Source organism: Triplophysa dalaica, chromosome 7, assembly GCF_015846415.1.
Source record: "Triplophysa dalaica isolate WHDGS20190420 chromosome 7, ASM1584641v1, whole genome shotgun sequence".
In the NCBI taxonomy this organism is placed as follows: Eukaryota; Metazoa; Chordata; class Actinopteri; order Cypriniformes; family Nemacheilidae; genus Triplophysa; species Triplophysa dalaica.
Genome location: NC_079548.1, coordinates 7343402 through 7465297, shown reverse-complemented (window position 1 = coordinate 7465297; position 121896 = coordinate 7343402). Strand labels below are relative to the sequence as shown.

The following is a 121896-nucleotide window of genomic DNA, read 5'->3' as shown; positions in this document are numbered from 1 at the left end:
CGAAGCACGGGATTTGGGCCCAGGGTCCTATTATGTTTCTGTTTAACGCATAATACAGATAAGAAACCAGATTAGTCTACCGTATGCTATGATAATGAAAGAATGTTGATTTTTGCAATATATGTATGATTATTTGAAGAGCTAGGTTCCAAAATTAGAAACCCCGTTTTTAAATCATTTTTTTTCATTGTGCATTTGCATTGTGCTGTTTGTTTGTTTTGATTTAATCCATATAACTAAGAAAAACACAGCAAAATATAGCAACAACAACAAAAAAACATGATAACATAATAAAAACATTATTTTGATTTTTTTAAACGGATTTATCTCATTCTTGAACCAAACTCTTCATTTATATATTCTTATAAACCATCAAAAACAATATTTTAAATGAAACTGTCTAATAATTTGTTGAACGTATAATACGTAGGCCTATTAATTCTCAATTTGTTGTATTGAAATTAATTTAAACTCGTGGCCATCCTGTTACACAAATTCAATCGATGAAAATGCAAATGTATATATTTATGTAATTTGTAGTTCTAAATCTAATTCTAAATTTTAGTGAAAGTATTTAATCAAAATCAAATGATGCCATAAAGGTTGCAAATTCGTCTATGGCAAAGTAGTTTTTTTATTTACAATTTTAGAGAAGAAATACTACAACAAGCACAAATGACAAACGCCTTTTGCGTGTTTAATAAAAATAATATTAATATAAAATACATACACTATAACTGCCATGCTATAAACGGCGCATTTTTTTTCGTACAATTAGCCTACAACACATACAGTATAGTACATAGAATGCTTATTTGTTATTTCTTCTTATTTGAGTGTGCGTTTTACCTGTAGCTGATAGCAAACTTACTATCAATTAAATTAAATCTTAATATTTCCAGTCCTGAAGCAGTGCTCGAAGTATTGTCTATTTGATGTCAGCAAAGAATAAAGTCTGAATTCGAAAAGAATACAAATCAAGTTCTCTGTCTACTGCATTAGACAAAGACGTATGTATCATGTATTAATAAGGACTCGATTGTGGAAGACATTTTCACTGTTATTAATTTTTATTATAATATTTTAACTGTCGGCAAAACGATTATATTGCAGATCGTTAAATCATCAAAATATGAAAAAGAATATAGTTGTTTAGAGTAGAAACAGTCCGCAAGGGGAGGAGCTTGTCCGTGAACCCCAAAATTCTATTTAGTACGAGGCAGAAGGAAACGTTAGTGCGCGCTACCGTCTGAAAAGCAATTTGTAAAGGACTTGCTTCATGGCTCAAAATATACTTCAACAGTTACATGCTCCGAGACATTCGTTTTCTAAATGTTTTCGATGAACTCATAAGATAGCCACGGCTCAAAGGAACCTCCAGGTGGGGCATACGGAAGCTCACGTTTTTACATGAGCTGTCAAGTCCAAAATAGCTGGACCACCCCATCAGATTGGGGCACGTTCAAGACGATAAACCAGATTCAGACAGACCCGGTCCAAGAAGCCATGGCTCTATCGCGTCGTCAGTTTCACGATGTATCACGCTTGAGTCCTGTTCAGATTCCGCAGGTCACCACGTGTCCCTTTAGCGCTTCAGATGGAAAGGAGAACACCATCTATTTTACGCTGGACGCGGCAGTGCAAGCCAGACAGACCTTTGATTTCTCCGCCTTCAACAGACTCATAACGGATATGGGGTCTTTGAACGTAACAGGTCCCATTACAAACATTCATCCTCCAGAAGCGTCTTTTTTACTCTGGAGATAAACTCTTGACACCATATACCGACACGGACGGTAATCCGGACAGTTCGCCGCATTCTTCCCTTTCGTACTCCCAACATTTGCACAGTTTGGCTTTCTCCGCGCCTTCCGAATATGACACTAAGCCTGTGACTCGTTATTTAACGCTTCACGGAACAACACGACATGACAGCTGCATCGACAGGACCACACAGACCATCAGTCAGACAAGCGAAGACGACACAGTGCCCAATTTTCTCCAAGCAGAGTTTGCCGGGAGAGATAAAACTCAAAGAGAGAAGACGCAAGGTGGGTAGACAGGGTTAGAAGACATAACGTTGGAAAAAACTACACAAAGGCCAAGACGAGTTGTTTTTGTTCCGAAGGCAACTGAAGGGTGTAGCCACGAAGACACAAAGAGAGTCTTGGCTGAAAATGAATTTATTGCACGGAATTACCCTAGACAGACTAAATTGCACGTCTTTTCTCAGAACATCAAAACAGCGGAAGGCTCCATTGTCAACTGGAAGCCGAAGAGTGGGCCAGGTGTGCTATTGCTTTAGGGCCTGATTTTATTGCTGAAAAAACTAAAACTCGCGGACAGACACATTCTGGCTGCAGAATTCTTAGCGCTTTTAGCATGGGCTACAATGGCTTGGGTTAGACAGTAGTCCAAGTTGAGTGTCAGTGTGTAATCCATACACAGCAAGGATATCTGGAGATAGACAAGAGTACGTCGATTGGTAATAGTCATTTAAATAACAATTTTCTTGTATTTTTCCTGAGACCTTGAGACTAATTCATGTATTTTCTGTTGAGGATTCTGGTAAACGTGGCAGAGGCCTTAAGCCTGTGCTTTTGTGTTTTGGCTAAGTCATTTAGTGTCTTTGTTAAACAATTGTTCCTCATATTCTCTTCTCAAATTTTACGAAATAAATGTTGGTTACGCCATTGTTTTGTATTTGATCTAAATGGCAATATTTTTTTAACCTTCATTGTGTAGCATTTTGTTTCTAAACATTATATTTTTGAATGACATTAAACAATCTAAACGTTTTTCATTCGCTGGCTTTTATTTCAGTTCCACTTAAAAAATTATTCAATTTTAGGTTCTTCCACAATGGCTAAATATTTACAATTTACGTCACTGTAGTTGTGATGTAAAAGCTAATCGAAACCCAGCTAAAATGTGCATGCTTAAACATTTTCTATCATGCATCTTTTCCTTTGTGTTTTGCTTTTCTCCCCATCTCACCAACCAACACAGACACACTGCATTGTCTAGTCGGCAATTACATTATTTCCTGTCATAAAATGTCGGACACAGCCAGGTAATGGCCGCAAGCGTCAAGCTCAGTCATTGTTTGTTCACTATGGATGGCGAGTGTAACAACGATCTTTCTTTCTTCCTTTTTTCTTCTTTCTTTCTTCTTTCTTTCTTTCTTTCTTTCTTTCTTTCTTTCTTTCTTTCTTCTTTCTTTCTTTCTTTCTTTCTTTCTTTCTTTCTTTCTTTCTTTCTGTCTTTGAAGACACAACTTTAACAAATGCTGCGAGTGTCTGGCTGTCGACAAAAGCTGGAAAGAAGAAGCGATGTCCTTGCAGTTAACTGAATTTAAGTAAAAAAGTATTTCTGTTCAACATGTTCCTGCCTCACGAGCGCCGCCTGGAGACTAGCCGGAGCGTCAACCTCATGAGACCGCCAGGTTAAAATCTGGTTTCAGAATCGTATTATGAAACTGAAAAACTGTCAAGGGACTCTAACACCAGTTTCAGTCTCTGATATATTCTGCAAGACGATTAAAAGCTAACTGCATCTGCTAATGGATTACAAGTAGGAAGCAAAGTCAATTTTGACTAAAGCAAATGAAGCAGAGATACATTAGTCACTTAATCGCATGATGGTGAACAGGACATAATAACGACACTCGTCTTTGTCCATTTAGTGTAAACTTATCATGTTGACACAGTTTTGAGTTTTTAATACTTTGACAAATGTCGAAATCTAATAATAATTTGAGGTTGACTTTTTATGAGTTTTATAAAGTATTGGTTTTCACCACTCAGGGCATCATTTTTACCTAATGTGACCTGCTTTATAAAAAGCCACTTTTTAGCCACATGTTTAAGTTGTATGCCCTCGATGATAAAGAAATGTGTACGTTTACTATAATTGTATTTATAGGTTTTATTAGAAGAATTAATGTCTATTCCAGGCCGTAACTGAGTTTTAAAAATAAACGTTGAACAAGACTCGCATACAACTTGCATATGCTGCATACAACTTAAAACATGTTTCTGGGTCAGAGTCACTCACAATTATGGAGCAGGTCAGATATTTGCGCAAAATTGCTCACAATGGCGTTGGCGAAATGGCACAGATTTTCTTCTAAAGTATGCCGCAATGTATTTAGTACTAAGATAATTTAATATTTGTTGTTTAACATGGAGTTTATTTTAAATATAATATTGCTCTACGTGACCATTATATTATTTTGGGTTATAAGCCTTTAATCTCAGCGGTCATACTGTCTGAATTTCAAACATGTCTATATATGCAGTAATTGAATAGTATGCTAAGCGTTTTAGTCATGGAAGTCGTTGTTATTTTTGACGAGTTTTGCGTTGGACCATTAAGCCTAGTTGGTCTTCTGATTTTCATTGAAGAAATTACGCATTTTTCTGACATATTGAAGAAAAAAAGGAACTCCAGAATTTTTTTAACAGTTGCAAAGAAACCATTCCAAAGCCTTTCCACTGCTTGGATACTAATATGCTAATTATGTGACATACGACATAAAATACTGTTAAATTAGACATTTAATTTAGGGAAAGTTGTTAAAAAGAACAACAGGGCGTGGTGTAATAATGTAATAATACGAATGTATACCTCTATCAGAGAAAGAGGTAGTATGCTAAAGTGTGCCACAGTTACAATTTTAGAATATTAAAATGAACAATTTAGAAAATCATTAATTTGCATTGATTTAAAATATTGAAGTGACACCTAGTCTCAGAAATATAACGAGTTTGCATAACTCACTGATGAAAGTATTATTGCCTATGTGGGATTAAGAAGGTACCCAACATGATATTATGTGAACCATGTTTGGAAAAATACAATCCACAATGTCTGCAATTTTTTTGGAGTAAAGAAATACCCTTGTGAACATATGCTGATAGTGCTTCACTTAATACAGTTCCCTCTTTTAAGTGAGGCAGGCGAGTCCTGCTTTGGTGAGCCGCCATGTTGAGATCAGACATCCCAACGCTATTGGCTAGGCACGAACCTCTTCTTCTAGCAGGGGCAATATACTTTTTTATTACCGACAGTCTGGAGAGAACCGGACATGCTTGTGAACTTAAATTACTTTATTTCAGGCAACTACTGTAGACAATGCCCAATACCTCTCTGTATCGTTTTTCCGGTTGTACGTGAAACGTTTCACTGGATATTTTAGCACGGGTGTATTTTAACAGGATTCCCTCCGTTAAAAGGTGCTCTCTCAAAGTAATACTGAAATATGAGTGTGCATCCGGTTCAGTACGTTTGGACGCTGGAGTACTGGCAGCTATTCAATGTCTTGCCTTTGAACACGGAGAAGGCAAAGCTGGTGTGATTTAGGTAGTTTCAAGTTGTTGGGCTGGACGTTTAATATCACAGGAACCTGAAACTGCCTGGATTGCTCCGGTAACATGCATCATTGTCCGTTTCAGTTGGACTGAAGATATTGTAACGACGTCATTCAAAGTACTGATTTGATAGACTGTGTTCTCTAAAACCAAACAATTCTTACGTTTTGTTTTTCAGTTTATGATTTTTTGTGACGACACTTGTTGTGTGTTTTGTTCTACAACATGTGACACGGAACGTTACGCGCCATATCTATGCGTTTCACATATTCAGTTAACCTATTTTTTATGAAAACTTGTTCATAATATATAGGCTAATAATAGTCTTCGACACCATTTTATAGCAATTTATGGCAATATCTAAATGAAAATATATTAGCCTATTGCATAAATGTCCATACATTTCAGAGCCATTTAGCATTAATTATATTCTGGTCACCTGTGAAGTTTTTTTATTAAAATAAACAAGATATTTCTGTCGTTTATGCTTAACAATGACCACACACATGGATAAAAAAATCAATAAAGAATTTCTGCCGTTGATACCATAATTGATTGAAGAAGTTTTGTTTGTGTGTATTTGTGTGTGTATGTTTGTGTGACTTTATGCCGCTTTTTTGTTTTGTTGAATCATTTCTGTTGATATCCTTTGAATTAATTTTATTGTACACTTAATTGTAATGCATATATACTTTTAGAATTTTTAGATCGGTTATAATTGAAAATTATAAAAATAAGACTAATATGATTATTTAATTTTCACATGAAAATGTCCCCTTGCTCTGTTTTGGATGGTATGATAACTTGGATAACTTCCTATATTTAGAGAGATCATGTGCAAAAACAGATAACTAAAAAAATCCAATTAAAATTAATCAAACTTCATTTGTGTTGTTATGATAATGTAATAATCAAAAGAGAACAGCTAACTAACACAAAAGATTTGTTTGGAAAGTTTTTTTTAAAAAGTTATCTTTTCTTACAAAAAAACTCTTCATATTATCTATATAATTATGTGTATAGTTGTTTAGTCACTGTATCTGTGTGTGTGTGTGTGTGTGTGTGTGTATATAAATATATATATTTTAATTTTTTTACTGTCGTATTAAAAAAAGGAGTGCTTTTCATATAGTTTAATGAGCTTGTTAATATGTTCTCTATATATAGAGATATATCACAACCTAGTGACATTTTTCAGAAACAACAATTTTACAGAAATCGAGATTCATGCAGTCACATCGTGTGGAAATGGACCGCTGATAGGTTGACTTACATTAAGATGCATTTTACAGTTGATAAAACAAGTTTGATCAAAAAGACAAGTTTCCTGATGCAATTGTCATTTTTGTGGCTTTCCTGGGTTTACACAAAAGTCACATTATGTAACTGGACCTGTCTACACCTTTTACAGTGCTTCATAAAATTAGCACTAAGCCAAATGCATTTGGCTGAAGTTACTGAGAAAAAAAAGGTAGAAGGAAAACTGTTACATGAGAAGGGCGTATAATTTTCATGTGCTGAAACATTTTGGGTTGTGGTTCAGAAAATAAGGAGCATTTTTGTTGGTCTTTTTGCAGAGGCACAACGGCCTGATTCGGTTAAAATTTTTAGGATTAAAATATTTCTTGGGCACGACCAAGATGCTAGTCATTTAAAACGGACAGTGAACGTCTCTGTAAAACATTTAATTCATTGTCTAATTCATATTTTCTTTCCATCAACACAGAGTGGACAATTCGTGTGCTTTAATAATTAAACAAAATAATAAAAACAGGAAATTTAGTTTGTTTAGTCCGAATGTGTGCGTGTGTGTATGTGTGTGTGTGTAAGTGCAAAGTGCGCGCTTGGGTGGAATGCAACAGTGGAGTCGTTCACGGTCCTCGCCACAGGCAGTATATCAGGCCTATAAAAATCAAAGGTGCCTGATGTAGTATTTTATTATAGTATTAAACGACCAAAAAGTTCAAGTAGTTTCTTCCATAAATACAAGGGGATTGTCGCACTGTGGTGTTTAATACCCTCGTTAAGAAAAAAATACTGTTAATTTTCCAATAAACCTGCTCATTATCTCAGCGTACACAAGAACAGAAAAGGTTTGCTTCCCTGGAGGTTATGAAGCTTAGCATTATAAATAGTATTAACATTTTACGTCCAATATAAGCTATGTTAAAATAACAACTAATTATATAAATTTAAAGTAGAAAATATAATTACACAGCATTTGTTTTTGTTATGTCTTTTGAAATCTTGTTTAATATTTCAATTAATTGTCCAGTTGAATTTTATAAAACAAATATTATCAAGATTCCACCAACTGTTACTGTCGAGCACAGAATAATGCATACATTTACAGAAAACACCGTTGCACATTTGTAGCATATGCGTTTGAACACACAATGTCAAAACGTTTCATAATGTAAGCTGACATTTGTAGATATATAGACACACTCGCATTTTGCATATTGCATAAAGAAGAGAATTTATATAGATGGGAAATATAAAGAGCGCAAGTGTAGGAGAGCTCTGTACAGCCTCTTGGCGGATTGATTTACACCCCATTGACGCTTTATCAGGCTCGCGAAAAAAGTCTGACCAATCACTTCGCTCTGAGCGTACACCACAGCAGCCCAGCTCTACTTTGTTAGCGAGAGAGTGAAGAGGAGTACCGTAAATAGGGGAGTGAATTTCTATTGTACATGTTTTCCCTTCAATGAACAGTAAGTTATATAATGTCCGAGAATGTCCATTTCTGGAACTTTAAGCAACTACTATGTCGATTCTATCATAAGTCATGAAGGAGAAGATCCGAATGCGTCCCGCTTTTCCAATGTACAGTACTCCAGCGCTAGACAACCGGGACCCGGAGACCATCCCGAGTTCCCCTCTTGTAGTTTTCAGCCCAAACCTCCAGTGTTCAGTTCTTCGTGGAATCCATTCAGTTCCCACGCGTCCAATGGCTTACCAGCAGTCTACCATCCATACATATCGACGCAGCCCGTGCCTTCCACGGATACACGATACCTCCGAACATGGCTCGACTGTGCCCCGAGAGCAGAGCCGCTGCCTGGGCAAGGGCAGGTCAAAATGGAGCCGCTCCTTGGACATCTCGGAGAGCCACAGAAACTCGGTGGGCAACATGAATTTATTTTGGAATCCTCAACAGCACGGGAGATGAATTCTGCCCAAAGCGCTGGGTTTGAAGACAATAAGGACATATGCGAAGGTACCGAGGACAAAGAGGGACCGGATCAAAGTAAGTTATAAACCTAGGAAGTGAACACTCTGTAAAGCTTTTAATGCTGTCATAAAACCAGAACAAAGCAGTGGAAAGCCACAGACACCTCACGAAGCCAAGTATGATCATGAAGCCTTCCGAAGTGTTTCTTAACATTAAGCTTTACTTTTGTATGTCGTTATTTTGCCCTTACCATTTATTTTTTACCGTGATTTCGAATGCAGCCATACTCTTACTGAGACCTGCTTTGTTTTGTTATGGAGTTAGGTACACGTTTTCAAAATAGGTTAATACTTCAGCCTTACTCAATTAGCTTTTATTTCTTTGTTGAGAAAGTTTTAAGTTTATTTGTCTCTCTCTCCCCCTATCACAGTCTGCTAGAGTCGGTTATTTGCGCGTCAGTGCACTTTAATGTACCAGCCAGTTTTAGGTCGGCAGTAAATTGCTTTTTTCATTGTCTCTCTAAAGCTTCCACTTAGTTTTTTTGTTGTTGCAAAAAAACTGATTATGAGCTGCTTTTCTTATGCATTGCATTTATTTTCTTTAAATCTATGGAGGAGAGAATAAATATTATTCTTGACAAGGTGCTCGTATATAATGTCAAAGATATTATTTGCTATGTTATGCTAGTACTGCATAGAAATGTGGCTGGTTGCTCTTATTGCCTGTAATTTTTCAGCTCTTTTAGCTGCACTATAGCAAGAGAGTGGATGTGAGCTGGTGCATTGATAGCTCATAACCAATTGACATACTATGGGCCTTGGTTGATTCATTAAGTCCGACACTTCTCCATTGGTGCTCATGCAGCCAGGTGGTAATGTGAAGAACGTATGAATTATTTCCACAAATTCAAAAATACAGCTAAATGTTTAATCGATGCACCTCTTTCCTTTTTTTTTTATAAATTATTGGAAATACCCATCGATTTTATTCGGTGCAATGGGTTAAAGAAATGCAAAATGAAGGAATTGTGCGCAACAGAAATCCCCAATGTGCTACCCCGGGCGGCTCTCCAGAATAAACTGTAGGCAAAGTCAGTGATGCTGGGAATTGCACATCCTCGTTTCTGAAGACAAGTTATAGCTATCATGTCAGAGGAATCATTATTCCCAATCCTATGTGAGAATCGGTGGTTGTGCTGAAAATAAACTCTAAAGATAAATACAATTGTATCCATACATGCAATACTTTTCCTTATGTTAAAGGTCCATTAGGACATTAGGCCTGAAGAACCGTATACATTAAATTATTTATTTTTTATTTGGAGATTTTGATGTTGATGGTAAACGTCAATTTCTTTAAATCATACAACCTAACACTCTGGGTGTTTCATTGTTTGGTTTCAAGTCTTCAACCCCTCTCGTAAATGACAATGTAAAGTCCCCTTTGTATGTGTACGTGAGGCCTACAGTTGACATGACGCGGTCATTGATCATTTTAGACAGGTGTATGTATTTCACTACATTATAAAAATATAATTACGTAATACGATTTTAGGATGCATAGATAGTTACTGTACAGCTGAAGGGCATATCTTGGGGCATAAAGCGATTGGATTTCCTCTTATGTGATGAGAAATCGTCGCATCACGAAATTGTGTCTGGTTGATTATGATCTTAAGTAGACCCAGTTACGTACAAAACATTTGACATTGATTTAGCGCTTGAAGTGAATATTCCAATTTTGACACTGGACAAATCCTCATTCTACGTTATTAAGCCAAAGCAGTTATGGGGGTATTTACGGAGTTGCCCATCACGATGCATCTCGCAGTGCTGTGAGATTCAACTTGTTAGTGTGTATAGTCCCAAATGGATCACAATGGAAAATGTTTGACTCCCATCTGCATTCCCGACTAAACCGCTGAGGTAGACGACGCAACAGAAATGCTCTGCCTCTATAATTTACCCCACAGATTTCCCTAAAAAAAGAAGATAATATTATGTCACATGTGTCAACACATATATATATATATATTGCTCTGCACACGGTTAAAATCTGTTTCTTCACAATTCAATTTTAATTAGAGAAGTGTAGCATTTAATTTTAAACCTATCAACTCATAGCCCAAAAGCTCTGTGAATGACAGATAATTTCAAAGATGATCTATTGTACAATGTTGTTCATTACGCAGTCCATGGATTCCAGTTGTTGTTCTTGAATTCATTGGCCTCCATCTGGTCTAAATTGGCCCTTTAGGTCGCCTCACAAGTCTACTGCAGAATTAATTCAATGCTACCCTTATGTGTAGCAGTAGTATTAGACAAATATTGTACTTTAAGACATTACGGAGTGAAAGGTCGTGGTACCGTAAAAGCGCACATTTTTACACGTTATTATCAGTGTTTTGAGGTTGTAGTTGTATTGTTTTCCCTGTATTTTCAGTTCTTATACTCGTTATATGTGGAATCCTGTAAATAATATTTGGATCTGTATTGCTTGTTTTGCAGATGATCCCTCAGCCAATTGGTTGCACGCTCGATCATCCCGGAAAAAGCGATGTCCATACACGAAATATCAGACCTTGGAGCTTGAGAAGGAATTTCTGTTCAATATGTACCTCACCCGCGACCGGAGGCACGAGGTAGCTCGTCAGCTGAACTTGACAGAGCGACAAGTAAAAATCTGGTTCCAGAACCGGAGGATGAAAATGAAGAAAATGAACAAGGACCAGGCCAAAGAATGATAACGCAGACCTGTGCCTGGCTTCCAAACCTTTTACACGAGTCCTCTAATTCTGGAAGCTTATGCAAGCACACATACTTTCCGTATGAATGAACAGTATTAAGCAAAGAATATAAAGGAGAGGTGAATGACGCAGAGGAAGGGGAAACGTCTTAACACTCTCCCTTGAATGCTACTTTTATTACGATCATGTCTTGGGTGAAAGAAACGGACACTTCATCGGGAAACACACAGGTGTAAAAACATATCTGGTTTACGAACTGTTTAAAAAAATCTGCTTTATAAGGTGGTTTCTTAGACTTTTGCATTTCCATCATTCCTTTTGTGATAGACGTGTGCTAATGCAACATGTATTTAACATTCAATTTAAAGTTACGCCTCGTCCATTGTAAAAGTCAAATTAAGATTTAGTATTATTATTATACTACAAAAGTAAATAAAACAACCCTTTTCGTTTCCTAGAGTCTGTTTTTCCTCAAACTAAGTTTGCTTATTTTTAGGTTACAAAAATTGAATGTATTAAATATACTATTTGTATGCACTTGTGTTAAAAAATAGGGTTGTTGTAAATTTATTGTAAAATTATTTTACATCTCTCAGATAAAGCATCTTTTCAAATGTAATGATAATAAGAAGAAGAATAGGCTCATCGAAATCTGCTTTCTTAATTTTAACTTTAGCCTGGAGTTTTGTATCATTTGCTGAAAAATCATGCCGATTAATTAAACGCGAACCTTGATTAATTTCCTTATCTTTTCCGCTTTCATGACAAATATCTAAAATCATCCTTGAATAATTAAAAAAAAGAGGTTTTTAATTTTTCAAGGAATTACACACAATGGAAAGAAACACAATGTATTCGAGTACATCTTCCGAGTTGTAATTGTAGTGTGCCAGTATCCATACAATTTACATGTGCTCGAATGCATAACAACCTTTAATACAAATTCGGTCGCGGTTATGTTTTCTCTTGTTTACATACATTTGCGCATGCCTTTATTAGTGTAGTTTTTATGTGCTAGTAAAAGCTAGAATTAATTCAAGCTGTTTTATGTGTATCTTAGGATTGTATTTGTAATTTATTGTAAATACATTAATAGCTTGTTTTTTTATGAAATGTGATTTGTTGTTGTAAAAATAATTTCAGAAAGTCTTTATACTTGAATGGGCAGATAGATGTAATCTTCCAATTTAATTTTGTTTACACCTTTCATGTGTATTTGTTTCCTTTATGTCCGTTGTTTGTATTGTCAGTGTGTTTTCTGTATTTGCTCTTTTCTCCATGTTACGTTTTTTAAATTTATTTTCTTGGTGAAAAAACAATGTTGTGGTATAATTTTACTCTACAATCAAGCGCATCTTCAAATAACAGTTTTAATATTTAGTGGCCACTAACCCAATTCTATCCCACCTTTTTTGACACATGCCCCCATTCTTGTGAATCAACACAAGACAATTTTATTTAAGACAAAAAAAATGCTAGATTTTAAAGCAGAGACGCAATTTCAGTACAACATTTACTTCGTCCATGTGTTCTCCGTTTCATTTGGTGTTTCTGTTTTGTTGTGTTGTTAATCTGTGCTCTTGCACGGCTGATGCTGGACTCATATTAAAAGTTTACATAGACCACATGCTGAGGTCTCGTCATTTTTATGTACAGAAATAAAATTACTATCTAAATCTAAATAAAAACTGTTAGTCCTTAAAAAATGTTATATTACTGGAACAAGAGCAAAATCTAGAATCCTAAATGAAATATGGTTTTAGGCAATATGATGAATGCACCTTGCTAGTCACAATTGTTATTTCAAAATTTAACATGTTTGTTTTGTCATGTCAGTATGTCTTTAGGTTCAGTGTTTTGTTCCATTGACAAAATATAACATAAAAATGGCATCTATGTTCTTGTTCTTTAACGGCCCAACATTTGTTTAGCATTTTTCACCCTTTCATGTGCTGGAGCTTCATGTGTTTTACGTGTTATAATAAGAGGCACATGTTGTAAATGTGCTAAAGCATACTTATTGAACCGGAAAGAAGAAAGGTTCAGATCAACTGTGAAAAAAACAATTTTTGCGAATAACCATGGCTTATCTTTGCTGTGGCTCTCTGCGTTTCACTTTGGTATCTTTTGTTTCACTGTTTCACCGCAATGAAGCAAACTAATATGGATAAGGGTTGATGTTAGATTTCGAGCTAATAACTAAAAGGCTGAAACGATGGTAAAAGTCATGTGTTTCATTAGAGTCCACGCAGTTTACATTAGCATATTATGCTGTAGTTTTGACTGATAAACAGATTATTTAGGGGAGATTTGAGCACCCGTATCAATCCTCATGTTTATTTGTCAGTGCTGCTAAATAAAGATTAAAATGTTTTTTCACAACAGCCTGTTACAATTAAATATTTTTGAAGACATTGCCAGGTGTCCTGGATTAAAGATATTTTCAAGAACGACTATGGGTTTGTACTGATAATTCCAAAAGCTAAGAGAAATGTCCATTCCAGCCATTTCACCCATCAACGCCCTTTATTTTGGTGTTTTGAAAGGAAACAAACTGCAGAAGGAATGTACTCTTGCCCGGAAATGGGAAGTCAAATGTCATAAAAAAGAGAAAGAAATCCAATGTGGTGTCTCGCAATAAAATAATATGAGTGCAATAAAACTTTATAGTGTATACAATTCTGAAGGTTAAGAACTAAACGGCTGGAAAGCAAACACTACGCGAAAAAGGGAGAAACATTTTAATTCATAAGAACGGTAAGACAGTAATTTGCCTAGGATACGGCGCTGTTCGCAAAGGGAAAAGGATATTTGCCTGTTTTCGCTCATTTCTCACATTTGTTGTTTTATTGTGCACAACGTTTGTTCTTTATCCGTCCAGATTCCTTACAGAGTAGGGGGTCGAGAATGGTGAGATCTGGACTTCCACATAAGAGCCCTGAACCCGATTCTCTCGACGCCCACCCTTTGTTCTATTTCCGAATGCACAACAGCCCTTATAGCGGCCATAAAACGGCACAAAAAGGATTTCTGGCGAGACGTCTGGGATGACCGACCTTAATTTGTTTACAACCTTTGGGACCAGCTCGACTTCGCCATTCTGTGTCCACACATCCGATTGTGTCTTGGTGAGATGAGATTCAAAGGCGGGTTGCTACAGGACAACATTTCCATCACCCAATATATACCTTCTCTCTTTTATGTTATCTCTAGCCACATTTCCCCAAACAATGCATTTTTCACTTAACACTGGATAATGCAGAACCGTTGTTGCTTAATTTTCGTTAAATTACCGATATCTATAAAACAAACCGCACAGGTTTGTTGCAAAAGTGACCCATAATGTAACCTAAAAAAAAATTCTCGGAAGAAAGTATTTTATGACTTAAAGATAGATTTACAGAATGTGGTAAAAACTCCCGTATTAATATTTATAAAATGAATACGGAAACACGCAAATTACTGCAAATAACGACTTGAACACGATATTACATTTGAACGTCCCCCCATTCCATTCCATTTTCTACCGCTTATCCGAACTACCTCGGGTCACGGGGAGCACATTTGAACGTCATTCCTAATATTTTATCTTGTTCATGAAATGGAAATCAAATAGTAATAAAATATATAAATATACGAATGAATATTTGCAACGTAATGGTCATAATGTGATATTCTACGTCAATGCGAACAATGTAGGTTACTTTTTAAAACAACTTGGAATATCCACACAAGACAAGGATCGGTTTAAATGGATTCCTTATTATAGAGAATTAAAATAAGTACTTTACATCATTGGATTTGCACTTACTGAGCTGTTAATTCCCTCATTCTGTTTTTATGTCGGTTGTTTATAGAACCATTAGCTTTTGAACTTTCACTCATCACAGCTGAATATGCTGTAGGCCTAACACACAATTGCCGCTTGATGGCAATGTTGCTCCACCAAAACGAGAGTCATCGGACTCTTTTCCCCCTCAAACCGGAAATCACTGGAGCCAAAACATGTACTGTGTTACACTTGACTAAAAGAAGGCTCACACGATTTACGTTTGACACGGTGAAACTTTTGAGAGGGATGAAGAAGATTAACTTCAAAAGATTATTTAATATATTTGACAGAGGACCACAGTAGTCTGCGAACAAAGTACATTACATTTTCTAAGGAGATTACCCTACATTTCGGAAATACAAAGTTCCGTGTATTATTTAAAATTACTCGTTCTTTTCTTTAATACTTTTTTCTAACATTTAATTTATCTTATTTGGAATTCAAGGAGCCTCGTGGAAAGTGAAGTGAGTCATTTTTAGGATTCAAATCCTAGGCCTCCAAATCATTTAATAAAACCACAAATTTGTTATAGGCAAATTTGTTATCTATTTTTATGACTAACTTGTTTAGACTTTAATAGTAAATTATCACACATAACCTTTGTAATTAAATTGTGTTTTATTGAGAAAAACAAAAAAGCAACAACAAGGACTTTTACACTGAAATAATTAAATAACTTCTGACAGACAAATTAAACAAACATTTTCAGATTTATTATATAAATGATTATTATTTCGTAATTATCAATAGGCTATGTTCATTGTGTGCAAAGTCAATGAAGTGTCAAAATTTCTTTACGATATCTTTTTTATTATACTAAACATTCAGTTTTATTGGGTTAAACACCAGAACTCATTTTTAAAATGATGAAAATACAGCCTATTTTGAACCCGTTGTTAAAATTATAGATTCCCTAGGGTTAGTATTTTGTAGCCTATGTTGAGTATTTCCCATTAAACAACATAAACATTCACAACACAATCCGCGTTTTGGAATACAAATATTATTCTTAATGTAATTAAAGTAAAGATTCAATATGATTCGTGACATTGGCACCGAAGTGCTGATTTTGGGCAAGATTTTTTTTCAAAATCTTTGCAGAAATATATTTACTTCACATACTGGAGTAACAAACACTATTTCATTGAATTGTTTTTTTCTGTAACATTAGTTTACCATTATCTATTGTTTTTTTACGAAAATGTGCACCGGAGTTTCTTGTCCTAAATATAATGGAAAACCGTTTAAAATACAAAACTAAATGACAATTAAAGGACGTCTTATTTCTGCAAGGATAAAATCCGGAGCGAAACATTTACAGCCCTGGTAGTGGAACCTCATAAAAATCTAACAGCTTTTTCTGATGCACTACGTCAACAACAAACAGTAAGGGCGTTTATTGCATTTTATAGTTCGTTAAACTATTTACAACCACATTTCCCTTATGCCCGACTCATATCTCTGTGGAATATCTTTAAGTAATATTTTTAAAATGAAAATATAAAAACTGGAAAGATGACTGCATTTCAAATTTCTATTCGTGCATTAGTCGACTCAAATCATGCTGTGACAAGTTTTAACGTGGGGAAAAAAAGGGTTCTTTTATATGTTTTACCAGAAACATCTTTATGAAAGAACATATATTTTCCATGCTGTTTAAAGTTCTCCGTCTGGACCCTGACATAAAATAAAATAATTATTAGTCTTGATAGAGAGCTAAATAAACCAATCCGTTACTTGGGATGCCTGTGATCAACATGAAAAAAATCTTTCGAAAAAAGGGTTGTAGTTGATAAGTTGTGTGGGGGATGGTCAGGGGCTATGCACTTGATCTGATGCAAAGCGGCAGATTTCTCATTAACTTACTGGCTTGAACATATTAATGTGCATATTCTCCCCTCCTTTCTCCTTTGACTAACCCCCTCCCGCTTCCTCGCTCCCCCGCTCTATCTCTCCCTCTCTCTGTTCGCTCGCTTTCTCTTTTTCCCTCTTTTTCATTCTCTTACTCCCTTCATATCAGAATAGCACAGAGCGGTGTCCGTGAGGGGATGCAAGAAGCCAATGAGATGAGGATCCGATAGTAGACGCAAATTGTTGTGAAAACACTGCAAAATATGAAACTACTTATTTGCCGAGGAGTAAGTCACAGAATGCAACTTGGGAATTGGCACCCTTCACCGGAATTGTGATGCTGGATCTCTACAGTGGGAACATGTTTATGGAAGCGAAATAACTTTGCCTTTAGAGAAGTTGTTTTAACAAAGGTACACCAACGCAAGACATTTCGTTGTTGGAAATCATCGCTTGTTGTAACTGTGAAGCGGACCACTTTCTGTAACTACTGAGCTGAAAGAAGCACATTCAAAAGCAAACCCCTGAACAAAATCAGCATCGACAAACGTCAAAAGATGAGCTCATATTTCGTCAACTCTCTCTTCACTAAATATAAAAGCGGAGACACGCTACGGCCGAACTATTACGAGTGCGGTTTTGCGCAGGACCTGGGGACAAGACCCACCGTCGTGTACGGTCCAGGCACAGGGGCCACTTTCCAGCATGCTCCTCAGATTCAGGAGTTTTACCACCACGGCGCGTCGACGCTCTCCGCAGCCCCTTACCAGCAGAGTCCCTGCGCCGTAACTTGTCACGGCGAGCCGGGTAACTTCTATGGTTATGATGCTCTCCAAAGGCAAGCTCTTTTTGGTGCTCAAGACGCCGACTTGGTGCAGTATAGCGACTGCAAGCTCGCCACGGGGGGCATCGGCGACGAGACGGACAACACGGAACAGAGTCCGTCGCCCACACAGCTGTTTCCTTGGATGCGACCTCAAGGTGAGCCTCGGTAAAGATAAGCCTGCCAACTCGCGTTGTGTGTTAGTGTAAGTAAGAGTGACATTAAATTGAGTTAGTCCCACTAAAATTCTCATTGCAATTTAGTTTTAGAGCTGAGTTTCCTGTGTGCACAAGGGGGGCGGGGGTGCAATAGCGGTTTATTGTTTTATGGTGTTCAAAACTTGTGAATCACTTTATAGTTTAATGACCCTGCCATAGAAAAAGAGGGTAGTGGGAAGAGAGGAAGACAAGAGAAAAGCCCAAATTCCCTTCTTTCTGTTTACATGTGTGAGATTTTGTCCCACGGCGGATCTCTCAGTTCTCACCCAGGTCAAAGTTTTACTGCAGCCTTTAACGACTTACAGTGAGCCTTGGCCGTTTCACAATGCTTATGTCATTTATGACTTTGACTAATCCTTTGAACATGTAAAAATCGTATAGACTGCTTTTGATTACTCTATTGTGTTTAGCCTTAGGAAATAATGTCTTTATGCAAACCTATTTATATTTTCATTGACGGAGCCTTTATATTGATTGCATATTATTTAATGTGAAGTCCCCATGGTACACTACAAGCATATCCAGAAATCATTTATTGTGTTAAACATCTGTGTGTTTGTATTTTGTATAAGCCCTTTTCACGCGTGTAAATTGCTTTTAAATGTACTGATTCCTAGCCAAAAATATAATTCTAAAACGTGGGTATATTTAAGAACTGTCTAACTGAAGTTAACTTTTTTATTGCTAGTAGCTGCCGGACGGAGGCGAGGTCGCCAGACATACAGCCGCTATCAGACGCTGGAACTCGAGAAAGAGTTTCTCTTCAATCCCTACCTGACACGCAAGCGACGGATTGAAGTATCACACGCTTTGGGACTGACCGAACGACAAGTCAAAATCTGGTTTCAAAACCGCCGCATGAAATGGAAAAAAGAAAACAACAAGGACAAATTTCCAAGCAGCAAGTCTGAACAGGAGCAGATCGAAAACGAAAAACGGGAGAAAGAACAGGCGTCCGGGGCACAGTCAGCCGGAGAAGACTGCGACAAGGCAAAACAAATGTAGAGCGGATGTGTGTGTTTGTGTGTGAGCGCGCGCGTGTGGAGGGAGCAATCAAAAGAATAAATAGGGAAACAAAGCAGACAATGATGAAGAGAATAAGAGTGTTTGCATGGGAAGTTTGTCTCTCAGAGACAACTTGAGTCGTTACTTCTTGGTAACACGATGAAGGAACATAAAAATGACTGGGAATAGAAAAATGACTGTAAACCTAAAATGCTGATGACAGAACTTCAGGACGACGAAGGACCCGAATTTCTACTTTCTACCTGATGTTCAGAGAGTGTGATAGTATTAAAACTAATCTCCTTTCTTTGTGGAATAATTATCGTGAAACTTATGTTTCTATTGTTAGGATATTGTCATTAACAATTACCTTGGCAGCTGTATAGTTTTTAAGTTAAATGGTGCACTTTTAACTGTTCTCACTTATATGTTATGATGTTTATGTAGTGATGACTTCCAACAACATGAAACTGCCTATTTATGCCGTAGAATCTCTTTTTACACGTATTTGGTTCTTCTCAAATCGATGGTATTTTGTTGTCTTCCTTTCCTGGGGTAAGCATGCGCACAGTGGATTATAAAAATGAATAAAACATAATAAAAATAATTTAAAAATGTCATGTGACCCATTGTTTACTAAAATGTTTTTTGTTTGTTCACGATTACTGGTGAAGTAGCAAACTTCTTGGTGACCACTATGGTTTGTTGACATTCGTAACTGTGTAAATGTCTAAAACTGGAAGAAGCAGACGAAAATGGACACAATAAAGTTTACACGCGAGAATCCGTGACATCATGTGTCCTCTACCTCATTTCCTTTTAATATGCGGATCACAGTGATCCGGTTTCACAAGGACGGCATCGGCCAAACCAGAGAGCGGTCGTGTTTGTTTAAAATTGTAAAAATCCATGGGCTTAAGAGAATCACAAGAAATATTTACAGTATAATTTACCAAGTAGACCAGTGTTTCACATTGTGGTCACGTTCTTGATTTATAAGTGCAATTATGAGTTACGTGAACTAGGACAGAGGCATTTGGAAGCATAATTGAATGCCCTCAAAACTATGTTGTCAGTACGGCACTAAAGAGAAACAGATATTTAATATTATCGGGGTTCTATGACATTTTCTATAACACGAAATTTGGTCGTGCCTTAACATATTATTGAAGATCACATGAAGAGTTTTGTTCCAAAATGAGGGAACTCCGTTTTTAAGCAATTTAAAAAAACTTTTTAATTTTTTTATATTACGATGTTTTCATCGTGGTTTATTCTGTTAGTTGGCTGTATTTTTTTTAGTTATGTGGTTTAAATCAAAACAAACCAACTGCATGTTGATTTATATTCATTTGAATGCCCAATAAAAAGGCATGGTTTTACATCATTTTAAAACCGAGTTATCTCATTTTGAAACCAAACTCCTCATATATCGTTGACAATTTTGAACAGCGTGGTGATGGTGGCGGGTGTCAGTCAATGGCAACAGTAGGCTATATCTGCGGGCCTGGTATAAACGCCGCAAGAACGCAATGATAAGCGTTGAGTCGGTGAAAAAGGAACTATCGTTGACAATCAATACAAAAATAAAATGGGCTCTTGTTATTTGTAGGTTGGATTTCCAAACAAACGACACGTTACTAAATCTAACCAATCCCGGAAACTCAGTAAATATATTTAATGCTTGAGTCAGGTGATTACAGAAACCTTCTCGATAGCACATCGATTTGTGTGTTCTACCGTGCTGTTGTGTAACCTGTACCTTTGGCTGTAAGTGAATAATTTAAAAATATTATGTGGACCATCGGGTGCGTATCCCTTTTCCACTTTATACAAGGCTTTGGATAGCATACTCATTGGAAGACTTTTATCACGTGCTGCTCATCACGTGGCCCCAGAGGAAAAAGGAGTGTTTTTTTCGCGTAAACCTAGACTGCAATTTTGTAATATATCATTGGGTCTCGTAAAACCGACACTGAAACCTATTGGCCCATAAATCATTTCTCAAATTATGAGTTCATTGTACTATGCGAACGCGTTGTTTTCCAAATATCAAGTGGCGAGTTCTGTCGTCTCTGCTGGCGTTATTCCCGAGCAAACTCCATGTGCCTTTGCGAGTAGTGCGGAGCGGTCCAGCAGCTACGACTCGGCTTTTACTGGTACACCGGTCTCTTCCTCATCTTCCGTCTTAATGTCAAACATTTATACTAACGGTGCAAGTGCTTCCAGACAGGGCTTCGGTATGTTGCCCGCTGCATATGAGCTGGGGGCTGTCTCGTTGAACATGCACAGTTCTCTGTTTGAGCATCCGAGTCTACGCATGGTGTGCGCTGGCGATCTCTCTAAAGCCCAAAGCAGTGGTAAGGCAGAGCATGGAGGCTATGATCAAAACAACGAAGACAACCTCCGGATCTATCCATGGATGAGGAGCACAGGTCTGTAAAAACTGGGTGTTTCGTAAAGACAGGGGTGTGAGGTTTTGTGTCTGAGGGGGAGGGAAACCTGTTAAGGGGAGCAACCGCATTTCCACATAGTTTTCTTTTAACTGTGCTTATATGGTTGACTTGCAGAACGCACTGGGCAGCTGTTTCCTCACATATTTTTTGTATAATTGGCCACCACAAAAAGATTATTCAGCACATCATAGTATCTTTCATAGTAATGGAGGGGCTAGAAGACTTATCCAAGAAGTGTTTTATTTTATAATTAACACATTTTGCCTGCTGCAAAAGTGTTTGTCGTTTTTGCATCGCATTTCATGTCGCTGCACAGTTTCACACAGACACATATAACATCTGACATGTTATTCCTAGTAATTGGCTTTTAATATTTCTATATTTTCACAAGGGGTCTTGTATTTCTATGGTACTGCTAGATAGACCTTTCCTTGAATTACAGTTGGTAGTTCGGATGTGTGAGTTTTGTATAGACTTGTTCTACATGTAGGCTAATAAATACTGTATTACCATAATTGTTTGGCATACAATAATAATGTCAACGCCTTCATTCTAACATATTTTATTGTATTCATTTTTTTATTATCACTGCGGGCTCTTCATTTTATTTTTGGCAAAATGGTATGCAAAACAAACCAGGTCTGAAATTGACAAAAATGTCACAGAATATATGACTCAATACTGAAAGATAATTCTTTTTAGCTTAATAGCATTTTTTCCACAAGTAGCTACCTCACATATACCATCAGTAGTAATTAGAATGGAGGTGGCTCAAGACACTCCCCACGAGCAACGACGTTTCTATCAGTTAGCTGTCAACCTGGGGTGCTTCTTCTCTTGTTAACTCCCAGTGTTAAAATACAGCAACATAAATAGTTTGAAGAACAGATACCTCATTAGCAATGCTGGTGACATTTACTGGCAGAGAGCCCTAAGATGATAGCAAGGAAACTCCGTGTGGAATGTCAGTCATGTTGTGAAAAATGCATGTATTTTATGCACCACAGAAAATGCATGACTCTGCTAATAACACCCACAGCTTTCTACTTTGTAAAACGAATTCCGATGTAAGGCATGATTAGTCCTCCCAACTCTTCACACTATTCCTACAGAACTATTTCAAATATTTAAATTAACTTTGATCTATTATCATGCATATCAAATATTATTTATATATGCAGGACGTAGCCTATATAGGTATAAAATAATTTCCAACGCAGTGTAAACAGTTATCTGGAAGGAATTTAGATTCACAATATTTTTGGTTAAACAACAAAGATAATCATAAAGTTAAGCCTTTTATGTTTCCATACATTTTAATGCACTACACACATATTCCTTGCAACCACACCATGATTTCATGTTTTACGTGGGGCAGTTGCCATTTGAGTCGATATTGTGATTTTATTCGATATTCCATTGAGATTATTTTCCCTCCCACTTCCTGTCTCACACACACTTTGACACATATAGATGGAATTTTGTTATCTTTTTTTATTCTGAAAACTGTGAACGTCAAAGATCCTATTTCTAGAGTAGGCTTACAATGCTCGGGCTTGTTTTATCTCTTTTTTTATGTTTTTTTAGGACGATAATACATATCATATACGCTCAATCGCTAAGAGCACAAAATAGCTGTTGTATAGGCCTTCAATGTAAAAGTGCACGTTTTTTCTGCCTAATATCAATTTTTTTAATTCTGGGTTTTTTCTAACCAAATTCCTCAACTTTTGCACAGTTTGTAGTCAAGGCGTCAGAAACGGAAGTAAGATTACTAAAGAGTGCAATAAAACGTTCCAAAAGCACACAAACTCAAAGCAGTCCCCATTTGTCGACAGTCTGCTGGAAATACACAGACAGCACAAGTCGCAAGTCACTGACTTTCGACAAGGCTGTGAAAGTGTAGATTTCTCCTTAAATGATGTGCTGTTAAAAGATGGATATTACCAAGATGGCTCTTATACTCAGAAAGGCGAACACATCGACGCTTCTTTGGAAAGGAATTAGATCCTGTTGTTGACTTTGGACATGTTTTGGAAGAAGTCTGACACCCGCCCCACTCACGGCAAATTTGGAAGCACAAAAATAAACGTATATCAAGGGTATTTGCTGAACTTTTCTGTATTTAAATGACATTCCACTTTGACATCTAAGCTCATTTTTGGATTGTTTGGCAAGTTAACTGTTTTTTTATTCAAATGTGTGCTATGTTTGAAATAATAATACAGGTTGTATTATTTCTTTACTTGTTAATCCAATCACAAGTGGATTAAAAAAAGTACATTTAAACAATTGTTCGGCAAAAATCGCTGAAACGTTCATGATTTAAAAAAATAATATTAACTTGGGCATTTTCTAATACATGACATGCCCTCTAAAATATAACCCATCTACGCTGGCCTTTCTTTCAAGGTATATAAAATGTCACAAAAACTAAAATATCTCAAATCTACCTTCACTTATTCTTCTGGTATCTTCATAATCTTCAAGTTGTTTTACTTTAACAGGGAGTATGGATAATCGTAATATCTGCATCCTTTTTCAGATGAAAGGAATTACTTGTTTTTGATAAACCCTCGTTATCAATAAGAACAATTCATGTAAGGATTTAACGAGTCCTTTTTTCAACTTTCCAAAAACTACAGTAATCATAGATTAACTACCGTATTTAAAGGAGAACCATTATAGTCACAAATGCACAAATGTCTCACTAGAGTTAACATATAGTTCAACCAAAATATTTGACATTTGTAATAAGATCCATGCTTATACAAATTGAAATTGATTCGCCAAATCATACACCTACAATAACAATACCATAGTTTACGGGAGATACTATTGTTTTTTCGATATTTGTTACTGTCCTTGCTACAGATGTATGCAGTCATTCAAAAAAGTTAACTTTACTTTTCTGTTGATTTTTTTGTCCGCTGATAAACCTGAGCCCATTATTTACTTCATTTACCACAGGTGTGGACCGGAAAAGGGGACGCCAGACATATTCGCGCTATCAAACACTAGAGCTGGAGAAGGAGTTCCACTTCAACCGTTACCTTTCACGGCGACGGCGTATTGAGATTGCGCATGCCCTTTGCCTGACAGAACGTCAGATCAAAATCTGGTTTCAAAACAGAAGGATGAAATGGAAAAAGGAGAACAAATCTGCGGGTCCCTGCTCTCCTACTATCGATGAAGTCAGGGGCGACGAGGAGGATGAGTAGCAGACTGTGAAGAATCTGGCTGTCGGAAGAGCAAACTGACATGTTTTAAATTATATTACACTGATGCTAAAGATGCTACCTATACTGTAGTCAAATATATACTTACATGTGGAAGCGGAGTGTTAATTTGACAATAGAATGACAAGATATTAATAATAATTGTGTAGCTGCTAATTAAAAAAAATGCATAGCGATAGTCCATGTAATCAACGAAATAATTCGTTTAAGAAAGTATAGCCTAGATGCCTAAATATATGGCCTATTGGATAGGGTCTACCATAGAAGGGAACAATCTATTTTATAATGATAAGCTATGCGTTTTTGTACCGCTGTCCAGTATTATTTATGTATATGTGCATTTTTGTTAAATGTATACATGGAAATAAACGAAGCCTACAGTTAATCATATAAGATGTAGAACCGTTTTCCACTTTTAGCTTTGTTTTGTTTTTTCTTTTCTGAATCGAAACACGTCATAGAACTTATGCACCATGTTTAAAATAAAAATGTAAATTAAAACAAATAAACCCATGCAATACGGGAAATTTAAAGTTTATGGTTTTAGGTTTTAGTTAGAAAAAACCGTAATAATCATAATTAAAGCGTAATCACTTGTGTTTTACTCTGAACTATTAATAAATATCTATTGCTTAAAAATACTAAATATTATGAAGTTGCAATACATTGGAATTGACGTTTTATTAGCTGTGTTTGTAGTAGTATTGCTGGCCGCATTACTGTATTAATAAAAAGTTAAATTATAAATTGCATCACTTTGGACAGAATTTACTGTGTTAAAAACCATACAATGATGTGTTTAGAATTTGTATCGTTGTTCAAACAGTAGGCCTTTACGCTTTTTAAAGTAAAAGTACAATATAATAAATAGCAATTTGAACAGTTTTGGGTAAAATCAGGCGAACCGCTAGCTCGCCAAAGCATCATAAAGGCAAAATATATATTCGTTTTTGTTTGAGTATAATTCTATTGGTCCAGTACTATTGTAAGCAAAATTTGCACCACTATTTGGCTAAAACGTATTTTTAAAACACAGATTTTTTTCTTAGGTCAAGCCGAGTGGACGGAAGTGACAGGTTGTGTGAGACCAGAAGAAAGCGTTTATATTATGGGTTGTAAACTAATGTGTTTAGTGCGTCAATAAAAAGCCGGAAACGCAATAAAAGGAACTAAAATCAGCAGAATAGGAAAGTGCTCTGTCTTTTTGGCTTTAGGCCTTAATAACATGGTTTTGGTGACAATACCCTTTCCGACTTAGATTGAACTGTGTAACTATAAAAATGTATTTCGAATACAAAAACCTCTACCTATCTTCCTATCAGCTAGGCTACTGCTTACCGTATTGTGACAAACATTTGTCTTCTCTTTCTTTATGATTTGAATAATATATAACGTGAATGAGCGAAAAGGTAACTGATCAGAAAGCATTTAGTAACCTTTATATTTGAATCAATATTTTCCTTCTGGTAATATTAATAACATTTAAATAGCAAAATTAGAATGAAAAACTATGCTCATATGTTACAAAATAAAGTCAGAACATCCTCTCTTGTGGCATACGCTTCCCTGAGAATTATATTCAAAACATTTTGCCTTATAAAGTCACATCCCAGGTGTTTATAGCATCGTAAACACATAGCTTCACTGTAGCTTATTTTTTCTCTAGTTACAATTGACTGAATGCCTTCGTTTTATATGAACGCTTTTGAAGCCTGCTTTAAACAGCCTTAAACCATGACCAAAATGCCAAATATGCTTTACTTCGGCATTGCATCCAAAAAACGCGGGCATACATTTTATACAATCGTACATTCGAGTAATAAGCCTTCTTGATAGTAAGGCCGTACATGCTACAGAAACCGAAAAAATACTATAATTTCCCTTGCGATCGAACAGAAAAAGATGGCGACTGCAGAGGTACTGCTGTTAAAACACTCATGAAGAAATGCAATAAATTCCTTGTTGTTTTATGAAAATTTACAACTTTGTGATAGAACTTTATGAGTGCCTGGGACCTGGGATTGGCCGAGGATGGTCATGTGGACGGGTAACCGTGAACATGAACTTTTTATGATTTCCCAAGTGGTTATATTGCAGCATTCTTTTGGCCGCCGCACTTATTGTAGCGTCTCTGTGCTCCGTATAGGTTCTTTCTCTGTTTAAATGTATATTTGGGCAAATACCGAACACACATTCGGCCACAGAGCATTGTGTAGACTGATGTTCTCACATTGTAAAGGGAGAGACCCTCTCCGCTCTGCTATGCTAATGTGGCCGCCTGCAACTGGGATATCCACTGAGATGGAGTTTTACTGAGATGAGGACACGCAGTTGGATCACAAGATTGTTTTCACGCGGGGGTCTCACTCCCGTTGACTAAAGCGGGTGAAACCGAAAAAAGCGTTGGTGCCGATGTTATTTGTCACTTATTCGTGCTAATGGAGGAACCAAGTGGAGCAACAGGACTTACCGATCGCAGGCTACGGCGAAAGCCTTGCCTCTCTATCCTGGTGCTGGCTGACGAATTATCAACAAAGGTAAGACTGTCATTGTCTACCAGCCCCATCGTTTTTCTGAGGTCAGAGCTCGACCAAACCTAACCATGCGCACTGGATGGAGAGTCCATATATTTTACTTCTAAGCTATTGTGCAAGCGGGGCTTATTAGTAAACACCTTGTCTAAATCCAATTATTCATTTCCACTTTGGGTGGAGCAGGCTTAAGGCTTTGATGTCTTGCCATATTTTCACAACAGCATTGCTAGGATATTTATATCAAATGTATGCTCTGCATTTGTAGAGATAACGATTTCGAATTTGTCTGCTGCATTACTGTATTTGAGACGGCGCAGCCAGGGTATCGACGATAGGGCGAGGTTTGATGGAGCTGCAGTATTTCCAATCGGGTCTATTATGTAAAATGCTTAGTAAAGAGAATTCATTTAGCGACGTTGCTGCGCTAAAATTTATATTGCATTGCAAAAAATACTTAAAGACCTTTAGTAAATGGTAAGAGTGTTGTAAAAAATATATATGATAAAAGAAAACCAAATACCCAAGGGTGTCCTTTTCCGAATTGGCCACCATTCACTTCCAGATCGAATGTACAAACCTTCCAGGTTATTCTACCAGCTGCCGTGCTGGAACTTTTTGGAGATTTACATTTGTTTATAAACTGTACAATATTATTTCATAGTGTCAAGTCTGGAAATTGTTCATTATTTTTCTGTAAAAAATCTCTTTATTCAGATATCATCGGACAAATATTATATTTTGCCTTTTGTCATAGAATACCATCCCATTAGACAGTGAATAAATAAAGGTTTAGCTTTAAAAGCGTTTCAATTTACAAGCAAGTTATCGAACACTTTAATACACTGTTTTTATAAGTTTTCATGTATTGATGTTTTTTTTGCCATTTTTTACAAATTGCAAACTCCACCTCTTCCGAGGTGAATTATCGTGGCTATCCTCTTGTTGATAAGAGCTCCTGACGCAGTTCCAGCATTTAGTGCAATGTCCCGCTATCTGCTGCCATCTAGTGGCCAGACTTGCTTTGCGACATCACACTACTTTTCTCCTGACGGTTTTCAGGGAGGGTGTTTGCTGAACTAGCGTGTGTGTGCGGGCGAGAGAGGAGAGAATTTATTACAGTGCTTATTTGTTCGCTATATAGTGTGTGTGAGAGTATATGTGCTCGTCCGCACGGGCGCACGACTCGAAGTTTTATGGCATTGAGAATGTTTTAGTGTTCTTCAAAAGTAGGGTAGGTTTTATTGCAATGCGAGAGCGTGACTCTGCATCTAGTAGGCTATCGATTGTTTCTCTTTAATCAACTCACACCAGCATTGGCCACTCACCAACAGCTGTGTGCTTTTGGTTTAAAAAATAATGAAATCTTTGGTAAATGTAGTAGCCTAGAAGGCAAAAACACTCACAAATTGCAGTCACAGATAACAGAACAGACAGGGAGGGGTTTTCGGCCCGGTGGCAATGAAACGTAAAAGAATGCAGGGGTTGTAAATTCTCAGAGCTGTTGTTGCTGCTCTTTGAAGTGTCTGCGTTTAGGAAAGATTTGTGGCACACACCCAGAAAAATCAGACCTTAAGGGCTTATATTCCTTCATCCCCATTCTTTTGCCTATTGAAATCCGACCAGAATACGAGCATTTGACCACTCCGGGGTTATTCCACTGTACTGGAAATGAAGTGCGTTGAGGCCTAAATTTAAGACGACTCCTCTCAATAGTTTCTGAACCCATAATATTTTATTTTATTTACTCTTTTAGGTAAGCACATAATCTGAGCTTTAAGTGTTTATTTAGACTGGCAGTGGACAAAGTAACCGGAAGAAGAGAGAAAAGGGAAAGGGAGGAGGGACTGATTCGAAACTCCTGTTTCATGTTATACAGAGGGAACGTGTGATATGGTCTGTCTCTTGATCTTTGTATACATTTCTTGATTATATATTGCACATTAGTGCGATCATTTGTGAGCAATTCCAGCCACCAAAAGAAGTTTCCATTATATAAAAAAAACACAACCACTCTCGTTATATCAGCATAGCCCCCATCTCAATTATAGCTGAAATCAATTATAGTGCATAGTAAATTATAGTATTCCGTTTACGTTACTTAACGTCTTAATTCCATGTAATAAAACATGATATAGTGGACAAAAATATTATTAATTTATATTTTAACACACACAATAAATATGCTACATATATTTTTTTATATATTTTGGGAAACACCAAAGGATTTTAGTTTTGCATTGAAACAACATGTTTTGCCTTTGCAAAGTCAGAAACCACTTGTGAGGATTGTTAACAAAGCCTACGAAATCGATGCAAAATATTTACCCGTTGGGTCTATGACATTGGTAAAATCCCACGTATATATTTTCAGGTTAAACGGACCTGTTTGAATTACATAGCAAACTCGCTTTAAGAGAAACTTTGTAACTTGCAATTTTCCCCAATATGAAATACTTTCATTAACTTCAGTTTGTGAGGGTTAGCTTTTTTCAATGTCTTGTGTTTACAAATATGTGAAAATCTTCAAATAGATTTGGTAATTTAATTTAGAGACATCTATAATTAAATAAGACGAAGACAATGGCGTTCAATATTAATTACGTATTAACATTGCGGTTAACATTATTTTTTTCAAAGAAACCGTGTACTGGTTAATTTAAAGCTTGTTAAATGAAGCTTATGAAGTACAATCGGCAGGCCGACTTACAGTAAAGTTACGTTTAAAAAGGCTGAGAAAATTTTGAGAGCGTAATTATTACAGGAATGTAAAAACTTTAACAGCTAAAGACCGGCTATCTACACGACATGCAGAGCAAGTATTCTGAGGTATGTGACTGTTCAGTTTTAAGGATTCTCTTCATGGCAGAAAGATTTAGCTATTTATAACCACGGCCGTTAACACAACAGACACTGAGATTTATGGTCAATCAATATGGGTTATGAAAAAAAACAACCTTTACACTCTTTATTGAACCTTTGGTAACATCTTTACTAAGAAATATTGATTGAAGTGATTATATTACATATATTTAAAACACACATTCATGTTTACAAATTCATAAACCGTTTATTAATTTGAAAACCATGAGTTATTTTTTTTAAACAAATTGTACGCAGTCATACTCTGAACACATTGAAAATAATATTTTTAAAACACAGACTACATAAGTTTGACACACTTACTGCGTAGCTTCATAACGCATTTTTTACATACTCACATAAACGTATTACAATGCGACACACTCGAGGGAATTAGCAGAACGTTACATCACACTTGCCATAAAGTTAGTAACAAGGCATGTCACTCCATGTCCAAATTGGTGTGAAATTGTCAACTTTTCGTCCTTATGAAGGTGATCCGGGGATGAAGTCAAAATAGTTGATTTCTGTCAGTCAGCAGCAACAGTTTTCTGGCTCCCGGGTGTTTCCCGACGAAAAATAAATAAATGCCCTGTAGGAAAAAATAAAGTTAAATAGTAAATCGTGTGCTTTAGGTGAAAAAACGGACAATTGTATATTGTGATACATATAAATCGCAAACTCAAAAGTTATTGGTTATTTTACGAAACATTAGTAATTATACGCATTACAAATTAACAAATGTTGACTGGACTCATCTCCCCATTTCTCACTGGAAACACAATAGATGTCTTCCGTTCGCAGAAAACTATGCAATGCGAAAGGAAACGAAGCATCCTCGTCAAAGGAAACCAAAATGAAAGTATTTCATTTAAAAATATCCACTTGTTGTGCCGCAAATGGTTTATTGGTTGTATAGCGACAGGATACCAGTCCACCATAACTGTACTTTTGGTTAATCAAAAACACACACACGCTCGACCAGTTCAGTGGAAGGTCCATAAAACGCCGAAACGCTGCTGAACTACTTACTGGTGTTCCAAACGGTCACTTTTAGAGACGGAAAGAATCTGTATGAAAAGCTTAAAAACTGATGTGAGTGTGTTTTCATGAATTTTTTCGTGTGTTTTCATGGATTTTTTCGTGTTAGCAGTTTTGTGGAATAATTAAATTCAGACAAATCTACTTTTTGGTGTATGTAGCCTGTATGTTTTGGTTTTCCTTAACACGTCGTTTATAATTTATACATAAATATTATGTTATAGTGATCATTAAGTGTTAAAGCATTTATCATCAATTTGTCATTTTTATCTGTTGTGGCCTACTTATGGGATAAGGCCTACACAATTAGGCTACATAGCTAAAGTATACATGTATTTCACCCGCTGAAAATTCATAAAATGTAGTTGCCTGCGGAATAATATGTGCTATGAAAATGTACCAGAAGCTTGCACGTTGACGCCTATATCACCATTGCTAAGATAGGTCCGAAATCGACTTTATGAATGTCGATGTATTCAATCTAACGTTTTAAAATTACTATGTAATTTATATTCAGCAATTTAATTGGAAGGAGAGGAAAGACAGAAGGGATTTTAAAAGCTAGCTCTCTGCTCCTGGGTCCCCCGGCGCGTGCAATCACAGCCCCCCTAAAGGGAGCTCTTTTGCAGTCACGTCCGCTTGCGATTGGTCAGTGCCTGGTCAGATGGTACGGCTTCCCTCTGTCCCGCACTGGCATATAGCCACCCAGCCCCCCCCCCCCAACTAAAACCCAATCTCCGATAAACTACTAATAGCTAAACCACTTGGACTATAAAACACAACAAATCATAAACCAAGCAAAAGAACCGTGCCCTCCCAATGAGTTCCTATTTTGTAAACTCAACTTTCCCAGTGACTCTGCCCGGAGGACAGGAGTCGTTCTTGGGACAGATACCGTTATATTCCTCCGGATACACAGACCCTTTACGACACTATCCTGGTTCTGCTTATGGAGCTACGAGCGTCCAAGAAAAGGCATATCCATCTTCCTTTTACCACCAAGCGAATGGTGGCTACGGAAGGGCAGCCGCTGCCGGTCATTGCGATTACGCGACAGCAAGCTTCTATAGGGAAAAGGACCCTGCTTGCACCCTCGCAAGCATAGAGGAACATTCGTTTGTTCTTAGTCAGGATCATCGCAAGACAGACTGCACGGGGACGACGGGGAAAAGTATCTACCCCGAGGACGAACAGAAATCGCCAGTGCCGGTTTACCCTTGGATGCAACGGATGAATTCGTGTAATGGTGAGTACATTTTTGGTCATTGCTAAAACACAGAAAGCTAGAGCGTTCAACATGACTTACGGCTTCACTGTACAATGCCGGAAGCACATACAGTACAAATACGTTGCTCTTCTCTATAGAGTCATACTGAAACCTAAGCCACTCCTGTAATGTTTTTGTGAAATCTCTCATTATGTTCCTGCTTTTACGCGTGGAAAAGTAGGAATATTATCGTCGTAGAGGTCATTTTATTTAAAGTACAGCATATACAGTCTTGTGTACTTATAAGCAAAGCTGTCGCCTCGTGTTTTATCACAATATAGCCAGAATTGATTTTCTATGTCTCTCCTGCTGTTCATGCCTTATTTTGTTATATTAGTGTAAGGACGATCACTATGCAAAAACACAATATCGCAACGACAGTAGTTCTTGTTCGTATCTCCGTGGTACAGTGTGCTGTTATCAGTCCAGACAACAGCATACTGTACCACAGAGGTACGAACAATGACAAGCACAGGGAGGTATAGGCAAACGCCAAAGTTGTGATAATGAAATGTATAATGCAATTCACAGTTTCTCTGTACTTAAACTGTGTTTTAAGGCTTTTCTTGAAATTTAATATTTATAAAATTGTCGTGTACAGTCCAGTTTGTTTTTAGCAACTACGTTTATAAAAGTTAAAAAGATCACTAGCACGTAGGTAATGTGTGTCCATGTTAATGTATTGGACAATTGTGTTATTTATACTTAAACTGTAACAGTGCGTCTAATGTTCAAATTTAAAGTTTGATATATAGCATTATCACTTTACAATGTATTTCACATCACAAATGTGAATTGTTTTGTTTAAATATAAGACAATAATTCAAATCCAAATAGGCAATATACATTTTAATATGTATGTGCAAAATGCATGATGTTGTGGACTGTGTTTCAGGTGCATACATTTCTCACTGTTTTTGAAAGTTTCGTGTCTTGATGTCACCCTCGAGCTGTTTCTATCCGGACACATTTATCATAGAAAAAAAATATCTCGGCGTTAATGTTTGACTTACTTTTCCTTTTATCTCTCTTATTTTGTGGACAGGGACCTTCGCTAATGCCGGGAGAAGGGGTCGTCAGACGTACACTCGCTACCAGACGTTAGAATTAGAAAAAGAGTTCCACTTTAACAGGTACCTGACCCGAAGGCGTCGAATTGAGATTGCGCACGCACTCTGCCTGACAGAACGTCAAATAAAGATTTGGTTCCAAAATCGACGAATGAAATGGAAAAAAGAGAACAAATTGATCAACTGTTCACAAAACGAAGAGGACGAGGAGAAGAGGACAGAATGAATATGTCTCAAGAAAAAGAAAACTATTGCATAGAAGGGCACCAGACACCATCCCCAAGAAGACTTTCCATCATGTTAACAACTGTAGCATTCCTGTAAACTTATAATTTTATTTTTATTGTGATTTTTGTTGTATTTTTACGTCATTTTAAGCACGTGGTTTTGTGCGTTCTTACTCAGACTTTAGATTTGCTCTCAAAAATGAAATGTCCATGTGGAACGAAGCTATCTGAAATCTGTCATATTCTTGTTTATATTTAAACTGTGTAAAAATAAAATAAATTCCAACTGTGCGTAAATTGATTTCTATTTTTATTTTCATCATTATTATTATGTTCCTGTAAGTAAACCTTTAGGTTTTAGACGTTTAAACATTTAAAAGTAATTTATAGATGTGTATTAAAATGGCTGGATCCTTGCGTTGTTCCAGAGAACAATTGAAGGATCAATAGTCTTTATATATATATATTTTTGTACGTGCTTTCTGTTTGTTATTCAATCCAAAAATAAAAATAACAAATCATTCTGCCTGTCATGCTGTGTCCAATGACGGCCGTATCAAATAAAATGAAATCTTTTTTTTTCATTTCGTCATAACACATGCTCTTTACTTTGTGAAGAACAATAGTTTTAGTGCTAAATTTAAGACTTAAGAGGTGTCATATGAGATATACAGCCACTTGCGTGATGATGTTTAGCCTGTACAACAATGCAATTAACTTGCACTCTTACGGCACCCTTTATGGAATTTTGAAAATCCGGAAAACATGTAGGTTATTATTATATTTAATATTCAAATAATATCGTGGTACAAATAATCGTCAGGTTCACCATTATTAAGGGATTTGCCTTCGCTTTTTATACTGAGGCCGAAAGTTGCCTACTTCGAACCAAAATACACCCTACAAAGTGAGAGTTGAGAAGGTTGAGCAAGCTTTAATAGATAACCAATGGAGAAAGCTGACCTGTCCATGCTGGTCACTTACCCCGAGGGACTTTAAACCCTGGAGGGCCTATTGCGAGCCATTTCTCAGGTAAAGGTTCCTCACGGAGTATTTAAAAGTTTTACCTCCAAAATCAGATACCCATTCAAGATTACAAATATAAGTGATTTTGTTTTCTATAGATAGACAATGTTTTGAGCACATACTAAATTTTATTTAAATTATAAACATGAAATTGTGTACTTGCATGTATATGTGTCCATTGAGCACATTAGATTGATTTCACGCTTCTGCGCCGTTTAGACGCTGTTTACCTGTTACTCTTTGTAGGTGTTTCCATACATTAAACATATTTCAATATAAATACAGACGTATTATAAATCATTTTAACACATTCCCGGGTTTAACATAAGCAAAATAATATAAAAGTTTGGTACAGATTTCTGTCGTGCATGTACATAACAACTGGCTTTTTGTCAACAAACCATAAATCTTCGATCATATATCAAGGACTCTCATTTTTGATATTCAGTCTATATGGTGTGCGACCAGGAACATATCTTTAAGCATTTATCCTTACAATTTACATTTAACATAAATGAATAAAGTCTGTAATAAGTCCAGTAAATGGAAACATTTGAACTCAGCATTTCGTCCACCTTTACTTAGATAACTTGGTAAAAATAATGCAGTTAGCGTTCTTATTAACGTTTTATTTGTTAATAACATACTTTATCATCAAATTGACATATGCTATACTAGGCTACTGGGAGAGTGGTCGTAGAATTAGTATAAATGGAGGTGTTACATATTAATGTCACGATGTCAGTAGGTAAATCTTTAATATATTACTTAACTAATATCTTTTTTTTGTAAGAATGTTCTATTTACCAATCTAGATTGTCGTTTGCAATTTTAAGACGCAGTATATTCTAGGCACTTTCGCGTTAAAAAAATACACCAAACGTTAGGAAAATGAGACAAAGAACATTGTGAGTAAAATAAATATATTTAGTGAATAAAATAGGGTGGAGAACTCTTCCATGCTTGCAATACATTTGATTCCCAGTAGGTGACGCTGTCCGCTTACAGGCAGCATTCCCTGCACAGGGAAGAATACGTTGAGTCGAGTCTAACGACTCCCAGTCTCGTCATCATTTGTAACCATAGAGCATGAATTACCTCTTGAAGTCATCAGTGAGAATTTACGACTGGTCAACAAAAGCACGTGATTCTCAAACGCACCCCCACCCCCATATTTGGCCGCATACATAGCAAAAACGAAGTACAGTGCATTGCTATAATTCATTAATACATCATAAATCGTCAAGCACAGCGTTATAACGACCAAGATCTACAAATCAAGCCCTCTAAAACAACCTAAATGAGCTCTTACTTTGTAAACTCGTTCTCAGGGCGCTACCCAAATGGCCCTGACTATCAGTTACTAAATTATGGAACTAGCAGCAGCGCTATGAACGCCTCGTACAGGGACTCCGGCACCATGCATTCGGGCTCTTACGGCTACAACTACAATGGGATGGACCTAAGCGTCAATCGTTCAACCAGCACTGGCCACTTTGGGGCGGTTGGGGACAACTCCCGGGTCTTCCAGTCTCCAGCTCCGGAGACGCGATTCCGTCAGCCATCAAGCTGCTCGCTCGCGTCTCCGGAGCCGCTGCCTTGTTCCAACAGCGAAATCCTGGGACCAAAAAGCTCTTCGCCCCATTCCGACCAAAGCACCACAACTGCGGGTAATAATCTTACCAAAAACACACATTTCACAGAAATCGACGAGGCCAGCGCCTCTTCTGAGACCGAGGAAGCGTCTCACAGAGCGAACAACTCAGCACCCCGGACACAGCAGAAGCTAGAGACTACGGCAACCTCCACTACTTCGGCGACGTCCGATGGCCAGGCTCCCCAAATATTCCCTTGGATGAGGAAACTACATATTAGCCATGGTATACACGTATTATGTTTATGCCTCTTTGTTTGTTAGAAAGTGAGTATTGTGTGTATTTGAGAGATTTAATACAAGTGTGCGTCAGTAACAGCCTTTATTTTAGAATTCCGTGAAAGTGCCATAAATCTATCAAGTCTGGAGCCTCGCAAACTGTAGAGGAGAGAATGGGGTGGAAGAGAGGGCAGCGGGGCTTAGAAGTTGTTGTTTCTTTGAAAAGTTGAGCTTTATGGTGTGTGGGAATGCGATTAGTTTAGTGTTGAAGAGCCAGTAATAAAATGAAGAGAAAAACATGGGGTGGAAGGTAATAGTGGGATTGATAAACAGGCTGCGATGAGTAAAATACAATATGCAAGATAATCAAGGATGCTCGATGCTATATTAGATGCGTCACGTTGTGGTTTAAAAAAGTAACATTACACAAAAACAAAGCAGACGCCATAAAGCTACGGTGTCGAGCGAGACGTTTTGCACTGTACCATTTGGTGATTTCTCTGTGCGCATTTTGTTTTGAATCGTAAGTCAACAATGTCTATCAAAATGAGAATGTCCATGTGTATATAAGACAATACTGTTTAAACGCTATGCAGATCCATTCTCGCTAATCTTTACTTCCCTTTGCGTTTTGTCCACAAAATTCAGATATGACTGGACCAGATGGCAAAAGGGCCCGAACTGCATATACCCGATATCAGACGCTAGAGCTGGAAAAAGAGTTCCATTTCAATAGATATCTCACCCGGAGGAGGAGGATAGAGATAGCCCATGCTCTATGCCTCTCAGAGCGCCAAATTAAGATTTGGTTCCAAAACCGGCGGATGAAATGGAAAAAGGACAATAAACTGAAGAGCATGAGTTTGGCTACCGCAGGTAGCGCTTTCCAGCCATAGTTGTCTCCCAAGTTAACGTTGTGGTGTGCAAAAGAAAATCAAGAGGATGAAAAATATGTTTCAAAACGTTATTTACAGAGTACTGTATCGCGGCACCTTTCGGCATGTTATGGATGTTTTAGGCATTTTAAAATTCTACTGTGGTACTGCTATAATGAAACGAAAGTTAGTGTTCATATGTTGTTATTTTAATATGGCGATTCTAATTTTGACAAGTAAATAAAAACGGAAGGGGTAAGAAGCTATCAATATACCGCCTGTTGTCCTTGTTATGAATATTGTTTATGTGTCAAGTGCTATGTTAATGCTTTCTTGAGAGTTAGCATGTAAGCTCTTAAATGTTATAACTTATTTACACTACCTATACACGTGTATACCTTTTGAGTTTACAGCTTAGGAACGCATCTGCCCTAGTATGAAGTGAAGCCTTAGTTTTGTGGTAACTGCAGTAAATTTAGCAGAAACCTCTGTATGTTACATGGTCCTATGTTTTATTGTCTTATTAATCCCATTCGACTTGTCATGTGTTGAAACTCTTCTGTTATTTTATGAGAAAAAAGGGAAATATGTAAATAGTCTTCACTAGATTCTTGTACCCGTTCATACGTGTGTATAGTTGTATTCCAAATATGTAATTGTATATTACTGGATCATGTTTATGTTCCAAAAGTATGTACATATTGAACATTTTTATTGTGATCAGTTGGCTATTTGTAGTAGGCAGATTGATCGGCAAAGGTGTGGAAAACAGAAAAAAAGCTATCATGTCGAACTGCCTGTTAGCATTTGCCAAACAGCTTTTTGTATTTGTTTGTAGTTTAACTTGGAGTAAAAAAATAAAGTTCATCATATCCAAATCTGATATATACATTTATTTCGGCATCTTTCCGTACTGGCTTGGTTTGACGTTTTTTTTTCGTTTTTTTTTTCAATTGATGCTGAATCGAGACATGTTATTCTTGTCAATGGCTGACAGTTATCGATTACACAAAAACTCTGAAACCCAAAATGTTGAACTGTCCTACTGTTCGCTCGCTATGCCACAATGCTGAACCGTGATCTGTCAAATAGCAAAACCATATATGCCACCTTAAAATAAGGCGGAAGTATAGGCTATACACCAACAATATTGAACAAAATGTTATGTTTACGAGTCTATAGAACACAGGCTATACGCCAAAAATATTGATCAAAATGTTATCTTTACGAGTCTATGGAACACAAAACTAGTTTAGGAGTTCATATCTACTATTTAGTCCGTGGAATCCTCAAAATAATTGCCAATTTTCTATCAATTTCTTCTACAATTAATGCACACGCTATACACTGTAAATCCCTATTTTCCTATCGATAAACAAGCACTGAACCTTTAAACTTACCATGCGTGGCAAACTCTTCTCTACATCTAAGGCCAGTTTTGAAAGCCGAGTGGAGGTCTCCGCAGTGTGCCGACGGACACTTGCTTTTTGCTATATTTTCCTTTGCCCAAACTATACAAAAAGTAGCTATGACATTTACATGTCAAACGGATGAGCGTTTTATCTTGAAGTTAGATCGTAAAAATCGCCCAGGCCACAGACAGATACCCCTTACTGGCTCTCAAAAGTCACGTGGGGTCCATAAAGTTAGTTTTATGGTTTTGGGGAGTTGACAATGTACTATATATTTCACATTCTAGAATGCAAGTGACGGTTTAACTGCTTCGAGGGGATTCTAAAGGGTCAGTTGTGAGAGGACTAGCATACCAGTAGGCCACTGCAGTGGCCGTGTCTAGTCGGTGCAATATCTCTCCAGTTCTACCCATTTGGAGGCGGAAAAAATGGATACTGGACCGTGTGCACTCAAAGTAAGTTCAATTTAAGCATGCATTGGTCGGTGATTTGATCTGGAAAGATGTGGAAAGGAAAGGAGGGGTTTGTCTGAAGCAGAAGTGTCAATCATTTTGTTTCTCTGACGTTGAAGAGAGGTCCTGTTTGATCAAGTTCTGTGAATTTCTCATGCGTTATTACAAGGTGTCTAGCACATTACCTGCAAAAATATAAATGTAACATTGTTTTCTTGCGAACTATTAGAAAAAGTGTGTTCATAAAAAATGTAAAAAGTGAAACAGAAAAAATATTTTATTACGTATAACTTTGTTTTCGGTTGAAACTTTCGATTTAACAAAAATATTGATGCTAATTTTAGCCATTTCATTTTTCCTTTCCTTTCATTTTCATTTTTTTTATTGCATGTGTTTACAACGACATTCACATTTGGATATCTAGTGTGAGGTGGAATACATTGATATGTCGTATGAAATGTTTATTTTTTTAACCTTAAATAACATTTTAACATATGTAATGTTCGTTTTGTGAAATATGTGGTTATTATTTTTCTATAACCTTTGTTTGTGCTGTTTTTTATAAATCTTGAAAAATTATGTGAAGATAATCTCTCACTCACTCTCTCTCTCTCTCTCTCTCTCTCTCTCAGACACACACACACACACACACACACACACACACACACACACACACAACAATATGCCTCCCTAAGGTTCTACAAGCAAAGCTTTGTTCCTTCCCCGCCCCTGTATTTTCCAGAGAGGAAGCGCAGGAACACACATTTGCTGTACTTTGTTAAACATGCAGACTACATATCATTATGTTATACTATTGGTTATAGGCATATGGCCTCCTTTGAAATTTGTATTGTAAAATAATAATACCACCATTTATTGTCATAGCGATTAGATACCCCTTAACCTATGAAATAATTATAAAAGACTTTAACAATATACTAACCAGGAAGGCAACAATATATCACTATAATGTTTAAAATATCTCCGAGGACAAGAACCCATATTTAACTCTCTATATTGCATGTTTTACCTTTAATTTAGTGGACGATTACTGTCAATCTAAATATATTACGTTAAAAGTAGAATAAAAGATAACACGAGAATGATATATTAAATGAATACCGCTTTTGCTATTTAAATGTAATAGTTTACTTGTGTTTAGACTAAAATATCGAATTTTGGTGTTACATAGCCTCCCCTCAATGAGTGTTACAGGTTTTATATCCCTCCGTTTGGCATTTCTTTGTGTGAGAAAGGGAGAGAAAAGCTGAGAGAAAGAGTGCAGGGGAGAGTTAATAGGAGTTTTGTGTGTATATGTGTGTTTGGGTATGTCCGCACAACAGAGTTAGGAAGTCTCGGGCCGTAAACAGGAAGGCGAAACTCTGGTCGCGAGCATAAGTCGAGGGCTACCGTTTCATTTTTCATCGACTTCCTTTTTAATGATACGAGTGGGGAGGGCTCCAGCCTACAAATGAAAACGCACGCATTCCTTTAAAAGCTCACTTACAAGGACAACCCTTTATTAAACCACAATAGAGGTCAAACGATATCGTACAGTACATAACTGGAGCATACAATACTGGTGTAGAATAATGCAACGAGAGGAATTGTCGTATCTCTTGTGTGTTTATATGTGTTATGAGTCACTAAGGCGACTGGGCATTAATTCTAGGTGTGTTTGTACGTCAGGGAAATATTTGCAGGGTGTGTGCGATACGTTTTGACACAAGAGGATCAAAGACTGGGCTACAGTCTCTGAATGTGGATTTAATGGTTGGCCCAAAATACGACCAAAAATGTACGACCATTTGCTATTGCTACTGATATCTAATTTTATTCGTAGGTTACATGATCAATACTTGGGTTGAGAAAAAAGTATTTTGTGTTGTATTTAAATTAAAAAAAAATCTAATATAAAATTTTTTTTGCGATATATCTGGAGACTCTTCCAAGTAGACACAGCATTTCAAACGTTTAAATAGCAATTTTAAAGCTAATGATTTTTGCATATTGATAGGCGCAATCTGCTAGCATATCTCATCCATAATGCATAGGGACGGGATCATCCAGGGGTCAACAGACTGGCACTACTGCTAAGGCGCAAGCGCGAAACAATACCGCGAGTGCTTCAAGCAAAATTAGCTGATTGTGCACAAATCTTCATAGAGAATATTTTGCAGAATTTTTATCCAGTGTTTGGAAAATTAAGACAACTAACGAAAAGTTCAAGAATGTTTGCATTTCGACATTTTATACATAGAAAAGAGAGGGGAGTAAATGGCATAAAGAAAAGGGGACGAATTGTGCAAATGACACGAGTCCTGATAATTGACGTAATATGAATAACTATTTATTTTGTATATATCATAAAAATATGGCAAAAGTCAGGCAAAATATATCCGAACAGGGATGCAGATTATATATGATTATTCGTATTACGAATGTTTGGTAACATATTTGAAACCCTGATAAGATAATACGTTTTAGATAATAAGTTTTATTATAAGTTTTATAATAAGATTTGACATCAATTTTTGTTATTTACCGTAAAGGTTGAATAAAATGTTATTTCATGTGGAAAAAAAGAGAAAGGATTTAAGTTACCACTATTGCTATAGGCCTACTAATGTATATAAATCATAAATACTGTATTTATAAATATGGAACATACTTAAACTTCAACAAGATAGAAGTAGATACTTATGAGCAATTTTATTTGATGCAATTACTCTAGCTACAGTAGATTATTGCACAAATAATAATCTTTATCTGAGCTCAAATCCATATTTTGATACATATTGAAATTGAAATCAATTATCTTTTTATTATATTTTTATGAAATTTAAAGTCGGCATACCAACTACTTGTAACACTTGATGAAATCACTATGTTAAATCGGAAACCTTTGTGAGACACATTGTATTTTATATTATATTTTTGATTGATTATTGATTTAATTCGTCTTCTAATTTGTAGGTCATGAATTGAAAACGTTTGCCTAAAAGTAAAATGTACAAATTCTCTGCATGAGTTCAGTCAGATGTAACTCTCTTCCGTCGCCAGCAGAGCCCGCTTTAGACCAAGATCATGATAACTGAAGAAGCCGGGTTCTGCTTCTGCTAATTAGAAGTGCCGAGAAATAAAACTTCCAATATTTTCTTACCATACGATATTGTCTAAATCACACCAATTTAATATAAATTCATTATTTCGTAGTCTGTATGTAATTTATTGCGAGTAGAATTTTGTCCGTAGTAATTTAAGTAATTTACTGTCAGATTAATTTAACGCTATAGTTGTAATTTAGGAAGCATAAACAGTTAGGTACAAAAAATGGTACAAAATTTCATTAACTGGAGTGAGTAAAGGTAAACTTTAGTCTCGTTAGAGTGACGCGAGATCTGGCGAGGTCATAAAGTTGAAGGGTCAAAAGTTTACATAGTGCGTGACATGGCCGCTGGCTGTCGACTCGCTGCGCTTGACCAATCGCTAGATGTCAATGGCAACCTGGTAGAAGAAAGGAGGGGGAGAAACACGAGAGGGAGCACCCACGGGGGAGTGAGCAGGTTCAGTATGTCTCTTTTGAAAAGATGATAGAATGATAGGAAGAGCAAAGCTGCAGAGAGCAACCTTGTAACAAAGCGTCAATGAATAGAGCAGAAAAAATACGTATTATTTTTAAGTTTTTTAAATCTGAAAAAGGCCCAATGTCTTGCAGTGTGTTCACTAATCTCAAACTAAACCATAGATAACGATGCGTTTTTGCTAAATGTCGTTTACAATATTGCGTTTAGGTCCTCTGAAACATGTTCATGCATTTCCAGTGTGTTGTGTTTTAGACAAACAAAATGTAAAATATATGTTTAATTTGTGTGTGTATTAATAATGTGAGGTGAGAATTATACTCACACATCAAAACTGTATTTAATATATTTTTCATCATTACCATGCTTATTATTATTATTATTATTACTCATATATTAGTAAGAATTATGTTTACTTAGCATACATTTTTGCTGTTGTTGTGTAGCTATTTAAGTTACTTTTTATTAGCAAAAAAAGAAACGCACGGTTGTTCACGTCTCAAGAAAGGGAGAAAATTTGGCTGAAAATTTTCAAAACTTTTATAAATTAATTTCATTTTTTTTATATGATATAGCCCCTAAATATTTTGGTTGTTTTTGTTGATCACATTGGCTGCGTTAGAAACGGAAGACCACCCGTGGTATTTTGTTTACGTGTTTAAAATGTAGACAAGTTGTTGTTCCTACCCACAACCAGAATCAACAAAAGATTTGCATAAGACTCCCATTTCCTGTTCTCAGAGAAACAGTAGTGCGACCACATTAGTCCAACACTGCAATTTAAAATTACTAATACAAAAACAGTACATTCAGTGGTAGTATTATTATTATAAAAACATTTTACATGGAAAAGAGAACCAAAGTCATATCAGTTCTAATTTAATATTTAAAAGACCCTGAAGAATAGATTTTTAGATTTATGTTGTGTCTGTATGAAAATTGTAATATTGATTTTAAAGGCATGTTTGGAATATGTTAGCGGTTGATTAAAGAGCAGAGAATCTAGATAATTAAAAATTTGGTTTTGAATATTTTAATAATTTCTTGGTATAAACATTTGTTCTAATGGTAGTGCGTTCGAATGATGTAATGCTTAATGATTCAGTATTCTGAAAAACAACATGCGTAAGTGGTGAATAATTATATTAGAAAACTCGTCCCCTTTAGAGTTCAGATAGAGTTCACTGAATTAATTTCCATTCCATTCTAACATATGCCGTTGCTGGGCAGTGTTGTGCTCTGAATTATAATTTTTTGGGGGGACTCGAAGGCGTTTCACATGGCGCATTTTGTCTTATTTTTATCTATTTTATTATTATTTATTGAGGTCACAATTTAAAAACATATTAATGTCAATTACGTTTTATTTTGGTAAAGTGGGCAAGTTAGTAATTATTGGTTCACTTTGGAAATATTCTACTGTGTAATTTCGTTTAAATCATTTATTTTAATTTTCGTTTATTTTGTTCAAATAATGTGGATTAGGTTTACATTTTCGATTCCTTTTTTTAGCCAAGGAGCAAAGTGGATTTGTACCACATTGCGATTTATAATATTTAGTTACAAATAAAAACATATGAAACGGCCTGATAAATTGTACAGATATGTTGCTGTATGTTTAGCTAGTTAAAATGTCTAAAAGAAGTCGTTTTTACTTGACTGGATTGTTAGAAACACGTTGAACCTTTAGTGTTCTGAATACAACTAGTGAAATAAAGAATTGCTCTATGGTTGAACTGATTTGTGTGTTTCGAAAGGCATCTGAATGACCCCCTTTCTCCAACCATTTTTCTTCAAAGTAATGACCTGGGCACAATTCAATATGAGGGAGCAAACTGCATACATTACTATAGAACTTGCGAGTGGGAGAGACCCAGAGAAGGGGTGAACCGGAGGTCAGCGCGTCTAACAAATATTAAAATGTACTGGGACTCGTGACACGCCTAGCTGTTTAACAAAGACTGCCAAAGTGCGAGATTAATAAGAAAACTTGAGAGTCCACAACAAAATGCCTTATAGCGCCCAACGGTATTGTAGAGCTCGCAGCGGCGTGAAGCTAACGTGCATTTTATTTTACGATGTTTAAGAACAGAGAAGGCAGCGTTGTGTGGGGGAAAACCCCTTTTTGTTAACATCAAGAAACGGAAAACACTGCCCGATGGCTCCTGCTATCGCAAAAACTGAATTGCAGTTTTATCGTTTATTGGCGTAGTATCGTATTGGTTTTCCTCTTTCCTCTTTTCGATTGAGCTCCTTTGTTTCTTGAAGATTGCCTTGGATTGTTTTAATGTCCGCTTGTCTGTTATCGCTGGACGCTTTTGAAGAGAAACTCGAGGGACCCACGGAAATGAGAGGGAGTTTAGCACACAAAGGTATCACGGCGAGGTCACGGGCTAAACCTGTGGCTTTGAAAAAGGGAAAAGGGAGGGGGGTTCAGACGGTCGCAGAACGGTTGAAACGGAAAGAAAGGCTTTGGAGTGGCGACAACCCGGTACAAACACCGCGTACGGCGAGAGAGAAGGAGATATGTGTGGGAGAACACCGAGAGGCGAGATGCTACGCTCAGAGTCGAAAAAAGTAAGTAAAGAACTGAGCGCTTCATTTACATATTGTCGCGCTCTTTTCGGCAGGTGCTTTGCCTGGGCGGACCACGTGCTTGCTTACACTGTGAAGAGAGTAAACGGGTCCCCCCTCCTTTCATAACGGAGTTATGACTTTGAATTCGAGCCCCACGGAGTTCCACTGTTACGTCTGTGGGTTTTATATGGTGAATATTTACCTTGGCTATAGTCTCTAAACTGCGGCTTTGAATGCTTGTCGGTGTACACATTAACCCCATTATGAGGCAGATGGCTCGAGGTCCCTATGGCTTTTACAAGGAGATGGCTCACGGGGGTGAAGGCGAGGTCGGGGACTTCAGGGGGTGAAAGGGTTAGAGTGGACACCAAGGCTGAACTTTCTCCCTTGCTGATACAACGGCTTTGCGTTGCTTAAAAATAAAATGAGACCTATATTTTGTGTGTAGTGAAAGTTTAGTTCACTAGAGTTAAATATAAATATTGGCCGATATATTTTAAGATGGGCGTTATTTTTAAATGGCAGGAGCTTGGCACGATGAATACTTGTAAGCAATTAAAATGAAATGAAAGAAAAAGAGCCAGCCAAAGCGAAAAACATCTGAAAATGGTAAAAAGGCCCATTTAAAAATGGCTAGAGCTTTGACTGCCTAACGCTAGGGGTGCTACACATTTCTTTGATAAACGTCTACACATTTATTAGTGAATGGAATATTTTCCTTTGTTTAGGAATATTTCGATTCTATAACACTTTGCAATGAGTTGCTTTTGAACAAAAATATTTTAACATTTATTTTTAACCAAGGAGACATCGGCAGTGGGCCATTTATGTAGAAGACGCAAAACAACGAGTGATTTGAGACTAGACAAAGACTTTGGGGTTACATGTCTCTTTGTCTCTATTTACGACTAATTGACAAAATCTAGCCACAGTGTATTTAAGGTCGATGAGTATTAGTTAAGTGGTTATATTAATTTAAACGAAAATAAGTTGTAATTTTGTTATTTTCTATGTAAAACGTGTTTAGTCTATACTTGACAGATGCAGGGTTTAATTTAAAAAGTATGATAATTACAATAATAAAACAAAGCACACATTTTTATGTTCTTAAATCTTTTTACAAAGAAAATCATTTCCATGTAAATTTAACATTTTTGAAATGCCTCCGAGTTTTAGCATATTTTCTGTGCCGGTAAATAATGGCGGCAATATAATATTACTATTTATTGTGTGATGACGCATGCTCCTTTTTTATTTTTGGCAATGTTATGTGATAGCAAACTCAATAAATACAATAGCAACATGATTGGATCTATTAATAATTGCTGGTTATTTATTCTATGTTTATTTTCTCCTTTTCGTATTGTGGTATTTAAAAGCAAATAATTATAAAATGTATGTGTTAGACATTTTGATTTAAAAATTGTACGTTTTTTCCTAATTTTATGTTAAACAAATAACATATTGGATATGTTGAAATAATCCAAATCAGCTAGAGTATTTTTTACATCAAGTATATTGGCTGTTGCATCGAAATATTAATCCGTTAATCCAGTCTTTAATTTAATTCTTTCCCACCAACGCACTATTATGTATTTCATTAAAAACCTTACCTTTTCTGCACATCTAAAAAAAACCTTTTCGGTGCCTTCCTAAAACAAAGAGGAACTCAGTGGAACGAATGAGGTGATCTTTATATCAGAACGTTTTGTAAAATGATGGACGGGGTGTTTGGTGTGAAGAAACCTTGTTTAAAGGGTCATAAAATGCTTGCTTTGTGTCGTGGGGTTAAAAGAACTATTGGTATTATCCTATATGCATATTTTATTGTTTTATACCCTCTCACCTCGCGATTCATTCGCCGTTTGACTGGTGTTTGCGGGCAGCAAACAGAGCTGACCTGCCATAAAACCCGCATGTTTTATTTGAGGGGTTGCTTCGGCTTTCTTTGACCTTTCTGGAGATCTGTCTCGCTCACATTTACTTTCTAGCCTGGATGTGTAAGGATTCTGCTATACGGACTTGTTTTAAAATTCACTTTAAATTTCGGTCAAGCCAATTGCATGTTTTCATTGCTTTTCTCTATTTTACTTTTCTATCTTTACATTATTTGGATTAAATTGATACATTGCACATTGAAGAGGCAAGCTGTGTTTGTCAGTATTAGTATGCTGTGTTCTTTATGTTTCACGAAAACATTGAACATTGGGCTCTTTGGGCTGTGTGTCCTTGCTATCCAGGGAAGAAACGTACAAGGAAATTTTCGTTGTTTACAACAAATCATTAGCAAAGTTTATAAAGGCAGGAAGAATCCATTAAGTGTCGAGACGGATTGCTGATATCCTTGGAGGCAGACTGTTCCAGGTGCAACAACTTGACACTGAGAAGACGCTGTCAAGGTGAGCAACCTCTCTCAATACCTGTCAAGAGGATACCTGTCATCTATATATACCCTGTAGATCCGGATTTGTGTAAACAGACGCACAGTCACAAATTCGTATCTAGGGGAGTATGTAGTTGATATATAGGCTACATTTCAACTTCAACGGGCGAAGAAAATGGCAGTTTGTTGTTCCTTTTGGTTGCTAATGATCAGGGATATTACGAAGTTTTGGTAATGCAATATCCCCGAAAGAACGGTATTTTAAAGTTTTTCTTTGAACTGCTAATCATTTTTTCTGCATATTGTGGCGTAGATTGAATGGAGACGGTAATGACACAGGTGATCATCTAACGAATTTAAAACGAAATGCAGAATTTGTACACATATAAACTCTCTACTCTAAATCATCTGAATGCTAAAGGTAAAAATGCTACCTTCAGTAAAAACCTGCAATATTTGTTGCTGTTAAGAGACAATTGTGCTTATGAATTACTATTCAAGGTGTGTAGATTTGGCGTGCACGATAAACGCTCTGTTTGGAGGGGAATGACTGCAGACTTCGTTTAAATGCAGAGGTTCTCCTTTGTGATTTAGGGGGCTTTGTAACCTGAATTAGTTGATGAATTTTCTATCGATCCTAAATAAACCCAGATTAATCTCTGACACGCTGCTCACGCAACGACCGTTCTCTCACCGTTATTAGCGAATGCGTTTAAAAGCTTGGCTGAGACGAGCTCCTTGCATCACTTTCCCCTGGTACCGCTTTTCATGAGCACCAGCCAAAAAATAGGAGTATTTCAGTTAACCAAATATGAACAGTTTGTTGAGCAAGGGCAGTCATGTTCTCGATGTGCTGATAAACTGAGGAGAACTGGGGGCGTGACTTTCCAAATGCTTGCTTACATTTGGTAGATTCCAGCATGTTTTTTCTGCACGTCTGCTTTCGTTTGTTATTGTTTTGATTCTCTCACCGTCTCAAGCGCATACCAATGTATGAGAAAGTATGGAATATTGGACTATTCCGAATTGTGATTTGATGAGCGTGGTCCAAACTGGCTAATCCCATTTCCTTATCCGGGAATCGCGAAGACCGCTTGGACTCTCATTGGCTAACGATGTCACATGGACTCTTAACTTTGTTCACTTGACAGAAAGTAGGAGGGTTCTACGAAACAGGAAAACGACTAAAGGGATACATATAAATTTTAGTATATTTTGTGTGCAATTCAAAGAAATTAATGGCCATGAGTTCCTATTTGATCAACTCCAACTATGTGGACCCAAAATTTCCACCCTGCGAGGAATACTCCCAGAGCGACTACCTACCCAGTCACTCTCCGGACTATTACAGCGCCCAGAGGCAAGACCCCTCGTTTCAGCATGAGTCGATCTACCACCAGCGGTCGGTCTGCGCCGACCCACCCTATTCGTCGTGCTTGGGTCCGGGACAGCCGGCCGGAGCGATCTCACCGCGAGGTCACGTACTACCCACAGCCGCACTCTCGACCCCTCTCCCAGAACCAAGCCACCACTGCGACTCGGTGACTCCAAGCCCTCCGCCTGCCTGTGGTCAAACTCCCACTAGCCAAAACACTACCTCGGACATCTCAAGAAAAGATCCCGTGGTATACCCCTGGATGAAAAAAGTCCACGTAAACATCGGTAAGTTCCGCTAAACTTCTAATACTATCGCGTATCTGTGCGCAGACAGCTCACCTACTTTAAAAATCCTAATGTCCGGCGGTTACGTTAAATCTATTGCTCTCCTTATGAAGTTGCCCTTGGTAGAGATTTATGGTCGTCTGTTTGCAGGGCAATATAATTACATCCCCCATAAATTTTTATTGCACTCCTTCTTAAAGCTCTTTCGGCGTCTATGCAACTTTCTCTTACTAATTTCTTTCTGCGAAGGGTTTATGAGTCCTCGTGTAATCCATGAGTTAAATTTTATGTTTTGGTAATTTGATTTTAAGTGGTTGGATGGATTAATGTGTACTTTAATCCTGCCACTGCACTATTGTTAGCGACAATGTTTTATGGCAGCTAAAATGTATATATTTATGAGAACGATAATACAACATTAATGGTAATCCAAACAGTCAGACTCTTTTATGAACCCACACAATTATTCTGCAAAGTGGAGCATGTTCTTAAAGAACTGCCACGGAGAGCGGTGAAAAAGGGTCAACGCGGCGTTTGAAAGTCACATAACATAAACCGCCCGAGTAGAGTTAATTCTGTTCCCTCACCCTGCTATTGTTAAATGTGATGTTATTCTAATTTCTAATGTGAAAGGGAAATATCTCTGGTGTTTTGTCATACGGTGTCATTATTTATTTTCCAAGCTAACAGCTAAAAAACATTACAAGATTTTTTTCAAAAAATAATTATTACCATTATACTTTCTATTTGTTAGCATTTCATATGTTTGCGTAATTTAATCTTTGAATATTGTTTAGTCTAGCTTGCTTCATGATTTTTTAATTATATTGGTATCTCAAAGAATGTGTCTCTGCGTGTGTGTGTTAATGGACTAGCGTGACTTATCTGTGTGTGTGTGTGTGTCTTTGAGTGTGTGCGTGTGTTAGACTTATTGTAACGTGTCGCTCTCTGTATCCCAACAGTAAACCCGAACTATTCAGGGGGTGAACCCAAGCGCTCACGCACAGCCTACACGCGACAGCAAGTCCTGGAGCTGGAGAAAGAGTTCCATTATAATCGCTATCTGACCCGCAGACGGAGGGTGGAGATTGCCCATACACTATGCCTATCCGAACGGCAGATTAAGATTTGGTTTCAGAACCGGCGTATGAAGTGGAAGAAGGACCATAAGCTTCCTAACACGAAAATACGCAGCAACTCTGCCAGCACGAATGTAAGCGGCGGCCCGACACTGGGCAGCAGTCAGAACCGATCTAGCGGACCCCCACCAAGTCTATAGCCTTGCTCTGTGACCCAAAACACGCACAGTTTTAAAATCTCAGTTTCTGGAGCAGACCGTGGATGTCGCCGCGTTATGTCTCCATACTCTCCCCAATGAACTCTCTTTAATTGCAGGGATGAATTGAGAAGAAGTTATGGGGAAAAGGTGAAAGAAAATGTTCATCTTTTAAATACTAAACTGGGTGCAGACTCGAACTCAAATGCTACTGTAGATGGGCTGCCCTCCCAGTCTGGTTCCCATTTTTACCCCTTACGCCTCTCCTGCTCACTCGACCCTTTTATTAAAACAGAAGGCGGCAGATAGTTTTGGTGAAGATGGATCCGCGGTTCATCTTTAATCACGCCAAACTCGGCCCCATTTGTCATGTTTACTCTGTGGTACAAAGGATGAACCGTAGGCCTGCCCATTACCTAGACATCTAGCGTTGTGCTTAATAAATGAGTCGCTCTGTTTTGTCAAGAAGCATTTTCTAATTCCCTTTATTCCCTTGGATTCAACATAACTAGCCCAATGTTTTTTAAACTGATATGAAGTTTTGTATTTTGTACCCATTACATTATCCTGCGTTTACTGTTTGCATTTCGAATGCAAACCTTATGGGACTGTAAGAGTTATTGTGTGTGTGGTCCATTTGTCGCTCATTAAAAATACAGGGACTCGTTTCACTCGCAACGTTTCAAATGTCTGCCTATTTAGCTCATTTCATTTTTAGTGCAGTAAATGAAATGGTTAGCTGTTATTCAAATTAAATATAATATAAAAGCTGAATAAAGCTGGATGGCTTGAAATGCATAACCAAAATCGGTACAACGCAAAGCATATTATTGAGAGCACTGCTAAGTACTATTTGAATTACCTCAGTTGTATTTTTGTCTAGTTTTATGAAGTAATAATTTTAAATTCGTTTGACTTTATAGCAAATATCTGCAATAAGTAAACAGCATTTGTTTGTAAGTTGAAATGTAATTTAAGAGTGGCCAGGGTTGTATAGAGAAAAAGTGCGTATATTGCATGAGTGCATACAATATATTTTTGTTTATTTTTATGGTGTCAATATCGTCTTCCTTTGTTTTATTGTCTATAGATATGCACACATACCATAATTCGCTTTCTTTTTCTGTTCGTCTTTTTCTGTTTTCTCCTTGTCTCTTATGTGCTATGTTGAGTAATATTATTTTTTTACATTCCAAATATCAGTTTTCTTACTGATGAATTGTAAATTTGCCCCTCTTAAATGTTTGTACGTATCTTCTTTCTGCTTAAACCCTTCACTGTTTACATTTGTTACATGTAAATAGCTCTAGAAATTTAATAAATGGCAGAAAAGTATAAGATTTCTCGTGTGTCATGTCTTTTTGTGGATTCTTGAGTCAAATATGTCTTAAAATGCACATTCTATATTATTTGATACCATCGTCCATTTTATAAAAAACGAAATTTAATTTTACTTGGCATCGCGTATTTTCGTTAGGCTTCTAACACTCGCCTGTCCTGAAAATCACTGCATATCTGTCTGGTGATTTATATCGCTGCATTGCGAGTAATCCTGGTACATTACGCCTTGTAATCTTATTCTAAATCACAAAACCCTTGCTTTCTGTCTCACCTCTCCTTAATTTAACGGTGCACAAACCCGTTGTTCACCGACGCCGTGGATGCGCCTCAATATGGATCCTTGTTAGAAAAAAAGCAGAAGTTAAATAGTTTCTCGGCCCGTGGGCTTTTAATGCTTTAATGAGTGTAATTCTTGCACAACAGTTTCGCGAGTGTTTGCCAGCGCAAGCTGTGTGTTTTTTATATTACAAAGGAGCGGGTCGGTGCCATAGCTCAAACCCTGACAACCAAATAGATAATCAAGAAGACAAATGGCTTCTTTTGGAAGGCGCAGCCCTTGTATTAATTTTCATTTTCTTTTCTCAGAGCAGGTATTGAAAATATAGAGCCGAAGAAAATAACATTCCGTTTGCTGGCGTTGAACTTTACACAAAAGTATGGCCTTAAATTGGTCTGCTACATTCCGTGGCACCAAGAAGATTTTCTATTACTTGCTAGTTGATATCAGAGGGGCCTTTTCACCACACAGCCTGCTCGAGTCATTTGTCTGTTCGCTCCCTTCATTTATGAAATGCTCTCTGGATGTAATGTCAAACAGTTCCAAAGGCAAAACTGCGAGTCATTGAAATTATATCAAGTTAGAACTCGAATTAAAACAGAAAAATGCATAAAGTCAGCCGCAGTTTATTTGGAGACAACATTATGTAAGAAACTAGCATTTGCGTAAATTTAACAAGGCTAAATAAACTTTTACTTTTAACCATAACCGTTTGGTGTCCTTTGTGTTTTTGTTTCGAACCTTAATCTTAGAAATAAATGTGACATTCAGAGCATTTATCTCCCCTTGAAAGGCACTCTAAAACATTATTTGCGTGTGGCATCTGTAGGCACCTTGGAATTCTATTATTGCTTGACTTATGTCTCAGAAAAAAGAGTTCTGTGCAACGGTGGTTTGAATAGGAGTGAACAGATTTCTTTTGAGGGCCTCAAAAGTTCACCGCCATTATTTGCAGACATGGACCTTAAGAAAAATGTGAGAATTATACAGAAAAATCATTAATCACCGCTTCTCTTTAAACAAGTCTTTCTCCTATTGTCATTCGGCAGCACAACTGCTCGGACCTTCTGCTAGCAGGGGAGAGAGATCTTGAAGGGCCCTTGAAGACGTTCCCCCTCCTTCTTCTACCATCTTCTATTCACCAAGTCATGCCACAAGAAAACTTTTTTTTGGTGAGGGATGTCCCATGACGGAGAATCCTCTTGAAATGTTAACGCAAGTGAGAATGTTAGCTGGGCGAGTGATGGCAGCGTTTAAGGTACAGTACTTTTGTTTCATTTGGAGCACTTTTATTGCTTCGAGTTTTATTGGTTTATGGCCTTGTTCTCGCAGTTGGGTAGCAGAGGTACATTTGTTGTGGTGTGCCACAGGATGGGTTTTATGGCTGCTTTGACAGAAGGCTGGCTTTTGGATGCCGGCTGTTGTGTGTTTGTGATTCTTGACGTGCGCATAGTTTGAGTAGTAACATGCTACCGGAGTATCAACTCTAAGTTAATAATGTAAATGTTGGGGTTGAAATGGCATGGTAAACGGCAAGAAATAGTGCTAGATGTGTATCAGGGTCTGTTGTCAGTTTGTAGGCGACAGAACGCGCATGTGTGCGTCTTGCATCAACATTGTGAATATGCATGAGTTGCACGAGCCATACACGCATGTAAGCGATATCTGTTATGTCTAAAACAGCTCCGCTGCAAATACGACACACTTTTAGGAAAATGCAAATATGACACCCGTTTCGTAACATTTTGGCGTATTTATTGCTGTTAAAATTATTTTGTTTTGTTTACAAATCATCGTGTGTGTGTGCTGCTCACTTAAAAAGTTTTATTCTATCCAAGTGCTTTAGCGATGCACAGGTGCAAAACGCCCGGTCTCGAGAATAAATTATTTGATGCTCTGTTGGTCAGACGTGGAAAGTACAGAAGAGAATGTCTCGCGATCAACTATTTGCCTAAAACAAACGACTTGTGGCAAATTGTTTCAATTTCGTGTTGTGTGCTTAGATGAGCACGAATGCTCTGATATAGGCTCACCGCCATTTAACCCCTGTAAATCAATCTCTTGTGCGTGTTGGAGAAAAGGCCAGTGGTTCTGGTTTACGGTTTTGGCCTCTCTCTGCGGACCTGTGTGGCATGAAGCGTAGCAAAAGAAAAAAAACGATAACAGTATAGCAGCCAATACTGAGGGAAGTTGAGGGATGACAGAAAAAAATCGATTCTAGGAGAAGGCAGGCAGAATAGCAGGAATGGGTTCAACTGGAGGCCACGTTTTTCTGACCGATTAGGTCTGTTGCGAAGGTTCAGACTGACCCTTCTGAAACCCTTGACCCGCCGCGGACAGGACAGCGCTAGGCGTTACATGGTCAACAAAGCCCTAGGGCGAGTTTGTCATAACAGCGCGGCCGGGGCACTGTAACCCGAGGGCACCATGCTATCTTTTTCCTCAGACAGTCTAGTAAACCATCGGGGCCCTTAAAACAACAGCACTCCTGGCCTTGCAAAGACCCATTCCAAAACATCTCTCCCTTCTATTGGTTTGAAGCACTTGGGAAAGACCGAGAAGTCATCGCACGTGTTAAAACGTGCAGAATACACACGAGATTACATTACGATTTCCTTAATACGTATCCCAGTAGCTTTAGCACTGCTAGGGAGGCCAAGAGTGCCTTCCGCTCCAGAAATATGACGGCTATTTTGTGTGACATCGCCTCTCATTGTATCACATAAGCCCCCTCCTTTTCTCTCTCTCTCTCTCTCTCCTTGTTCTAGTCTCCTCTCCCTCCTCTAAACCCTTCAAGATTTGTTGGAAAGCGCAGCCGCTTGGCCTTGTATCGCAGATGTGATGGTGTGGTGCCTGTTTTAGCTCACGCCGCTAATTGCGAAACAAATAGCCCTCACGTATTGCTGAATTATTATTGTGAAAAGCCACGGAGCGCAGGTCAGCACAGCACAGTCACCGAGATATATGGTCCGCGCGCGCCAGCTTTGTGGGCCTGGGCTGAGAGCCCTTGTGTGTGTGTAGGTGTGTGTGTGTGTGTGTGTGTGTGTGTGTGTGTGTGTGTGTGTGTGTGTATCAAGGCAAAGTACGATTACAAGTATGCTACAGTTGTTAACATTGTCAGCAAAACGCCACCCCTTCATTTTCTACTCCATAACTAATCTACGATTACATCAATATTACTGTAATATTGCTGAGTTCTATACACACGGCGCACTAAAACTATTTGGCAGATATATTTATTTTCTTGTTTTAAAAATGCAGATCAACGTGTGCATTTATTTCCTTTACCGTCCGTATATCGGGGCCTTCTTCATTCGATATTAATATATAACTAACTGAATGGTTGCAGAGATACAGATTCGTTTATATCCTGAGATAGTGAAGAATAATGAGTGAGCTCACTTATGAGGAATATTCTGCTTCTTTATTTCGTATTCTTGGCATCTGATAACGTGACTTCTTATTTTAATATGGAACTAACAGATCGCGGACGCAGTGTGCAGCGATCACATATTATACATACCTAACAACAATGACTTTTACTGAAACAATACAATACAATGCAATACAATACAATGCGTTTAAAATAAATATTTTAAAGTCATATTTGGCTTAGTCCTTTTTTTTAAAACGAATCTGACATAGAAACTGAACATGTTCACCGCAAAATCAGCTGTGGTATCTTCCTATTAAAGAATATACTTTTTTAAAGCCACTGAGCGCTCTTCAGCATTTGACAGATTTACAGTCCCCAATAAAAGAGTGTATACTGAGCGCCGTAAATCAATCTCAGCCGCTCTGTATAAACCTAGCCTTTAGCCAAACCGTGCTGTTTACTTAAGCGCCTTTAAAGATCTGTTATATTCATTGACTGTTTAGAAAATACACACTATTACTACCAATAGTAATAATAATAATAATTATAATAAAAATATTTTCTTTGTTACTCGGTGCTTCTGTTTTCGCATTGTTTTCATGATACACAATTAAAATGATAATAAATGTACCACGAAATTCTGCTTTTTTTTTAAATGTAATTTTATAAAGAAAATGTATTTATAAAAGATTTTATAAAAGGTTTGCATTTTTTAATTGATTTTTTAACTTGGCCACTAATTGAAACGTAAAAAATGTATCTCACAAAATGTACGTATGACTATATAACCTTTATAAATTGTATGAATTATTTGTTTACATTTTATTTATTATGTCATTTTTGTTATTTGAGTTGTATTACTAGTCCAAATTTGTCGTAATTATAATGAAATGGCATGTACTTTTAATATAACTTTTTTATAAACCATGATACATATTTCACCTTTGTATTAAAAAAACATTGCACATTTGCAGCTGTTATCTAGTCTGGAATCTCACAATTTCCTTTCAGTCCAACAAGGAAAGGACCACAGCGCCACATAAATGTTTTAAATCTTGACATAGGCAGCAGTGTTTATTTTCCATTTGTGAAATATTGCTTAAATGTATACCAACAGTTTTATTGCATGCAAAATAAAAATACATGTAATCAATCACTTAGGCTACAAGAAAATGCAAAAGTGCAACCTAATCTATGGACAACAGCCCATCTTTATTGCGTTTGCCTTCTTTGAAAAATATATCATCGAATTAAAGACTTAAATTCCTCATACAGAGATGTTAACTACACTTTAAATCTGCATTTTATTCGTTCCTTCGAGCTATTTTGACTGCTAGAGAAAAGGTGGTGCAGACTCTTTCCTAGACTTCTTCTAAGCACACAGCAAGTGAGGCTATTGTTTGACCTTCAAAGTCTCTGTATTTCTCCTTTTCTTTTGACTCGGCCCCAGGTCTATTGTTTCCGTTTTGCTTCAGCGCTGTGCAGAAGGGTATCTTTACCATTGTTGGTTAGGGCTCGCGGCAGGGTCTCCACATGAGATTTTTCCCTTTCTATATTGCATTTTACCTGATTTTAATTTGCACAGACTACTAACAGCCTCAGCGAAAAAAAGAACAACACTGACAGTATGCGCAGCCCACATATATATATTAAATATAGCCTATTTATATATATATTTTTTTGGGGATAATAAATTAATACTTTTAATAATTTGCGAAGAAGCTCTCTGTATCGAAAATGTATAAACGGACTTAATTTATATACAATCATGACCAAACCGCGTGGTTGTAGTTCTAATACGCTCGCAAAAAATCAGTGATGAAAATTGGTTATATGATATCAGTTGTAATGCCAGCAGTCATTCATCAGAGTGCTTGTTATCGCAGGAATTTCTTCACAGAGAGAGAGGGGATAAAGAGTCTCTCTTATTTATCATTATTCAAATGCATATTCAAAATATTGCTACAATGAAATCGCATGACTTTGAACTGAAACATGCGAGACCAAAAATTGACAAAGAGTGAAAAAACTATGAAATAAAAATGTAGACAGTATTTATTATTAATATAAAACTTTAAAGTATTTAAGAAAAAGTCTTAATATGGCGGTCTGAAATAACAATTAATAACCACAGCAATCACATAATAGAAATACCCAATGTTATGAAGACATAAAACAATTTCTACCACATTATGATTATTCTATGAATCACACAGTTTACTTTTTACCACATACAGACCATAAGCTCGTACCGTAAAAGTTTCAAAAACATATACAATCGTTTTCTGTTATGTGGACTAGCATTGCACATATATAAAAGAGAGAAGTGCACGTGTGTTGCTGTGGAGTGTTGGGTCATAGTAATCCCAGGAGCGTGCAAGCCGTGGTGCCCCCATCCCCCTCCTGGTCACGTGATTCATTAAATAATTAATGCAGTGGTTGCAGAATAGATATGTATTCGTCAGGAATATCGCAGACATGGTCTCCTAGTGTCTGACGTGAAATTCAACTGTCCTTTTAAAACAAGTCCTATAGCGGAGGGAAAAAAGCGCAGGCAGAGACCCTCGCGGAGGCTGCAATAAAACAAATTTGGACGAGGGAGCATCTCACCGTGTGAAGCTTGTGAGTATAGAGGAAACGGGGAACGCCACTTTGATTGCCGCCACCGTTCCTGGCTTGCCCGAGTCCTTGCATTTATTTGCTGTTTTGTGGTGTTGTGGTAAATATCGTCCAGAAATACTCATCCTCGCCATCCCTTGTCATCATGTATGTATGTCTCACAAGCCCATTCCATCGTTTGAATTCTGCTGCCAAGAGGAGTGATGCGCCATGTCATTGCTCTACACCATACTCCATTCATATGAATGCATATATATATTTTGAAAAGCAGCGTGTTACTCTTCTTTCCTCTCCGTTCATCATAACCCATCTTTCTCCCTTCCTTTGCATGTCCCTCTCTCCCTCACTCTCTCTACCGTCTTTTCAGCTAGCTACTTCGCTTGATTTATAGTGATATGTGTGTCAGCGGCAACGGGGCTGCCTTTGTGTATTTGTGAGGGAGTTGTGTTGTTTATGGCCGTCTGTGCGATAAATCATTTCTCTTTGAAAATGATGGGCGAGCGACGGTACGCGGGAATGAGGAACAAACTCAATGGATTAACGTTTAACTTGCCGGCTTTTTTATTTTAAACGACCGGTGAACCCCTTGCTTTTGCCCTCTGCACTCATCCTTAAGCCCCCCAAGTTGATTATCTTGAACGATTTACAACAATGGTTCAGCGACTTGTATGAAGGCTAACTAGCTGCAGGTCTTGAGGTACTGAATATGCAATTACCAATTAGGGGAGATTTGTTTAAATTTGGCAAAACGGGAACGCCTCGTAGCCTTGTAAATCTCATAAAAGTGTCCGCGCCCGCCAGGAAAATCATAGCTAGGGGTCTCATACCTGGACTGCAGCTGTTTTTCTTCATGGTGTAAAAAGCCTAATTGGAGAACTTACTGTGCAGAAAAGCGCAGCTTCATGATTTATTCTTATTGTTAACATTGCAAATTTGATTGTCCTTAAGCAAAACAATGGTCATGCAGTAACCGTTCAGACACAAATATTTCTTTATTCTAATGTTTTTTTTAATGTGTAAAAAAATGGACAATATAAGTTCATGGTTAAGAAAATCCTTTCCAGTTCGGTAGGGTACATAGGGCTTTTTTCTTCATTTAATGGCTTTTTTATCAAAGTAATTGCAAAAAGTGTGTAAAATAATAGTAGAAGAACCTGCCTCATTGGCTGTATGCTATTTGAACTGGATTCCCCCCACCCGCTCGCGCACGAGGGGGAGGCTTGTCAAGTGAGCGGCTTTACCTGTAGTAAATCTTGCTTATGACGTGTTAATGTTGTTTCTTAGAGATGATAATAATTGTCCAGTGCACATGCGCCGCTGAAGAAAACCACAAACAAGTTATTTTCTTCTACTTTAAAAATAAATCTTTATTACATTTTTTACACAAATATGAAAAAAACATATCACATTTTACGGGATAACCCTAAAAAACATTACACCTGGCATTGCAATATAATAATAGCCTAATATTAATAATAATAATAATAATAACAATAACAAAAGATGTAGTTCAAGCACCCAATGCCGCACAATTGCAATTGTTTCTCCATCTAGTAGTGTAAACCTTTGTGTAGGAAAATTTGAATAACTCTTTGGCTCCTATCAAATATTAATGGGCACACCCGCATGCGCGAACACTTTCAAAATGTATAATTCCTGCAGCGCTCCTTGTTGCTGGGCGCTGTGTCAAAAACAATATCCGAGCTCATTTTGGAGGATGCGCAGGGGGCGAAGAAATGGGACATTTTTCGTGCAGGGACTTGCCAGCCGCGGATCTCATATCTGATTTCATGTGTTCAGTGACAGTCGAGGTTGAATAAATGATTCAAATGCCAGTCAGTTTGGATAGACATTAAGAGCCCCCATAACTTTCCAGAAAAGGGAGGAAAATATTTTGGTTGTATTTATCGGTAGCTAGATAGGTTGGACTAATACAAAGCCATTATTGATAGAGATTATTTATTTTTGTGAAATCAAATACATATTTCTGTTTATCATCCTGTTACACCAATAATTTCCTTCAGACTTGCTCGACATTCAAGTTATAATTAATACAAGCAAGGTTCCTTTAGCATAAAAATCACAGAGAAAAAAAATATATTCAGAGTAAAAATAAAACAAACAAGTGTCCTAAAGTAAAAAAATAATAGAGAAACATTAGGAGTCATGGAATTGATTAAAAAATAACGTATGGGCATATCTGTTCATTTTGCGTTTTATAATTGAATTCATGGGATATCGCTATGTATATGACGGGGAGTTTATGCTTTATAGCATTTTTTTTTGTCAGACAATAATCCAATAGTTCAAACATAGCACCCATAGCACTTAGGTTAGATCACGGCCATATTGTTCGCAAATACACTAAAATGGAGTAATGTATGAGCAAAGCTTTTTTTAAATATTCAAACCTTCTGTGATTTCCATTCATTGAGGTCAACCTGTACTGAACTGGTAGGAGAAAGCACGAGCGCAAGTTAAATCTTAATTTAAATAAAATAATTTAACCAAACTCGCACAAATCACACATATTCTGTGGAAATGCATGGATTAAAATATGAAAGTACCAATGCTCCTTAATCGACGTACCCTAAATGTATTTATATAACAAAGCCATGTTACAAATAACACCAGTACATAATTTAATATGTATATGAACGCGTTGTTATTCTACATCGTTTCAGTGCGTTAACGAGATAAAATATTGTTTCGGTCCCAAATTGAAGTTTTATGTTTTTTCAATTGGGTTCGTCATTTTATTAGGACAGTAACCGCAAATGTACATACGATTTATTTCATGTGAGTTAAGGTGGGGTGTTTCCCCTGTCTCGTAATGCAGGAATAATTACACGTTTGCAAATAAATCAATATCAAACCTCTCGCTAATTCATAACGGTCTGCGCTGACCAACGATTGAAAGCACATGAAAAATGACCGGTGAAACGCTATCCAGAGGCGACGCGGCGGATTTTCATCCATTTGAGGAGCATGGGGAACCGCGATAAGAGAATTCAGCCGGAAATGTCCAAGCCAACGTCTGCCTTTTTATACAGTGTTTAAGAATAGCATGGATAAGATCATCACACTTTTTAATAGTTATAATTGAACGTTCAAGGGCGCGCGTGTTGCTTTCTGCGTGGGCAGTGTACAACCCAGCACACAAAAGCATTTAAGAACCAAAGCCAAGTGCAGTGTTTCAGGCTAGTTATGCAGGCAACAGGCTTAGTGCAAAGCTATAGCAAAACAAAAGCGCTACATAGTGTAGCCAAACCAACCCCGGGAAATACTGAGCTAGGTTACTTTTTGAACTCGCAAACATAACACAATTTCTATATACTGGAATTTGGCATTATTCACAACAAAAAAAAAGAACACAAAAAACGTGTTGGATGTGGACAGGAAAAAGAACAATTATCGGGTTGAGGTTGACCGTGGTCGCCCTTGCAGAAACCTTCAGGTTGCAATAACCATATGGCCCGTGTGTTGGCCCCGTAACCGTGCAGTTCCCCATTGGACAAACGAACTCTGTTGGCTTCTCCACCCAGTGTGTCCTGTCAGTCCACTGGTTCACTAGTTCACCGTGTCAATCCACCCTGCTCCGCGCAAGCAGCGAAAGGCGGAAAGGCAGCTTGAGAGTAGTGGGAGAATCTTTCGCCTGCTGGTGACTGCTGCTTCTTACCACGCCACGACTCCGAGCCCAAAGTTCGGCTGAAGAAAAACGTTCTCCGGAGAACCGTTTTGGACGCCGCATGTGGACTGTGCCCGCATTTGCACTTCCGTACGCGCTTGATCCACAAACTGGTCATTGTTCTAGGTAGACTCTAGGTAGACTCTGAAATCGAAAAGGAAGATATAAGACGGTGTTCTCTCGTATCGAATCATAATATACATTTATACACATCTGTAAAAAATCCTTTCACGGCCGTCTATCTGTTCCGTGGTTTTGGTTAATTCCAAAAACAAGGTCTCATCTTCGGCGGAGAGACGGGGAGGAATGCTGGATGTCAGGTAAGGTTTGCAAGCTTCAACTGATGCCGCATGCCTGGACTCTTCCTTGTGTTCTTCTGCAGACAAGTCATTAATTATCCGTTGTGTGACCTAGAGTCATCTCTGGGTGTGCCCGAGTTCCAAAACTTTTCGCGTCCTAACAATTGGAGACACTTTTCTTTAAATTGGCTAAATGTTGGAAATTCGCAAGATATATTTCATGCTGAGTATCTAACCACATTTTGTTGTGAAACGTATCCATACTAGTTAGCCAAATATCGCAAAACCTTTCCGAGACAAGTGTGGGAGGCCTAATAATGAATCTTGAAAGAAAGGTGAAAAGGATTGTGAGACAGGAGATTTATGACCTGACGAGGGAAATGCTTTTCCAACAGCTCTTAATTTCGACCTTTCCATGCTTTTTCTTTTCGCCATTTGCACCACAGGTATCCAAAAAGTACACCACATTACAAATAACGGTTGTTGTTTTTTTATTTAGTTCCGTGTGAAACAACCAGTGCCCCTGTAGCGATGGTGTAAACATGAATCGTCACCTTGGAAAGTTTTTTTTATACATGACCCTTAAAAGTACCTTTTGTGTAAGGTGTCAGTTGACTAAATTGTATTAAAATTATATCTGAATAAAATGTTACCACATGAATCACATTTTAGTTTCAATGACAACATATTACATTTATTTCATTATTTATTTACTTATTTTATTAGTATTATGTACAATGGTAGGCCCGAGATATCTAATAGGAGCAGGCTTATAATTCAAATGTATTCTGATGGTGGACGGCTGCATAGAAATTTAATGTCTCTTCTTTAAATCTTAACTCTTTATATATATATAAAAAAACACAATAGACTGTGTTGCCTTAGTCCACACATCAGGTACAACATCTCGAGTCGATGGGATTTAATATAGAGAATACATGACAAAATATTGCTGTAGTCAAAAATACAGATCGTTTTATGTTGAGAGACTACAAAAATGTAAAAATTTCGAATCGTTTTCCAACGTATTAGTTTTATGTCAATTATATGGTAACCATTGACATCTGTCATTAGATAACTTGGGATCGTGAAATAATGAAATGTAGAATAATAAATACATATATAGAAAGATTACAACTATGTTATCAAGCAAAGGTTCTATCACATATATCTGGATATCAGACAAGCAAATGCTTAGAAGAAAAGACTTCTAAAGACTTTTTGTTTTTCTAAGTACTTAGAAAAAACAACCACTTAGTCGATCAATGCGCTATGACACAGAAATCTCCAAGTATTACTTTTACCTTTGTTCTTGACTTTAGCCCAGATTAAAGACAAACTGTGAACAGCGGTTTCCGTAAACAAGCGTACAGGTAGCATTAATTCAACAAAACAGCAAGTGGCTATACTTTAATTGATTTTATCATAAATCACTGACAATGCAGAGAAAGCATCAGAAAGAAATGGAACAATTTAAGTACAATGCGGATTGTCATCTACGTCAAAATATATATAGCTTAAATATATAATAATTTCCTTTTACCAAATTTTATGTCAAATATGTGTGCTACAAAAGGCGTGGGGTTATAAATCTTACTAAAACCCATGCTTAAACTTAAATGCTTCACAATCACCCAGAGACAGACCTGGTTGCGATTACTCTAAGTTAAAATCAGATTCAACTGCCTCTAACAGGATGCAGTTGAATGTTCCCTGCTCATTTGTCAGATTCATGAGGTTGGCAGTTTTGAGGACCCTGGGGGCATGGGTCTTGGTTGACCCAAAGACCCTGACTCTTCCTCAGTCAGTGTCTTCATTCAGAAAAAGTTAAATATTATCCATCCTATGCACAGATGGTCCTTAAAAATTAACTTTGTGTTCGAATAGCTGAAGGTTTCACTTCAAATAAAAGATCATTTGCATGTGCACAATGTGAGCCCTAAGCGGTGCGCGGAATTTCTGAATCTTTGGCATTGTAGTTTCGTTAGGTTTGCCTTACTACTGAGTCCAATCGGACGATCTTTTGAAAAGATTTGTCAGATCACCTCAATCAAGCGAAAATGTTAAAGTGCTAATAATATAAGACAAGTTTATAGATCACATAGAGTGGCGTCAAAGGGTTTTTTAATAAATATTTCAATAATTAAACACATCAATAATTACCATGTTAGGCATGTTCTTCGACGATTGTTGTGAGCATCATGCACAGGTCAGAAGGAGACATTTGCAATGCAGAAATCTTTAGTTGAGGCTATGTGCGTGGGTGTCAAAAACCAAGCCCCCTGTCCATTCACTCTGCCTGAGAGAGTAGAAAAGATTGGCCACAGAAGGCCTAGCATATCCAGCGGCCTCACACTGAAGTTTGTGGTGTTGAAAGTTGTATGTCATCCGCCAGAATGTAAGAGAAAGAAGACATATCTAGCCGCTCCCAGTCTAAAACAGCCTCCTCTCTCGGCATTTGAGTATGCTAAGCGTTCAAGCTCATTTCATTTCAAAGCTTTGGAATCCAACGAACGGACCTGATGAAAGCACACCATTTCTATGATGAGGAGGCGATATAAATCTTTCTCCTGGGTGACACGCACGAAAAATGGGGCAGAAGGCATTAATTACAATTAATTGTGGATTATAAACGCGTTGTTTTGGTGGATTTATTCGACGATGAGAAGACTCGTTTCATTAAAAAAAAATTGACGTATGCATGTCAAGTGAACGAAGGACACAGGGCATCATTTTGGATTTGGAGAAAGGGCCTGGTATCGCCCAGTCACAAACTTGCCTGTTCACAACCGCCTGTAATTGCACAACAAATGGGATGTGGTCCGCTTTGCGCTGACTTCCAGAAGGTGCCATACTGGCTTTTTGTGAGACTTTGAACGAAAAGGACGATAGATTAATACATAAATATTACAAGGGGATTCCAAACTACTTCTCATTAATCATTAATCGGGTGAGTTATCGCACCTCCACGGAAAGGTCAAACAGCAAACCCAGTGCCAATCTGTCAAAGCCACAGCGTGCGTTTTAGTATCTCGTGTTTTTATGTTTGAATTTACGTGTTGCATGAAAGTTGCATGACTGAGTGATTAGAGTTTTTTTTCCGTTGAATTGTTTTCCAAATGCCATAAGACCATACAGCGGTGAGGTGATGCAATATTGGAGAGTGAGAGGGAGGGCGGAGGATAACATAATAATACATTTAGAAATGTTACCATGTTCTACGCGAGTAGACCTGAGCGTAAATGTGTCGCGGTATGTTGTGTGCGGTTTGAGGAACTGGTCAAAATGCCAGTTTAACTAAGCGAACACTTTTTTCATGCCCGTGCATTCACTTAACACGCATTTATATAAATGATGCAGGAGTCCTTTGTTGCAAAGCCCGCAGTAATGAACGCGGGTGAATCCGGTTGTTGTTGTTGACTCATTAGACATTAACAATATCAGAAAGGACGCTTTTCGTGCATTAGAATAGAGAAGCTGGTTCTGGTTCGGCAAAGTCGTTGCTCTCTGGTTGCTTTCTCTCCCGTTTTCCTCACTAAAATTGGCTCATCAGCTCTTCTGGCTGGGAGCTGCCTCCTCCCTTTGTTCTGAGAGCAGCAGCGTTCCTGCTTGCTGGGGCACGAGCACCCTTCACTTTATAGGTAACTTTAGGTTAGTCCAGCAAGGCTGCGGGTCGCTGGTGTGTTACCGGGGACTAAAATCAACCAAAAACTACTCGGACAGCGGTTAAAACGGGCCCGGGTGCTGGGAATGGAATCGAGCCAACGGCTTGCGTAAGTGCGGGGATGCAATAAATAACTTTATAGCGCTGTAGGCCGCAGAGTCGGGGAGGTCGGGGAATCCTCGTTTTGATTTATGTGTTTGGGGTAGCTGTCACGAGCCGGCGAACGAAACCGTCCAACGTTTTTATTCCACTTTTAATAAGCGCTGCTATGCAGACCAGCAAGGCCGTTTCATTTCATTTCTGTTCAGGCCATCGCCTACTGTATATATCCATTTTCGGTCCTCCAGGGCTCCTGTTTGGATTAAGGGCTGTGTTTATCACAAGTTTTATCAAGCGGATTTTAAACTAGAATGGTGGGGCTTTTGGATTATGGATTCTCGTCGAACCCTGTCGCATGTTATATGCTGTCAATTTAAATGTGTTTTGTAATTTGTTTATCATGGTTGTATAATGTATTATTATTATGATGATGATTACAGTTATATTTGTTGTTACTATTATTATTATACAGCTTGTCACTGGGGGTGATATATAATAGCATTACAGAAATACAATTTAGGCCATTAAACATGAGACAAATTACTGACAAAAAAAGGTAATTTTTTATTTATATTTTTTCTGATATTTCACAGCATTAAAGGCGCATTATTTGATTTAAAAATATATATATATTTTTTTTTCATAGTATTCTTTCTTCTGTCAGTATTGCCAAAGGTTGTCTTCTAAATGATTATGAATAGAATGCTTAATTCAATACATGTTGAAAATCAATAGAAGTGAAGGACTTTGGGATATAACCTAAATATTTTCGTTGGCCTCAAATTTCACCCTCTATTCCCGAACATATCTTAAGGTTAACATGTCGGTCAACAGTGCTCAACCATCAAATTGTCTTTGAGGTCAATTTTTCTACATGAGGTGTGATGCTCTCTATTGGATTTTTGGCTACCGCGTTTTGATTGTATCTTTCCTGTCTCTCTACTTACAGTTCCTTCTCTTTATCAAGAAGCTGTATCCTTGCATAAAATCTAGAAGTGATAAAGGACAATATCTCGGTAAGTGATCCAATCTATTTTTTAAACTGTAGCATTTGACAGTGATTTATTCCCTCTGGTGATGCGCTTAAGAAAGAGGCTACAATTTTTTATTGTTTCGATTTTTACGTTGATATTATGATGAAATCTGTTTTATATTTGACTAATTCGTAAAGCAAATTTGCATGCTTTATTGAAATTTGCGATTTCAAGAAATAGGCTGCCTTCTTTATACAAAACAGCAACATTTTAGTTGCAATAGCTTGTCATTCAGATGTATGTTTGAATGCATTTAATGAAGCCTATTTTGATGGCAATTGACTGATGCATACTTGGGGAATAATCTCAATAAATTCTACAGGCCTCTGTGCTATGACCATTAATTGATGTATTGCTTGAATATTGTATTCATGTTAGTTTCTAAACCTGTAAAAGCAATAATGACGCAGGAAAAGTATGTTCTTATTTGATTCTAACTCAAAGATAAAATGGCTTTACAAAAATATTTACTTTGAATACACATTATGTGAAACATTTTTGCAAGGTCTCTGAGAAATCGTTTATCACTTTAAATAACAGCAAATGGTGACTTGCTATTCAAAGTTATTCCAACTCTAGAATAACACTTACGTTGTTTTGATGTTTATTTACACTTTTCTTCCATGTACATAAACATCGTAAAAACAACTGTAACAACAGCACATTAATTGTTGTGCCAAAAGGCTACTTGAGCTATTTGTTGTTGTCAAAATTTGTTGGAATATATTGAAGTTAGGCGTAGTAATTAAAAACTGATATACCTACATTCATCCAACTATTATATACTCTTTAATTAAAAAAATTAAGACCAAAATGTTTTTCAGTTTTGAGATACATATTCAATATGGTTTGTATATACAAGTCTTAATACTTTCCCATCTTACTATAAATAGGTATAAGTATATCTCAACTCCTTTAAAACAGAATTGGTGATTTTGATTTCAAAATGAGTGTTCAAGAATCCTTTCGAAACAGAATGTCCAGTTTTTTTCTTGTTATCTCTTGTTTAATGGAAAAATACACCGACACTGTGGTTGCCCTTTTCGGTATTCCACAAGGGGGAAAAAAGAGAAATGTAACATCCATCCTCGGACAGCTCAACACGTCTTCGTTTTTATGAAAATTAACAAATACGATTTCCAGTCCATGAAAAAGCATGTAAATCCGAACTGTACATTTCAACTCACTGTCACCATCTAAAATAAAAGAATAGTTGTGTTAATGTTTGTGGCAAAATAGAAGAGTAGATTTTTGCAATTCGTTGCTTCCACCCACGTGTTAGTTAATTAGTATCCATTTAAGTGTCTCCCATTGGATCCTTTTAGCAAAGGTTGCAGAATAAAGAACAATACCGTTTAGTAAAAAGTTGCAGACACCTACATTTTTGCCTTGTGCCTTCCTCCCACACCGTTGGTGATGCTCTCTATTCAAGCACCTAGAAGAAATGCATCTTTTTAAAGTTGCCTGTTTACAGCTGCCTGTGTATTGTGGAAGTCATAAATCTTACGTAGCCATAAACGACGGGGGTAGTGTCCTGAATAATAAAAATAGAGAGAGAGAGAGTAAGAGAGAGGGATACGCGGGGTTTTGACTTATGGAGAAAGCGACCATTTTCGTTTTTCCCATTTTGGTGTCGCACCGCCTTTCTTCCTCGTTTTCTTTCTTGCGTTTTTCTGTCTATGCGTTATTTCTTCTCTACCTCACCCTTAAATGATATGTTGAACTTTTTAATCGTATCCAGCGTGACAAAATCCCTTTAATCGCCTACAGTAAAATACAGGAAACTCGTGTATTTTTCGCAGTCCAATATACTCATAAGATTTGTCTGACCAACACTCGTCTGAGAGGCTAAATAAAAATATATCTTTCCTTTTTCCTTCTTGGTGATTTGTTTTCACACCCCTCCCTCAGGTTTCCAAGTCCGCTTGTTGTCTGTTCTTTTGTTCCTTCGCCCCCACCTTATTGGTTTATATATTTTTCGCATAAGTTATTATAATAGTTGGGTGTGTTGGCAGGGATGTGATGAAATATTAACAATACAGATAGAATGTTGTTTCTGCCTCAAGCTAAAAGCAAGCCGGCACTGAGAACGTACTTCCTGGTAATTTAATATACACCGGTAGAGTATGAGAGGGCAGAGAAAATCGGTCTGCTCTACTACAGTTGCCTACCAAATGTTAACAGAACGTAAATACTGAAACCACACAAGTGAATATGATGTGGACAAACGCAAATAATGTTCTGTTGTAGACCCCTATCTTGTCCTGAGCGCCTGCAATTAGCATAAATTTTCACTGGTGACGCTGTTTGATGGGGATTAACGCTTGCGCCTCTCACACCCAGTCAGCCCCGTTATTACCAATAGCTGGAAAGGCCTGGTGTTGACTAAACAATAACCCAGCAAGCAGGAGCAAATAATTGCCTACAAACAAACCCCGGGCCCCGACATGAGACGAGGAGATGTTACGGAGAGTCGGGAGCTCACCTCGGATTATGATGTTCAAATTTGCGCCATAAGGAAGAGGCGAGTGGAGATTGAAGGCGAAATCTGAGGCCATTGTTATCTGCGAGCAGGGCGTACCAGTCGACAGGGCTGCCAGGAGCAGCGCTGCCTGTCCATTTGCAGCCCCCTCGCATACCTCAGATCTTTCATGCTAGACCGTCTCCCCCTTTCGCGAACCGAGGGAAATCGTCCAGCAGCGCCCGCACTCTGGCGCGGGGCCGCCGTGCTCGAGATACCCGGCGTTCGATGCGCGCTGTCTGGCTGGAATATCGAAACCGGTATGAGCTTTGGATTTTTTTATCGATTGCACCGTAGCCGAATGTGGAAAATATGATGCCTGCCCGTGCGTCTTTCGTCAAAAGCTAAGGTAAGCTGGTTTGAAATAGGCTATCAGTTTGTGAATGGCGGTATGTGTGTCCTAGTGATTTATGACCGTATGACTCCAAACGCGGTTCAAGAAGAGTTCACAACGCTTTAAGCGTCCATCGATGCAGGGGCTTTCTTTTTCTTCCTCTGAATAATTGCACGAAAATTATTAGTATCTTAGTTTATCTTTTGGCTTTGTTAGATAAAAAGGAAATAATTTGGGAGTGTTTGTACCTATACGCTTTGATAGTAAAGTATGCGTTTATTCTCGAGACTATAGTGGTTGTTTTTAAGCGAGTAAAAATGGAGTGGCTTTACGTCAATACAAAATATATATTCGAATGATTTTAACGATTTCAGCGAATGATTTCGATTGCCACCATGGTGTTTTTATTTGACATTCAATTGCACGTTCAAGGCCTATTCTTTCGTAATGGAAAGACTGAGCAAACCTGTGTATCTAAATATTTGATTCCTTGTATTCGTTAGATATTGTTGTTATTTAGGTAGATTTGAAAGAAATACCAGTTAAATTATTTTGAATAGCGAAGGGGCGCCCAAGCAATGTTCTGTATGTTGTTTTTGTTGACGTTTGGGTTGGCCCCTCTCCTACTACGTCCGTTCTCGACGTAATTGTGTTAGGGTTTGATCTAAAGAAAAGTTGGTTATTGTGTTACCGTAACAAGAGGGCCAAGACATTACGTGTTCCATTTAATGGAACTGTGATATGATTTCATATCTATTATGCCCGTTTTTATATCCCCCTCTTCCTCTCCCCTTTCTCTCCACTGAACAATTCCTTAGAGTAAATGATTAGGATTCCGGCCGTCCTCTTCGAAGATAAATGACCGACATTTGTGACGTGTTGAGAGTTGATGTCCAAAAGCTGTAGCATTCAATTCACGCTTTATGTAACAGAAACACAAACCTATCCCTTAGTGTTTACATATTTAATTCTAGATAAAAGAATATTATTCCTACCACTTGGACTATTTTCCATTTAGCCAGGAAATATGATGGAATCATTAACTACCTTTAATTTTCCGAGAAAGACAAATTCAGTGACTACTACAGTCACAAACATATTCAAGAAACATATTCATGAGACATAATTAATTTCAGATAATGATAACATATGCTCCAATTTTTCATTTAGAACCATTTCTATGAGCTATTTTTTTCCTTTGTTTACTAAGGATTTATTTTTTGTTTTATCGTTTTGTACAGATTATTTTTTTAGGATTTGTAATTTAGTTCAAAAATCATAATATGCGGTTTTATGTATCACTTTTTTTGTTACGATACAACCTAAATATAATATAAACTATTACTTATTATTTCATTAACCTTTATAAAAAATGATTCTCATTGGTGACAAAAGCAAAAGGCGCAATGTAAGTAAAAATCTAAACTAGGCCTTCGTTGTTGTGCTTTGGTCACATTATGTGTTTTTTCTTAAACTACATCAAATATTACAATAAGTCTGTTTTAAATTTAAGTATACTATATTTAATAAATTGTGACTATTATTCATTTAAAATTCCCAGGCTATGCATATGATTGTATCGAGTGGATGCGCACATGAAATCGTTAAGAACTGTTTACAGTGAATCGTATATTGTTGACAAAACTAACCCTCCTAAAACATCTGACGCAATATTTTGGCTTCCCCCTTCTTTTTAATAACATTTACTACCCAGGCGATTGAGTAGGAATAAATGCCAGGTGCATGTAAGTGTTTGAGTGATCGTTTTCGCCCGGTCCTCTCAGCAAGCCCAGCGCCAAGCTGCGTGGTCGAGCTTTTTATAGAGCTGGATTTGTCTATTTCTGTCTAACGACCATTATGAATAACACCTAGCTAAGCTTCCGGGGACCCCCTTATATTCCGCATTCTTAGAGGCCAACAACAAAGTTTAAATAACAGTGCCGGTTTTGCAGGTTTTTAATGTTTCCCAAATACGTTTGTTTGTAACTGGAGAAAACCATTAACAGACGGCTTTTGTGTCGAAGACAAATACACATATGTCAGCAGACCTGTAGTATTCGTGTTTCTTTAATAACAACATCTTGGCCAAGCTATGCATTTTTTTACCCATTTTACTAGAGCATTTGTTTCATTCTGTTGTATATTATATTACTTGCACATGAAGCTAATAACTATTTGTTTATGTAATAAATTTAAAATAATTCTACAATATAATTATAGGTCATAGTTTAACATTTACTTAAAACACTGGTTGGCCAATGTTTCATAACATATTTATTATTATTTATATTATTATTTAAAATATTTTATTTAATTGCTTGTGTACTACAATAAATTAAATGACAAATCAGAAAAATACACACACACATGCACAAACTTTAATAGCATTAATATGATATATTGTACATCATATATGTTGTATGTTATTTACACACAAATAATGTATATAACAATATGTGATCAGATGTAGCTTGTAAGTGCTGAGCTGTAAGTGTGGTTTGTTATGATGTGCAAAGGAAAGAAACTAAGGGCGGGGGGAGATAGAGAGAGCATCTGCAGGCTGCGTTGTGGGAACATGCTATTCATGTCATGGCGTCTTTCAGTGCAGTAAGATGGATTTACCTCGCACCCCTCTTATAATGTGCCTCTTATAACCTTTCAGGTCAGCTTCCAAGAGGCCATTGGAAAGAGACCGTCACGTGACATCTAGTGCCAATGTTCTTCCAGAAGGTCGTCAGGACCCTGGTAGCCAGTAACTCGACTTTTGGAAATGCAGAAAACGACCTACTACGACAACTCGACACTTTTCGGAGGTTACTCGTACCAGGGGGCAAACGGTTTTGGCTATGAAGCCCCTGCTGCAGCCTTCCAGAACTCAGCGCATCTTGAAGGCGACTACCAAAGGTCTGCGTGCTCCCTACAGTCGCTCGGCACCAGCGCACCCCCCCAGCCTCAGCATGCCAAGACGAAAGAGCTCAATGGCAGCTGCATGCGGCCCAGTCTGCCACCTGAACACCACCCACCCCCACAAGTGTCCCCTCCTCAGAACCCTGTAAATGTTGCTGCCTCCAATGCCACCCAGCAACCAGGTGGTAGTAGTGGTAGTGGAGGTGGTGGTGGGGGCGGCAGCGGGGGAACGGCCAAATCATCATCCAAATCATCCTCTCTGGCCCCAAACCCAACACTCACCAAGCAGATATTTCCCTGGATGAAGGAGTCACGTCAAAATACCAAGCAAAAAAACAGCTCCCCCAGTGCAAGCTCAGCTAACGGTGTGTTTACCAAACCCCATTATTCTCTCTTTTCTTCTCTTTGTTTAACACTTAGTAACATCTTTTTGGTTGTATCCCATACAATCAAAAAGATCTGGTTCATTTTAAAAGCTATTAGTCATTGCATGTTTAAGAGGTGATAAGCTGGTCATTTTCAGTATATTCTTTAAACTGAAGTCTTAACAGAGTAGAGAATTAAACAACATTATTATTGTTTGTTATCTCACTAAATAGGCAGAAAAAAATGATGTATATACCGATTATAGTTTAGATTTAAAGCATTATTACAGAAGAGGCTTCTGCATTTGTCTTAAAGTCTTACATCTTTTTCTATCCACCTTATAAACCGTTCAAAGAAAACGCATGTATCAAACACACCGTTGCCTAGTACACAGTATGAATCTGGCCCTGGGCTTTAGTCATAATGTGATTTACATACACAAGGTCAATGTTAGGGCATGTGTCTCTTAATAAATGCCTAAGTTATGAAGTGTTGACAACCAATATCAGGGGGATAAGTTTTTCATGGCCGGCTTTATTAGTAGGAACGATGCATTCAATTTCCGTGTGGAGTAATTATGTTTTATTTCATTCGCACCCCAGCGGAGAGCAGCGGTGGTGAGAAAAGCCCTCCGGGTTCTGCAGCTTCCAAGAGAGCACGCACCGCTTACACCAGCGCACAGCTGGTGGAGCTCGAGAAGGAGTTTCACTTCAACAGATACCTGTGCCGGCCACGGCGCGTGGAGATGGCCAATTTGCTGAACCTCAGCGAGAGGCAGATTAAGATTTGGTTTCAGAACAGGCGGATGAAGTACAAGAAAGATCAGAAGTTAAAAGGCATGGGGTCATCCTCAGGTGGACCGTCACCCACAGGAAGTCCACCCCTCCCAATGCAGTCTTCGGCCGGTTTTATGAACTCGATGCACTCAATGGGAAGTTATGACGCTCCCTCCCCTCCATCTTTCAACAAGCCTCATCAAAACGCATACGCCATGTCAACAGCATATCAGAACCCAATGAAAGGTTGCCCGCCACAACAAAAGTACGGAAACACCGCTCCGGATTACGACCCACATGGGCTACAGGGTAACAGCGGCACCTACGGGACACCAAACATGCAGGGTAGCCCCGTGTATGTGGGAGGCAGCTATGTCGACACCATGCCTGCCACTGGGCCTTCTATGTATGGCCTAAATCACCTACCGCACCACCAGACGGCTAGTATGGACTACAATGGTGCCACACAGATGTCGGCGAACCAGCACCATGGACCGTGTGACCCACATCCAACATACACGGAGCTGTCTGCGCACCATCCTTCTCAGGGTAGAATCCAAGAAGCACCCAAGTTGACTCATCTGTAGCAGGTTTGGACAGAAAAGAGAAAATGGAAGATAAACAAAACAGACTAACCCATGGGACGATGCAATGGGGTTGAAAAATATGATCCAGTGGTTTCTTGCCATGACTAGAAAACCAGTTTGTGTCAATGTTGTCCTTCCATTCATGTGTGAACATGCCATTTTTCCATGAATTTCAAATCCATAAGTCTAAATGCCCCTTTAAAGTGAAAACTTTCATGAACAGTGTGTATAAATGGCTAGTTTATGCCAAGGAATAGATTGTCTAGCTGTATGACCTCATTATATCATCTTAAATGTTTGTGAACTTCAGCATTATCGCTGCATTCCTTACACTTTGGAGGACTGTAAGGTATAGCCTACATTTAAACTGGTGCAAGAAAACCACTGGATTGTTTTTCGTCCACTACCCTTATTTCACATACCTCTTCTTTTTAAAATTTCTCACTAACGGTCAATTTGTTATTAACTTGTTCCCAAAACAACAGCAAACTGCACATTGTTTTTGATCAAGACGTTCATCCCTTTATCTATTTTTAAGGGTAAAAGTCCATTTTAAACTATGCTACCTATCCCTCTAAATGAGAAGTAAATATAAATTTGTTATGACTTTGACACAGGGTAAAAAAAGTTAAGAGAGTTGAGAATTCTAGTAAATTAAAGCTCACCCCCTTGTTCTCAGCTCACTATCCCCTCCCTCTTTTCCCCTCCCTTTCCCCATAGTTCTTCCCCAGTTCTCTTTCTTTCCCAATCTTGGGTTTGCCTACATTAGTCTAAACTAATACGAAAGGCCCACAAGTCTTGACTTAGAAAACTAGGAAACAGGGTATATTTGAACAAAAATGCATGTCCGGGAAACCAAGCTACGGCGCAGACGTCTCTGTTTACGCCTAATACGCTCTTGTCTGGGCATCATTGTTGCACTTAGAGTTTACATTTAATGGGAGAGGAAGAAAAGTAAATCTTATTTTGAATCGAAAGGCCTTCAATCAGCGTCTTTCGCTAAGTGTGTTCAAGTGAACATTCATAAATATATATTTATTTGTTATAGCCAGTTTAAATACTTTCTTTTTTGTATTATTTATCCCCATGTATTTATATCGATAAAATGTACTTTTTTAGTATCTACCTGTTATAAAAAGCCGTTGTGTTCTTGTCATTGTAACAAGTTAATTTTTAGTTATTGTATTTTAGAGATATGTAGGTTTATGTTACCCTTGTATAAATAATGTCTTGACATGTACAGGGGGCGCGTGAGCGGAATCACACCGTTCCTGCGTAGTCGAGAATTAGACGGAATATAGCAAAACATTTTGAGAACTTCATTTGTCCTTTGTAACTACTTTTTTTTCCTTGTTAAGAGTTGGTTGTTGAACGATTCTTTAATAAAAATGTTATGTTATTCATTTCCACTCTAGAACTTCATGAGTTTATCAAGAAGACTTACTAACACATATGCAAGTAGGGGTGGGGGCGGGGTGCGCCTCGAGATCTGTGAAAGAGTCCTGGAGGCAGTGTTTGCAATGGTCACGTGAAGTGAATCCAATAGAATTGCACCATTGCTGGTTATGGAATTAAAACGGATGATTACAAATAATTAAAAGCCTTAAGCAGTAAGGTAAATGTAGCAAACGAGGTATACATATTTGAGGTTTGTTGAATCTTGACGTATTATTGTTTAAACAGTCTTTGCTTTGTGTGTTCATTCATTTAAGAGCAGTCTTAATAGCATGACAAATCTTAACGAATATTTTTAAATACAACAACACTAAAAACAACGTAGGTACAGTAAAATGTGTTGGAATATAAATTCGAAATAATAACATTATAATAGATTTTAGTTAAGGCGATTCTGGTTCACCCGAATATCTTATACATATCCGGGTCGTAATCACGGTCATTTTCTTTGTGCTAAAATATAAACTGTAACTCTTTGTCTAAATAACCCATGAAAAGCTCTTAATAAATCGGTTCTCAAAATAAAAAAATAACTCACCAATTTGCTTTGCAGTAAAAATACACAATCAAATTTAATCACATACGGAGACAGTGTACAAAAATAATGTTTCAAAGTCAAATGTTGTAACAATTTTCATTCATAGGTAAATAGATAGACAGATAATAATCATAAAGGTATATTCTACGACGGATAAAATAAGAAAATAAGAACCGCTTTCCTCGAATAACACAAATCCCTTTGTTAGACGTTTTAACAGAAATTATAATTTAGTCCCAAAAAAATTCTCATATTTTTCCCGAGAAAATAATCCAGTTGGAAAAATAAAATACACTCAGAATTGTTATTCAAGTAGGATCCAAAATATAAACTAAATAAATAAAAATGAGATAAATGCGTCCTAATCCCTTGCAGCCGGCTCCGTGCAGTGTAGCATTAAGGCCTGTTAGACTGACCTCTTTCCGAAGTGCCCACGGCCTACAGCTTGCCTTGTATTTGCCTTATAATACCCATACACCCACACACAATTATATACGTTTCCACTCTTCTTTTAGGGAACAGAAGAAACGACGCCCGTGTTACAGATCCAAACTAATGCTGTGGAGTTTGTTACAGAACGCCGCAGAAGAAATTAGTATTAACATCTATCTTGCATAATCCTATTAATGCGACGCTCCAAAAGAATGTATCCATTGCAAAAATGACTTCATTCTGGTTGCAAAAAATCCACAAATATTCGAGGGAATAATGGGGGGTTTCTTTGTTGTGATCTTGGAGGAAAAGGCGAATTCTTGAGGGTGGCTGCTGTCAAGCGCTTTGCCGGCGAAAAGATTGATCACCCTTGCTGCCTCTCTACTCGTGCTCTAAAAATATCTACCCTGTTTTCCCATTCGTTTTCAACTTTGACGCAACCAATTTTCTAAGGTATTTTAAAAAATAGATTTTTTTTTCTTCGACCAAACTGAAATAATAATGCAAATCCAGTTAACACAAACGCAACCTGGCGAGAATATTTATTCGTGAACGCGACCTCAAGATGAACTTTTGGTTTCTCGCACTGTCAACAGACTAAAGCTCTTCACAGACTTAAGTTCTTCGCACACAGGCACAAACACATCACGGAAAGTTCTTATTTGCATTTTATGCGTCTCACCTTCATCTTGATTTCAAGCCTGAAAATTAGGAAATTGGTCCAAACATCAGCATTTGTTTTTTTCTGACCTGGATTTTACCTCAAACCCAATCGTGTTAAGATCCTGTGGTATTAGGATTGTTCAGAGACTCGTAAAACTATTAAAAATAGGATACCATTCTACAAAAAAAGGCTAGTTGGGAATCTCCTATTCGACAAGTGTGGAAGATAATCTTAACATCCCGCTTGTACATCCTTATTTATGTGCTTGATGTAAAAAAAAGATTTCTATAGCTGCATATCTTGTCTGTTACTCTTGTCAAAACTTTTAAGATTAATGAGCATTGATTATAAATACGCAAGAAGCCATATTGTGGATGTGCTTATCAGGCAAGGCCTGTGGATTACATCACCCGCAGTCCTGCATTTGGATGGTTACTGACAGTCATCAGAGACCCTCAATTCACCTTCCCAGACAAACACTTGTGTCCGAGCACATGGCAACCGGGAGATTTCTTATTCGCTATGAGATCTGAATTGTAATATCCTGTTGTATTTTTTTATCAATTCAGACAAATATTGCTTTCTTTTGCCATCAGGCCCCGAATTTCGATTGGCTGAGATGAGTCACGTGACCAGGAATTGGCTGCAATTTCGCCCATAGTCTTCAGTTTAGTAGACCCTGGTCCCCATACGCTAGTAATATCACCAATATACACAATTATTAAAGCCCGCAAATGCAGTCATAGCAGAGGCGCAAAAAACCCTAGCTTTTTGGATGTTATTTTTTGCGTGCGTTGGTGTCGCTGGACGCCCTTCTTGCCCAGGCGAAGCGATGAATTTTGAATTTGAGAGGGAGATTGGGTTCATCAACAGCCAGCCTTCCCTTGCAGAGTGCCTGACGTCTTTCCCCGCTGTCCTGGAGTCATTTCAAACTTCATCAATCAAGGACTCGACAGCAATTCCACCTCCTTTCGAACACACCATCCCTAGTCTGAGTCCCTGCACAGGCAACCAGGCGCGACCGAGGAGCCAAAAGCGAACAGCCTCTAATGGCCTCCAGCTCCGGACACAAACGGCACCGCCGACGCAGCACCAGCAAGGCCCGGTCCCGTTGTCGGGTGGCGCGCCCCTGGCCCATGAGTTTCCATGGATGAAGGAAAAGAAATCCGCGAAGAAGTGCCCCAAGCCCGGAGCCTCAACAGCGACAGCCTCGCCCTCTCAGGCATCCTCCGGCTACACAACCGCGGGACTCGAGTCGCCGACAGGTACGTTTTAAATAGCAGTCTGTTCGGGATTCTTTCATTTTTGGTCATTTTCGTCTAAATGGCTCATGTCTTAAATAAAGGTCAGTGATGCTAAAACTTAAATAATGGTTTAATTTATTCAACTTTTATTATGAATACAATTCTGATGTTATTTTAGGTTTGATATTTTATTCTAAATGAAGAATTATACACTGTCGCAATTATGTTCTTTGTCCTATATGTGAATGATATAAAGCGAGCATAGCCTGCTTTGGATGACTCCTATTTCACTTCACCAGCTTTGTCTATTTTGGAATAATTGTGTATAATATATAATATATTGGAATAATAACTTGTATTTTATGCACCATTCCACATGCAAGATTTTGGCGCAGAAAACTTTGTGTTTTTTCAAATAACGTTGCTACAGAGTCTTAAAAGATAATATGCACCCCTCCCCCAATTCTTGGCATATATACAAAACAGTGTACATTCTGAGAGAATAAGTTCCCGTCCTTAAGATTTCGATCTGTAATAACGATTTAATCGCAATTCATGTCAGACTCGTACTCGATATTTATTCATAACCATATCTCATGGCTTGGGGTAGCCATTTTGAATTTCATAGTATACTGTGAAAGCTGTGGAGGAAAAAGATATTAGGCTTGCTGAAATAACGCATGCTGGTCTGTTGCCACAAGACATGCCTAACCATTGCAGTCATTGCTATATAACAGATCCAAACCACAGGGCTTTTATACGATGGGGTTTTATAGACATCTAGACAAGTTTACACACGAAGTTCGATGACTTTGCCTATTATATGGGACTTATTTCTGTTTTTTTTCTTGCAGAGGTCCAAGGTGGGCTGGATAACAGTAGCGGTTCACGGAGGCTGAGGACCGCATACACAAACACGCAGCTACTTGAACTGGAAAAGGAGTTCCACTTTAACAAATACCTCTGTCGGCCCCGACGCGTTGAAATTGCAGCACTTTTGGATCTAACAGAGCGCCAGGTCAAAGTTTGGTTTCAAAACCGACGTATGAAGCACAAACGGCAAACTACGCACCACCGGGATGGGCAAGAAGGCGAACAGAGCGGCTTCGACTCCCTGGACGGAAACGATGCTGCTTCGCCTTACTCGAGCCAATCTCTGGAAGTATCTGGTTCTGGTTCGGCAGCACTTTCTGAGAGCGAGACAAATTCCTCCTACACGAACGGTGCGGACAAAAGCCAGCCTACGCCTGAAGAGAGCGAGCCGGAGCCCGCATCTGCTCCTGACACAGCGGTTCACTCCCCCCAATACCCAACGCCTACTGCAGATAACCCCACCACAATGGGCGAGGGCCGCGCAGCTGGGCCGGAGCATTCGTTCACAGAGACGCAGGATGCCACCTCTCTACCAGATTTGAATTTCTTTTCGACGGACTCCTGCCTACAGATTTCGGACGCTTTATCGCCGAGTTTGCAGAGTTCACTTGACAGTCCTGTTGACTTCTCCGAGGAAGATTTTGACTTGTTTACAAGCACTCTTTGTACTATAGATTTGCAACATTTGCAGTTCTGAACAAAAGTAATGATATCAAAAAGCATACAAGAACAATTTCCATCTTATCTGTGTCATGAATGCTTCTCTACAGCAACATTCCTAATATAAGACAGAAAAAAGAAACATCTAAAGGGTTTTTAACAAATAGATGTGACTCAAAGCCTAAACGGAGACAAATTGTGCATTATTTTGAAAACACGGTTATGTGTAATCGTTTGAATACAGGTCGGGATGGCCCCTGTCGAAGTTTCAGGTATTTTATTGCCTTTTGATTCTCGGATTTTAGTTTATGTCGATTAACAGACGAATGGCTGCGGACTTTTTCAGTGAAACTCAATCATTGGAATCTCAGGAATTGTGTCAGACATAAGGGTAGTTGAACTGCTTTTAGGAATTCTTCCAAGACGGGCGTTGTCGCCGGTGAATAATTTTAGAACTAGTTTATTTATTGAGATTCTTTAATAGTAAATTTCAAATTTATTTATTGTACGTTATTTTCATAGTTGAAATAATAAAAAACTAAAACATAATATGCTGAACCGAGTGTTATTGATTCTCAAAGCTTTAAGATATTTAAATATTGCAAGGCAACTTAATTTTACGAATTTGTGCTATTATTGTAATACATTGATGAAAATCCAAGTCAGACTATTTTGAATGAATTAAAAAATATATTTAATAAATAGTAGTGTGCAAAAAGACGTATAATTATTTTTATAGTATTATTATTGATGATGATATAGTAGTGACCATATTTATTTTGTTTTTGACATTCTGCAGGGGATTGTGACAATAGAAATGATAACGTTTGTTTCATTTCAACTCATTGTCTATTACAATTCAATTGCCAAGCAATATTTTGTAGCTTTCATACAGTATATATCAATGTTCGAATGTGTAGAAATGCGAAAAAATTCACAGCCTCAAGAAAAAAGAATACAATTAATTTTAAATGTACAGGGAAAATCTACCTTCAGAACAACAACCTCGAACAACCTTTTGAAACAATGTGCATCAAGAACTACCATGAAATTTAAAAAAGGCATATAGCCTATGCAAAATTTTCTTCGGCTATTAAGACTATTATTTATTTATTTCATTTGACTGTTTAAAGAGATGTGTATTAAGAAAAATGCACCGAGAGGAGCTGCAGGAGGGTCAAGCGGTTCACTGGGCTGTAGGCTCCCTTGACTGCATTCATCTTGATGCAAAATGGCGCTCGAAACACAATGCAGGATATGAACAATAAAGCGGCAGCCATTATGGATAGTTTGGGCTGCAGCTGAGACCGGGGTGTTCCGAGCTTGAAATGCTATATTTAGAAAATAGAAATGAACATTAACCCACATGCAGTGTCTTGTCAATTAGAAATATGGATTCGTTTATATTACTTTTTTATAATAATCATTATTGGACACATTATGTAACAGCTGAATCTATCATAAGCCCCTAAACATGAGAAGATGCTCTTAACAATAGCACAAAGGTGGAGGCTACGTTGTTATACTATATCAAAAAAAACGTTAATGTAAAAGTATAGCCTACATTATTATTGCCATAATAATTATTATTGTTACTGTTTTTATTTTATATTCAGTTAATTTCGAACACCTTAAGACACTTCAAACTGTAAAAAGTCTAAACAAATCTTTTTTATCCTATTCTATTATTCCTTAGCCCAATCTACTTCGTGTGTGCTCATGTGAGACTTGGAGACATTATAGAAATGGTTCTCTTAGTTTGAACAAATCATGTCTAACTTTATTATTGCCATTATGTCAAAATATTTTGATAGATTTTGCTGGGGTAGGGTATAGGTACATATAATTATTTTTGAATGAAAACCACAGAATCATGAAAGGTATAGATAGAGGAATCAAACTAATACATCTTTTGAGGTGTGTGTTGGGAGTATGAAACAGGTGCTCTGCTCATAATAGTGGTAAAGTGGATCTGGTATTTCACCCAAGCAGGAGCAAATGCTACAATGTCAGCTGAGAGTTCCACTCTGTATGTACAAAGGTCGAACAATCAGTCAAAACACACCTCAAAAGGCATTCATCAGCTCATAGAGTACTATGAGGAAAAGAATAAATCCTGACAGATATGAATCTGTTGAATATGAGAAAATAGGAACAATTGAATGCTATCCAAACTCAAGCACAAACTTCAATTTGCTGTCAGGTGTGAGAAAGAACTGGAGAAATTGTTGCATAGATGAATGGATGGATGAAGAAGCCAAATAAACAAATGCTTGTGCTGATCTGTAAAAAAGGAGCCTGATTTTGGCCATCTGGTGATTGGTATTAATTCCAATATTTCAGTGTCCATTTCAAGTAATCAACTATAATTTCGAGAATTTGGTTATTTCTCGTTTAGCTTCTAGTTTGGGATTTGTTAAATTGCTGGTTCCAACAAGCACATGGCTTGTTCTCTCTCACATTCCATCCATCTGCCCTACTTTTAATTCACGTGAGACAGGTGAGATAGACGCTTTGCATTTCCACATATCTCTACAACTTCTACTCTGCCCCGGGGCCACACAAGTTTGGTAAATATTTTAAAAAACCCTCCGGTGGTGATTTTTTCCATTAGCCTGATAATATGAGGTGTGGTTGCCGGGTTGAGTTTTATCTCTGTTTTTAAGCTTTGCTTGGTGGTCTGCCAGCTCTTACACGTTTATCAGTACAGTCCTTTCTCTGTCTTCCGCCACTATAATTAGGGAACTGTTTATGCTTTTCTTCAGACCAAAGAGCAACAGCATTGGCAAGGCTTCCTCCTTGGGCCAGTACAGTCTAAAATAAGGAGTTATGATGGTACAGGGATTCACTCACATGAGAAAATGGGCCAATGTTTACAGTGGTGCATCCTGGGTAATGCTAATGCCTGAAGCAGTGGTGAGACTGGCCAAGATTAAAGTGGAAAAGTCTCCTGCCCTATTTCAGTCAAACCACCATGAAAGCTCTGTTTAATCACTGAAGTGGTTAGAAAACCAAAGTACTTTGTCATTGAATAACAACAATAACAATGGTAACGACAAAACATTATCTTGGCTTATTTTAGAATGTAGGGTTGTCAGTATAAACACAATATATTAGATTTATGAGCTTTGCAAAGAACCGTCTCTGTAACAATTCTTGCATTTGTTTGGTTAGCAAACTTTGTTCACCAAATGCTGATTAATATCCAGCTACTGTACAAATAAGGTCACATGTTTATTATATGAAGCATCCCCGTATGAAGATGTACCAGAATGGCAATATACAATTTGAATGAGCACCAATGATGTTAAAAGAGTAGCTCATCCCAAAATGATAATTCTGGCATTCACTCATGCTCTTTTCAGTAACCCAAACCCACTACATCAAACATTTGGAAGTTTTATTATGAATATATATATTTGAAAAGATAAAAAAGCACTCTTAAAGTATTCTAAAGTGATCAATACATCCAGGGTACTATATTCCACGTATGCTGAAGTTTTAGGTCCTTCAAATTTATACTTTTGTGTTGCATTGTGTTGAGTCATGTAAATTGGGAATTACATCAATGCACTTTAAGTAACTTGGTTAAAAGTGTCTGCCACATGCATAAATGTTCGTGTAAAACATGACAATCTTATTTTTGGGGAGAACTGTTCCAGTAAAATAACAACTCATAACAGATCCATCACTTAACATTTGTAGAATACTTATTCCGACTTCCATTTAGAACCTCTCAGTGACCTCTGATAGTGTCACAATAGCATGTCTAAACACAAGCTGCAAAACTAGTATGCAGTCTGTTGGTCCTTTTAATGAAAAACAAGAAACAGAATCAGCTGCATGTTGTCGCTGTCCTTTTGAAACCCTGTATGTCAAGATTCGTTTTTCAGGACAAACACTGTACTTTTTAAATGGATAAATACTGTGTTGTCAAAGTTGACAATCACTTATACTTTTTATTGGCTAGATATTTTCCCATTGACAAACACAAAGGGTGACTAATAAAAATGATTTATGCCAAAAAATAAAAATGAAATATTGAGATATTAGGTTTCAGAAGGACATCAGTGATACAGAGATTTTGTAATGCAATTGCAATGACCTGATGGACTAAGAAGTTCAAATGAAGACATGTTGGCAAAAAGGTGTTAAAACAAATGTAATCATTAACAAGCAGCAGGATTTTTATTCTTATTGATTATGTTCATACTGTCAACCCACAGGCACACATGTCTCCTACCTATACAATACATTTGGTTTGATGCTAATGCTAACACTGCTGTCATTATAATAATATAGTACCATGTATGACAGATGGTATATGCACATTCAAATAGTTGCTATAAGCCTATATGGTATGAAACTTACCTGCAGCATTTTTACCACATATACATGCTTTAATTTAATAAATTATATAATCATAGACAATAAAGTGCTATCCTCCATTATGATTGTCAGAATTTTATTTAAACATTTTTGCTTGCACAAATAAAACCTAAATGCAGACGAGAGGAAAAAGAAACAGCTGTCATACAAGGCTGAATGCAAAATCACGTTGCTAGACAAACTTTTCCTACAAATCATTCAATGTTTGTACAGCCTTTCTTACAAGCTTTCTGGTTCCTTACAAGCTTTTTGGATTAACCTTGAACTGCATTTCCTATTTTTAAAATCTGATACAAATGTTATGATGCTATGTTAGATACATTTTTTAAATTTCACTATACTACAAATGTCCTAAAATATATTTAAAAAAATATACAATTATTTGTCTAACTGGCATTCTTAATATAACAATAGCTAGCTATATACATTCAAGACACACTATCAAACCACTACTAATCCTTAAAAATATAATATAAAAATATGGAGAATAATATTTTATTTATCAAATCAGGGTTACAGTAATGTTTTCATAGCATTTAAAAGCATAAAATCTGGAAAGTCCAAAGGATTTTGGAAAGCAGCATATGATATGACTATGGAAAGCAAATCCCCCATTAACAGCTGTAATGTTTAGAAAGAGCTGACAGTATATTAGCACTTTTACAATGACTTGGACCTTTCACATCTGTCCATATCAGCTCAAATGGTGAGGGGGCATTGACTAACACTTGTACAGTGTAAAATAGCAACAAGTCTTTACCTTTACCCTGCCAACAAAGAAATGTGCTCAAACAATACCTCAGAGCTATCATGTTCGGTTCTTTTTCCTATAGTAGACAAGATGACAACTTCAAGTCAGCCTAACAATACATGTACCCATGCAACATTTTTGAAGCTGCAGACTTCATAAGTACGATTTTGAGTCTTTACAGTGAATTTAGTTATATAGTTCTATGTTATTTATTTGCTGTTTTGCTGATAAATAAAAGTGTGTATTATATATATATATAAGTGTACATTATTTAAAATGTGTAAAATGTGCCATGTAAATGTTACAACCTGCCCTGACCCCATACATAATGTAGATGACCCCTGTCTTTGTGTATTCCATTGTGCTTTTATTGTGTCCTCTTGTTATCCCAGAGCTTGTTATCCAAAGTCTGCTTTAAAAGCAAAGAAATGTTTTACAGGTATTTATAACCAACAAATAAAACCAGTACTAGATAAAATGAGAAAAACATTTATTCAATTGAACTTTCTGACTCAAAACCTTTCTGACTCAAAACAACCTATTAGATTCTGAAATGGAACTTTTCCTTTCTTCAATTTTTGATGGGATCGAAAAGTGCACAGCATTAATGCAATCGCCAGTCTCTTCTAAATAGTGGGAGATGGAATATCACCTCAGAGAGCCTATCAAATTCCATGCCTTTCCGCTCAGACAGCCCACATATACGGTAAAGAGGTAATGAACAACATACAGAATATCATGTGACCTGCTGAAAGCTTGGGAAGGGTAGCAAAGTGCTGTTTTCAGTTATTGTGTTTTGCCGCCTAGTGTGCTGCAACCTCTTTCAGTCATCACTATACTACAATACAGCACTGCCTTGCCTTATTGCTTTTATTAAATGGAAGCTTTATATTAAAATACTAATAGAAAATCAAATGACATCATTCTTGACAACATACAAATAACAACTAGCTATGGGTCCTAGACAATTAAATATACAGTAGCCACGGCTCTTGACCAATCCTTATCAGGGTTTAAAATGATGCATGTATAAAAATCATGCATGTATACAAAAATGACTCATTAATCATTTTAACAGGCAAACTTATGTATTAGATAGTTTAAAAGTAAAAAATCTTGACTATCGATATATAAATATCTATATCTTTAAATCTTTCTTACCATAATGTTCTCAATGTAACTGCAATATGTGTATACTAGTTTAAAAAAAGTTTAAAGTTTAAAACTTTTAATTTTGTTTAAAAAATCTGGCAAGTGGGAAAAGAGTACAGATCCGAATATGTAATGTTTAATGCTACTCTAAAGTATTAACCTTTACATTAGCAGCATAAGAATTTCATATTCTTTGACCCTGGAAAAAGGGCATAAACTGTTTAAACAATGGAAAAACAAAATGATGTGTGTAATGTACTAATGATGTTGGCTGGTTTTGATTTATGAAAATGTGTTCGTCCATATCCATCAAAAGTACTTAAGATTAAGTCACGCGTGGGTAACCTCCACTTTACTACTACACCACCTGGAATGACAATACTGCCGCCCATAATGTTTACATCTGATTTGCAAATAGTTGACTAGCAAAGTGTACCTTGAGAGATTTGACAGTGGCGGGTTAATTTTAGGGTGGACTGGTGTAGTGCAGGGCCACTGGGAATTGTTTGTGAATGTAAATTGGGAAAGAAGAGAGAGGATAACATTATTCGCACAAACAAACGTGTTAAAACCTCTTGTATTACATTTTAAATGGAGAGAACTGTTGGCAACTCATCACTTACAATATTAAAGAGAAAAAAGACTGAAGCTTACTTGAGGGTAATAAAACAAGGTTCAAAAGGACTTGGGATAATTTGACTTGGCTGAGGCTTTCGATTGAGATCAACCTAAAAAAAGCCTAACGCTGATCCGACATATTGTGATGGTCTACACAAGAACAACCCAACAATAAACTCCAGTCTAAACTCTTCAATGACCTCCTATGGTTCAGTGTTTTTGAAATGGTGGCGGTGTTTAGATGCTGCCAAACAAAGAATAACTCAGATTTCTTCTTCCTAGACGTATGTGAAGGGCAATATTTAATCTTTTGAAAAGTTTTTCCTAGAAAAGAATATCCAAAGACGTAAATCCATCAGAGCTTTTGCTAAATATTAAATTTACTTAATGGTGTGGTGTCAATGCCAATATAAAATTGCAAAACATGAACACTGAACCCAAAACAGTTCCCACTCTATTCAGGAGGATGATTTCTACTGATCTCCTTTGATTATTTCTGTCAAAGAACATTTAAGTTACATTTTATGCAATTGGCACTTTCTCCAGGAACTGAACCCATGATCTTGCCGTTTCTAGCTCCAAGCTCCGACAAAAAGTTTAGAAGCAAATAAAATACTGAAAGTCAAACAGATGCTTTTTTCCAACTGCTCCGTCACCTGTTTGCTTACGCTTTTGGAAGTAAAATTCAGGGAATCTACACATCCTCAGTTTGGTTGTTATATAATGATTTGGATAATATAAAAGACCAAAAAGACAAATTGGATGGTTCATTTAACCTGTTATCAGCATATGAAAATGAGAGTGACTAACTTTGGGTAGGTGTGTTTGACAAGCATCACCTCTCATAAAGAAAGGCTGGATGAGGAAATCGTTGAATTTGTATAGCGATTCTCTCTATACCCAAGTGCTTTACATGTAAAATGGACTGACCTCAATCTCCACCTCTATGTAATTTACCTTGTTGATAAATCATCAACCATCAATCATCACACCCTTGTGTGTCAATCATCTAACCACACATCAGCTACTTAATGTCTACAGAGAGGAAGGCTGGTGGATGGAGGAAATTAGCTATATCTCGAAAGAACTGTACAGTTGAGGTATTGCTGGAGGAAATTCATAATAACAAGATGTTGTCTGTTAAGGTAATTAGGTAAATATATATGGTCCAGTGGACAGAGGCTAAATGTTAAGCACATGGTTAAAATAAAGAAAGAAAACTACATTTGAATGGCTTCAAGGGCCATTCATTATGCAAGTTAATGACTTGATTCTTTGCATAACCAATGGTAGAAGATTGAAAACTCATTACATTCAACCGAAGTTTTTGTTTTGCCTAGCAAAACAGAGCAAGAGCTTAAAAGCCAAGTCTATCAATTAAAAAAACATTGTCAAATTTGATTGTTTAATACACATTAACAATAAAATTCTGTCTTTTCAAAACAATGTGCTAGTAAAGAGTATATAACGTTTGTAAATGTTGATGGTGGTAAAGAGAATTACTAAAACTTTACAAAAAGGTTCCTTCCACTAACATTAGTTAACATATGTTACCATAATCCAACAATGGATATACTTCACCATTTATTCTCTTAAAGACATAGTTGACCCAAAGATGACAATTTTGTCTTCATTTACTCACCCTCGGGTTGTTCACGCCTGTATAAATGTCTTTTTTCTGTTGAACTCAAACAAAGATATTTAGAATAATATTAGCAATATTCAGTTCTGGGAACTCATCCACTACCATAGTATAAAAAAATATTGTATGTTTTTACCATGAGATATTTTGAAGAATTTAGGCAAACAAACAGTTCTTGGGCACCTTTGGCTATTATTTAAGTTCTCCTACTAGTAGTCAATGATGTTCCTGAAAATAGCAAAAAATCTTCAAAATATCTTTATCGGTGTTCATCAGGGTGAGTAAATGATGACAGAATTTTCATTTTTGGGTGAACTGTCCCTTTAATTCATATTATTTTCAAAATTAACTCTGATTTAACACTAGTTCCTGCACAATGAACTAACATGAACGAAAAAATGAACAGTTGTGTTGGAATTAAATAACATTAACAAATATTATTAAATGCAATACATACATATTACTCAATCACGTTAGCTGATTTATTAACTAAAGTTAATGAAGGATGCACTTTGTAAAAAGTTGAGTTATTCTGTAACACAACAATTTAAGTAATCATTTTGTTGATCTCTTTGTTCAAACCAAGTCATATGATTTTCACGTACCGGAAGCATTAAGCATTAACTAGACGTCAAAAGCGAACGCATTGCTACATTTCAAAAAGCAGAAAAATATTTTAATATTGAAAAAGCATACATATTAGTTATTTGCACAACGCTGTTTTCGTTTCCATGAATTCAGTAAGTCGCGGGGGTGTCCAGTGGTGAAGTTTTATTTTCTTTTTGCGCGTGTACTCACTTGAAGAACTTCCAAGCCAAACATAAATCAAACATATGACTACGTATAACAGGCAATAGGCCAAACAAAAACAACAATAAAAATAAAAATTACGTTTTTATCATGTTTCAATGTTCTTTAAATGAGCTAAATGTAGTCCATCCCAATATACCTCGTGATTGCACATTTTAAAATGTCTGGAGCATACATCAAAAAATCGCCAAAGTGAAACTGGTCAAGCAAGCTTTAATTTCTTCCAAAGGACACGGTAACTGTCTGTGAATCTTACATGACGTTAATCATTCGTTTATGGAAATTAGAGACATTAACTGTTGCAGTGTATTAAAGGGACCTTGGATCTGAAAAGCACTGTTTGTGGTTTGTTTGCCATGCTTGTGAACTAAAGAAATTGATACTGGCCTTTAAAATGCACTACATTCCACCAACTGATGGATATATATATAAAACAAGTGACTCAACAGTCTTGAGGGCTCTTGAGCTGTAGTAACAGAACTGCTGAGAGTAGTTTGAATCTTTAGTTGCATCACCAGACAATCACTTGGCACGTGAGTCGACAGATAACAAATTACTGTGGGTGTTATATTGTTACCTTCTCTTGTACCCCCGTGTACTAATGAGCAAAACTGTTGGAAAAACTTCAGCCCCCTATTTTGAGCGTGGGCTTCTTATGAAGAGGAAGACTTGCTTAGCATTGTCATCTTAATTAATTATTAGCTTTCCCATTCTCTTGCTGTCCACCAACGCCCGTCAAAACATAGCAGTGCAGACGAACTGGTTAGTTTGATGAATAACCTTAAGGTTGAAAGATTCGTAAGGTTTAAAATGTCTGTTTTGCAGTCATACAAGTTTTAAAAGATGGAAAATGTAAAAACGAAAGTTATACATTTGTAGATCAGTCTCCAAACTTGAATTGCTTCAATAAAGCTTTAACGTGGGAAAGTGCATATTTCAAATAACAAATTTTTTCGCAGTTAGGGAAAGGAACTTGTTGGCCTTCTTTGCTCGGACTCAACAGAAGGCCTGCTGTCTGTATAATTTCGTTTTGGTAACAGATCAGTTCAGTGATTCAATTAGATGGGTCCAAAGCCAACCCGGACCGATCTGTGAACCATGGCGTCACTTCCAATTCGAGTGTTAAGCAGATTTCCGTTATAAACAGACGTAATGAACTCTACGCAGGGCAGGACCATGCCTAAAAGGCAACACTGAGTGCTTACTGTTATTAAAGAATACAGTCGAGACCATTAAACATCGCCCTTTACAGTAGGCCTACGAAGAAGAAAAAAACAGTCTCCAAACCGCATATTAGATTAAAACTAGAAACTAAAAGCGACAGTTGTGTAAGACATATACGGCCAAATCTCAATGCAATGTCTGAAACGCTTTTTCTTTATTTCTTTTTCTCTCCTTCGTAGAGCCTTTCACGCAGGGTTTGACATATTCTAGCTGTTATCAGATTGATGGGCTGGTTTGATTGAAGTGGCTTTGTCATGCAAATGTCAATCGCGTGATGGATGGTCGCAGTGCGCTGACAAACTTCTGGAGGTCCCCTCACCATTGGCGCCGTGACGTCTCACGTGATCAGCAGCTGAGGTAAAGATGTGTTATAGGGAGCACGAGCAAATACTCTGGAGGTAAGCATTTCCCCGTTTCGCATGAAATACTGTTGCAAGCTTGCAGGACAGGAGGCTCTCACTAACTCTCAGGTTGACCCTTCGCTATTATTTGCGCATGGACAATTCCAAAATGAACTCTTTTTTGGAGTACACAATTTGTAACCGTGGGACGAACGCCTACTCGCCAAAGGCTGGATATAACCACTTAGACCAGGCATTCTCGGGCCCTTTCCACAGCGGACACACGAGTGACAGTTATAACGCTGATGGACGACTTTACGTAGGGGGTAGCAACCAGCCAGCGGTACAACATCAGCACCAGAGCACGGTCTACGCGCATCACCAGCACCAAACGCATCAAAGTGGCATTGGCCTCAATTACGGTGGCACGGGGAATACGAGTTATGGGACCCAGGCCTGTGCCAATCCGGACTATGCTCAACACCAGTATTTCGTCAGCCCTGAGCAGGATGGAATGTATTATCACTCATCAGGTTTTTCGACCTCAAATGTGGGCCCTCACTATGGCTCTATGGCTGGCGCATACTGCGGGGCACAGGCAACCGTTCCAGCCGCACGTTATCAACATAATGGCTGCGAAGGTCAGGAACACCAGAGAGGCTACTCACAAGACCCCTACGCCGACTTAACGGCCTCCAATGAGAGGGACACAGACAAGTCCTCACCTGGGAAGACATTCGATTGGATGAAAGTCAAAAGGAACCCCCCTAAAACAGGTGGATTAAAGTGACCTTGTAAAGAAAAGAATATATAATTGTAGAGATTGTGCAGAAATGACGGAAGCCTTTTGCGTCATTGTAATGCATTGTAATTATTCTTGTGACAAAATTACTCTGACCAACCCTAGGCGTTATCCAAAACCTTTTAAAAATGGTAGATACAGGATAAAATAGGGTTCGTGAAAATACTAGCCTGTGAGCTTTTATCTTAGTTTCAACCCTTCTCCTCTTGCGTTAATGCATCGGACAGACATGCTAACGTGCGCCCTGGGAAATACCCCAACTGGCAAGCGGTTATCTTTAGCTTTTAAGGTTCTTGTTGCGCAACAATCTTTTTTTGAACCTTCGTTGTGTTTTTAAGCTTCTTTAGGGAACCTACCCTTACGCATAGGGGCCAACATTTTTTACTTACTGTACAAAATGAGTTGTCATCATGCATCTTTGGGGAGAATTGAATAGCATGTACCGTGCAAACACACATACCCATCATGAGTTCTAACAAATAGAATTCTATGATAAGAACATGGGAATTATGGTAAGATAAATAATATTGAGACATCAAACAAACTGTCAAATTCACTTTCATGCCACCGGAATTAAAAACATATCGTATGTAATTAAGAACTTAAGAAAGCTATCACAACGAACACATTAATATGCTGTTGTTTTGTGTTCAGGAACTAATAAATGATACGTAATTTGAACGCTCAATGTTGTTGAATTGTTTGAGAGGCCATTAAACAATTGTATCACTTTTTCCCAACAGCTAAAGTGGCAGAGTTCGGACTGGGACCGCAAAACACCATACGGACCAATTTCACAACCAAACAACTCACAGAGCTCGAGAAAGAGTTTCACTTCAGCAAGTATCTCACGAGAGCGCGGAGAGTGGAAATCGCTGCCACGCTCGAGCTGAACGAGACACAGGTGAAAATATGGTTCCAGAACCGCCGAATGAAACAGAAGAAGCGAGAGAAGGAGGGACTCGCTCCTGCATCGTCTGGCACGTCTAAAGACCTCGAAGATCAATCCGATCACTCAACTTCTACATCTCCAGGAGCTTCTCCAAGCCCGGAGTCCTAATCGGAGCATTTAACAAAAAAATTAAATATATCTAAAATGTATACGTCTATTAATTTAAGCATTCCACAATGTGACCGAAATAATTCTCTCGTATTGTATGCTTTTGTTATACGACCATTCTGATCTGGAATCTAATGAACTCGAAAATAACATCAGGGAAATAAATGAAACGAAAGAGAGATTTAGCACAATAATGGACACGTTTACACCGCCAGCACGAGCAAAAGATGCAACACTACACATTGTTTTTATGTGCGTGTTAAACAGGGTATTTCTATGATGTCGACAAAATGTAATGCACTTTCACTATGTTTACAAATCTCTAAACGAACCTAGATGACTTTACAGGGAGCCTTTTATGTTGTCAAATTGTGGGTTAGTGTTTTGTTTTGTGTTTTTTGAAAATGTCTTAATTAAGTATACATTTCATATAAGTGAGGTTTGCAGATTGTAGCTATAAGGGTTTTAAGACTCTTTGCACTATATGCGGATACAGGGAAGGCCTTTATGAAGACCAACACAGTTAAACATGAAACATGCACACAGTTACAGATTCAACTATTTTTTACATTGCAACAATAAATAAATAATTAAGACTGTGTTGCTAAACTAATTTAATTATGTTTACCACTTTTTTATTTTATATATGTAGAATCATACAACTCATAAGCATCTTCCACAAAGACCACAGGCGCCTTTGGGATGTTTCCATTTCCTTTGAAAAAAATAGTAGATTGTGGAAATGTACTTTCTTATTAAAACAGTTCTTTTTTTAGCCTGGTATTTTGTATTCGCAGACCAGCTGAGTTTTATTAGTTGCTGTCTGTATGATTCTGTCGGCTAAATGTGTCAATCATAAATTTGTCACCTCTGATCTACCTCAAATAAACGATATTTTACTGAAATGGTGATTGTTCGTTTTGATACCTCAGGAAATAATAAAATATCAATGCGGTTTTCTAGAAATGTGCACAATTTGGTTTTGTCTTTACATTATCGAATAAAATGTTTTTTTTTCAACATTCACTTGTTTCACAGTTTAAGAAAGTGTTAGTGGTATATAATTAAAAGGGTATTAATGGCCCTGCATTCACTTGGAGAGGGTGAGAAAGCGAACACCAGTCAATAATGTATATTAGGATGCGGTGCACAGACCGGAATGTTGTTGAGCAATCAGGGTGGCTCATGATGACCTTTTTACCTCAGTCCGCTTCTGGGATATTTAAACATACAAACAAACTATCTCGCCCTTTGGCGTGAGGGTGGCACAAACAACACTTACCCTGAACAAATTAAAGGCAATATATGCTTTCAAGAAATAAAACAAACGAAATCCTTTCCCTTAGTTATGTGGGCGGTTACTATGAATGGACTTCTTATTGACTTGTTAAACACTTAGAAAATTTTCAAACCATAAATCTTCATAGAAGTGTTCAAGAACAAATAACGCCGTCCGAACGTATGAAAAATAGACTTAAACACTTTACATAATGCGTTTGTAATTTACCGGGATTCCTAATAACATAAAAAAGTTCACAATAAGATAAAAAGCTCACAAGATCATACTAACTCTTACAATGGAGTAATGCCATTTATAAACAAAAATGCTGAAAGTTTCAAAACGGGATTGTATATTTAATACAATCAATTTAATAAGAAGCTAGCTTCTGAAAGAAAGGCCTTCAGAAATATCATAAGATTCCGTGATGTGGATCACAAGCCTGCCACTTCTGGTGCACTTGTCCACTGCGCACGTGCAGCTGCCATTATGCAATCCGTGAGACTACCATGCCGACTACAGACTATGGTTAGTGGAGAAAATTCGCTCTATGCCATTGGAGGAACAAAGAACAAGAGATGGGGAAGGGAGATTGAAATGTTTATTTAGCACTATAACCTCATTTTTTCATGATTTATTTATTTAATTATTTCTATTTAAGTTTAAAAAACACATATTCAACATTTACCAACAAAATCAGTGGAATTCCTCGTGCCATGACAGATATGTTTGGAGAAAGTGTTTGCGTTAAGTCCACATCACACAATGCTCTGCTGCTGTGGCATTCACAACGCGCCATCTCCCTGGGTGGTTTTGTTACTGACACGCATCCCTCTCACCAAGCTAGGTTTTTTTCGGTAACAAAGGCAACACATATGGTAACCAGCATTTCCTTTTATAAACCGTAAAAGGTTCTCAGGAAGTATCCAGTGAGTAATTTCTGCAATATTACTGCTAATTTAATATTTTATATATTTATACTTCACCATAGCCTGAATATAAAATTTCGATAGCCCATGGCCTTCTTATTTATTCCACACGAGGCTGTTTGTGTATTTAAAGTTTTTATTTTAATAATAAAAAAAGGTCAAGGGACAAAAATGGCACAACAATATTATGAAAAAGGCTTCATAGAAATTGTATTGGCCATCTGCTGGTGTAGATTTTAGTCATGCTGTCCACAGCGTTTGTCCGGCAGCCCCCCCTCCCGAACGGGCCTTTGATCCAACTGCTATTCCCCGTGGTCAACCTCCCTGGTCAGCATTGAAAGTAATGCTTACAGTAGGAGGGGTTTAAATACAGGTCACCGTTAACTTTAGTTGAACTCTGAAATCTTTAAATAAATTCGACCTCTTGAAAGTCAAATAAAGTAATATAACTTGATTTCGAAAAAATATAATATAATTGGTTCACACGCCAGCTCCGTTTAGGAATTTCTATTGATTCGTTTAAATTAGACATCAAATGTGGAAAGTCTTAGTTTCTTTATTGCCAGCCCCAAAACACATGGTGAGCAAAGCAGGTGAGCAGAGAGAGGGCAAACTCCGCTGAGAGAACTGTGGAATGAACTCTGATCTGGAGGGTGCTGACAACTGGTGACGAGAACTAGTGGAGGGGGTCGACAAGGTTTGGGGGTCGTTTTTCGAACATTTGAGGAAACGAGTTTGCCAAACTTTTCCCCCCTTGTGCACTCTCCTGTGGCCTCACCTCTTCTCTAAAGTTTACGCCGACTTGACAGTTCCATTTCATCCCCGAACCTCTGACGGACTGCCTTAATATTTGCTCAGGCGAACAGGTTTGCCATGGGCCCTGCCTTAAACATCCATGCCTGCCTCTCCTCTGGCCTCGGTTCATGTAGAGTTCAGGCCAAATGAATACTTGAAATGCATAGGTCAGCCTGTCAGGAGATGCGGATGGGCTTCCATCTCACCGGGGTCACACGCAGGTCTTTCCCTTAAGCTTGCACCGCGAGCACCGTTGTGGGGCTTCACTTCATCCCTCTAGAATTTTTAAGCGACTGACCCTTAACGTCCCATTCCCTTCGCTAGCGTCTTCTATTTACAATGTTATCGATCGAACTGTAAATACGTGTCTTGAAAAATAAAAGAAACGGGTTGTCTTTTTGTTTTTGTCTATTCCGGGTCTTTCAGGTCAAAGTTAATCGTAATAAGAATTACATATTTCGTGTAAACAAAAGCAATACTGCAAATATTTTTTCAGTAAAAGGTGAAACATTTTTAAATGCGGTCAAGCAACTAAATTCTCAAAATAAAAAAATGATCGGTTCCAGTCATAAACACTGATTGGTATTCTTATTGTATTCTAAGTCATAATAACGTATTTCGTTAAAGACATTTTTTAACAATGAACATTTATAATACTAAATTAAATACCTTTACTTGAATGTATAATGTTTGTATTTTGACCTGCCTTTCAAATTTCGTCTCGTTCTCATTTACATGGATCATTTACAACTTTAAAATAACTCTTGTTAAAAAATTCAACAAAAATCTTAAAAGTCAGCCATATTTATAATATGCCCATTGTCCGTTTTTAACTTTAACTAAATTGTTTTAACAATGATAAACACTCATTATTTGAATTATATTCAACATTAACTTAAATCAAAATAACAACAAAATAATGATACTAAAGCAATCAATAATAACACCAACATTAAGCCTATATTTTCACATTGTTAATATTTTATTTTCCATAAGTATTTAAATTATGCTGACAATAAAACTGCCCCAAAGATAAATGATACATGGCCAACTTGGAAAAAAAATATTTCTTAACAATCCATCAAAAGTGGAGAGGAGCGTAACCCACTCAGCAGGTTCAGGGTTCATACAAAAAACGCAATCGAACTTACCACGACCCTGCGCTAACCAGATCACCGTGGAACGCTGAAGTCAACAGTATAAAGTACCTGCATAGATCTATTAGTCGTGCATTATGGGTCTACGAAAAGAATCGGTAATAATGGAAAATTATGAAACAAGAAAAATGCTTAATATGCATGTGTTTAAAAATCAGTTTACAAATAAACAAAAACATAAAATGTTTAGCCATCACCTCACCAGCCTAACTTCAAGTATAAAGGGATTTTTTATTTGATTAATTATTATTATTACTTTGTTAAGATGTGGCTTTCCAACACATTCTGGAGTGATGCTTATTAATTATCTAAACAAAAAAAATATTTCCTACAACATATAAAAAAATTAAATAAAGAAAATTAAAATATTTGTCCATTCAAAAACTGGTTTGAAAAATAGGGAAAACTATTCTGCTTCTTCCATTTAGTCATTTAGCAGACGCCTTTCTTCTCACATTCTTGGGTGAATTCAGAGCAAGAGGTTATCTGAGAAAAAAATTCCTCACCCATGCTTGAGAAAGGCCAGAAAAAATGCCACCAGACAAACAAAGAAGTATCTTTTAATATTTATCACGTTAAACAATGCTGTACACACCACTATCTTAACAACAATGGTACTACTACTATAATTAACCTCTATAAAGTTAATGTTACTAATATTATATATATATATTGCTGTTTTCTGTATAGTTTTTTAGAGAGAAATATAGTAGAAAACAATGTCAAAAATGTTTTGTTGGGACCATTTAAATAGTCAAGACTTAAAGAATTTATGTTGGTTTACAAAAGTCTTTTAGGCCGTTTTAAGAATTTGCATTAGAATAACTGAGAGATGTTATTTTGCATGATTCTTTGCCCCTCTGCCACTCGTTCTCTCTCTCTCTCTTGGTATCTGACTCCAGGTGGACTGAAAGAGTAGCCCTACCTGTCTCTTTTAACATAGACACACACAGAGTGTTGAATGAGATTCGCACAATAGGCTTGTTGACCTCACACAAACACAGCATGTTATCACAAGGTATATATATCTCAAATGGAGATTAGAAACTATACGAGCATCTCCCTCACACACTTTAGCATACAAATATACACACCCTCTTTCTGAATAACAAGCAGAGCTGTGCCATAGACAGGAAAATTGTACTAAAGAACACATTTCAAAGAGATTTTAAGTGCTGCCGTTTAACTTACTTTCACAAACCATGACAAGTTAACTTTATCTAAATGTGAACATGGACAAAGAACCGAAGTGCTGATGATATTTTACGGATGATTTAAGTTATTTTTCCAAATGTCACATGCTCTCAAAAATTGTATGTGTAACTCTTTTGAATGTTCAGACAAATGTGTTGTTCCTCACTTATGAAAGCATATGTGTTTGGGTTGTATGTGGGTGAAAGATTGCCTATGATACACGCATGATGTCTGGAGAGCTAAAGTCGGGGAATTCCACTGAAAACTTTAACCCATTCCAAACACATTTCTCATTCATGATGGGAACTATGAAGGGGGAAACTACTATGTTTTTCTGGAGATGTGTGTTAAGTTGGTATCAAGAATGACCCCTCATCTTCTACTTTCATCTATTTCACCTTTCTAAGAACAACACAAACATCAAACAGTCATTCTTTCCCTCAACCTCTCTAGTGGTCACCAGAGAAAGGGTTTGTATCGAATCTGTCCTGCTCAGCAATATATGCTTGTTTAAAAAGCTTATGAAGATTAAAGAAAGCCAAATAACAATCTCATTGAATAGGAAAAAAAATCTTAAACGAAAGACGATGCGAAAAGCCTCCCCCTGCCCCCACCCCCCAAACATCTTAATTTCTCTCGACATATAGTTGGGCAAATTAAAACAAGGTCTTGCTAATGGAACAGTGCCATTCAAAGTTATTGATCATGTCCATCATTTCAGGGCTTGACATATTTGTGTGCACGCTATGATGGTGAGCGGGCAGTGATTTCATAACTCTGTGCTGTGGCCCTCCTTTCATTTGAGATATGTGTCAGAAATAAGAGCAGGGAGATTCAGGAGGTGAAATGACTGCAGAGAATTTCTGTGTGTGTGTGTTTGTGTTCACAGATCAGAGGTCCAGATGAGATGGTGTGGACAGTGTGGACAGCTGGAACATTTAAGCCAAACCAGAGACTGATGATGAAGGATTGTGTGTGTGTGTGTGTGTGGAAGGGGCTACTTCTTATTTACAGACACCCTGACATATGGCATATGTAGGAGTGTATTAGTATAACTGTGGTGTAGACAGAACAAAAAAACAACTTCAGCCAAAAAACTTTTATTATATATATATATATATATTTATATATATATATATGTATATACATACATATGGGGACTGAATCTACAGATCCCCTTATTTCCTCTCCTCTGCTCTGCTCTCAAATGTATAGACATCATTACCTGTCCATCACTAAAAGTTCATAGTCAGGGCACATCGACACCCTGTGACCTTCCAACAATGACACATACACCCACACGTTTGTTCTTTACCCTTTAATATGATGTGGTGATCTATAGAAAGACTAGTGCTGAAACACAGCTCACAACACTCTAGATGCACAACGTTTTTGGCATGAGCATTTCAAACCAAGCCTGCTGTTGAAAAGTAATACGAGATTTAGGGTTACATTCACACCTCACCATTAGTTACAAAAGCAACTACATGTGACACCAAAGGTCACCAGTTTTTAGTCCCCTCACTCCCTCCACCCACACTGAAACAGGGCTATATATGGATATACTCATATTTCATGCATTTTTCCTGACTGAATAGTTGATATGGTATGCACATTCCATTAACACCTGCCCACATAAGAGTTCAGATATAAATCTGATCTACTATTTGAGAGATATAGAAATACAACAGGACTGACTTATGTGAGGTTGCACAAGTTTTAGTTAGACGCTCTCTTTACATCATGTAAATGTAAGGCTCCCAAAATCTGTACACTATTTCATTCGGGAGAAGTTTATGTATGTCTCTTGAACAGTCCGATGTATTTACACTCTGCAGGTCAAACTACATCAAACAACACAACAAACGTGAATATGTCTGTAAAACACAAACACACATTAATCATATTTGACAATAATCCACTATGTACCCGTCACCAACATTAGCATCCGACAGTTAGGCTAAAGAATTACAAGTATGGCCAAAGCATTACTGTGTTTAAAAAGTTTTTCTTGATGTTAATGTCTTTTATTATTTTGCTCTTGGTGTTATTCAAATAATAATAATAATAATGAGTGTTTGATGTTTCAAGGTGTATTACGCCATCTGTTGCCTCTGCTTTAGTCTTTTTTGTTTCACAAATTTTGCCTTGACTGTCTACTTTCTGTGAATCTCTTTCTCTTTGTACATCGGGATATGCCCTGCTGGAGATGTAAAGAACTACCTCTCCAGCGAGCTCCCCCTCCCCAATTCTTTCTCTCCATGAGCTAATCAAGTGAAATCCAATTTCGTTTTGGAAAATCAGGCCATTAAAATTGCATAGAAAGGAAGAGACACCAAAATAACCTTGATCTTAACATTCCCCATATCACATTAAACAGAGCCTCTATTTATATACCCTTGTTCATCTGTATGTGATGTTTCTAACCACTGGACTGCTGTGTCTGAGGTTCGCTGCAGCAGAGGGAAACCAGGTTAATGTCACTCTGGGACGGACTCATATGGTTTTAGGGAGGTTCCAGCTGAATGCTCAGATTTACTTTCGTCTCCCAGAGTGCACTGCCTGGGTCTTAATGACAGCTAAACTCTGTCTGAACTCTCACTCATACATACACACACGCTATCTCCCCTCCTTCGCTGCACTTTGACATTATCCAGTTATAATGTGCAGACATTATATTCATATGCTTTACAAAGCACTCTGTCGGCATGTCTGAATAATTTAAGACTGTAACTGTACAGCAACACGGATAATCAACACATTGTTTAACATAAAATACCTAAACTTCATATATTTTCTTATTAACATTTTAAGATCATAATAATGCACACAATATTGGAAAGCACTTTCTGGATAATCTGATTGGCTGGTCTAATGCTACTTCCTGAAGTAAGGGCTTTTTATCACTCTGCCTAGTACTAGAAGTCATTTTCTAATATTACCAGATTGACAATAAGAGCAATTTTCACAGAAATATGAATCACTGGATTTGCCAAAGTTTCCTAGGCAAGTTGACTAAAATCCTAGAGAGTTATGCGTGGAGAGATTTTCATAAACAAAACCATTTATTCTCCTTTATCCTTTTATCAATATTTTTTTTCTTTAAATTAATATCCATATCCTGATTTTCTATTATGTGGTGTTTAGGGACTGTGGCCAGTTTCAGTTACCATCAGCTCGCTCTTCACGTCTAAATGATTGATTCTTGGCTAGAATAAGCTACAAATGTATGGCCTAGCCAAGAATCTGGCTATACAAGACTACTTTCACATTTTATTTTACGGCTGTTAGCTGTGGCTGTATTTTTTCTTATATTTGGCCCTATACCAGCTCTCTTAATGAACCCTGACGCAGAGCTCTGTCCTGAGGCCTTCACCATCCCCTGCCTCAGCAGTGTCCAGCCCACACAGTTCACTCAGGTGAGCCCCATGGTGGAGCTCTGCCTCGGGGACACACATACCACCATTAATCAATGGTGAGCATAGTATAGCCACATACTATACAGGATCACAGCCCACACACACTTACACACACTTAACATAGACATAATGCCACGCACACACATTTTCCTCATACACGTCATAGAAACATGACTACATTTACATTTAGTCATTTAGCAGACGCCTTTATCCAAAGTGACTTACAAATGAGGTAAACCATGGAAGCAATTGGAACAACAAAGCCAACAAAAAGCATAAGTGCAGAAAAACTGGTCTCATTTAGCCTACCACATTATACAAAGCTAGTTTATTTAAGGATAGAAAGAGTAGAGAAGTGGTAGAAGTCAGAACTAATCGGTCAGGTGCCTACGGAAGAGATGTGATTTAAGCCGTTTCTTAAAGACGGCTAGAGAATCTGCTGATCTTTTAGCAGCAGGCAGATCATTCCACAAATGTGGAACAGATCCAGGTAAGTAGAATCCAGAGTAATTTTTTGCCTTTTTGGGATGGGACTACAAGACGTCGTTCAGTTTTTGCAGAGCCAATAGATCTGGCGGATACATAAATCTGTATGAGCGAGTGAAGAAATGGGGGTGGCGAAGTAGTGGTGGTCTTGTAGGCCAAGAACAGAGCTTTGAATTTGATGCGAGCGACTATAGGGAGCCAATGTAACTTAATGAAGGAGTGACGTAATGCACTCTTCGGTTCACTGAAAACCACTATTGCCACTCCATTCTGGATTATCTGTAGAGGTTTGGTTGTGCAAGATAGAAGTCCAGCTAGTAGTGCCATGCAATAGTCCAGTTTGACAGAAGGTCTAATTTTCCTAATGTTGTAGAGGATGAATCTTTAGGACTGGGAGGTGCTGGCAACATGATCCGTGAAGTTTATCTGATCATCGATTACCACTCCCAGGTTTCTGGCCGTTCTGGAAGGTGTGATGGTTGATGAGCCTAGTTGAATGGAGAGGTTGTGCTCAATCCTCGGGTCGGCTGGGATTACAAGCAGTTCTGTTTTTGCAAGGTTCAGCTGCAGGTGATGGTCCTTCATCCAGAGCGAAAATGTCAATCAGGCATGCTGAATTGGATCAGTTGGATCGTCAGGCTGAAATGACAGGTGGAGTTGTGTATCATCTGCATAGTAGTCATAGGAAAAGCCATGTTTCCGAATGACAGAACCTAGGGATGTCATGTATAGGGAAAAGAGCAACGGTCCAAGCACTGAGCCATGATGCACCCCTTTATTGAGATGTCACCCCTGTATTAAGATCTGTGTCTCCAGGACACTGATGACCTACCTGAGAGGTACGACTTGAACCATTGTAACACCATTCCAGAGACACACATAGCCTTGTGTGTCGATAGGAGAATGTGGTGGTAAATGGTGTCAAAGGTAGCAAATAGATCCAGTAGGATGATTACATGCATAAGTATGTGATTGAGATGTATTTTATAATGTATATTAATATGACTCAAGTAAAAAATACTTAGTGTGTGGCCCACCTCAGTAACCATTGAGCTGGTCTAGATAATGACCATTAAAAAAACACCAGCGCTTGTCAACCAAAGGGTGATTCCCAACAAAACATCATCCAAAAGATTTTCAAGTCTAAACTTTCACTCATCTATGTGTATGTCCAGTCACAGTCAACATTTTAAAGTTAAATACAATCTTATAGGGACTGTTCCCCCAAAATTCTGTGATCACTCAATCTCAATTTGTTCCAAATCTGTATCAATGTCATTGTTCTGACAAACACAGAAAGATATTTAGAAGAATGTTTGTAACCAAACAGTTATTGGTCACCATTAACTATTATAGAAGAAAAAAATTGCTTCATTAATTTCTTTGCTCTGTTAAACACAAAAGAAGAAATTTTGAAGAATGTAGGAAGGAAATAGTTTCTGGGGCACTTTTTCCTACTATGGTAGTCAATGGTGGCCAAGAACGATTCTTCCAAACATCTTTCTCTGTGTTCATCAAAACAAAGAAATGTATACAGATCTGGAACAACTCGAGGGTAAATGATGACAGAATTTGTATTATTGGGTGACAGAATATTTACAAAAACTATTTCAAATGTATAATTCAGAGGAGTTATTTAGCAACAAAATGTATGTTGTCCAACAATGAGGTGAATATGCTGTACTGTGTCTGCAAAAAATTACAACATTCAGTCTCTGGCATGAGGTCATAAACAACATACTGCTACGAGAGAGAGAGAGAGAGAGAGAGAGGTACTGATTGATGCCAGTGGAACAGTTGCTGGATTAATCGAAATGATCGATGATCCAAATCACTTATGCAGTGGGCTGATCAAAATGCTTGCTTAACACATACACACCACTTTGAACATTCAAAGACAAATACACAAATCACATGATCCACACAATTACCTACACGTTCATGAGTGGACAAGACCTGGAATGTGTTTGAAGCACACAATTCTGTGTTTCCAGCTAGAGACTAATGGACACATTACAATGTGTTACATTTTGCACAAATTAACCAGACTAGCCACAAAAGCCCTTGATTAAAGGCATGCCATGAATGTTAGTTATGAATATATGTACATGGCATTGTACACAAATATCCTTGATTGTATCTGAATTTGTGTGTGAGTACATGTTTACACAGTGGCTGGTTTCCAGATGTTTCTTGTTGAGAAACTGTCCTTACTGCCAACAGGGATGAAATGGTCTAACACTCACATCCAGCTGGACTCGAGCGATATTCAAAAAGAGAGAGTGACAAAAAGAGTGAAAGAGAGAGAGATGGAAGGAAAATAAGAGCGATACAACAAAGACTAGGATTCATTATGTTAATCTGACCTTTCCAACTCATCAACAGCTATTAAATGTTGGCTTTGAGATTAGCGGCTAAAAAAAGTTAATGTGTTTTACAAGACGACCTTTTGTGAGAATAAATCAGACTATAAAAAGAGAAATGAAAAATAACCTCTATTCCTTTAAAAGCATGTTGTGGATTATGGATTGTCAGGCTGGATCGCATTAGCAGACTTTTAAATCATGAACAGATTATAAAAAGATTTATAAACTACAGGAATAGCTGCAGAAAAAACACACCAAACTGAGCATCACACACCAAGACTGAAGATCACACACCACAGGGAATAAACTGACAACATTTCTTGAGCATTGTGGACCCAAAGCACCAGTGTGACATGGAACATCACACACTTTCTTCTACTAGGCTTTAGAAAGCATATATTTCAAATTTACAGTCAAAGCTGCATTCATATGGCTAAAAACTCAGAAATATAAACTGATTCTGATTACAAACCGCAATGCCAACATAACAAGCACCTAAACATTTAGGGCTACAATGAGAGAACATCCAAACCGTCTCTCTGGTCCCTCTTTGTTACATTCATCCTTGACAGATTGCAAATCCGAAAAAGACACAAAACAACTAACCGGCGGCTCGATTTTAAGAAGACTGATTGAGCATAAGGGTGAATAGGACGTGCTCCTTTCTGGATGGGGGTTTAGACACTACTGCTGTACAGGACAGGTTGTGTCCAGGGGGTTCGGTTGGGGTGGGGGTGAAGAGGACAGGTCTTGGGCCTTTGTGACTGTGTGTTTCCATGGTGGACAAGCCCCAGGCCGGCAGATCTGCCCTCTGCCCCCCTCCCAAGCCTCTCTCCTCCCTGTCACCCTTGAGTTATTGATGGGACAGGTTGGCAATGGAGCCCCCCTCCTTCCTCTCACACGGGGCCATGAATACCACACAGCTGGAAAGGGACCGTTCGGGATATAGTAAGTATGAATGGTGTATTTATGTGTGTAATTGGAGATTATGTTTGTCAGCAGATACAGTAAAATCTGTGGGATGAATGAATCAATGTAATGCTGCGTTCAAGACACATTAGATTTAGGATAACTCCAACCTCAACCTGGAAATAATTTCTGGAACGGGGCTCTCTGTTGCCACAGCAAACTTTAAGAGACTACTCTTAATATTTCATAAAGATACATGTCAATTAAAATGTAATACATACAGCCAAGTAAAAAATTTAAGAGACCATTTCAAACTTTCAATTAATCATCATTTCAAGATGTATTGTGCTCATTCCAGTCCAGTATCTGTTGAATTTCAACAAAATCAAACCTCATGAGTGACAAAGTCATCCAACAGCAACGTGAAAGACTGACAGCATGACAACACACATGAAAACTGTGATAAAAATTCAGGTAATCACATAAAAACATTGTTGCATTGCTTAAAAGTGAATATGAGCTTGTTATCTTTGCAGCATTTGATGTCTGAATAAATACAGAGCATTTAATTTGTTATTCTGCCTTGTTTCTCCAGTTTTAATTTCTTGATTCTAAAATGGAAACAATATGAAATTTGGCAGAAATATTTGTAGTAGAAGTTTACAGAATTGAACAAAAAATTCGTTATTCAGATTTTTTTTATTGGTCTTTGAAATGGTCTCTCAATTTGTTCGGCAGCTGTAAATGATTTTGAGACAGACTGACAGATAGATAGATGGATAGATGAAACACTATTGTAAAACAATAAATTATAATACAAATGTGCAAATGCACAAAATATAATTGGAAAAACAAGATATAAACAGAATATTCTGTTTGACACGTCATTGCTTTCCTGTTCCATCGAGACAAGACAACTGTGGGTGTACGATAGAGAACGTCTTTCACCCAGAATTGTTTCGCCCAGACGGGTGTTAAAAAATAGTTCAGTACTCTCCTGGAACAGTATATCGCTCTCTCAGCACAACAGTAACCCAGACACTGCAGACTTCTTTCTGCTGGCAGGTAGATCCTTCCATCTCATCATTCCTTGCTGCCGTTGGCGAGCACGCTCGTCGGATCGGAACCTCTCGGCCCACAGCGGGTGTCCTGATGTGATCTGACAGAGCTGTCAGCGACCAGGTGGCGTCTCTTCCCCTTTTCCAAGATCTGTAGATGTCGCTGTCGCAGATACAGGCTTCCCCACAACTCATCCCCCTCCCCAGATCTGCAGTGTGGAAGCATTGTGAAGTGTCTTAATTTCCCTGTACGCTCCTGTTCGTTGTTCACAGTGTGACAGTGAAAAATGGTTCGTCAGCTCGGCTCTCTTCGCCGGGCGACACAAGGCCAAACGACGCAACATCTGGCGTCGGAGTGTCGTCTCCAGGGTTTTTTGGCACGTGCTCCTGGCTGCTGGATGTACTCTGCCTCTTGTTTCATTTCCCCCCTCTCTCTTTTTCTTTCTGCACTTTGCGTCGCTCGGCCCCCAGAGGTGCTGGGGAGCAACCGCGGGGCCAGGTGGGCTCCTTTTGCAATGACAATCTCTGCGACGTTACCTTGACGACCATGACAGTCGCATTTACATTTATTCATTTGACAGACACCTTTTATCCAAAGCGACTTACAAGTAGGAGAGCATATAAACATTTTGTCAAAACGCTAAACACCATTATCTTACAAGGACATGTTGCTAGGAGGATTAAAGCTGAAGTAAGTAAGGGATAGAATGACAACAATATTTTATTTTTTAGATTCAAGACATAGACAGTTGTTGGTTAGTCAAATAAATGTGGAACGAGTATGTTTTGAGCTGTTTTTTAAAGTTGTGAAGGATGCTCCAGTTCGGATGGAGACTGGCAGGACAACATGAGGTCATGGATCTATAAAGTTCTCATTCAAAGTGTTGTTTCTGGAGTGACGTTATATCTAAAAGCACACACAAACTTTAATTTGCACTATTGAATACACACAAATAAACGACCGCAATTACAAAGCTCTGAAGAAGAAAAATGGAGATGTTTGACAAGAACTAAGTAAATGCCCACATCTCCTGTAAAGAGCCCACACACCCTGCGGTTTGAAGAGCGCCCTCAATAATTCATTAACTGATATCTAATCACAGAACATTTCACTGGCGCTGAACATCAGCTCTTTGCTCACCAGCAGAGAAAGTCTTGACGCATGCTTCATTCCACCGGACTGCATTCGCAGGTGATTCATCAGCATGTGCCCTAGCATTCGATCATATTTTGCTGCTGGTACAAGGAACACTTTTGAGAAACCTGATATCAAATGTGAGTGGCACCCTTATAAGTATCTTCTAGAATAATAATAAATCCTTTTACTATGAAATTTACTCTTCCTGACACAACAAATCTTCATTTATAAAGTGATAATAAATGATGCGTATATACACTTTGAGACCAATATGATTTACATTAACAAACTACACTTCAGGTTTCATCTAACACGTGAGAATAACATTAAAGTTACAGATGACACATCTGAAGACCAGTGGACTCATTGTACAGTTACCAGGGTGTATAATCACACCAAATTATTTAAACATCACACTAATTTACAAGAGAAATCACATTTCATATACATATTTCATGCATGGTGTCTATGGTAAATCTATTTAGTAGTCAGTTATCCAAAAATAAAAACCTGTACTCATTTATTCATCCTCATTTCAATCGAAATCTGTATATGACTATCTTTTGTGTAACACAAAAGAAGATATTTTGAGAAATGTCACTGCGGTTTTATGTCCATATAATGGAAGTCAATGGGGGCCAGAGTTGTTCGGTTACCAACGTTCTTCAAAAGTCATACAGGTTTGGAATGACATTAAATTGAGTAGACAATGAAATAATTTTCATTTTTGGGTTTAACTGTCTCTTTAAATATTCATAGAAAATTAGCATAATGCCACAACCAGTAACAAGTGTTGTGGTGTTACAGTGAATTATTATATTATATTATCACCTTGACATAATAATATAAAGAACTAATGTAACAACCGAGGAATGAAGCCAAAGGAAACTTCACAGACTATGAGGCTGACGCTCTATATAAAAAAGTTGAAGTCTGAAATGTTAGTATTTATTTAGTCTGACTCTGCAGGTGTGACTAACAAAAGAAAAAATGCTGGACTGCAGCAGTGGCTGTCAGCAGTTACCGTGCAGTACCAAAGATGAAAGATTGTAAAAGGTTGTTGCCTGGCAATACAAAACGTCTCATCAAAAGTGAAAGAAAATAAAGTGTATTGGCTTAGTGATAAATAGAATCTTCAGTACCAGGTGTGCGCTTACCATTTTCATCACATTCGGTAGCGTAACGCAGCTGCGTTGGGTTGGGTCATTGATAAACTCAGTGTTAGATCAGGTGGTAGAACACACCCAGATTATTTGGAGTTGTATTGTAATGTCCTGCGCAAGATGACAAAACGCTTATACATCGATGAACAACGGCAGCACAACAACACAAAACCAAATTCCACAAATATAACATATGGTCAAGCTGAGATGAGATCAACACTCTTCTATACACCATTAAGAATTACTTCTTAAACATGTCGATGCTTTGTTTATTAATAGTTTACATTATGCCATAACATAAAATTAAATTTATTTTCAATACAGACAGTTTGTTATAGATGTGCTCGCTCCCTCCGAGAAGCCTAACGGGCCCCGGTCGTACTTCATCTGGGATATAAATGTCACATCATGTACTGTGATCTTGAATGATCCAAATATTGTTAGCAAATCCCTCTTGATTCGAGCATTGAATAGAGTGGTGGAGTGATTCATGTCTGTTTTGAGTGCAGAGGGCTATAATCGTAAAGTGAGGAGATTATTTTAAGAGCCAGGAGGTAAAGATGCGTCTTAGCTTGCTCACTGACTGAGAGATCTGGCTATAGCGTGCACCTCAGTATTTATGATCTCGGGCCAAAGAGCCGTGTTTCAGAATTGCTTTACGAAAGTCTCTTCTTGTAAGGCAGTTAGGAGCAGAATGATCAAAGCATTTTCTATTCACAGCTACTTTAATTTGCTCTGTTTTCAATTTTATCAATACATTTTTTTCGGCCCCCATGTCATCCTATTCCTAATGTGTGTGCTTTACAGAGACCCCGTCTCTCCCCATTATTCCTGGATGGGGGAACCTTTTGGAAAATTACTCAATTTACAGACCCATTAATTCAAGCTGAATGCTACTGTATATGAACGCGAGACAATAGCGATGTTTTATTGAGCACAATCCAGATGAGCCAAAGAGATTAAACGCAACGTTGATTTCAAAATCGCCTCACAAATCCTTATTTTACGAGCCTTCCTATATGGCGCAGTGGGATTGTGGAGCGACGAGTTACTCCTGCGTGTCGTATTTCTCTGCACGTCTTATAAAGCTGCTCCTGTTGTGGAAAGAAGATCAAGCAAGAACATAAATAAATCTTATTTGTGAACTCTTTTCAGTAGTCTGCTTTTCTAAGCTGGGAGTTGACGGTTTTATAACGGTTTTGACTGGCTTGAGACTGAGAGTTTTCTTGGCCTGTGAACGTTTCGCTTTTTACAAGGTCGCACTGTGTGGAGGTGATTGTTCCTCAGAGACCGGGACGCTTAAAGAGTGGAAACGCTCCAGCGTCTTACAGGAGGAATGCAGCGCCGTAAAACGCACATTTACACAAAAACCAAGGATCCAAAAGCCTTCTTATCCACAGAGACTATGCCACAGTTTTAAAGTGTTTTAGGCACAACACATACATCTTCACTGTAAATCATTCCTTGAGGAGAATTTGGAGGACTGGCCAGAAGAACTGGACAATGTTTAGCCTACTGCTTTCAATGATATAAACAACAGTGTCTTAGAGCACTCTGTGAGTCAAGGGTGTGTGAATTCTAAGGCCACCGTCTAACAAACTCATTTAACATGTATAATAATGAGATCTTTGGAGGGTGATAAAAAATCAGTTGAGCCCGAAATACGGCTCCTCCGGGTTGGATTGTGCTTACATTCTGAAAGCCTACCGGTGCAATTCACAAGCTCATTTATCACTATCAATAGTAAATTTGGAAGTAAGGAAAGAGGGGACAGTCATTAAGGATATCGGGAAAAACAGCGTAAGCCATAACAAATCCTCCCTCATGTAACATGGTGATCATCTAGGCCTAGCACTTTTACTGAACCCAAAGCTGGTTTGTTGTATCTGCAATTCACCTTAGGCAATGCTAACAGACCAGCAGCAAATGACAATATAACAAATTTGTAGCATTTAACGGATAACATAATGCAGAAATTATACACAAAGTAGAATAAAAACGAACAAAATAACACCAACTTGTAGTAGTATAGATGAGCTGCTCTCTTAAAGGAATAATTTACCCAAAAATAAAATTAAAAGATGTATAAATGAAATGTAAACAACCCTAGCTTAGATCAAATATAGTTCCCTTTATAGGTTCTCATGTCTTTACACGACAAGTAGTCATGAGCCAGGCGGGAACCAGCAAGATTGTCATCTGCTGCTACATTTAAATTTAGTGCTCATCCCTGCTGAAAACTATAGAAACCCAACAGAAACCATTAAGACATTTTAATACAAAATATCATTATGAACCAACAGCTTTTTCATATAAAACAGAATTTAGTATTTTGGGACATTATTCCAAACTTTCCACCAATAGATTCCTTCACATGGCCTACCAGTAGACACCATTTAGTTACCATTTAACCCATTACATTTTCTATTGTATGTTGGGCAGGGTCTATTGTTTTTTCCCCACAGATATCTGTTTGTAAACAATTTAAAGGAATAGTACACCGAAAAATTTTCCCCACTGACTTGCCCATAGTCATTTTTATTCCTACTATGGAAAGTCAATGAGGACCATTTTATAGATGAACTATTCCTTTAAGCCCGATTCATTCAAAATTCAAGTAGAAAATGTGAATCGTTTTTCATCTCAAATATACTTGTTTTACTTGTAGTAAACATTTATTAACTCATTGGAGTTGTTAAGATTACATTAATGATAATTGTATGTGGGCAGTTGACAAATAAAGCTTAAGTGTCCTATGCAGTGACAGCAAAGATTTAGAAAAAAAACTAACAATGAAGATACATTATGCTATTTTATATAAATAATAAAAAGAAAATATTATCAAAAGTTTGTTTTATACTTTTTTCCTGTTAGACCATAGGACACATGGTAAGGTTTATTTATCAACCCATGCGCTTTTTGGAGCCCCACAAAAGAAAATAACATGACAGCTTTTTTATTTATTATTTGTGCTCAACTGCATGAAATCCACATGCATCTGGGAATGACATAAGGTGAGTAAATAGAGAATTGTCTTTTCCAGGTGAACTATTTCTTTAATCAGTGCCGAGTCCAATTAACAAAATGGTTTTAAAATCTGCCACCTCAAAGTGGATCGCCCTGTGCACCGTTGTTATCATCGCAGCCAAAGGTGCGCATACCACATTACCTGTCAGTGTATTTTGCCAAGCAAAACCACTTACAGGAGAATCAAGAAAACACATTCATCAGCCCACATTCATCAGCTCTGTAGTCTTGCTCGGGGTGAAGAGTTAACAAGAGTGGGTTGGATTAAAGCCAAATGACAAGTGTTTTGTGGTCATGCGCTTTGTGCGTCGACGCTTTTGACACACCAGATTAGTGATCATAAGCTCTCTGCTCTCCCCACGTAATGCACACTTTTAAGCCAAAATCTACAGCACAAAAAGACATGCAAATTGATTTTCATACGCAATAAGCTGCCTTGGTTTAAGGTTTAATATACTGACTGGAGGTGATAAATCACTGCTAAGCTACAGCTAGCACGCTAACGGTGCAGCACTATGATAACAAACACAGTTCTGTGTTATGGGTCATAGAGGCATTGACATTCATTTCCCAGAAGGTGAAGAACGGACTCGCTGGCCTTTACAGCAAGCAGCAGAGCGATGGAACATGGGCTGTGCGGTTGGCTCCACAACACAGAAACGGACACAGAAACAAACACACCTTTGATCGAAACGCACAAGCTTAAGTGATCAGTCTTATTAAATGACGCAGAGTGGATTTAGCGGAACCGTCCGCATAAACAGCCAGGTCGGCGTGCATTCACACGCCCGTTGTGATTTATGCAATCCAATGTACTGAATACATTATTGAATGTTCACACATGTACAAATACACAAACTCACAAGTAAACATGATCCCTTCCAAAGGTAAACAAATCCCCACATCGTACTCAAGGCTAAATCATCCCTGTTGAAAGAAACATGCTGGTTTGGTTTGTTTCGATGCTGGTTTGCTGGTTTGAGCTGGTTTACAGTAAGCTGGTCATGTGCTGGTCCTCAGCTAGACATGTGTTGGTTCTTAGCTGGTTTAAATTGGTCCAACCAGCATCAAAACATACCTGATCCAGCACATGTTGTTTTTTTCAACAGGGATCAAAAGGCACCTTGGTTTTAAAAAAAGAATTCCCACAAAGCACGGCTGTGCGCTTCTGTAAGTGATAGGGAGACATAGAGAGCAAGAGACAAAAATAGAGAGAGCGAGCAAGAGAGAGAGACAACGGAACTCAATCAGAACTGGGTCATGAAGGTTCAGGGTTGCAATACAGCGTCTGTGCAGTACTGAAAAATGTGAGGTGACAGTTCATTTTCGCTGGTGACAGTCTTTGTCGCTCTCACTCGCCTGCTCGGCCTGCCAACAGGAACCGAGCCGGCAACCGTTGCCCTGACAGCAGAGAGGAGGTGGACCTTATCTCATGACAGGGCTCCGAGGGGACCAATTGGAGGAGCTGTAGTGGTCTGGGATGCTCAAGAGAGCGAGAACGAGAGCGGAAAAATTACAGCAGAAAGGCTTCGAGTATCTGTGAGAAGAGCAGACGCAGCCTTTCTTCTGCCGTAACGATGAGTCTGGGCCAATATCAGAATTTACATTCTTTCATTAAGGGCTGATATTTGCTCATTAGAATTTACAATCTTACTAAAACACAATGCGCAGAACAAATTAAAGAAACTCTCAGTGTATAAAATTATGTGTTTGTTCACACTCTTTTTTTGTAACTTTTGTAACGACTGCTTGTGTCTTAAAGGTCCAGTGTACTTATTTTGAAGACAGAAATGCAATATAATATACATAACTATGTCTTCAGATGTGTACAAAGACCTTACATAAAGAAGCGTTGTGTCTTTATCATCTTCAAGTTCTGTATCTATACACCAGTGGTCCCTTGCATAGAATTCACCATGTTGTTTCTACAGTAGCTCTAAACGGACAAACCGCTCTAAACCGTGCGTTAAGTAAATATGTCTCCCTCGGCAAAGAAGCAAAAACTTGACAACATCTTAGTGCTACATCAGCCACCACAGCGCTTCGAAATTCACCTCTAGATGTAAATTTCATACACTGGATCTTTAACTTTCTATAATGAAATTCTGTATTACAGTACAGCTTACCGTTCCTTAACTGCTTAACAGTATCTAGCTTCACTAAACTGATTCTGGTCTGATGGTTTTAACTGAAGTAAAGGCAAAGACAGCAGACTCTGGATCAGAAAGCAGTGGGGGAGACTAAATTGGCTCAGATCTGAGCAAAATTTTCACTTGTCATTTAAGTGACACATGCTTCACGAGTAGTACGGATGACTGCTTCCTCTCTCTCTCCCTCTGTATTGTGGCTCCCACAGTCAGCTCAGTGGAGTGACGTCTGAGAAAATGAGAGCCGATTGGTGTCGGCGTGGCAACGAATGGCCCTTAATTTGCATGCTAATTGCGCAATGGCCGCTGGATGATTGTTTTGGGGCTCGATCAATGTTGAGAGGAACCTCAGTATGGCACCCAATTACACTCCTTCAGAGACGACCAAGAGGACGGTGTGTATAATCACGTTTCGAAAAACACATCCGTACCTGTCGAATTTATGCTGTTTATGCAACATGAAAACCCAATAAATGAATGAATGACAATGATGTTCTGTATTAAAATGCAATTACTTTTTAACATAACATTCAATTGTCTGAAATGTTCAATGCCTGCTGTTTTACATGCAAGATATTGTCATGTATATGTCAAACAGTGTGGAAAAATCTATGAAAGTTTTAGACTTCTCCAGAGATATGCATTCAAAACTGTACAGTGCTTCTCTTCTTGGAATAAGACACATGACTTATAAGACACATATGTCATGTGTCTTATTCCAGCATCCTGTTTAAATAGGAAATGAATAAACACAAGAAAGAAATTTAAGAAATAGAAACTTTTAGAGTGTCATATGTTTCAACTTATTGGCACTTCTAGGGGCAATTTTACACCAATTAAAAGTTGTGTGTGCAGGTGAGCCTGAAAAGATTCTTCCCAGAAGCGGGTCCGCCTTGACAAATTATCTTGGTTAACCTTCGGTTCCAATTCTCAATCAGAGTCTCTCTGCAGACCAGCACCCATATGTACGGAAGCATTTCTATCGAAGACACATGGCCCTGGTGTTAAGCCCATTTAACACCTGTTCACTAAGCAGCAAAGTGAAGGTCCATTTATTTCATATGGGACTCAATAGCTCGACCATCCATCCACCGAGTCAATGCTTTGTTAGCTGTGTCGAATGCTACGAACTCCACAGAAAAACAGACCGTGATCACACGCGCCGAGGGAAAACCGAACTGCCGACAGACTTGCTACCCAACACAGAACCAGTCTGGCATAAAAATCCTCAACGCTCTGGAATCTAACCTGATTAGTAAGTGATCTCGTGCGCTAAACCCTGTTTTGTTCTCTATCGATTTAAATGTGGATTGGAAGAGTCTATTAAGGCTTGTGATTCAGATTCACATGACTCATCCGTCTTTGCAAGGCCGGCTCCGATTCGCCAATAAACCAATCAATTCAGAGATAAATCAATACTTAAGGGACCCAGGTTGGTGATTTGTATAAAACATATAATGAATTGAAGCCCCAACCTTAACTGCCGAGAAAGTACCAAAATGTACAATTGAGATTACAATACAAATTCACACAAATAAGCCAACTCATAAAATAGTGTTCAATGAGATTGTTTCGAAATGGCAATTGCTCTCCAGTACTGAGGATTCAAAGACCTTCCAGGCAAAAAGGACATGATGGATTCTACACAAAGAACACTGCAACGTCCATAATATGGCGTAGAAGGGTTATTTGAAACCTTTCTCCATCCCATGTGTCTCTCTGTGCTCTCTCACTCCTACCCCTCACCACACACATGCACACATCTGAAAGCCTGTCCAGGTCAAGACCTGCCGCATCCATTCCCATGGAAACCAAAAAGGTCTGGTTCTAAATGTTTCTCTTATTTCTTTTTCTATCTATCTATCTATCTATCTATCTATCTATCTATCTATCTATCTATCTATCTATCTATCTATCTATCTATCTATCCCTCTACACTATGCATGAATTCATTGACATGCTCTATTATCCCCTCTCTCCAATACCATTCATTGTTGTTTTTCTGAATATACCTTTGATACGACTCAAACTGTAGGTTAAATGGTATTTCTAGGTGGTTACTATCCTACTGCGCGGCCATCGTGATTTCCCTTCTTCATTCTGATACCTAGCTTCTATCCCCCACGCTGTTCAAGAAAGCGGCATATCTCTGACTGTTGAACTGAGACTGAAGACAGACAGAGAGAGAGAGAGAGAGAGAGAGCAGTCCACCATGACAGATGCTGTGGTGTCCAGGCAGATCACTAAACGTTCCTGTCAGTCTCACAGCTTCAGATGGCAGCTGATCTAGGAACAGTCATCGCTGTACTTCATCAGAGTCCATCCAGTACAAGCTGCAGATTGTGACCTGATATATACAGTATCATACCGTATGACCCACATTCAGTTACTTCCCTACAGAGTAAGTTCACAAATACCTCTGAACACCGAACATAAATACAGACGGATGGCTACACATACAAAGAGAAAATGACAGCACAAGAGAGAGAAACGTGACAGATATTTGAGGTGAAGAACACAAGGGATGAAAGAGAGGAGAGCGTAATGAGAGACAGAGCGGTTGGTGGAGGTAAAGACGGATGGAAACACGGCCAGGGAGAGACACTAAGAAGACAAAAGGAAAAAGAGAAGGAGAGAGGCGAGATTGGCTCTGCTGTAATGGCTCGCGTCTCCTGGCAATCGAATTCTTGCCGCTCTGTCGCACAGGGAGCGTTAATTGACAGGCAACCACTTAAGTCTTAATTTTCTTTTAAGATTGTGGCGAAAAAAGAAGGAGAATGAGGAGAAAGAAGGCACTACGAAGAGGGAATTCTAATGAGAGAGGCGTCACGTCGAAGCAGGGCCATTACGTGTGATCTCTATTCCAGCCTCCCAGCAGGCTCCGCCGCTTTAATGGCCCGACCGCTGGACGGAGAGAGCATGTCACAGCTAACTGCCTCACTTTGCAGGCATGAATTTAACACTAGGCTAGCTTCTGGTAGTTAGGTTTAGCATGCGCCTAATCGAAGTCTCGGGAGACCAAGAGATGCTTTACTGCATGGTTTGAGTTGAGGAATGGTTGTATGACCTGAAATCAAGTGGAATGTAAATCCAATGGCCGGGGAGCCTAAACAATGTAAAATATGTCTAAAAGTAAAGTTTTTATTGAGAATGTATAAAAATGTTTTACGCTTTATTTAAAATGAATGATATTTTCATGGGCTTGGGGTCGCGGAAATTCGAGCCGCAAGTATACAACAACAATTGAGCAGGCCAAGTAGTAACAAATCATAGTTCAAAACTGCCTCCTTAAATCACACCGATTCATGCTGGTTTACTGATTATAATCATTTATATGTTGAGTTTTCAGGTCAGTTAGACGTCATTAGACTTATCATACCGATACTGAAGTAAAAGAACCTGCAACTTTGTTTCAACCAGAGATGGCGCTAAAGAGGCAAAAGTTATGGACGCAGCATAAAACGTATTGCTATTACACCAACGTCAACAATGCACAAGAAACTAATGTCTGATGTAAGGTGTGAGAACACATCAGAACTAGAATATAATAAACTCACGATGCGCTGCATATGATTTCTGTTAAATATGAGATTAAAGAGCAGGCTTTTTTTACTACAAATTCTTACGTAATGTAATCACCCTCTTGTCATTTGAAACCCGTACGACTTTCTTTGTTCCGCTGAAAACGAAAGATGATATTTTGAAAAAAGTTGGTAACCAAACAGCGCTGGCATCCATTCACTTCTACTTCTATTGTATGGATACAAAACCAATGCAAGTGAATGGGTGCAGGTTAAAACATTCTTCAAAATATCTTCTTTTGTGATCTGCGGAAGAAAGGAACTCCTAAAGATTTGAAATCACTAGAGCATGAGTAAATGATGACAGGTTTTTCATTTTTGTGTGAACTATCACTCTAGAATGACAGAGTTTTCATTTTTGTGTGAACTATTACTTTAAGACGATACCAAGTGCTCAGATACCAAGTGCTCAGTAATGAAGTTCAAGTTTGAGACAAAGAGGGTCTTTTGAATTATTGCTCAGTCCCCTTTAAATCAGATCTTTCACTCTCTCTCTTTGTGGCTCCTCAGCTCTGTAATCTATGCTGTATTGAGCGAAATCTCAGGCAGTGTAGCTCGCCCCCTAGTGCCAGGCAGATGAATGACCGAGTTGGCTCCAGGTCTCTCTGTGATTCACTGTTATGGCAATGCACAAGAGAGACGGTTATGCGCTTTACATCTGTGCAGATAACAAACTACTGTGATTTCTCTCGCTGTTCACATTTACATTCAACGGAGGTGAATACAGTCAGACATTGTCTTTGACTATAAACACAAACCAGCCGAAATGACTACAGATGAGACATACCTTCAACATATGCGCAGAATATATGTGTGTATGTGCGTGTGTGTTAATGGCTTTAAGGCTATCGTATCTTATCACAATGGCCTCTGAAGAACCAAACGGTTGAAGTGTAAGTTCTGTTATCTCACCACCGGCTCTCTGGCCCCCTCGTCACATAGATATCATATCTTACCCTGTATCTCTCTCTGTTTCTCTCCCTCACACTCACAAACACACGTACACACTGTCTGCTCTGGCCGTGCACACATTCTGTCTCTCACTTGCCCTCCCCAGCTCTCTCACAAACAGTCTCCTGGCTACTCTGACAGCTTTGAGGCTCCCTGCCTCCAAGGTGAAAAGCCGAGCTCTTGGCGATGGCAGTACAGGGCGTAAGGTTATCAGCGTCACCTTTGACTTGACCCCATTGGGGCCACCTATACGGTTGCCCGGCCACCGCCCCCCACCTTTATCAGACAAGACTAAAAACCCCAGTAGACAAAGCAAAAGGCAACGGCAAATGCCATTCTGATTTTTGTGGACCATAAAAACGCTACAGTCAGGTCCAGCATCAGTAGTTAGCTGCAATGTAGTTCGATAAATAATGGAAGGGAAGGTACTCGTTTGAGTCACCCCATTCTAACAATAGGTAAAGATGTCGTGCAGCAGTTTAACGACTCCACTGAAGGGCCAACACACCTGTCTGGCGTACAGGTGTGCGCTGAATGAGGCCGCTGGTCACGGTGAAATATTTTGGCTTTTTGTTACCCAAAAACAGCATATTCAAATATTTTCAGTGTTTTGAAAAGAGCTGGGGGTTGGAGAGATGCACACTTTTGGAGTTTGTTGAAAATTCCGCTTCGTAAGGGGTCATATAGTTGGTTCAATATAACACTTTCTTAGTTATGCGTCTTCTAGCTTTAGATATCAAGAATGCAGATTTTGTACCGTGTGTGTGCGTCTGTGCTGATATCTCCATGGCTCACACTGTTATCTCAAGACAGACTAGATTACGGAGTTCTAATCGCAGACTGAGATTATTGTATTGACATACAAACTATACTCTGCTATAAAAGAGTGATCTAATCCTTGTTTAAGCAGTTGTTATCATGAGCAAAGCAATTTATGCAGCAGATTGAAAGGAAACTGATACTGGGGTTTACAGATGTGTGGAAGGTGAGAGTAGTTTACACAGAGATTTATAAGAGCGGTGTCAGCGTGAGAACTGAATGATGAAGCACACACTCGCACTTCACTCACAACATTGACTAATTATATGGCTCTAAACAGACCTGTTAAGTCATAAAATAGTCAATTTGGAAAGAAAAAAACGAAATTAAAACTCCTGTCCTTCAGGCTAAATCTAACGGTTTCACAAAATGGCCACCTTTTGATCATGCCTCTGCCTGTAACGATCACGTGACCCACTTAAAAAAAAAGTGTTCTCCTTCGTCATCTCTTCCGTTTCATCTGTTCTCTCCATTCACAATAATGAAGCAAGCGATGAGAGAAATCTCATTTAGCAGACGTCACCCTGAGGCAAGACTGAGAGGGCATTAGCTACTGGGAAACCGTTCCCGACCGGGTGGTGTGAAAATCTGACGCTTGGAAAAGAGAAAAATATCTTGACGGCCCAAAGTCAAATAGGCACTTCGCTGCCGCTCGGGGCTTCCTTAAAATGTTCTTCTTTTATTCTCTATCTCACTCTATGATGTCAGTCATCACTTGTCAAATTATAATAACACTGGAGTGTTAGAGTATTAGAGTATCACTTTTCTTTGTGCTGAGTGTCAGATGTTTGAACATCCACCTCATAAACCAAGTACAACTGATGTGTCTGAGAGAGAGAGAGAGAGAGAGAGAGAGAGAGAGAGAGAGAGAGAGAGAGAGAGAGAGAGAGAGAGAGAGAGAGAGAGAGAGAGAGAGAGAGAGAGAGAGAGAGAGAGAGAGAGAGAGGAGAGAGAGAGAGAGAGAGAGAGAGAGAGAGAGAGAGAGAGAGAGAGAGAGAGAGAGAGAGAGAGAGAGAGAGAGAGAGAGAGAGAGAGAGAGAGAGAGAGAGAGAGAGAGAGAGAGAAATGTGCAAACAGTGCTACCAAGGAAACAAATAGTGCAAAGCCAAAAAGTTGCTGCTGCGTAGTGAAATGTAATTTTGTGTCAATTAAATAAAAATGCACATTACAATGGCTTTTCTAATAATTAAAGCACAAACTAGGCTAGCCATAATGTTTTTTTCTTCAAATCCCTGAACATCAGAATTACACAAGCAATGTGTGAGCGTGCAAGTGTTGAGACCAACAATTCAACAGGTGTGTCTCATCTCCAGCTCATAAATTTCAGCATTGGTATTGGTTAATGTAGCCTGAGGCATGAGGGTGATTACATTACGATTGTTTTCACAGCGTCTGTGATTGTTCCTTGGGCCAAAGCCATTACAAAGTTTAAAAAGACACTGATCAGATGGGAAAAGAAGAACAGAAGATTTTCATTCAAGACTACAAAAGTATCACTGGAACTCATGAAATCACGTGGGTATAGAAGTCATCTTTAGCACATCTTTTAGCATAGCAGTAACATACACTATACTACTTGTATAACTTTAGGCGAATGCATTAATTATTGTCAATTAATAATGTTAACTAAAAGTAGGAAACTATTTACAAAACATTTTCGTAAATGTTGAAATTTAACATAAAGGTCGTTCAAGAATAACAAATTGTTAATTCACATTACCTAATTATGTTAACTAACACGAACACAATTACATTTAGCAATTTAACACATCGATTATTAAACTTTTTCATTCCAGGACAGGATATTATCTATCTTGAGACCCACCAAAATATTTTTAAATGGAAACATGTGTAGAAAATATACATTCATCCTCTACAAGTAGAAGAGTTTTTATTTTGTCTAAATAGATTAATGAAATTTAAGCTGCAATACCTGCAATACTATCTAATGGTAAAATATCAAAGCTATTGTCATTGCCAGTCATTAACTGGACTAAACAGTTTCTTTTGTGCGTCATTCAAAAGCCAAGTGACTTTTCACGACTCGCCTCATGCCACTGTGTAACCCGCAAGTGAGTCCCAACCCACAGTTTGAAA

At 37.9% G+C, this 121896-nt stretch overlaps 10 protein-coding genes across 18 annotated transcripts; all 10 read left to right on the top strand.

Annotated features, from left to right (window-relative positions):
- Window positions 1–1049: 1049 nt before the first annotated feature.
- Window positions 1050–2703, top strand: hoxb10a (homeobox B10a). Its single transcript, XM_056753782.1, is given in 2 exon segments — window positions 1050–1749; window positions 1751–2703. Coding segments are annotated over 2 exon segments (648 nt in total). The 5' UTR covers window positions 1050–1410; the 3' UTR covers window positions 2060–2703.
- Window positions 2704–7993: 5290 nt separating this feature from the next.
- hoxb9a (homeobox B9a) lies at window positions 7994–12923 on the top strand. Its single transcript, XM_056753781.1, has 2 exons — window positions 7994–8625; window positions 11058–12923. Exons 1-2 carry the CDS (start codon window positions 8112–8114, stop codon window positions 11291–11293), a joined length of 750 nt encoding a protein of 249 aa, XP_056609759.1. The 5' UTR covers window positions 7994–8111; the 3' UTR covers window positions 11294–12923.
- Window positions 12924–16887: 3964 nt separating this feature from the next.
- hoxb8a (homeobox B8a) lies at window positions 16888–19643 on the top strand. Of its 2 annotated transcripts, none has more exons than XM_056753873.1 (2): window positions 16888–17960; window positions 18709–19643. In XM_056753873.1, exons 1-2 carry the CDS (start codon window positions 17537–17539, stop codon window positions 19023–19025), a joined length of 741 nt encoding a protein of 246 aa, XP_056609851.1. In that variant the 5' UTR covers window positions 16888–17536; the 3' UTR covers window positions 19026–19643. The 2 variants fall into 2 exon arrangements, with proteins under 2 accessions (XP_056609851.1, XP_056609852.1); XM_056753874.1 differs by having other exon boundaries at window positions 16897–17960; window positions 18712–19643.
- A 1243-nt stretch (window positions 19644–20886) lies between these two features.
- On the top strand, window positions 20887–25122 carry hoxb7a (homeobox B7a). Its single transcript, XM_056753915.1, has 2 exons — window positions 20887–21460; window positions 24452–25122. Exons 1-2 carry the CDS (start codon window positions 21037–21039, stop codon window positions 24700–24702), a joined length of 675 nt encoding a protein of 224 aa, XP_056609893.1. The 5' UTR covers window positions 20887–21036; the 3' UTR covers window positions 24703–25122.
- A 1730-nt stretch (window positions 25123–26852) lies between these two features.
- Window positions 26853–76129, top strand: hoxb3a (homeobox B3a). Of its 8 annotated transcripts, none has more exons than XM_056752945.1 (5): window positions 26853–27257; window positions 53506–53714; window positions 67151–67217; window positions 72753–73362; window positions 73966–76129. In XM_056752945.1, the coding sequence occupies exons 4-5, from the start codon at window positions 72861–72863 to the stop codon at window positions 74724–74726; spliced, it is 1263 nt and encodes a 420-aa protein (XP_056608923.1). In that variant the 5' UTR covers window positions 26853–27257; window positions 53506–53714; window positions 67151–67217; window positions 72753–72860; the 3' UTR covers window positions 74727–76129. The 8 variants fall into 8 exon arrangements, with proteins under 8 accessions (XP_056608923.1, XP_056608926.1, XP_056608924.1 ...); XM_056752948.1 differs by lacking the exon at window positions 26853–27257 and adding an exon at window positions 45038–45517; XM_056752946.1 differs by lacking the exons at window positions 26853–27257; window positions 53506–53714 and adding an exon at window positions 58161–58454.
- Window positions 31129–34009, top strand: hoxb6a (homeobox B6a). Its single transcript, XM_056752955.1, has 2 exons — window positions 31129–32400; window positions 33467–34009. The coding sequence occupies exons 1-2, from the start codon at window positions 31974–31976 to the stop codon at window positions 33715–33717; spliced, it is 678 nt and encodes a 225-aa protein (XP_056608933.1). The 5' UTR covers window positions 31129–31973; the 3' UTR covers window positions 33718–34009.
- Window positions 35932–38366, top strand: hoxb5a (homeobox B5a). Its single transcript, XM_056752953.1, has 2 exons — window positions 35932–36624; window positions 37266–38366. Exons 1-2 carry the CDS (start codon window positions 36045–36047, stop codon window positions 37511–37513), a joined length of 828 nt encoding a protein of 275 aa, XP_056608931.1. The 5' UTR covers window positions 35932–36044; the 3' UTR covers window positions 37514–38366.
- hoxb4a (homeobox B4a) lies at window positions 48564–52160 on the top strand. The gene is made up of 2 exons (XM_056752954.1): window positions 48564–49562; window positions 50525–52160. Exons 1-2 carry the CDS (start codon window positions 49139–49141, stop codon window positions 50839–50841), a joined length of 741 nt encoding a protein of 246 aa, XP_056608932.1. The 5' UTR covers window positions 48564–49138; the 3' UTR covers window positions 50842–52160.
- A 1636-nt stretch (window positions 76130–77765) lies between the features above and the next one.
- On the top strand, window positions 77766–81054 carry hoxb2a (homeobox B2a). The gene is made up of 2 exons (XM_056753957.1): window positions 77766–79080; window positions 79914–81054. The coding sequence occupies exons 1-2, from the start codon at window positions 78591–78593 to the stop codon at window positions 80627–80629; spliced, it is 1206 nt and encodes a 401-aa protein (XP_056609935.1). The 5' UTR covers window positions 77766–78590; the 3' UTR covers window positions 80630–81054.
- A 10619-nt stretch (window positions 81055–91673) lies between these two features.
- hoxb1a (homeobox B1a) lies at window positions 91674–93381 on the top strand. The gene is made up of 2 exons (XM_056753262.1): window positions 91674–92295; window positions 93065–93381. Exons 1-2 carry the CDS (start codon window positions 91674–91676, stop codon window positions 93379–93381), a joined length of 939 nt encoding a protein of 312 aa, XP_056609240.1.
- Window positions 93382–121896: the final 28515 nt, after the last annotated feature.

Excerpts from the sequence above, each read along its gene's own strand:
- hoxb8a (XM_056753873.1), top strand. The coding sequence starts at position 17,537 with ATGAGCTCATATTTCGTCAACTCTCTCTTCACTAAATATAAAAGCGGA. Across the intron at positions 17,961-18,708 it reads TCCTTGGATGCGACCTCAAG|TAGCTGCCGGACGGAGGCGA; the intron begins GTGAGCCTCGGT and ends TTTTATTGCTAG.
- hoxb2a (XM_056753957.1), top strand. The coding sequence starts at position 78,591 with ATGTTATTTTTTGCGTGCGTTGGTGTCGCTGGACGCCCTTCTTGCCCA. Across the intron at positions 79,081-79,913 it reads GGGACTCGAGTCGCCGACAG|AGGTCCAAGGTGGGCTGGAT; the intron begins GTACGTTTTAAA and ends TTTTTCTTGCAG.
- hoxb6a (XM_056752955.1), top strand. The coding sequence starts at position 31,974 with ATGAGTTCCTATTTTGTAAACTCAACTTTCCCAGTGACTCTGCCCGGA. Across the intron at positions 32,401-33,466 it reads ACGGATGAATTCGTGTAATG|GGACCTTCGCTAATGCCGGG; the intron begins GTGAGTACATTT and ends TTTTGTGGACAG.
- hoxb3a (XM_056752945.1), top strand. The coding sequence starts at position 72,861 with ATGCAGAAAACGACCTACTACGACAACTCGACACTTTTCGGAGGTTAC. Across the intron at positions 73,363-73,965 it reads CAGTGCAAGCTCAGCTAACG|CGGAGAGCAGCGGTGGTGAG; the intron begins GTGTGTTTACCA and ends TTCGCACCCCAG.
- hoxb9a (XM_056753781.1), top strand. The coding sequence starts at position 8,112 with ATGTCCATTTCTGGAACTTTAAGCAACTACTATGTCGATTCTATCATA. Across the intron at positions 8,626-11,057 it reads CAAAGAGGGACCGGATCAAA|ATGATCCCTCAGCCAATTGG; the intron begins GTAAGTTATAAA and ends CTTGTTTTGCAG.
- hoxb1a (XM_056753262.1), top strand. The coding sequence starts at position 91,674 with ATGGACAATTCCAAAATGAACTCTTTTTTGGAGTACACAATTTGTAAC. Across the intron at positions 92,296-93,064 it reads AAGGAACCCCCCTAAAACAG|CTAAAGTGGCAGAGTTCGGA; the intron begins GTGGATTAAAGT and ends TTTTCCCAACAG.
- hoxb7a (XM_056753915.1), top strand. The coding sequence starts at position 21,037 with ATGAGTTCATTGTACTATGCGAACGCGTTGTTTTCCAAATATCAAGTG. Across the intron at positions 21,461-24,451 it reads TCCATGGATGAGGAGCACAG|GTGTGGACCGGAAAAGGGGA; the intron begins GTCTGTAAAAAC and ends CATTTACCACAG.
- hoxb4a (XM_056752954.1), top strand. The coding sequence starts at position 49,139 with ATGGCCATGAGTTCCTATTTGATCAACTCCAACTATGTGGACCCAAAA. Across the intron at positions 49,563-50,524 it reads AAAAGTCCACGTAAACATCG|TAAACCCGAACTATTCAGGG; the intron begins GTAAGTTCCGCT and ends GTATCCCAACAG.
- hoxb5a (XM_056752953.1), top strand. The coding sequence starts at position 36,045 with ATGAGCTCTTACTTTGTAAACTCGTTCTCAGGGCGCTACCCAAATGGC. Across the intron at positions 36,625-37,265 it reads GAAACTACATATTAGCCATG|ATATGACTGGACCAGATGGC; the intron begins GTATACACGTAT and ends CACAAAATTCAG.